Here is a 144,179-nt window from a genome sequence, read left to right as displayed (position 1 = left end):
AACGCATTAATAATGCATTAATCAAGTCATTAATAAACGTTTTATTTACATAATGGATCTAAATTATTAACCCTGTACACACTGTGACCGCAGTTCTTCTGCCCAGCTCTCATACTGGGGGTCGTTGGTATAGTTCCCTCACCTGAGGTGAAACATGATTGCCTTATGATCATTGCTTCTTGTCCAAAACATGACATTTGAGGCAAACCACAACCACAAAGCATTCACCTCTGTGTCATGAAGGCTGTGTTTCACAACAATGCATGACACTGAGCTGTGAGAAAACCTGTTGTAAGCTGCTCCGAGTGAGAAGTTGCCATTGGCGAAGGTCCTCTCATCCCTTAAGCTTATTCACAATACTTTAGCCCACAATTTCATCAACCTCCACAAAAATCTCCCCTCTGCACTCCCGTCGCTCGCCCACCAAAGGCTGCTCCTACCGGACGTGAACGAGGCTGCCAAAGCAACCAGCCTCCCCCCCCAGGCCACAGCCCTCCTCAGCTCCTCTGCTCTCTGCTACAACCACCTGCTTGGTTCCCTCTTTACCCGCGGCTACCTGGTCATTGCTCAACTTTTAACTCCTCTCCCTCCTGGCTCTCCAGCACCAGAATGACCTTCCCGGACCAACCAGGACAGCAGAGGTAACTCCTGCTCTTCTGAAATAGACCTGGAAATTCATCTCTTCGAGAAAACGTCCCTGCTCCATCTCCTGATCCCATCTCTATTCCCTCTTCAATCCATAGGACATTTTGGTTAATCTCCATAACAGTTATCTGCATATGAATGTAGATCAATTCTAAGCGGATAGCCGATACATGGACTGCTTACCTAAAGGCAACCAATGCCTATATGTGATGTGCAAAGCCTGTAGGTTTATGTTTATAAAAGATTCTTCAAAATGTGTGTGATATTAGTATTTCGTTTAACTTGAGTTTGGCAGTTCCAGCCTAACTAGCAGACACATGTACCGTCAGTTAATTTCTTATTTCAAAGAAACATTATCAATATTCACAGATCCGAGCAACATCCAATCACTACCTTAGAAAATCATGTGACGCATGACAGAGTGAAAGAAAAATCTAAATAAAATACAGATTGCGGTTATTTGTTTTCTTCATGAAGAAAATTCAATCTGCATTCATTTTTGTTAAAATAATGTGACATAATGTCCAACTGTGATTCGTTGTTGTGATTGGTTCATGCATTTTAGGTGAAATAGAATTTGTCAGAATGGGCAGGTCCATCTAAGGGAGCCTTCTCATTGGTTTGGTTTCCAGACTGCTACTGTGCAACATCAGTACGAGATTGGAGGCCGTCTGTAATAATATTTCTTATTTCATCTGAGGCTTTCTACCAGGAGCCATGTTATTAGTCAAGCAGCAGATTATGGACAATAATCTGTTTCTGCAGAGTAATTCCTGAGGAATATATAAGGATTAAATCCTGATTTGTTTAATAATGTTTTTTGAAAGAACGGTTTGCGATTGTTACAACAACATCTGTTTATATCTGTGTATATTCTGTTCAATGACTCTATATCATTTCATCATGGCAGAATTGACAACAATGCTTCAGCGGCTTTTGACAAATTATTGATTCTCGTCTCAGAATGCATTAAATTCATGATAACCGTGCAACAGGAGGCATAATTCAATTCTTCTTTAGCACAGGGAGCTCTTTAGTGCCTTGAGTATAGGGTCTCACAATGGCAATGCACCAGGTTCGTTATTATACCTATCAAGCACTGTAATGATCTACCTCAGGGGCACAGCTACGGCCAAGTAATTTATGGGAGCTGGCAGAAATCTACAGGTTAATGCCCTCCATCAAAAGTCCACAGAGAAATATACAGTACAGCACACTGCAGGCACATGTCACGTCGCGCACGTCTCTAAACAAGACTGCATCGAGGCGATTTGTGTGATTGCCACTTCTGTTGTTTTACTTTAAATACCACATGCCACTTGACAGCAAGGCAAATGATATGTTGATGGAGGCTGAGTGTTCCTGTCAGTTTGTTGTTGGTTCCTGAGTGTGAAATGAAAGATCCATTTTGGGAGACAGCTTAGGTGTGGTAGCTATCACAGTAACCTTGTCTCCCCCTCCTTCTCCCCCCCATATCCACCCCTCTCTCTCTTGTTAATTCTTCGTGCTGTGGTACGGTTGAATGGACAAAATCCCTGGACAGATTGATACATCGTGCTCGCGCCAGAGTGACGTTAAGAGCCCCACCCCCCAACCCCCGCATACCGTCACCGCCATTACCTAGCCCTCGTTCCCCCTTTCCTCCCTCCCAACCCAACGAGCTGCCAGGGTGACAGGTCATAAATCCCCACAGACATGGGTGTGGGGGTTTTGGAGGGTGGGTGCGCTGGGAGAGGGAGGGGTGATGAGGAGGATGGGGGCTGGTGGCTGGGTGGTAGCTGCAACACAAACCTGAAGGAGATTTCTCCTCATGCATAGAAAGCTGTTTCCCCCTCACCGACAATGTCTCCCCCGAGGATGCTACTGCCAACTCGCTGCATGCAAAGTAGTTTCTCCCTCTCTTTCGCTTACTGCGTGTCGCTTTCTCTCTCCCTCAGTCTCTCCCTCTCCCTGTGCAAATGGGTTACGGGTCTGGGGGACTTTGTGACGCGGGAGAAAAGGCGCGGAGCAGCGTCTCATGGAATTCGCCACCCTCCCCTATCATCCAGATCATCCTGAATGCCAATTACCCTCCCGAGCACTGCAGGGAGCGGCCTGTCACTCAGGATGAGGCTGGTGTGCGTCGGGCGCAGAGGAGCCGGGCGCTAAGAGTTTGCCCCCGGAGGAGTCAAAAGCTCTGTGGTGCTCTTCACTGGCGGACAGCTGAAAGACAAACCATAACACACCTGTGGAACACATGTTAAAACACACACACACACACTTCCACACATAGGCAGGAAACGTCAAGTGGTGGAGGAGCATTTGGCTCTGAGTCTGGTTCCAGTAACAATTTATAAACAAAATTGTAATAGCTTTGAATTTATTAATAGTGTTTGGATCAAGGGTCAGTAAAAGAAAGTAATTAATTATGAAACCTTTTTTTTTATTAAATAAATAATTGTCCTGTCCTGTCTGACATCAAATGTCAAAATGAGACAGAAGAAGCAGCTGCTTGTGTTCATCTGGGTGTGGAGTTTCCCTGTGCACATAATGGACACTAGCATTACATTGTGTGAAACTGATCAGTATGGATATGGAGTCGTCTTCTTGGGGACTGGAACCAGTAAAGGACATTTCCCCCAGCCACGATATCTTCTCCTGTTGAAGGCTCAGATTGAAGAGATGCTGACGAAGAGCCTGGCACAGGTCCTCAGAACCTTGGAGCTGAGGGGGGTAGAGTGGGGGAGGGCAGAAGCATTTGGGGCAGTGAAGCTTTTTCCCCAGGTCATTTGGCATGACCCTCAGTTCTTCTCTGTCCCACGACCTGAAGGCTTCCTTGTTGTTGAGAAGAACTTTCAGCTCATTCTTGATCCAGGGCTTGTTGTTAGGATAGCAGTGTACAGTCCGGGCCGGCAAGATGTTTCTTCACAGAACTTAATGTGTTCCGAGATGCAGTCAGACATGCTGTTGATGTCCTCCTCATGTGGCTCAGGTCTGGGATTACACCATCTATCACTCACATATAGTGCAATCCATCCTCCATTCTTCTTACCGCTCTGTATAACGTCCATGTCCGCCCGAACAGTTGTGAAGCCGGGTAACTCCATGCTGTTGTCCAGGAAGCCATGTCTCGTTGAAACACAACAAGCTGCACTCACTGGGTCTTCATCAGCGTGCAGAGCTCATACATCTTATTCCCAAAGGACCTCACGTATCCCAGTATTTCTCATCATTATCAGCAGCAGCAGCAGGGTATCAGTGTATTTTAATTATTAATGACATGACTGCTGTCCCATTAAATCGCTCTTCACCTCCACCTCACTCACAAACACCTAGATGTCAGTGTCAGAAAGTTTTGCTTCCTCTTCTCATCGCTTCATGCCGTGACTCACCGTGAAAACCCATTGGTCAGCAGGATAATTTAATATTAATTGTTGAAAGTTGGCGTGTTGAGGGCGCGATATGATACAGATCCAAATACAAACGTTTCCAGGTGGACTGTGATATATAAAGTGAACATTGTGTTCAGGTGTGAGTGTGCACGGTTTTATGAATCGGAATTTTATTTTTTGCGTGCGCCATTTTTAGATGAATCCCACGCACTATTTTATAAATGAGACCCCTGGTCTTTCCTGAGACTGAAGAGGACTAGGACATTCATAAAACCTGTTAATATACAATAACAGCCTATAGCTTTAAGCTTTGAGTTATAGGATGACATTACCACAAAAATATCGAAGAAGGAAAACTAAAAATGATAAGGAATTGACCCCAGAAAGCAATACATGCTTTTTGACCTTACAGAGACGTACCGTTGACATTTCCTCACAGGTCCTCTATGTAACGATGACCTGTATTATCTCTCCCTCATCATTTTTCAAACCACTTTTTGATGATTCAAACATCGCTGCGCTGTCGGTCATTCTTGTGAGCAGATGCTGCCCAGATCCCTCTATCTATTGCCATTTTCGTCTTTATTGCCAGCTGGCTTATCCAGCACTGATGGAATTGTTAAAAAGCAGATACGAGCAGAATCTAGGAGGACCAGCCTTTGTCAGAGCATGCGTTCCCATCAGGTGAGAGCACAGCGATAAGAATCGGAGCAACGCCTGCAGGTCGTGTCACTCTATGCATAACAATCCCGGGCTGTGTGGCTGAAAGAAAAACACTCGGAGACAGGAGAGACGGCCGCTGAAAAGGGGTGCGTCAGTGATAAATATGTATAAGATGTCTCGACTCTCCTTTCTGGCAAACCTGAATGATCAATATTGCACAGCACTCTGTTTCAAACAAAGAGACAAATCAAGGTCTTGTTTGGACTGTCTGGAGCTATTTACACGTTGATAAGGCATTCATGTCTGCGTGTGGATCCTGTTTTCAGGTCAGGGAAAACTTTCATAGTTAAGAGTATAAACCATAAATCATGTTTATTGATCTGTGAATTCCTTGTATTTAAATACAATTACACATTCTCAGTCGGTGTTTTTCTTCCCTCATTGTATATTCAACCATATTCAACCATTAGATCATAGGTTAAACACTTCTGGGTACAAGCTATGAGGAGCTCTGAACGTGATGACAGTCAACAGAAGACAGGTCAATAAAGTCATAAGGATCCCTTTGACATTAATACTGGAATTAATTAAAGGTACCTAACATTTATAAACATAAAGATGGTCAAAGTTAAAAAAAACAGTTAGGTCTCAGGTAGTAAAAAACAAAACAATAAGATGTATGAGGCTAACTTTTCATGGGGAGTGGAACTTGGACGTCTCTGGGATTGTAGCCCGTGTGATCTTTAAGAATATAAAATAAAAACTTTTCTGCCGCTGCATGGAAACTTCAGTGACTATTTGAATTCAATAATTGCTCCTCTCAAACTTGAAGCTCAGACTTGTCACATGGCCAATCCCCTGCAAATTTGCCTGTCAGTCTCAGACGGGGGAGGGACATGATGGAATGAAAGAATCTGAGTGGCTCATTAGAAGCCCTGTTGTCAAATTGAGAAAATATAAGTACCAAATTAGGAGTCTAAGGAGTCTTGGTTTTTTTAAGTGTACATGCCAGCATCAGCCAGTGGCCCAACACATTATGTTTTGGGCTGTTAGTCCATCCGTCTGTTTGGTACAGATTCTCAGTTGGACTAAAGCAGTGATTCTCAAACTGTGGGGCCCGCCCCACCGGTGGGGCGTGAAGGCATATCAGGTGGGGCGCGGGACCGGGAGAGGGAAATGTGATGCCGGGTTCCAACCATACACGGAAGCGCGCGGCGCTCAGCGCGGCCGTCAGCGCGGCCCTCAGCGCGGCTCTCAGCGCGGAGCACCGCGCTTCTGTGTATGGTTGGAACCCGGCATCACATTTCCCCCTCCCGATCCAGCGCCCCACCCCGCTCTGCGCGGCACTCAGCGCAGTTCTCTAGCGCACAGCCGCCTGGCTGTTCACGCCGGAAGACTTGACGCCGAAACCATCGGTGCAGGGCGCGAGGCGCAGCCGATGTGAACGGCACAATTGAGTAACAGAAATGGCGCTCGCGCAGCGAGGCGCTTCCGCGTCCGGTGTGAACTGAAGAGGACCAGTTCATTGAGATGACATCTGACTCCAGCCTGAGGCTGAGGTTTACAGCAAAGACACTGAGTGAATTCTGGATTGGCGTGGAGGAATGAAGGAGCATCCACTCATAGGGCAGAGGGTTAGGAGGATTCTGCTTCCCTTTGCCACATCCTATCTCTGTGAGATGGGCTTTTCTGCTGTGGCCTCACTTAAATCAAAGTACAGATCTCGGCTCAATATTGAAAATGATTTAAGAGTGGCATTATCAAGCTTAAAACCCCGTTTTGACAAGTTGTGCAGTGTAAAACTCATTGCAGCCACTGATACAGTTGACAAGACTTGAGTTCTTACATAGTGAGTTGTTTCTGCATGTGTTATTTTTGGTTGAACTTTATCATCTTGGAAACAAAGTGATTGTAATTTAATACATTTTTTCTCCATATTAGAAATAGCACGGACTGATGGAGGAATGTAGTGAAGAATGTCACAAAAAGTTTTAATTGCTAATCAGAAATTCCTGAAAGTGATGTGAAGTTATTGTTCATGTACATGCTATTTAAGTACACAAGTTAAACGTGACAAAGGTATTGCACTATTTTTTTGTAAGAAGCACACAGATTGATGTGGCAAAGTAGTGACAAATGTCCCAAAAAAAAGTTGTAATTGGTTAGCAGAAATTCCTGAAAGTGATGTGAAGTTAATGTGTATGTTATTTAAAATACACAAGTTAATCTTGGCCTATTTTTTAATAATTTTGTTAGGGCAGGGAGCGGGTGGGGCATTACAAATATTCTCGCTCATAAGTGGGGCATGACAGAAAAAGTTTGAGAACCACTGGACTAAAGGATGAACTGTATTTGTCTGTGGTGGTCAAAAGTCAAGATGGTCAGGTTGACCTTAGAAAACAAGCTCTTGGTGTTTTGAATGCAATATCTCAAGAGCGCCTAAATGAAAATTTCTTAAAATTTGGTAAAAATGTACATGTTCTTGTGAATTTGATAAAAATGAAACATACATAATGAAACAAACGTTCACTTGGACTCAAGGATGACCTGATTACAACCACAGGACATTGATTCTCGAGTTCATTAATCATTTATTCATGTGAACCCCATCTGTTAAGCTGGTTTACTCTTACACTGTGAAGTTGTTACAATACACAGAGGTATTCTGTAGATATTTTATGCCAGAGAAGAGATGAAAATCGCATTGTTCACTGTCCAGATAACTGATGTATGTCTCCTAAATACATTGAATAAATAAAACAAAGAGCTCTGTGATTCACTGACAACCTGTCCAGGGAGTACCCCATGCATTGCCACATGTCCGCTGGGACCGGCTCCAGTCACTCTATGACTTCCAAAGGATATGCTTTATAGATAATGGATTGGATGGAAGGAATAAAACAAAGGAATAGTTTAAGAAGACAACAGCACTGTTTAAAAAAAGTATTTGGATTCCACCCGAGACCTCTTTACTGCTGAACACTTTGAAATGGCAGTAATGTCATTCTGACCTTTGGCTCGAGTCACCTCACAATCCTGCCTCACATGCAGGCGGTGCTATTTCTGGGAGGAGGATGCGAGCTGGCACGCCAAACACCTCTGAACAAACCGGGGCTTTAGCGCAGCGACAGGCCACACGCACCTGATCAATAGAGACAGTTGGCTGGAAAGGTCAGGTGGAGCTGTTGGTAAACACTGAAGTGAAACCTGTGATGAGCCTTGACTCTGCCTCTTGATCAGCGCCCGACACTCTGCTGGCCCAGCGCATCGTGCCTGGGGAGCAGTTTGAAGCGTTGCTGGATAGCTGTTGGCTCTTTTGTGCCGCTTGGTTGGAGAATGACTGCGGGGCAGATCCAGACAAAGCCAGGAAATAAAGACAAGATTGATTGGTTTTACTTTCGACACACCTCCACCAACCACTATCCCACACACACACACACACAGACCACCCCCCCCTCCCCCCATCACAGGCACACATACACACACGTTTGCACATACAGTATATCTTAATGAGGACATTCATTGGCATAATGCATATCATATCCCCTTACCCTGACCCTAACCATGAAAACTAAATGCCTAACCATAAACCCTCACCACACCCTCACCAAACCTACTTCTAACCCTAAAATATGGTGTAATGAATTGTCATCAAACTGCACATATTTAATTCACATATTGTTTTGTAACCAGATACTTTCTCAAGGGACTTCTAACTGATTCATACGAGCACTATAAAATAATATACAAGATGATCTGCCCCTAAAAGTATGTAGTATGTCATTTGATCCTTGGATTCTTAAGGAATTTATTGTCATGGGATAAGATGTATCATCTTTCTTTTTCAAGGGGTTCCCAGACATTTAGAAATGGAAAGCCAAACAGTCCAAGGGACATTATGGAACACAACGAACAACCAATTTCAACAGAACAAAGTAGGGACAGAAAGAACAACCTAAGTCTAGACAAAATCATTAAAAGGTGTGTCTATAAATAAAGAGGAAATGAAGGAAACACAAGAAATCATGAAGCCTCCTTACTGAAAATAATAGCTATTTGTTTTAAGACGAGTAAACAAAATGAGAATAAGTTAGGTGGTAGAAGAGGAAGGATATTTAAAGGTAACTTGGTCCAATTTTGGGATTTTTTACAGTTTTGTTTGCATCATTGACAAAACACAAGCTCCGAGTGGCGACTAGGGCCACGTGCACAGGGAGGCAGCTGCACTGCTCACTGTTGACACTGCAAGGACAACATGCGTCATCAAGCTTTTACATTTCATCCACACCTTGGAGCTGCATCCTGGCAGCCTCCAGCACACACCCTCGTGGGACAATAACCGCCAACGTCTCCCCATAAACACATGAATGCATGTAGCAATGAGCAGTTTGTCAAGCTGTTTATTCGTTTTCCTTCCTTGTCAGGGCGCCGCGTGCCATGAGGCATCTTGCTGCAGGCAAGGCAGGCGAGCACTGGCTGGACCTATGTGCCTTTCAACATGGCACCGCTGCACGCAGGTTAATATGATAGTCCCCTGCCTTATCTAATGTGACGAGGGGCCTTTCTTGGCCGTGCCACAAAGCTGCTTTGAAGCATCTGTCAATGCCCTCCCCTGGATAAATGTCATGTGTGGAATATCTCAGGTGGCAGCTGCTACACGGCAATGGCAACGGGAAGAAGCCAGAAAACAGCCCCAAGCCTCCCACTCCTACACTTGGGACAATGGTGGAGCTTTCCTTTATTTTTCTGTCTTTTAGTCTGCAAGGTCAAACATCAAGAGCAAAAAAATAAAAGATTTATTTGAAGTGTATTTTTCTTTCAGAAACAAAAATGTCTCGTGGATGTTTTCCAACTCTCTGGTTCTTCAACCATTTATTACTTTTTAGTATCTTCTGGGAAAAAGAAAAAAAAAGATGTTTGTCTGCAAAACAAGACACTTTGGCATTTACAGGTGTTCTTCCAAAATCACAGCATAGCAGGCATCTGTTTCTGCAGACATTTCTCAGAGGAAATTTTATTTGCTGAAAACCTTTTGTCCCAGCGATGATACCAATGGCTGCCAAGCCTTTAGCGGCATTGAGGCTCAGTGAGCTTTAGCTGCTCATTGTAATTCCTGTTTCCTCCCCGAAAGGAGAGACACATTCCTTGTATTGTTAACATTAATACAATCTATGCAGCCTAGAATGTGACCATGAAATGATCATGAATGGAGCACATGTTTTAGCTTTCCCTAGTAACAATCGTGTGAGGCTGAGTGCTTTAAATCAATCATGACAAGAAAAAATATTTCACTTTATCTCTTACATTAGCAGAAGTTTTCAAGGTTACTTTATACTTACTGAACAGTGTATTGAATAATTCTAAAGAAAACTCAGTGTTTTGGCTTTGCACTTGGTGTGTGTATTCAGTGCTGAGTTTGGTGGCATAGTTTGGAAACGCAAAAGGTTGAATATCAATAAAAAGTCGATAAGCTAGTGACCAACGCTCCACCACTCCTTTTATGAAAACATTGACTATAAAATCTTCATTGTAAATAAACTAGGTAGGGATGAACAAAGTTTTCTAACTTCACTCTGCACCAAAGACTCTGTCAAAAACTCTGCACACAAAGTCCAATACATAAAGAATAAAAGTGACAGTATTTTGTAGAACTGTTTGAGGAGGACTCACCAATGAAAAGGAATAAGAGGAGAGAGAAACCAGGGAACACTTGTCCAGCATCAGGTATCAGCTCTGACTAAAGTTATAATGAAAACAAGAGTATAAATATGTTATTAATGATAACAGCAACCATTCATATAGAATGAATTAATAATAATAATTGTTAATAATAATAATTGTTGTTGTCCTGCAGCTCTGGAGTCAGAGATACCTGCTTATAAGAGAACCGATATGATTTCACCCCTACGAGTCCTTGACGAGTCCTTTACTCGTAGGGGAACACTTCTTTGTTCTATTAACTTTAAGTCCCCAGCGCACCAGCACCAGACATCTTGCGTCAAACTTTTGCATTGAATGTTTACACATTCACAGATTCTGATCTGTCAGCGGAGAAGAAGGGTCAGATGTAATTCTAAGATTACATAAGATTAGGTGAGTACGTTTTCTCGTGGAATAATTCCACACTGGTTGTTATTTTAAGCAGAATATCTGTTATTTGCCTTTAAACAGATGGAGTGAGGCATTGATCTGCAGCGCTTCATCCTCCAACACCTGTCTCTTGGCCTGTGCTGTAACACTGGGACTGGGTTCTCCTCTCAGGGCTGAGCTAACAGGAGACACGGCCGTCTCTCCAGTCGGGTCTTCTCGCTTGTTTGCTTGTTTTTGGCAGAATTTCATGCCAAGTAATTCAGCTACTTATAAAGACTGGCCAGCAATCACAGAAACTGCTGAAAGCTGAGCCTTTTTAAATATAAAATAAATAAAACAACTATCTGCATGTGAACAGGCTGCTGTGCCTGAGTGTTTAAACATTTCAAAGTAGGGTTTAAAATGTATTCAACAGAGATACGCATTCATTTAAAGAGGATGTTTACAACACTTCTTGATAGAGACAAAATTCTACCACAAGGCCTATTGATTTCACTTTCATCTTCTCTATGCACATTATAATAATATATATATATATATATATATTGGGATCAAATAACTTTTAAAAAGAATGTGTTGCCCTAGCTACGGGGTCAACCACACCTCACACACACCTTCTCCTCACTCAGGAAAAAGTTCGTGTAACTTTCTTGCTCTTTCTACTTTTGATTAATCAATCCTAAGCTTGGACTCCTTGCTAGAATGTTTTTGCTGACTGGAATTTTACTTTTAATGCTAAGTTTAGAGCTTTCTAGGGCTTTTGCTCAGAGCGTTTGTGAATACGGCCCCGGGCTCCTCAGGAATGGCCTCTACCGAAAAGGGTGTCTAGCTCACCAACATAGGATGCTAGAGATAGATAGCATGGAGATCCTCATCTGGCCAGACATCTTGTGGAACTTACCCACTGAAAAGGATTATGAATTGGATAATTGTGTAGTCATGAACCAGCTGGTGTTTGTTGTGTCTTCCTATGTATCTGTAGGAAGGCCTGTTTGTGGACAGACAGGCTGAATTGAGGTTTCGGGATTTTACTCATTATAAATGTCCCCATCACTTACAGACTTCTGCAGCGTTCTCCAAGTCTCCAACTGCAGATTAACGACTAAAGATAGAGAGAAGAGAAGCACATCCACAGATACTCCGAGAGGCTCACAGTCCCACTGCTAAAAATGAATTTTGACAAGTACCAACTGATGAAGCTGAGGTAGGGAGACACTGTAGATGAGAATAGTCGATGATTTGGACTTCCTCTGTCCAAAGTCATCCTTTCACTGACATTTGAACCAATGTCTTCGGAAACATTTTTATTTTAGAAATCAAAATCACACAGGTCAGATGTATCTCTAACATTCTGAACAAGGGATATTCACCATCTAGTCCTTTGTTCTAAAAAAATATATCAAACAAATCAAACATAATGAAGTAGGCTGCAGAGAAGACTGTTTCAGTGGAGGTTGTGGAGAGCAGTCAAATGATTTCAGCTCAGTGTCAATGTAGATTGGTGTTGTTCTACTCATCCAGTGAGGATTCTTTCCACGCCAGTAAAGACTTGGATAATTGGAGTTTGGTATTAAGATTGACACCAGGTGCAAGTTGGTTGTTAACACGGGGTGAAGCGTGGCAGATTGTTTATTAGAATCCTGTCACTATTTACAACCCAAAACGGCAGGGCCTTGACATTGAGAGTTCAATTGAAAGTGAGGCATCAAATTGGCATTCCAGCAAAAGGTTCGGCTGCAGACTGTTCCCTGCTGCTTCTGAGATCGCCTGCCTCGAACTCAAAAGACCAGAATAAATACAGTGAGTTGTCAATTTTCGAAATCAAATTGGTATTATTTATCGCTACAAAAGCTGCTGTGTTACGGCTCTGTGCGGGGAGGATAAAGGTTTGTGTTGTAGATATTTACTTATTTTAAATTCAATCAAGGAGCTGGAACAGAGATGAATCAGTTACCATCGCAAACAAACACCGGTGACATTTAAAGTAAGGTGAGGATGAAATAAAAGCTCCAGCTGAAAAACTGTGACACACTTACAACAACAAAATACACATATAATGTAGCTCCGCCTTTGTTTCTGCAAAGAAATTACATTAAAACACTTTGTTATAAAATACATGCCATCTTTTTGTTTTTAGGCATTTTTTCAATCTGTGAATTTGGAGATGATTTTTAAAGCCAATAAAAAGAAACAGCATTTAAAATATATAAATATTCTCCTTCTATTTTTATACCAGTAAATTAACTTGGAGTTGTCCCCTGCAGCTTTCTGAATGTCACACAGTGTAGAAATGGAGGAAAGAGCCCTCAAATCAGATATTTGTGCTTTGGGGCTGATGGGAGGTTCATAGGCTAAGCATATGTTTGCATGTACTTGCACGCACCTGTGTGTGAAGCATATGCAGTTATGTATATGTAAATATGCATGTATGTGTGTGCTGTATATTTTGTGAATACATGTGACTGTGAACAGTGTTTTTTTTTCTCTGCAAATCCAAGTACTGTCTCACCCAAGACAGGTTCCTTGGTGAAGCTCAGAGCTGTCCTTTCTGTGGGGGAGTTTGGAGAAGTAGTCAGTGTGTGTGTCTGTGTGTGTTTGTCTGTGAGGCGGGTGGTGTCTGGCTTAGTGGCTGAGCGTTGCTGCTTTACCATCCCAGTAAGTCAATGTGCAGCGATCTGCCACAGGTAAGCCAGGTCTGACTCAGTCTCTTTCAATTGCACCAGTACTGACTTTTCTTTCTCTCTCTCTCTCTCTCTCTCTCTCTCTCTCTCTCTCTCTCTCTCTCTCTCTCTCTCTCTCTCTCTCTCTCTCTCTCACACACACACACACACGTGGAAATGTTAGAACAACCTTATCAGAAGCTCAGCAGCCTCCTAAAAACACCATGACATGCCTAATGAATCTGCATGGATTTGGCCGAGCAGAATCTGCCTCTACAGTATGAAATCACTTGATATGTTTTGTACTCGCCCGGTTGAATCTTGCACCATCCTGACTTGAGCCCAGCAGCTTCAGTTTCTAGTTACCGATGATGACATGAAGCTTGAGGTGCTGGCTGAGCGAACATACCAACAAAATTGGCTTATCTATCGAGCGATAGAGTAAAGATGTGCAAAAACAAATTCTATGTTCTGCGCCCCTTCTCTCTCTCTCTCTCTCTCTCTCTCTCTCTCTCTCTCTCTCTCTCTCCTTCACCACCACGTACAGCCAGATTCCCTCTGATGACTGGTGAATAGAAAACCGGAGCAGTGCTAAATTATGCACAATGGGGATATCTACTTTCCTGTTTTCTCACACGATAACGGCTTGTTGTTCCAACCTTTGTTATGGACGGTGCGTGCCCATGGGATGATTAGTAGAACAAAGAATCTGAGAACGCAAACCTGCTTGTAGTTCAAAACAAGTTCTCCGTGCCTTTGAAGAGGTGCGCTCACTTCAGGCAATAGTGGGTTTGGAAAAGGAGATGTGTACGTTGTCAGATGTGTACAGGCGCGCACAGATTCCGACACATGTAGGCAGCAAAGAGATAAACAACCCCTTTGACCGGCTCAGTCCGGGGCCCGCTGCCTCACGACATGCACGTGTAATTAAGGAAGTGCTTGAAAGGAAACGGATAGTGTGCTGCTTCAAGGTACAGGTTGGGAGAGCGCTGTTTAGTGAGGATTGATCCATTATACATTGTTTGTGTCTACAGCTGTTACAACGAGAATAATAAATATTGTATTAGCCGAGGGACCCGCATCTCCGTCTCCCAGACAAGTTCATAACATTCTCGGCAGGGAGGGACGGGACCTCCTGTGGCTTTTCCCCCGTCCTCCTCTGTTCTTCTCCCTCCTGCTCGCCGAGATCAGTGGCGGAAAAGGACTCCTTACAACAGGCAACATGTGCACCTCGTTGAGGCAATTGTCGCATTTGGATTTGGCCAATGAGCGAGAGGAACGGCAGCATCAGCAGCTTGTAAAAAATGTTGATCGCTTTGTCAGAAGTCAGTCTGCTGCTTCCGATGCCTCTGAGGTTCCGCCATTTGGAGTGTGTTTGCTGTGCTGCAGAGTGCGCTGTGTGCCGAACGCTGAAATTACAATGAGCTGATTTTATCACAGTAAACTCTTACACTACATTGCATTACAAAGGTTTTTTTTGTGAAGGACGAATTAGTGCTGTGATCAAGTTTGTATAACTAGCTTCATTTTCACTTTCCAGTCTGTGTTTCCAGTGACTGGAACTAGTGGTTCATTACACAATTTACGTTTTGTAAAAAATAACAGGATAATGTGGACAGCTTGAGGTGAAGTTAAGGGAAACCTAATGTTCAGTATTTGCAAGCTAGCAGGCTTATTCATTATTGACTCAAAATGGAAATAAACAACTCTTTTGCTTAAATAATTTATTAACGTGTCAAAACTGACTGGTCAAAAAAAAATGAAACCATCCGCTCCTGTATGGATCCCCTATAAGCCTTGATGTAACCATTTTATTCTCCTGGCCACTAGGATGCAGGTGTTACTATAAAATGATGACTTGATTTATAGCACAGAGGAAGTACATCACCCATTGTGTAACCAAAACAAGGAAGGGACTAGCGTTCTCCTGAGATCGATCCCCAGTGATGGAAACGACAGACGTTGAAACAGTCAAATTGACAAAAACAATTCAACCTCGCAAGAGGAAAAGATTCCCGTTGATGGAGGAACAAAAGATGGCGAAGAGGGAGAGCGATAGACAAAGAGATAAAACAAGAGTGAACCTCTGGCATTCGCTCCACTGGGAGAGCTCCAGGACTTGAGAGGCTTCAAAAACAACATGCAGTCTGCTTTCTTCCTACTAACTCACTGAGAATCACAACCAGTCTACTTATTATTACTAACGGACTTGAAGTGATTTTTTCAAATTGGGACATTTATGATTTTTGCTTTGGCCAGAAGGAGACTTACATTTTTTCACCTGCTGCTTCATTCTAACCCCCTCTCCTTATAGTCAACCCCTGCTTTTTTCACTCACTTGTGCAAAGCAATAATGTCACTCAAACTAGGTTACTGCTATGTAATTCACTGTTTCGTTACAATAGCTTTTTCCGGTTCGCACATTCAGTATAACATTGTTAAAACTTCAATGTCCCTTTTCTGTGTCCTACTTTCTTCTCCTCCATTATTTCCGAAGCTCTGAGGAAAAGTATTCTACACGCATTCTTACTGGTGTCTTTTGACTGCAACGTCTTAAGGACAGTGACCAAACAATGGTACGACCTGGACCCACTAGGTGCATACAAATTGTCTATTGCCTTCTAAACTACCAACTTCACCCCAGATTGTAAAATAACCCTAAAACCAAAACAAGCTCAAAATCTAACTTGATCCATGTGTCCCACAATATCTGAGTATCTACATGCTCTAGACATTCAAATTAAATCACAGAAAACAAACATTTCAGATGTTTCTCTCCAATACAACAAGGTAATGCACCTTGAGGAGGGTTGGCCGGTTGTTTGAGTTCATGGCCTGATAACTAGTACACATTTAGTTCACATTTACTATATTGTGAGTATTAACATTAGGATCTTTTGACTATGTAAATGTGCTCTTTAAAAAAAACACGGTCATGATATAATTATTTCAGGCAAACAGTCAAAGTGAGATTGAGAGAGACTTAAAAGTAATAAAGTGCCATTTGTAATGTCCTCATCTTTGAGAGTAGGATTATAACAGCAGTAATCGTATATAAGCACCAATATTTTAAATGCATATTTATAGATTTTTTTTATTTAGTTTTTCTTAAGCCATGAGTAGTTTCTTCAGGGTTGGCAGACTGGCAGTCACCACCCCTGGAAACAAAATGTACAGTCGTCCACACAGTGTTTAATCACCTCCTTTAAACCTACTAACTGGTGATTAGAAGAAAAGTTAATCGATACCGTTTAACTGATGAAACACAAATTCAGTTGATGCCAATCAGACCTACTTACCACTTTATTTGTAAAACAGTCGTTTCAGGTTGAAACCAACATGCATTCTGAAAGATTGTTTTTTAAGCCACTGTAGGTTGGTCTTAGAAGTTGGCAGTTGGTGTGAATTCAGCAGGAGTAATCCCCCACTCTGGGTGAAAAGCTGAATGAGTCAGAATATGTCAGAAAGTCAGTAATACTGCACTGGTATTTCCATCAAGTACAAAATGTGGATCTCCGGTATCTGACCAAAACTGTGGAGAAATCTGTCACTGGGCTGGAGGAGAGGAGAGAGGGAGAGAGAACGACAGAGATAGATTACACCAGTACTTACCTCTCTGTCACTTTGAGGGGAAAGCATCAGGTAAAGCCTTTATGCATGTATAATTGATTCTCCTTCGTGTTGCTGTGATCTACAGTGATGATCACCACATTTCTACCGTGCTTACCGCCGCAGCAATAATTATACATCATTAATGCAGTAGTTGCTGTGCATATGCTCTGCTGTCGACCTGCATCTGTTGTCGGACGCGGGTCCTACATATGGTGGAGGGTGTTCACTATGTGCGTCGAGCAGGCTGCCGTGTTTTCGGTGGAGTGCTAAGCCGTGATAAAGGTGTTGACACGGCTCCCTCGCTCTGTTCTCTCACCTATAAATGCCTTGTCGTCTACGAGCAATTTCATATCTGAGCCCTTGAATAACTAGTCTGCTCTTATTAGCGTCAAGCCTCACACTGGACAGCGAGGAGGAAATTCTGCTGCAACCACTTATAATGCTGTTACGAACAGCAGACTGGAGCATCACATTCACGGAGTGTGAAGACTGTTTAAAGAAAAGAAATGTCACTTTGTAAAGAAACTGTGAAATTTCCCATGAGGAACCCTTCAAAACAAAAAAAATAATATTTTTTGAAAAGTTTCCTAGAAAAACGAGCTCAAAAGAAATGTGTTCATCCGCAACTCCTCAGTATATATGAGGTGAAGCAGCTTGTCTGAAATCATGCACCAAAGACTTGGAACAAACTCCCACTACATATTAGAAATGCATCCTCTGCATAGACTTTTGAGAACTGCTCAAAACTTATTTTTAGAGTTTTGCGCGTAATTAATTTTAAACACGTCATCCATGTTAATCTTTACATTGCTTTAAGAGCTTATTGTTTATGTCTTTGTCTTAAAAGGTTGTTTTGAACCTCCTGTTGTTCTGTTTTAACAAGCTTAATCATGTTAACCACCAAGAGCTGCATTTCATATGATTATTATTTTATTATTGTTATTATAAGTGATCATTGTTTTGGCCACTAACCACCACTGCAGAATGTAGGTTGTATTTATTTCTAATCAACTTGGCCAAATTAGCTCTGTCGCCAAAAATTGCATTCAGGATTACATACACTGGGAAGAGCGTGGCCTAGGGGATAGAGTGGGTGTTCTACAACAAAAAGGTTGACGGTTCAAATCCCACTCTTTCCCATCTGCATGCCTAAGTGTTCTTGGCAAGATACTGGACCCCTAAATGGCCTCTCATAAATGCTGAGTGTTCTAAAAATGTAATTCGCTTTGGACAAAAGCGTCAGCTAAATGACATGTCATGTAATACACTGGATATTATTATTATTAAATCTAGTCAAGTCTTTGTTTATCCACAACACAAACAGTGTGCGAAATACCAAATTTGGCAATCGGGGCCCCCGCTACCTAGTGCTCCACTGTTAATCTGAACCCCTTAAAATATAACAATCAATAGTGACGATTATAGTTTTATTATATAACGCTCGCCACATGAATGCACTAAGGCTTGTGTGGTGAAAAACTCTGATTATAGCCTTAAAAGTATCCAAGTGGCTCTGCTGGTAAACAAGTGACTCTGCTGCTCTGATGTTTTCTAATCACTCACACTTAGAACCGACCTCTTTAAAAATCTGCTGAATTCATATTACTGTTCATGGATGAACAGGGTGACGCTTCTTCTGCAACAATGAAGTTTAAACACTGCATTTTTATAATCTAAGGGAAGGACTTCTCTGTCTGCAGTAGTGTGTGAGTGTGTGTGTGTGTGTGTGTGTGTATATGCTTGTCTCTTTCGCTCTTCACACAAAGTGACCATCACATTTATTTAGATATTAATCGATGATGTCACATCATGAATCCAGATGGTTCAGGTCACTTTAACACTAATGTCCTTCCTGTGCACGTCACGCTTTTTTTTCCAATGTGTTTAAATACATGTCACATAAACTCTCGAGCGAATCATACAAACACAAAGTACATTTCTGGGCTGTTCGGGTCCTAATAACTTCTGATTGGTGTTGGTGTTTATTGTGAGCATGTGAAGTGAGTCCAGATCAATGGGGGAGTCAGGAGGGAGGACATGTGGCAGGGCAATACAGCACACTACAATAATGTGTTTCTGCCCCAATACTTCTAATAGAAACCCTGCCTACCTAATACTGGACATATGACTATTTTAAGAAACAAATTAACGACAATTATAAAAACAATTATTTTTTTAGGGTACAAGACATGGATTTCAGCCTATGTACAGTAAGGTGTACACCCAGGCCACGCTGGATACGTCAGGGTCACATGTGCATGGCGGATTGCCTTGTTTTTCATTTTGGCCGCCATGTTATCAGGTAAGAGCGGCCGTTCCTCCCATGTAAGTCAACTTGCTCTTCTAGATAGTCTGCCTATTCCCGCAGTGTATCGCATGGATTTCACAACAAAACTGACACTGAAATGATCTTTCAGTATTTAGTGGAACCACCTTAGGACCTGGTTTGTGATGCATTCCAGCCAAATGTTATGAAATTTGAACATGTCTCCTTCAAGATGTTTTTAATGGTGTTATAGTTGAATCATGTCCGTAAGTTGTCAGTAACAATTGAGTCAGAAATGACAGTGAACCATGACTTATACTCCACACCAGAAAAAATAAGCATTAATCTTTGGTTTAAACATTTAAGTGGATCTATGTTTTTCCCTGCAAGGATTTCTTGTGGTTGGACCAATAATGACTGTGGTGTGTCAGTGGTCTAAGCAGATGTGACATGGTAAAGGAGTCATAAAACCTCTGTTGGAGAATCCCACCTCCTACCAGCTGTCGACTTTGAGCATGATCTTTTCCTCACTTTTTGAAGACGCTGACAGTCTGTCATCCAAAACAGAAAACACTCTCACAAGTTACTTTGAAAGGCAGTGACAAAACACTGCTGTAGTTTCTTTTAAGCTTGGAGTACTTGTTGTTTTATTTATACTTTCAGAAGTACTAGCTAGAGTTTTATGAAAGCATTAGCAGTGTCAGTGACAACAGGAAATGGAAGGTTGAAAACAAAATTCCCCTAAAAGTTACTCTTCATATGTTGGTGCAGACTAGTGGCATATGAACGTTATGCAGAGATGGGGTTTTACTTTTTCTATTATAGTGGGTCAGTCTGGGTGTGCAGTGGACCTTTGAAAAGGATAGGAGCAAGAAAATGTCCTGGGTCATGTTCATGTTTCAATATCCAAGAGAAAATCCAGGAATGTGGTATTTACCTGGGGTCCTCGTCTATATAAGATAAGTAAAATGTAATTTCCCAGTGCAAATATGTGTGAAATTAAATACACAAAAAAGGACAGCTTTACAGGCCCTGGAATTTATCCTGACCATATTTATTTAGTACTTTATTGCATGTTCATTTCAAGAGAGAGAAATGATTTTATGACATTTCATGTCTGGGTGGTTCCGGATTTCTTTGGGGAGGCGGCTCGGAAGGAGATACGGCGTAAGTATTTCTCTATTGGCAGTGATATACTGCACCACTCCATCAGGCCGAGGGAGATTTGTGATTGAAACAAGCAAGAGATCCCCGTAAAGTACATTTTATATCGCTGATAAGTTGTGGATGATAAACAGGTTGGATGCACTGCTTTTAAATCTCATCAGAGGTCGGGCGTGGAGCTTGCAGTCCCGCGCATGCCTCACAAGTCAAGCCACTTACATGCCAACTTCTCCTGGTTTCCAATCCATTTTGAGAGTTTGTCACATTTCCAAGCCTGGGATCAGCTTGTTCTGCCCTGAGACTTCGCCAGCTACAATCAAACTGCCTCAAACTTTAACCAGGCCAACTATCATCATAAGCTCCGTTTTTCTATGTGAGGTAAAGAGTGCACTCATCACTTGAACCTACTGGCGGCGTTTTTTTTTTTTCTCTCTCTCTCTCTCCATGTTTTTAACAATGCCTCTCAGCTTTCATAGCCAATTCGACATCTTGAGTGTAACGGGCACCCGATTTCCAAGCCTCACATGCTGAAGTCATGCTGTGGGTGGTTTAAAATGAGGAAATGTAAATCATTGGCTCCCATAAATACAAGCAGTTAAACGCTGAATAAATGGCGCATGGTGCTAGGCAGGCCTTCTCAAGTAAATCAAACACTTGCCTGGAGTGTGGGATAAAATCAATATGCTCTAAAGAATCTTCCACATTCCCAGTTTCTCAGACTTTTTCTGCCATTGAAATGTGTGTTTTTCAGACATGTCTATTTCCACCTCCTGAAGCCATTCTTGTTAGGGCAAACCCGTAAAGGATAAATGAGCAACACATATCTGAAGCATCGAGACACTGAAGGGAAAGATGGTGCTGTAGAGCTCCAACAGGAAGACAGCTCAATAAGCACCACGCTGGCATCTGTGTGTCTCATTCCCAAACAAAACAAACTCCAAAGATTGAAATCACACATCTGCACTTCTTGGATTAATGCAGTGTAATAAAAAGTGATTACAGGCCCAATTTCCTCAGGGAACCCCATGTAGTGCAGTAAATATACAATTCACTAGATTGATCAGTCTGAATGAAAGGAAAAACTAATCAAACTGTGAATAATGTGGTATATCTCCCTGATGCAGCCATCAATTCAATCATTTTGTGTACTTCCCGACGTGCTCGACTTTATAGCATATACTTCTTCAGAGGGAGCTGATGCAATACAATTAGGCTGCTACAATCCTCCCCGTGCTCCACACAATGGCGTTGGCTTTGAAAATCAATTTTCAACCAAGTTCATTTCACAAAGTTAACATCAGAGGTGCCAGAGATGGCAATACTCCAGCTTCTGAACTAACTGCTGGGCAGCCAAGAAGGGCTAGCTCTGCTCTGTATTAATACATATATACATGTATCAAACTATTTAGAATGTGAATAGCCTTGATTCACTCTGCTTCCAAGCATACCATAATTCCCTCGATACTTCCTGGTTCAGAGTATTTTAGATAATAATTTGAAAAAGGAAGTATTCTGCACCTGAAGTAACTCAAAGCTGGAAGGAGTTTTTTCATTTTAATATAGAATATACAATATCAAGAGCACATCAAAAAAGGCAAAACTTGTTGGCTGGCTTTTCTTAGCTTACTCAACTGACTGACATGAAGTGTCAACACAAGAGATTGTCTGCCTTTGAAATGTATTTCTTTTGCTTGTTTTTCTGTACTAGTCAAGTAGCTTTGCAGGATTAAACCTAACGTCAACGAAGTCTACACTGTACTGGAGCAGACAAAATCTACAGGAGACAGAGGCAATGTTGGAAACAACTCTTGAGTCAACCCGAATCTTATAATCCGGATGTTTTCCTTGGATGCAGACCTCAACTTGTACAAGTTGTTAACTTAAATACAAAAAATCCTCCAACAAGAAAAACAGACTGGCAGGCTGTGATTAAATTATTACATCAGAACGATAGGACAGCAGCAAGGTAATGTATTAGTTGTGACGGTTAAGTGTTAAGGCTGATATTTGCTACTCCGTTACGGTAGACCGGACGGACGGATACAGCGTACTCTTTTTCATTTATGAAGGCTGTTGTTGGTGAAAACAATTCACCGCCAGACCAGTAGTTGGCGCAACGGAAGACGAGCTGAGAGAAGCCTACCTCATGACGTCTTTGTATGTAGAACAAGTGGTCGATTGTTTATTTACCTCCTCCCGGCTTTCCTCACACAGAGTGAACGATGGCAACTAACAGACAAAGGCTGTTGATGGAGCTGGAGCTGCTTGACATGGAAGAGGACTTGCTTGTAACATATTTTATGAATCGTGAACAACAACAGAACCATAGTTGTGTTTGGGCTTTAAATTGGCAGTATTGTGATATAGGGAATGAAACAAGAAGTGTGAGGTCCGGAAATGACATTGTTCGAAAATGATGTCGTTAGCGTACCAATCACAGCCAAGGGCTGTCCCTAGGCTCTTCGACGTGCCGATGTATAGTTAGGAAAATCAGAGGTGCACGAAAAGATCTCCGAAGCTCGAAGAGGGTGTTACCAACGGTGAAGGCGTTCACATGTGCCTGTCTCCATCAAAACGGAGTAACATATGTCGGCCTTGTAATGGGTATTTCTGTATCTAGATATGTTTAACGATAGAACACACATGTATATAGAGGAATTTATGACAAATGTGTTCCTGTGGTAAGTGTGCATTAATGTGTGTGTATATGTTTGAGTGAGTGATTGAGGAAAAGCGGAAGAGAGACAAAGTGAGAGAATGGGAGGGGAAAACGAGAAGGAAAGAGCAATTTGTACATCTCCGCCCACAGCAGTGCCAGCTCTGTGATGTGAGGGTCAGAGTGTGACTAACCTACTAGCTCTGGCTGGGCTGCCCTTTCTGTCTGGCTGCACCTGTTTCACCACATTAAACACTTCACATGTTCCTCGGGGTCCCAGCTCTATACTGTTCTTTACACTCCTGCACACAGCCGGGGAACAAACGCTCGCACACACACAGAGGGGAATGTGGGGCTACTATAAAATGGAGTGAGAATGAAGGTCGAGAATAATAAAGATGATGTATTGAGTAAAGGTTATCCTGTCTCCAAGATGCTAATTGTTCTGTCAAGAGTATTCATTTGCCAGGATTCCCAAAGGGCATTCATCCATTTTGTTTGTTCCAAGCAGATGGGTTCTCTTTCTCCCCTGTGTGTGTGTGTGTGTGTGTGTGTTTTTGTGTTAGCTCCTTGGTGATATGAGATTGTATTTACTCGTGTGCTCTGTGTTTGTGGTGTGCATATATGAGCATGTGTCTGTGACCAAAGAGCGCAAGTTCACATCTGCAAATGTTGGAATCCAGCAAAGCAGTTACACAACTCAAAGAAAAAGGCAAGTCTGCAACAATCACTGAAAAAGTTTGTCATGATGGACGAAGCTTTTCTCAGCGTAGACATGACAATGATGATACTGCAGCCTCCTGAGTACCGCGCCACCTAGTGAGATCCTTTACAACTATCCAGTATGACCACCAAAAATTGACACAGGCAACATAAGAGAAATATTATAAACTTAAAAAAGATGAAAAACAATGGCAAAAAAAATACATTAAATGTTTCCTTTGAGGTTTCGACAATTTATCTACACAATTAAAACAAAATTCAATTATTGTAACCATGGCAATAGCGGTCCTCAAAGCGTGACCCTTGTTCTTGTTTTGGTGCCTGAACCTAACAAAACCATGACACTTCTACAATCCTGACCGCTAACTATTGTTGGGAAAACAATGACAAATGTGTTTCACCGGTATTTTCCTATGGGTTCACCATTATTACTATGGGCTGGTCAAATGATCCATATCCAAGAAAAAGGAACTATTACTCGTAGTGGTCACTTGGAAAAGTAGCAGTTGAGAAAACATCAGATCTCTCGGAGCGATTTAGAAACTACAAACTTTCATAAAACAGAAGAAATGCAACACAACCTTGGTTTATCTCCACAAAGATGACGTCCTACATTTGAGGTTTGACTGATGCTTCTTTAAATATGTGAAGTGGCTGCATCCTCGGCTTCTGCACTAGTTTATGTCACCCAATCAGAGAATAAGAGCCACCATCTGTTTCTCTTGACATGACTAACTGTTTCTCTTGACATGACCAACGTGTCGAGCGTGTCAGGTTCATTCATATTTTGCCCAAATGGTCTTAACTCAAAGTCCACCCACTAGGTTTCTGTTCTTACATTTCCTGAGGTTTATAATAGAGCAGCTTTATAAATCAGATATAAAATGAGTTCTAATACATATTTCTGCCATCTTTTATTCAGAGATCTTGAGCTCAGTGAAACCATCTGATCTGTTGAGTGGTGCAACTTGGAAATATAAAACAACAGGTGCTTCATTGAAACATATTTGATTCACTCTTCTCTCACTTTTGCATTTTCATTGTTTCTCTTTTCTACATGAGTCTTAAAGAAAAATGGCTAACCTGTCAGACTCAGTGCATTTTTCTGCAGCTTCCTCAGTAAAGCTTTCTCCTCTTCCTCCTAAACCGGCCATTATTGCTCAGGCTCTTTTTCAATGAATGCCAGTCAAACAGAAAAATGCAATGACTTATTTGGACTGTGAGTTAAATTCTGTTGACTGTCCCTGCTCATTATATTCAATGATGAAAATATCCAAACACATGTCTTTTATTTCCTGAGCATGTGGAAGTCTGACCAAATCCCTTTTCATGTGAAGTGAGATGATGTGTGTTAAAAAAAGTATTTGAAACCTGAAGGTTGGGAGAAGAAAAAAAAAACACTTCCCTCTCTAAAGGTCAATAGAATATATACATGTGCTCTACATGTATATAAATCTTGTGGATACTTGAGGAAAAGTGTGGAGATTAATGACAGTAGGACTTATGGTTGAGTCTTCACTTTGACGGCCGAGCGTTCAGAGGCAGGGATGGAATAAATGGCTCTCGGTGGGAACAGTGGGTTAGTACCTTTGCCACAGGCCCGCTTTCAGTTAAAGAGCCTCCGCTGTCAGTGTGGCCAGTAATGAGGGGCACACAGAGACACAGCTCACACTTACTCTCTACAGTCTTAAGGTTAAATGATATGACAGGTTCTAACTAAGTCTTTTTTGCCTTAAAGGTCAGCTGAATATTTTATTGCCAGCCAAGCCTGGCAGTGTATTGAAATGGTAATGTAAATACCACTACCGGACAGCTTCAGTGAGGGAGGTCCCCTGAAAGGTCAGCCAGTCTCCCAACTGCTGCCTCGCACACACGCACACACACACACACAAACACACAAACACACACACACAGACACACTTTGTTCACTTCATGTAGATGCGCAGCACAAAGGCATATAAGGGAACACAAAAACAAATTAACTTGTGCGTTTGTTTGCGTGTACACTTTTATCAGTCTGCTAATTTTCATTTCTATTACAATCTGTATTAAACTTCAGTGCACTGGTTCATTTATCTGCATCATTAGAGCGTAAGATAATTTCCTGCCCAGAGACCGGTCACTAACATGAAATGAATATGAAAAAAAAGAAAAATACTCTCATTGGCTAGTGCAAAAAGCTGTGTAAGTTTAAGGCCAATATCCGAGGTGAGGCAGTCCTTTAATGCAAGTGTGGCGAGGGAGGGAGAGAGAGAGAAGGGGGGATGGGGTTTGCAGAAAGTAATCCTGAAGTAATTTTAAAAGCCACATTTCATCACAGTGGGAAGGTTTCAGTGGTTGGCAGGGCAAGGGTAAGGGGATGCAAATCTAGGCTCAAATTACTTGTAGGTGTTTACGTGCTGTTGCATTATTTGCTGGAGCTGCTTGATCTCAATGGTTCATTGAATCTGACGGGAAGAAATGACGACAGGCTCTCAATACTGGAGCAACAAGCTAGGCTATTAGCTGGAAAAAACACTTTTGGGTCCTGAACACACAATGGAGAGTGAGTTGTTGCCATACATGAATTCAATGTTTCGTTTACAAATGTACAAAGATGAGCAAATTTATTCAGTAAACCTTCATTTTGTTTTTGCAGATAGTATTAAATCTGCAATGATGCAACTATAAAAAAATCGAAGTCAGTTGACCATATATGATATTCCATGAAATTGCATCACATATGCATATACAGTTTTTTGGGGGAATGCATGACAAGATGTTGAATATCTCTTCTGAATATGAATATGGTCTTCTGCAAAATTTAGGTGACAAGTAGGTGTTTGGCCTTGTAATCAATGATATAAGCCTAACTTGAGGGTACCCTGAGGCTAAAGGAATATCTGATTGGCTACTGGCTTTTATGACCATATTAAAGCCATGTGGATGCTCGGTTGCCTCTCCTTGAACCGTCACCTTATCGTGGTGGAGAGGTTTGCGTGTCCCTGTGAACCTGAGGGCTGTGTTGTCTGGAGCCTTGTGCTCCTGGTAGGGTCTCTCATGGCAGAGTGGTCTCAGGTGAGGGGCCAGACTAAGAATGGTTCAAAAACCCTCCATGAATATCGATACAAGAGGAGATGGGACCCAGCCAGGGGCCCCCGTCTGGAGCTAGGCCCAGACGGAGGGCTCGATGGCGAGCGTCTGGTGGCCGGGTTTGCCACGGAGCCCGGTCGGGCATAGCCCGAACAAACTACGTGGCACCCCCCCTCTCTTCATCTCATGGGCCCACCACCTGTGGGAAGACCCGTTGGGGTCGGGTGCGCAGCCACATGGGTGGCAGCGAAGTTCAGGGGTCTCGACGGACCAGACCCGGGCGGCAGAAGCTGGCTCTGGGGACGTGGAACGTCACCTCGCTGTGGGGAAAGGAACCGGAGCTTGTGAGGGAGGTGGAGCGCTATCAGTTAGATCTGGTGGGGCTTACCTCCACGCACAGTCTCAGCTCTGGTACCGTACTCCTGGATAAGGGTTGGACTTTATTCTTCTCCGGAGTTGCCAAGGGCGTGAGGCGCCGGGCGGGTGTGGGGATACTCATAAATCCCCGGCTGAGCGCCGCAGTGTTGGAGTTTACCCCGGTAGACGAGAGGGTCGCCTCCCTGCGCCTAAGGGTTGTAGGGGGGAAAACTCTGACTGTTGTTTGTGCGTATGCACCAAACAGCAGTTCAGAGTACTCGGCCTTCTTCTTGAATGGAGTCCTGTATGGGGCTCCAGTAGGGGACTCCGTACTTCTGCTGGGTGACTTCAACGCCCACGTGGGCAACGATGGAGACACCTGGAGAGGCGTGGTGGGGAGGAACGGCCTCCCTGATCTGAACCCGAGTGGTCGTTTGTTATTGGACTTCTGTGCTAGCCATGGATTATCCATAACAAACACCATGTTCGAACATAAGGGTGCTCATAAGTGTACCTGGTACCAGAGTACCCTAGGCCGAAGATCAATGATCGATTTTGTGATCGTGTCATCTGATCTGAGGCCGCATGTTTTGGACACTCGGGTAAAGAGAGGGGCGGAACTGTCAACCGACCACCATCTGGTTGTGAGTTGGATCAGGGAGTGGGGGAAATTTCCGGATAGACCGGGTAAGCCCAAACGAGTAGTGCGGGTGAACTGGGAACGCCTGGAGGAGGCCCCCGTCCTAGGTATCTTCAACTCACACCTCCGGCGGAGTTTTTCTGGCATTCCTGTGGAGGTTGGGGGCATTGAGCCGGAGTGGGCGGTGTTCAAAGCCTCCATTGCTGAAGCTGCGGCGAATAGCTGTGGCCTCAGGGTCTTAGGCTCCTCAAGGGGCGGTAACCCTCGGACACCGTGGTGGACACCGGTGGTCAGGGAAGCCGTCCGATTGAAGAAGGAGGCCTTCCGGGATATGATATCGTGGAGGACTCCTGACTCGGTTGCAGGGTACCGACAGGCTGCAGCTGCTGCCGTGTCGGAGGCTAAGCAGCGGGTGTGGGAGAAGTTCGGAGAGGCCATGGAGAAGGACTTTCGGTCGGCACCAAAGTGTTTCTGGAAGACTATCCGGCACCTCAGGAGGGGGAAACGGGGAACCATCCAAGCTGTGTACAGTAAGGATGGGACTCTGTTGACCTCAACTGAGGAGGTTGTCGGACGTTGGAAGGAACACTTTGAGGAACTCCTGAATCCGAATAACACGCCCTCTATGTTGGAGGCAGAGCTCGAGGTTGATGGTGTTTCATCGTCAATTTCCCTGGTGGAGGTCACTGAGGTGGTCAAACATCTCCGCAGTGGCAAGGCCCCAGGGATTGATGAGATCCGGCCAGAAATGCTAAAGGCTCTGGGTGTTGAGGGGCTGTCATGGTTGACACGCCTATTCAACATCGCGTGGGAGTCGGGTACAGTGCCAAAGGAGTGGCAAACCGGGGTGGTGGTTCCCCTGTTCAAAAAGGGGGACCAGAGAGTGTGTGCCAATTACCGGGGCATCACACTTCTCAGCCTCCCTGGTAAAGTCTACTCCAAGGTGCTGGAAAGGAGGGTTCGGCCGATCGTCGAACCTCAGATTGAAGAGGAACAATGCGGTTTTCGCCCCGGACGTGGAACTACGGACCAGCTCTTCACTCTCGCAAGGATCCTGGAGGGGGCCTGGGAGTATGCCCATCCGGTCTACATGTGTTTTGTGGATCTGGAGAAGGCGTATGACCGGGTCCCCCGGGAGAAACTGTGGGAGGTGCTGCGGGAGTATGGGGTAAGGGGGTCTATCCTCAGGGCCATCCAATCCCTGTACTCCCAAAGCGAGAGCTGTGTTCGCGTCCTCGGCAGCCAGTCAGTTTCGTTCTCAGTGGATGCTGGTCTCCGCCAGGGCTGCGCCTTGTCACCAATCCTGTTTGTGATATACATGGACAGGATATCGAGGCGTAGTCGTGGTGGGGAGGGGTTGCAGTTCGGTGGTCTGAGGATCTCGTCCCTGCTTTTTGCAGATGACGTGGTCCTCATTGGATCATCGGCCTGTGACCTTCAACACTCACTGGATCGGCTGGCGGCCGAGTGTGAAGTGGCTGGGATGAGGATCAGCACCACTAAATCTGAGGCCATGACTCTTAGCAGGAAACCGATTGATTGCTTACTCCGTGTAGGAAATGAGTCCTTAGCCCAAGTGAAGGAGTTCAAGTACCTTGGGGTCTTGTTAGCGAGTGAGGGTACTATGGAGCATGAGATTGGCCGGAGAATCGGAGCAGCGGGGGCGGTATTGCGTTCGCTTTACCGCACCGTTGTTACGAAAAGAGAGCTGAGCCGCAAGGCAAAGCTCTCGATCTACCAGTCGATCTTCGTTCCTATCCTCACCTATGGTCATGAGGGCTGGGTGATGACCGAAAGGACGAGATCACGGGTACAAGCGGCCGAGATGAGTTTTCTCAGAAGGGTGGCTGGCGTCTCCCTTAGGGATAGGGTGAGAAGCTCAGCCATCCGTGAGGAACTCGGATTAGAGCCGCTGCTCTTTTACTTAGAAAGGAGTCAGCTGAGGTGGTTCGGGCATCTGGTAAGGATGCCCACTGGGCGCCTTCCTTGGGAGGTGTTTCAGGCACGTCCAGTGGGGAGGAGACCTCGGGGAAGACCCAGGACTAGGTGGAGAGATTATATCTCAACACTGGCCTGGGAACGCCTCGGGATCCCCCCGTCAGAGTTGGTCAATGTGGCCCGGGAAAGAGAAGTCTGGGGCCCCCTGCTTGAGCTGCTCCCCCGCGACCCGACCCCGGATAAGCGGATGAAAATGAGATGAGAGATGAGATGCTCGGTTGATCAGACATCATTGCCTCTTCAACTTTTTTAACTAAATACTCATTTTAGTATATGGGACAAGATGGAAAGTATTCCTTGTATGTTCTATTGCACTTATTAATGCCTACCACCAGTTGATGTTATCGGATGTTATTGACCACCAGGGGATGTTAGGGTCATAACTACCTGGGAGTCAACATAAGTATACATGGATTCACAATGATTAGAAGAATTCTCACCCTGTCTTATATATATATATTTATTTAGACATTAATTCGTTAGTCATAATTTTTTACAGTGTATTGGATTTGCAAAGAAAATACAATAAAAAAAAAATATATACAGAGTTACAGGTTTATTTAATGACACAATCTCATAAAGTGTACGCCTGCATGCAGTGCAGCTCTCAGACTGTGATATATACATGAAGAGTGGATAAGTAGGAGACAGTAACGTGGTCGGTTTGTCAATAGACTGGGAATCATTAAGGTTTTACAGCCACATTTGAATCCCCTGAAAATGAAAGCCGCCACCTCCTCTACGCACACACACAGACACACACACAAACACAGACACACACACTCACACACACACATACACACATAACTCTCCATTCTCCATCTTGCTCTTCATCCCTCACCTCCCTCCATTTGATTTTGTCTGGGGTCAGCAAAGCTTCCTTTGCTCTCTTCCTCACGGATGCATTCCATACTGAGTTTCCACATATGCTAGGTGCAAGGGAAAGTTGCTGACGCTGGTGTAACAATGTGGAGCCCTGTAGAGCACATCTGTGATTTCAGCCCTCGCTGAAACCATGCAGTGCAGCAGAAATTAACCTCCTCTTGTACACACTGGAGGAAGGCTATAATAACTGTACTTTTCAGTTACCACCAAGTTTGTCCTTCTTTTTTACATTAAGCCTAGAAGCTGCACTTGTAAAACTGGATCACTCTGAAGGAGGGCTGCCATGTTCCCTGGATGAATCCCTGATGTCCCTGATGTCAGTTAAGGACATCATTCACCTTCAGGAATCATTTAATTGAGTTTCAGAACAAAAAATGAAACTGATTGCATTATAAACACAAACCTGAGCTTCCCAGCAAGTCTCTTGTCTCTTTGGTATCTATTGGATTCTGTACAGCAGAATCACAAAGCATCTGGGAGGTGAGCACGATGACACTGGCTTCATGGTCACACCACATTATTTTCTCTTGTTTTTTTTAATTGATAAATTGTCGTTCTTAATGGTTCTGTGGGTAAGATTTAGGGGAAAGGGATCTATTGACGGAAATTGATTACAAAAATAATCCTAGTGATGTTTTCACGAGTATATTTAATCTAATTTAAACAAATTCTCTTTAGAGGTTTTCTTTCATGTTTAGAAGGTGAGGGGAGGGGTTTTCAGCTGGGGAGAGGCGGTGGTCTAGTGGCAGAAACTTGGACCATGGGCAGACAAGGTCTCTGGTTCGTCTCTGGTTCCACTCCACGGAGAGACAACAAAAGACGAAACTGGATTAATCTGTCCAAAAAAATCCAAGCGTCTCCCTACCCTGTCTAGTGCCCCTGAGCAAGGCACCTTACTCCCCCAACATCTGCTCCCTGTGCACCGTACATGGTCGCTCACTGCTCTGTGTGTCCTGCACCAGATGGGTCAAAAGCAGAGATTACATTTCCCTACCTGCATGAGGGTGCCTTTGCATGTCTGTGCATGTGTTTGGGACTAATAAATAAATGCATCTTAAAATTAAACTTCACCACTTTATGTCACTAAGTTCTACACACTGAAACTTTAAATTCTAGCGGAAATGTTTGCTTTTTTTAATATGTTTTGCCTCATAAATCTGCATGTGCATACAACTATGATAAACCAATAATCACCTATTCAAGATCAAATGGTAATTTACAAAGGACAATTGATGTGGCATTGATTCGCCTTTAGTTTCACCTTTAAATAAGTGCTTTGGATTCTATCTGAATTGAAATCTGTCAACCTGTCCGATTTATCTAGAACTGTTGAGCAGAGTAGCAGAATCCTCTTGTCCCTGCTTGTGTTTGATCGCTAGTGGTGCTGCGGAGCGATGCTTTCATGAAAGATCCCGGATTTCTTACTTCTGCCAAGTAGGTGCGCTTCTTTGTTTGTCTATTCATTTTTAGCAAGATTACGCAGTAACTACTGAGAGGATTACCTTGAAAATTGGTGAAAGGAGGCAGTACGAAACCCATTATATTTTCAGGCTCCTTTTTTCAATGTTTTCATTGATTCCTCAGGTAATACTTAATATACCTTGATGAAAGAAAGCAGGCAATTTGGTGCAGGTCCAAATAAGAATCCTGATCTGGGGAATTTGGATGTTATTTCACAAGGGTTGTTGGGCCTTGTTGGAGGTATGAGCTCTATTGTTTTGTTTCCTGGTTGCATATTCTCTCAATTTTCTTCAGATACACGGTCTCCCTCCCAGTTGTGCTAACACTTGCAGATTGGGGTTAGGTTGATTTGAGACTCTGAATTGTCTGTAGGTGTGAATGTGAGTGTGATTGGTTGTTTTCCTCTGTGCATTGGTCCTGCAATATGCTATCTAACGTTCACCCGTACACACACTGTCACGACACACTGAAAAAAATGCTGCTGTGGATATGCTGCGGTTGATGGATCCAATGGATCACCACAAACTTCCTATGTTAGTTGGTGGAGGAAGGACACACTGGGTTCAAAAAACTGTTCACAATGTTGCTGTAGTCCTCTGTTGCATCAGTGGTGGCTTCATGGTTTAATAGTACAATTACACTAATACAGGTGAATCATTATTTACTTGTAATAACAATGAGTGTCCAAGTAACAACCAGTGTTAATTTTGGCAGCTATTTTTGATTTAGTCTTAGTCTTAGTCTTTTGACGAAAATGCATTTTAGTTTTAGTCACATATAGTCATTTTTATCCTTCTTAGTTTAGTCTAGTTTTAGTCGACTAAAACAAATTCCATTTTAGTCTAGTTTTAGTCACATTGAGTCATTTTTATCCTTCTTAGTTTTAGTCTAGTTTTAGTCGACTAAAACAAATTCCATTTTAGTCTAGTTTTAGTCACATTTAGTCATTTTTATCGTTCTTAGTTTTAGTCTAGTTTTAGTCGACTAAAACGAATTCCATTTTAGTCTAGTTTTAGTCACATTTAGTCATTTTTATCCTTCTTAGTTTTAGTCTAGTTTTAGTCACATTTAATAGCCACATTAAACTCCTTTTCTATAAAAACATATAGCTGCAACCTAATAGCTTAAAAATATATGTTTAGTTTTAAATGTGAAAACAAAAAGGGAGAGCAGGCCAGACTGGAGCCGGACACAGAAACTGAACATCGGTACAAACCAACTGCAGCTTCTGCTCTGATCAAAAAGCTGCAGCGCTGATCTCAGATCAGCTGAGACCAGAGAAACTCTGTGTTTTCACTGTTTCCATAGTTAGGAAGCAGTCAGTCACTGAGAGGCTGCTCATAGAGAACGAGCTCTGCTTTCACTGTGTCTCTCTGAGCGAGTGCGCGGGGCGGGGGGCGGAGCTACGGACCGGAGCGCTATCTGGGGCGCACACACACACAGACACACACAGACACACTCACTCGCCCGCTCCTGATACTTCTTGACGGCCTGATACAATGATGTTTTAAAAATTATTGTGACTTAGTCATCCACCAACATTTTCGTCTCGTCAACGAAAATTAAAATAGATTTCGTCATAGTTTTTATTTTCAAAGATTCGTTTTCGTTACGTCTTCGTCTCGTCTTCGTCATGGAAAAAGGGTCGTTAACGAATATATTTCGTCATCGTCTTCGTCAACGAAATTAACACTGGTAACAACAGCTCCCAAACCTCTTCCCACTTGTGCTTCCACACAGCAGCTCTCTTGCCACACATGTCCAGATCAAAATGACAAATAGGAATGGGCTGAAAACAAAGAGTGTGCCGCCCAAGAACTTCATGAATCTATTTGTAACCAAGGCTTTGTCCATTGGAATAATGATCCCAGAGCGAGGCTGGGACATCTCCCCAGGCCCGGATCCATATCCCTGTTAAGGCCAACGCTGCCACAGCTAAACACATGCCAGGAGCAAGAAAATAACCCCCGGGCCTTGGTCATTTCTCACACATTATTCAAACTCGCACCATGGGCTTCATCAATCTTCCGAGTGAAGGCGAGGTTGTTTGTTATTTTTTAAGCTCCCAAAACTTGACTTTATCAAATCTGATTAGTTCATTTAACTTTGGGGGAGACGGAGCACATGGTCGAGCAGAGACAGCGATTTGGTTAATGTGGAAATAAATAGCAAATATCTAATTCCAACAGGAAAGTAAAAGTAAAAGAAGGAAGTACATTTTAGAGGAATGGCCTGATGCAAATGTTTCATTTATGCACATAGTAATGTGGTTTCAGGAAAGACGAGGCACTTAAATATTAACAAATTTGATAGATGGCCTCATCCGCAGGGCTCCCTTTGAGAAACCAAACGCAGAAGAATTGAATTACATACTGTAGGTTTTTGTCTTTATTTCCATAATATGGAACTTTAATGGAATTACTTCACTAAGAGCCGTATTTTCATTTATCATTTGAAAGTCAGATGGGTGCATTGTAGGGTAACTTGCTGACAAAATTGAAACACATACAAGTGAAACACAAGGCTGTTTCACCCCATTTCATTAGAGGCAGCGGACGAGGACAGAGCGAAAGAGGAAGCATGAAGACATTCCCTTACAGACGAATATTAATAATCACTTTTTCTAATCTCTCTTTTTTTTTAACAGTGCTGCGGAAAATTAAGACTAAATACTCTGCTTGATCTCTATTATGTCACTATCATTTATGTTGGGGCAAACACACACTGGCAGACAAAGCTATTGGATTTATAATGCATCAAGCTAATATGAGAGCACAGTCTAGTCATTAAAGCCAAGGCCAAAGCTTTGACATATTGATCACACAAGGATAGTTCATGGTTAATGCGTCTGCCTCATCCTCCAGCATTCTCTGTGTGTATTAATTCGATCAGTTTTAATTGAATTGTTTGAGATTTAAGTGAATTTTGTTGTTTTCTGTCAGCACAACTTTGTGAAGGGATGGTGCAAAAATGATTAGGTGGTGAGAGGTGATGTCAGGGGAAGGAGAGAGGGTTATTGATTTAGGTTATTATGCAAAGGGGAGTGTTTGGATTGAGGAGGGTTTTAATATTTGAACTGCCCTTGGTTGCATTTTATCTTTTTCTGCATAGTTTACTGTGTGTACATGTACAAAATAATATGTTCAACGCAATCATACAGAGTTTATAATGTAACACTAGTAAGGAACTAATGGCCCAACACTACAACAACATCGCAGTAAACTCGATATGGAATTTACTTTGGGATTTGCACAAAAATTACACTGATTTATAAATATCAATACTTTCAACATATCATATTTTGTCATGATCCATGAATTATTTTCTCTGTTTAAAATATAGAAAAAACATCAAAGATGTAATTTTTTTTAGCAAAAGTGAAAGAAAGGTTCCCTGGATCCTTTCAGATTATGTGCTAAACCATCAATTGACTTTTGCATAATCCGACAAACAAACATATAAACTAACACAGACATAAACATAAGCTCCTTTGTGGAGGTAAAGACGTGGAAATATCCATGGTGTGTGGGTTCATGGAGATTTACCATTGGTGACTCTAACTCTCTAGTGGACGGGAATGTTCCTATACATTTGAGATTATGGAGAGTTTTCTTTTAAATCAAGAGAATATTACAGCCCTATGGAGGGTCTCACAGTCACACACAATCAAACAGGAAATACTCAGCTCACCCCTTATACACCTTGTGGTCAATATGCCAACTTTTCTTTGCTTACATCTGGTAATGATGACTGCAGACACAAGCTCACCAGAACCATTGCTCTGAATGATTACTCTTTGGCAACTTTAATCATAGCTTTTGTCATAAGATGTATCCAGGACTTTGAAATGCCCACATACACAGTGATGTCTCAATTGCAGCGTGATAACTGTTCTATTCTGACAGGTACTTCAGTTCTGCCCTGCCGCCCGTGGCCACATCCTGCAGTCGCCAAAGTAATCATTTGTATTTCCTTCCCCAACACACACACACACACACACACACACACACACACACACACACACACACACACACACACCCATAACGCTGCATTTACAGACACTTTGCCATGTAGACCTGCAACAACACAATTATAATTAAATTGTAAGGCTAAACTCTTTGTGCTTCGCTCTGTATCACTTACCCTTGGACAATGATCATGGCGATGAGTGTTGTAATTCAGACTAAAATAAAAGCATTTGTAGTTCTTCTCGCACCGTCCCCAGCCCCCCCCCCCCCCCCCACCCCCCCCGCCCCAGCTTTGGACAAACCATGGGATTCATCGCATTTCTTCTAAAAAGCAATCAAACTGCAATCATCACAGCTTCATGTCATGTTATTAGTGTCTGGAGAGTGTGACTTGCTTCCCTCTCACTTTCTATCCAGCCCCTTAGAGACAAGAATTTCTTTCTTTAAAAAAGGCACAAACTAAGATGATGTGCCGACTCAATCACAGACTCACTTCATTTTGAACCGAACTACAGCTAAAGTCATGAAAGGGAGTTGATATGAGCTTCTGCAGTAACATAGATTTAAACATGTACCTCTAGATGGGCAATTTTCAAGTGTCCAAAACATTGACTAAGGAGAAAAACGTCCATCAACTAGTTTTATGCAGATGTCTATTCAATGATATTACATGCAAGAAAGAAAATAAAGACGAAAAGGTCCCCTGGTTGAAGTGGTATGTGGTGTTCAACTGAGTATTCTACATCAGATATCACTTGTTTGTTTCTGCACACACCATGTGATATTTTTGTTGACTACCTTCTTATCCTTGATGTGTTGCTCCTTCAGGAAAAGTGGAGGAATGTACTGTTGGCTGTGAAGCAGGCCTACATGTAACTTCGTTTGTATAATAGTTTTCGATCAGTTCTCATATTTCCCGTCCTGCTTTTCTCTCATGCAATGTCCTCACTGCACCTACCCAGCTAAAATATTGATTGAGTTCTTAATTTATCAATTTTGCTTGAATTGTCAACACTAGAGGTTGCCAGTGTTAACAGCAAGAACATTGTGATACAACAGATCTCAGAGTTCAATTTGAAATGATGCGCTGTTACACTGCAAGGTGTTGGTTTAACCACTGTGTGTGTTTACAAAATATCAATGCATGGAATATTATTTTGGAAGGTCTCAGCGGATGGTTCGACCTTGGAGCTGATATTTTAAAGGTTAAAGGTTGGGGTCAAGGGAAAACATTCTCCACGATGTAATTGCAAATAACAGCGCTACAGAGACAAAAGTTAATTTCCCAATAAAAATCAACGTCATTATGAAGACAGATAGTTACATCATATGGTGTTTTGATGACAAGAAACAGAATTGAACCCAGGAGCATGGAAATCTTAAGTGCAGAAAAGGTGGTTTATTCATCGGAGATCAAAAAAACTGGCAGGGGTCGAAACCAGGATATCAGTCCGTATAGCAAACAAATCCGAAGGGACAGGCCAAAGGGAATCCAATATCTGAAAGGGCTAGTAATCAGGTCAGGAACAGGCAGGCAGAATACAGGAGCTGAATGCTGGAGAGCTAGGCAGGAACACACTAGACGATCTGGCAGAGAGTGAATGCAACTAACCAGTGTATATACAGAGAGGGACTGATGAGGGAGCAGGTGAGTGTGTGGGTGGGGAGACTCAGAAAACAACATAACAAGCCTCCATACTGCAGGTGTGTTGTCTTCCAAGTGTCCATAAGCCCGGACATTCATATTTGACTTGAAACAGAGTCGTCTACACCATGTGTAGCTACATCTGCTAGCCTAGCCACCTCCGGTGGACTTGTAGGCCTAAAACACGGTTTAGATGAGCTTGCTGCGAGTCAAATATAAATGTCGGGGCTTGTGGACACTTGGATGACACCAGCAGTCGGTAGGCATGTTCTGTTTTCAGTGTTGTTTTACTATGTCTGAAATATAGGTCACTAGGAATTTCAATCGTATCAGATTCGGCTGCTACAAAGTTTACTTCTGAGACTACAGAAGGGTTTTGTGGACTCAAACACTCTCGCCCCCCATAGATGATGAGTTAATTAAACATTTAAACAAATGTTGTGTAGCAATAGTAAAGGACATTGGTGGTGAAGATGAATACCTTTTTTTTTATTCACCTGTAATGGCCACTTCTAATTCCAGCCTTGGCACTGAACTCTTTGGCTGGCACTTTGCCCAGAGCATAATCGCTGATGCAGAAAAGATGTGAATGTGACTTTTAAAAGATGAAGCACTTATCTGACTGAGGCTACACAAGCAGATATGAATGAATTCATGGTAATTTTTACATTTAATATCTGTTTCTTTTCATGTAACTTCCATCTCTTTTTTTCCTTAGATTTAGTATCCACAATAAAGATTGATCGTGCCACCGTCCTTCCCGATGTTTGGTCATGGTAAAGAGCTGCTTCCTCAAAACGGTTTGAGTTCTGAAAACCTGGATTAGAGTCTTTTCAGCTCTTTGGAAATGTTGAGCGAAGAGGGGAAAGGGTTTCAGAAGAAGACTTTTTTGTATCACCAACGCTGTTATATTTCTACTCGATGATCACCACCACACTCCTATTACTCATAACAGCCTGCCAAATTGGCATCTGTTGAGTGGGAGCCCCACTTTGAGTAGTTTTCAGTTTTCAAACTGAGGTGGAATCAGGTTTCCTTCACTTCCATCTACAGCTAGCCAGAGATTGATGCACAATTAAGGGAGCAGGGTTTCATTGTAGTGGAAATATTTCTCACTCTCTAACCCCTCTTTCTTTTCTCTCTCCTTTCAGTCACCTCCGTTTCTACCTATCTTTTACCTCTCACACACAAAAAAAGGGTCTGTGAGTGCACACTGCTCATGTTGAAAGGAAACGGAATCAAGAGTGTCCATTACGAGAGAGAGAGAGAGAGAGAGAGAGAGAGAGAGAGAGAGAGAGAGAGAGAGAGAGAGAGAGAGAGAGAGAGAGAGAGAGAGAGAGAGAGAGAGAGAGAGATTTGATTTTTTTTTTTTTTTTGATTTTTCAAGCCACTTTTATTTACTCAGTTTTCAAAAACACAAGTTACATCAACATAAAAACAATATTCAATCCAAAATATGACCAAACACCAGCTTATCTATTGTCACAGAACATAAAACCTGCTTGAGGCACCACATCTTCTCAAAATCTTCTACATTATTTGACAAAATAAAGAAAGAAAAATCAGTTTTCAGCCTCGCCTTTAACATTTGTTTAAAGATGCAAATAACATCTACATCCAGTGAGTCTTCAAGTTTTTTCCTCCTGGAGAGATAGATCGCCATCTTTGCTTGACCCAAAAAAAAGTTGAAGAGTTGACTTTTTATTTTGTTTTTACTGTTGTACTTGTAACCCAGGATGAACATTTGATCTGTGAAAACTTCTTCAAATAAAGCACACAGGTGAGTCAGAAACATAAACAGTGAGGAGAGTCGACCACACTTCAGAAAACAATGAAGAACTGTCTCCCTCTGTGGACAGAAGGGACACGTAGCAGCAACTTCAGAGTTAATCACCGAAACAAAAGCGTTTACAGGAACAGCTCCGTGTAGAACCCTCCACTGTAAGTCCCCCCCCCTCTTAGTCAGCGGTGGTTTGTACAGGGCTCTCCACTCCGGCCTCTGAGCCTCCGTCAGATCCAGATGAGTCCTCCATGGAGAGTCACTCCGGGCTTCTAGTCTGTCCTGGTTCAGAAACTTCACTAGTAAATAATACATTGTTTTCCCTGTCATGGTGCTGAGTGTATTACCAGAGGCAGTTTTTAATTTCAACAACAAACCTTCACATTTTATCATAGGAACAATTGTTGAGAGGCTGTTTCCAGCCTCTCAGCAGGAAGCTGACCACCCTGACCACCCTGACTGACCTGACTGACCTGATCCCCAAACGTGAGGCCAGACCTGCAGCGTTGTCCAGGTGAGGGCCACACACCTCCACCACATGGTCCAGTGTGAGGACCCGGGCCTCGCACAGTTTTTGATTCAGGCCTGGTTCTGCAGCACACCGGAGCCGATTCCCGTGAACCACTGGCTCTTTGAGGAGCCAAAGCAGAGAGTCAGAGTCTTTCAGTCTGCCCTTCTGGAACATTCCCCACACTCGGAGCAGTCCTTTGTAAAAAAGTGGAAGGTTGTTCAACTTACATGCATTCACATCCATTAGAAACCACGACTCAGCCAGGCCTAGCTCACCACACCGCTCGAGTATGGCACGGGCTACTGGTCTCCAGACCAGGTCCAAAGGACCAGTAAGGAGTCTCTGGACAAACTGGAGTCTGAAAGCGGCCCCCCTACTCGCCAAGTGGACAAGGCCATGTCCCCCCTCCTCCGTAGGTAGAAAGAGGACACTCTGTGGGACCCAGTGCAGACGGTCCCAGAAGAAGTCCACCATCACGGCCTGTATCCTGGCCAGCAGACGTGCTGGGGGGTCCACACATGCCAGTCGGTGCCACAGCATGGAGGACACCAGGTTGTTTATAATGAGGGTGCGGCCTTTAAACGACATGTGTGGACGAAGCCACTTCCATTTTTTCAGGCGTCCCTCTACCTTCTCTAAAACATTATCCCAATTTTTGCTTATGAAGGTTGCATCCCCAAGATAAATACCTAGATATCTAAGACCCTCTTTTTTCCAGGTCAACCCCCCCGGTAATACAAGTTCTCTCCTCAGCTCAGTTCCCATTGCTAAAGCTTCACTTTTTCCCCAGTTAACTTTAGCAGATGATATTTTACTGAAATTATCGACATTTTCAACCAATTTATCGATGTCCTCTTGTTTTTGAACAAAGACCATGACATCATCAGCATAAGCAGATACTTTCACAGTTTGTGGACACCCTGGGAGATTTGCACCTGACAGCTGTACCCTCAGTCTGTGCAGGAGCGGCTCTATGGCTAGAGAGTACAGCATGCCAGAGAGGGAGCAGCCCTGTCTGATTCCCCTCTGGACTTTAAAAGGAGAGCTTAATCCACCATTAATCTTTAAAACACTCTCAATGTCACTGTACAAAGTCCGGATCATGGCTATGAGACCAGGGCTGAACCCAAACACCTGCAGCACCTGCCACAAGTATCCGTGTTCAACCCGATCAAAAGCCTTTTCTTGATCTATAGAAATAAGACCAAGTTCACAGCCAGATGAACCAGAGAGGTTCAAAACATCCCGAATCAGAGTAATATTGTCAGATATCAGCCTGCTGGGCACACAGTAGGTCTGGTCTACGTGAATGACCTGCTCCATCACTTTTCTCAGCCTCGTTGCCAACACTTTGGACAAAAGTTTATAGTCCGTGCAGAGCAGAGCCACTGGTCGCCAGTTCTTTATTTCTTTAAGATCTCCTTTTTTGGGGAGAAGGGTGAGGACCGCTCTCCTGCAGCTCAAAGGTAGTTGTCCTTTGTTGAAACTGTCTCTGAGGACCAACAGCAGATCTCCTCCAATCACAGGCCAGAAAGCCTTGTAGAAGTCAGCAGGCAGTCCGTCGATACCCGGAGCCTTGCCGTTCTTTAACCTCTGCAGAGCAGCATGTAGTTCTACTGCAGAGAGCTGTGTGTGTAGCTCTGCACTGACCTCTGCAGGCACCTTGGGTAGACCCTCAAAGAACGGCTGTGCCACCTCTGGTCTCTCTTGGAACTCCATCGCGAAGAGGTCCTCATAGAAACCAACAGCATATCTGCGAATCTCTGCAGACTCCTGCAACAGCTGCCCCGTGTTGGACCGCAGGGAGGTCATGAGTCTTTTTTGCCCGTTCTTACGTTCGAGGCCAAAGAAGAAGTGAGAGGGAGCATCCATCTTGGCAACATGCTGGAACCGGGAGCGAACCAGAGCACCTTGAGCAGAAAAACCCAACAGGTCTGACAGAGCTGACTTTTTGTTTTTGAGAACTTTAAAATGTTCTCCGTCTCCTGTGGATTCTGCTAAATCTCGCAGATCCACTATTTCTGTCTCCAGAGCTTTCATAGACCTGGTCATGTCTCTCGTGACATTGCGAGTGTACTGTAGGCACAGATTCTTAATTTGACCCTTTCCTATATCCCACCACTGCTGTAATGAGGTGTAGTCAGATTTAGTTTTTGAAAAATTGTTCCAAAACAAAACGAAAGCATTTTTGAAAACATTATCTGACAGCAGGGCTACATTGAAATGCCAGTAACTACTGCTGCACTTAATATTTTTAATGGAAACTGAAACCTGAACGAGTGAATGGTCTGAAAAGCCAACTGGGTGTATGGAGCAACTCTGAAGAGCATTGGCCTGATGTTTGAAACAATAAAATCTGTCCAGCCGAGCCATAGATAGAGTATTGTCTCTAGTATGAACCCAAGTGTACTGACGCTGAGTGTGATGAAGAAACCTCCAGGTGTCACACAGATCATTCTGTTCAATCAGTTTGACAAGACACCTCCTGGAGGCTCCATGAGGTTCTGCATGGTTTCTGTCCAGAGCTGCATCAGCCGTGCAGTTAAAGTCACCACCCAGGAACATGTGACCTTCACCACTACACGAGTTAACAGCAGAGTTCAGAGTGTTTAGCAGAGTTACTCTTTCTGTGCCTACAGTCGGAGCATAAACATTTATGAAGGTTAGTTTTACATTTTCAAAGACAGCCTGTATTTTCAACAGGCGACCCTCTACAATATCCTCTGTTGCAGAGGAAACAGGTAGAAAGTCCCTGGAAAATAAAATGGCCACTCCAGCACTGTTACTGCTCTTATGGCTGAAGAACACCTGCCCATCCCACTCCTTCCTCCACGAAGCTTCACTCTCAGGTGTGCTGTGTGTTTCCTGGAGAAAAACAACATTTAACTTCCTGATTCTACACAGGCTGAACAGAGCAGCTCTCTTCACATCTCCTCTGGCACCATTCATATTTAAAGATCCCAGCTTTATGTCACACATGTTGAGGATAAGAGAGAGGTTAAAACAAACATAGAGGACCACACAGACAGAGGAAACAGACAGGTTTTTCAACATCAAATTGCTATTTGGGCTCGGACCTTTGACATTAGTTTTTTAAGACGATAAGTTTCCCGATCAGTGAAGGTCGGTTGGTCTGGACCTTCAGAATTCCCCATGTGATACTTCAATGACTTGAGGAAAAGTCCTAAATCTGGGTAGAAGTCCTCTACTCTAACCATTCTTGTGCCCTTAGTGTTTTGTAAAAACTTCCTGATACTGGTGAAGGTGTAAAGCCTCTCTACATCCTCCTTCATGTTCTCCGGTGTTTCTGTTGAAATGTCCTCTGACTGAGAGGAAGAACACGGTGGGTTTATCTTAGATACTTTTTTTGCCTGGTTACTATTTGTCTTGTTTTCAGGGTTTTTTCTTTTGGCTGACAGTTTTAGGAAATCTTCCTCCATCAAAAAATCCTCCTCATCAGGGAGCTCTGCCTCTGCTCCTCTAGTGGATGTGTGAGTATATCTCACCTCGTTCTTTTGATGGACGTCCTCACTGTCCTCCCCCCGTGAACCTGGTGTGTCCCCCCGTGGCTCCATCGGGACAGTGGCCCCAGCACCACCCGAGACAGGCGGGGGCCCCGATGCAGGAGCAGAGGAACCACCCCCGGCCAAGGCAGGCAGAGGCCCCGACGCAGGAGCAGAGGAACCACCCCCGACCAAGGCAGGCGGAGGCCCCGGTGCAGGAGCATCCGAGCAACCACCCGCCAGGGCAGGCGGAGGCCCCGACGCAGGAGCAGAGGAACCACCCCCGGCCAAGGCAGGCGGAGGCCCCGATGCAGGAGCAGGGGAACCACCACCGGCCAAGGCAGGCGGAGGTCCCGATGCAGGAGCAGAGGAGCCACCCCCGGCCAAGGCAGGCGGAGGCCCCGATGCAGGAGCAGGGGAACCACTACCGGCCAAGGCAGGCGGAGGTCCCGATGCAGGAGCAGAGGAGCCACCCCCGGCCAAGGCAGGCGGAGGCCCCGATGCAGGAGCAGAGGAACCACCACCGGCCAAGGCAGGCGGAGGCCCCGATGCAGGAGCAGAGGAACCACCCCCGGCCGAGGCAGCCGGAGGCCCCGATGCAGAGGCAGCCGACTGGCCCCCACCGGCTCTGTCTGGGCACAAGCGGATCAGGTGTCCCTCCCTCCCACAGCCAAAACACTTCATGTTCCCTGAAGTTACATGCACCGTGTAGTTATAATCCTCAACTTTAAAAGTAAACACCAGGTTCAACTCCTCCTCACTTTTCTTGAGAACCATAAACACGTGTCTCCTAAAAGACATGACATGTTTTAGACGTGGAGATCTACTGTGAATGGGGATCATTTTCATGGGGGACATTAATTGTCCATGTCTGGCCAGTTCCTTCTCCAATAACTCATTCTTCAGGAATGGGGGGACATTAGAAATTAGGACCTTCCTGACCGGATTTGCCAGGGACAACACAGGTGTGAAGGAGCCCTGAATCACCACTCCCCTCTCAAGTAGCTGGTTAGCTTTTTCTACGCTCTCTACAAACACCACCACAGCACTGTTCATTCGTGAGGCAGACTTCACACTGTCATACCCCACAACCTCACCCACAGCCAGACTGACCTCCTCCACCGAGCAGTCCACAGCCGGACACAGTTTGATGCCGTGTCGGCGTGTTAGCTTGTGGAGGCCGGAGCCTCCACCTGCAGCAGCCATGCTGCACAAACACAAACACACAACTAACAACTAAACTACTGCTCCTGACCCTGTCACTCACACAGAAACAAAAAACACCTCTACTACAATTGCAGAGGGAAAAAAGAGCAAAATAAACAGGTAGAAATATATAGTTTGAAACAAACTTTCTCCAGCTCACTCACCAGACTCACTCCCAACATGCACTCCGAGAGAGAGAGAGAGAGAGAGAGAGAGAGAGAGAGAGAGAGAGAGAGAGAGCTCTGGCTGTGGGGTACATCCAGAGTATAGGGGAGGAGGAATGGAGAAGAAATGAGACAGGAAAGGTGGAGAAATGGTTTGGAGAGATGAGGAGGGGAGTGCTTTTGTCCCCAGGGACATAATTAGGTGCAAGAAGGCTAATCACTGGACATAAAATACAACCTCTCTTCCTGTATTAACACATAACCTCGTCCATTCACTGCCGGGGGGGACGGAGGACCCCATAATCATTTATCCGGTGTCATATCACTTCCAAAGAGCCTTTTCAGAGGCCTGGGATGAGGTGGTTTGAATTATCTGCATCAAAAGTATCTGAGAATCACAAGTATTTCATGGGTGGAAGAAAAAAAAAAAGGGAGATGGAGTAGGAAAGAAGAAGGGGTGGGCGGGTGGGTTGGGACCTATATGAACTGGCAAATTAGCAAGCCTCAGATGTTCCGTCTTCCTATGAATGAGTTTTGTGTCTCAGTTCCTGTGCTCCCCCGCTGTTTCAGCTGTGTGTTAGGTATCAGACATTTGCCAGCTCACCGGGGTGTGTTCAGTCGTCTCCGGTGGTCGTATTTGAAAATAAATGGCGTTGGGGGGTGAGAACACATTTGCAATAATTAAAACATGCAGCGGTTATGAAAGATTTAAATCACATTTTTGAACTTTCAATCCGTTTCATCACTTCACAGGAAATTAATCGATTTTAATGATGCATGGACTCGAGATGAGTCAATCAAGTGTTGGAGATGAGCTGCTGTTGACCTGGATACTGTCTGCTGTCAGGGTCAACATGGCAGGGAAAGTGTAAACCTGACTCAAGCAGCTTTCTGTGTGTAGACAGCAACATTTGGCCTGCAATAACCTTAGCCCTCGCCCCCCCTCTCCTTTCCCCCCTTGATATTCCTCCGTCTCTGTGTCTGCTTCATTCTCTAGATACTTCTCTCCCCAGCTATCTTTCCCACTATCTCACCTCGCGGTGACTCCCTGTCCCTCGGCCCTGCCGCGTCTTTCACTCTCCTCCTCGTAAAATACAATATTTATCTCAGCCTGTTTGAGTTCACTCACCCTTATCATTGGGTGTGCTCCCCCTGGCTCAGAGGTGGATTAGTCTAGGACTCATTGACATTACATTGGTCATGAAATATGCATATCACGATCAAAGGTGATGGCAAGAGAGAAGGCATCTCTACAAGAGCTCACAACCTGGAGTCGATGTTCCCCCTCATACCATAAGCACCAGCGGATCACATTGTGCAAAGCTGAGATGTAACACAATTATTAATAACTTAATAATAGCACATAATTTGAGCAGTTTACATTTTGTGTGCAGTGCAAAAGGAGAACGATTAAAAGGAAGACGGATGATCAATTCAGCCAGTTCCCATACATAGTACTTTGTACCAGTACTTTGATTTGAATGTAATGGCATTGATCATTTAGAACAGCCCAGTCGGAGGATAGGTGCAGTCATCTTTTTTTTACCTGAGGCTTTGGACAGAGACCATTGCCAACGCTTTCATTTTCCCATATCAAAACATCTTATAGGAGGATTATTAGGTTCAAACAAATAGGATTATGAACTAAGGGACATCAATACATGCGCGGAACCATTGCAAATAGTTTATCAAATGTTGTATACATCTGCCAATGCGAGGCCTGACAAGTAAAAGAATGGTCCACTGTGTTAGTTCATAGTCTCTTTTAATGTTCTGTCTGTACAGAATGTGAAGATAAAACATAAAATATCAAGACTAAAGATATATTCATATTACATCCATAAATGAACGGTCTTACACTGGGTTCTGCATTAGCTGGGGCAGTAGGCTACATAGGCCTTTCGAACTACCTTGGTTATTGTGGTTTCAGTTAAAACAAGTAATTGATTGTCATGGTTACAATAGTAAACATACAGCAAAAGTTTCCTATTAACACATGACGCACATGCCCTGATTGTCTGAGACGTGTTGTCACCCACTACCGCCCCTCTTTAGGCGAGGTTGTGGCCTCTTGGTAGGGCGAGCAGTAGACAGGCTCCGTTCAGTGGAGTTGCAGGAGAGAGAATGGAAACATAATCAACAAGCCGCGAATTCTCCGGACAATAACGGGCTCTATTCACACATCGGACAATACACAGCATTTGTACTTTGGACCTGCCAGGAAAACTCTGTTTAATGTCAAGTTCAACTGATGCCAACATTTGAATTTTTATACAAAGCTACTCAGGTTAATGTCTCAAAAGTTTCAGGTTTGCACTACGTGTGTGAAAGAATCAAGAATCAAGCTACGCTAAATTTCACACACTCTCAAATATTAGTTTCCTAAATATGTAGAATTTGTTTTTCATCTCAAAGAATGAATCCCCGGGTTAATGGTTAAACTGGATAAGCAACAACATTTACTGGGTTCTGCCCTGACCTATACATCATCCCTCCACCAAGTTCCATGGAAATCTGCTCAGTTGTTTTTGTCTCACCTCGCTTACAAACAAACAACAACAACCAAGCAACAGGGGGAAGGGGTGAAAACAGAACCTTTCGGCAAAGGTATTAAAAAAGACCAACGATGACTATTGATCAGGAACAGTCTATTGTCCTGCTAACATGAACTTTGTTTCTCTAAGCACCTTGGTTGTACTACGGGTCATGATGAGCTGTCAAAGATGACCTATGGGCTTAATTTGTACAGAAGCAGCTTCAGTACTAGCAGTGTTCAAAACAGCGATCAGCGCAGCTGGGGTCAAAGTTCAACAAATTTGAACTTCCAGTGCGCCCCTTTAGGTCATGCTCTTATTGTGCAAAATGAAGCCTGCATCACTAGAACCAGTTCTGTGATTCTGTCTTCAATCTTGAATTGTTTTTTAAATGAACAAATGTGGAATGTTTAAATTCAGTCGGTGTCACGTAATTGTCAAAGAAAGAAAAAAGGCCTTTTTTGATTTGCTTTTCCTTACAGTCAAAACCTTCTCTCTATGGAAGGGTTGGCCTACATAGCAAACTGCACCCATCTGTCACATAAGTAAGTTAAACTGAAAGCAAAAGGCAGTTCTGAGCAGCTCTCTGGCAAAGAGCGTTGCACAAACAGACACTACAGACAGTTTGGAGTGACAGTGCCGGTCTAAGTCATTCTGGCCTTGCCAAAGTTCTTCTATCGATTTTTGTCTTTTCTTCTTTCTGATGCCACTCTAACAATGTCGCATGGCTTATATAGGACTTTAGCAGGCATTAAACACATTGGATTGTGAATATGATTTAAATGATGCTGGAGAGCACACTGCTACACACTTAGTTAATGAGCCAGTGTCTAGGTATTAGTTCCTAGTATCTGTGCATTACTGTACATGCTGACCGCTAGCGAATCCTTCCCGATTACCTCAGAATCTGCTGCTCAATGGCACATAACCAATAACTAATCACTACTTGCTTATTATGCACAGATTAGTTACTGTTCTGTGTTCCCTCCAGTAAAGTGCTGCATCATACTGAGCCGCACAGGGGAACGCATCATTACCTCATGATTTCTCTTATTTCCATTACTTACAGTTTATTTTTTTTTTGCCTCCCCCAAAAGGAGTGCCACCAGCTCTCATTCTGTGTGAACTTATTTGCTTTGTGTTGAAGTGTTTTCCAACAGAATACAAACATGAAAATGATTAATGATCATGTCTCAAAATATTATTCCATTATTAAACAATCTACTAGAAAACAGGAGTTTTCGTGGCAACTGTGAGAGTCTTCAAGCTCAGTGAGCGATCAGGAGTAACATGTTGGTTTGACATTTCATAATCTAATTAAAGTCTATTATGACAAACCAAAGGCTCCTTGTCGCAGCTATGCCGGATGAATGACAGAAACAAAACAAGTTTGAAAGCAAAATATTGGTGGATTCTTATGAAAGCAATTTGAAAATGAAGACTGATTAAAACATGATTGTCGGCTACAAGTGGAACATTCATGTGTGGTAATTGTGATTTAGCCTTAGTAAAATACAGAGGTACACACGCTGAACTTGTCTTTCTTTGACACACTGTGGTAAACACTTCACTTCCTACTACTTTACTATAATGACATAAAATGCCATGTAGACAATAAACAAATTCCATACCCAATTTCTTTTTTGAAGGATTAGGTACAGATTCCCCTGAATGTGAAATGAATAACAGTTGGTTACTCTTTGTGTTGTAGTAAGTAAAATTGAAAGTGTTGCCATTAAATTCAGGACAAACATTTCTATTCAATACGTTTTCAGACTTTCTGCTCTTTCAAGGCTTTCCATCTGCGGCAGCTGAAATATTTCTCCACTTCCGTGATTAGCAGTTTTAAGTGCATATTCAATACAATCCAATTAATAATAATAACGATAAGAAGAACTCAATTTAGAAGAGTGCTTTAACTCTCCAACATAAGGTACAAAGAGCTGCAAAACAGAAAACCAACGGTTAAAATACAGATAATAACAATAATAATATAAAATATAAAAGACCTGAATAACCTGGCATGTAAGGTAAAGTCATGGATATGCCTTTTGACAGCATGTGGTATGTTATATTTAAGTTTATTATTACAGAGTTTGTCCAAGGCATCCTCTCACTTTCCCCACTCACTACCCCCAACTCAGTTGGAGGATTCCACCCTTGGTCATATCAGCCATAAGGGACAAACAACTTTTAATAATGTAAATTCCCTTTTACCAGATTTCCCAAACAGATAAATTGATGAATGCAAAAAGGTGAGGGGGGTTGTGGATCAGCAGAAACAAACTGAAGCAAAAATATCTCATGACCCTTCTATGTCGATAAGGCAACCTTGTCCGCATAGGGTTGCCCACACATCCAGCAGATGCGGAGCAGCATTGGCATTTATTCAGATCCAGTTTTGAGTTGACTGTCAGTTGTTATGTTCCGGGCAAGTAGCAAACAGTGTTTTTTTGGGGCTGAAAAAAACAGTTGCCTCCAGCCGCTGAGAACCATGCTGCGAGAGTGGAGAGAGTGGCCGATAAAACAAAAATACAAGGAAAATAAAATGTTAAAGTTGGGGCGATGCAAATCCAAAACACTGAGTTAAGGCAAGATCAAACTGAGGAGATGGCTGACAGGGAGCTGCAAAGGTGAGACATACATGTGGGTCTGTCATTACAAGTGATCCCTGTCACACTACATGTAGTGATCTGAACCATTATTAATATAGACTGACTGATAAGAAAGAAGTCTCTAACAGCAGCATGTGTGTTTTCTTGTAAACCCATGAGGTTGGGTAAACCATGTGCAGGACATGAAAATATGGTTTTCACATAGATAGATAGATACCTGATCCCGAGGGAAATTTGGGAATAGGAACCATATCACAGTGTAGCCTTAAATGTAACATTGGTTATTTAAAGACTTTGGGACATTTTCGAGCATACACAGACACTGGAATATGATTTTATAAAAGGACATAATATGATCACGGTAAGACACCTCATCTACTCAGGATGCTTTCTCTGAAAAGAAAATGAAAAGAGGAATCCCACGATGCCGTGACGTGACTGTTAAGTAACCAGCTGCAATAACGTCAAACAGAGCGGTGTCAAATAAAGATAATCCACACACACAGCCCCATGCATCTGCTCATGAGCCGGGCTCTGTCGTCCAGCAGGGTGAAGCTTCCTTCATCCACTGTGCAGCTGTGAAGGGGCCAGCCGGCTCAGGAAACTGATTTAGGTTCCAGACGTCATCTGGCTAAAGCCGAGACAGCGGTGCACCGTGGAAACGACGGGACAGTTATGGTGCAATTCTGCCAGCTGTGCTGTCCACAAACAGAGGTGCTAATTAATGCTAACTGCAAGATGGGGGTCAATTACACACTCCATGGTGCGTGATTAGGACCATCGAGTTAGTGAGCATTGCATCAAAACAACAGTTATCATCTCTGCTGAAATCTCAGCACACACGAACGCACTGGTCCTGAATTAAAAGGTGTAATAGGATTGATTTTCTCTCCTTTCCTCTTCCTTCCACACAAAGTGATTGTAAGGTTTTCTCCAGGGGAAGGCCGGAGGTGTAACTCAAAACCAATAATTTAACAATTACTTGCATTTGTGCACAGGTTTCTGGCTTTCAAAACTTACTTTCCTGCCCGCACTTGTTTGGAATAATAACTTTACACCCACTACAATGCCAGAACAATAAAGTTGCTACGAGCTTCCACCTCCACCCACCTGCATTTCCACCTGCTCAGCAGCTGTGGGTGCCGGAACAAACAAAGACTAAGTAAACAGATACATTGTCTTTTTTTTACTAACTGTGTCTGTTGGATTTGTGATTTGTTTTCTCCTCTACATTACTAAAACATGTCTCTATTGTCATTTTAATTACAGTTCATATGCTGAGAAAACAGGCAACAAATAAAAGTAAAGCTCTTACTGGATGTCAAAGTTTGGGAAACTACCGTTGGAAACATTGTCTCTCATGTCAACACAACTCTGAAAACTGCTTGCCGAATGACTTCCACTGGCAGCTGGGACCATATGGTGTTTACGGGGTTTGGCGGTTCAGTGACCAATGGTGCAAACACAAGACTGGTTAGACCATTACACTGATTCTCGTTCTGCACAGAATACGGGCCCCTGGAATTCTACGTGTATAGAAAACTTTGAGAGGGTGAGCCTTTAATCTCTGTGATTTTCATTATCTTTTGTTTAGGCCGGTCCAGTTATTCCACCACGTACATATTCACCTGATCGCACTGTTTACTTTGATTTTCTTTTGTAGTGCTGTTGTGGAACATTTCTCGCAGCAACCTCAGAAGATCAAAGTGGACTAAATTAGACATGTAAACACTGTTTGATGGAACTTAATTATAAAAAAGTTACCGTTAAGGTTATCCTGCCTGAATAAGTTCAATCATAATGAGGGGAATAAATTCATATAATAAAGAAATTGGTTTGTTTGTGAATTCTCTTGGGACTTTATTATCGAGAGGAAAGGTAAGAAAAACCATTTATCTCAGAGAAATTTCACGGTGCCTTATTTTTAATACAGTTTGAAGAGGCTAATGAAGTAGAATTAATACAAAGTCTTACGGAACAACTCTGCAAATTAGATTAAAGATATATAATTAATTATAGTCATTATTGGGTTCCAGATTTGTGGTTTGACCTTCATATGGTGATATGTTTATTTGTTGTGCTTTATTTTCCTTCTGGGCAAAAAAGAGACCCCTAATTCACCATGTTTCAGTTAGATAGTGTTGAATTAGTTAGTACAAAGTTTGGGAGCATTCACAATCACAGATCAGGACTATAAAGGGACTGTTCACACAAACCACAGAAATGTGTATATGAATGTCTATGTACATGCAGACAGTTAGAATTTTATTTGCTGAAAATTCCAACATTGAGATATAAAAAAAACTATGAATGAGGTAAAAAAAAAGACACCACGTGCTACTACCATGAGGGAGATCATATTTCTGTCTTTTAAGATTAAGCTGATTTCAGTATCCTCCGATGAAGCTTTAAGGTTTGCACATTCCTTGCTCACTAGTACTTTCTGTGCTCTCAAATAAAAAAAAGAATCGAGCCAAAAGAAAAATAAATTATATGTCCAATCTAAATTTAATTGTTAAAATCTGACAAAATAAAAAAACATATCCAAAAAGAGTCAAAATGGCCAAAGATTAATTTATTCAGTCATTTATAGCGGAGGTCCTAACAGTTATAAGTACGTGGTCTGGTAGAGAAAAGTGTTCCTATCAAAAGATCCATTATACTCTTGCGATGAGATTTGCGATGACTCATTTTGCAAATGTAATTTTTCAATACTTTCACAAACATAAATTAAATTCACTTTGTCCAAAAATAAATTTGAAGTTATGAATCTGGAGCTGGATTCTGCTACTGTTGTAAACATATGAATAATTAATAATTAAATAACATTGAAGAGTGTCCTCATGTGGAAATCTAGTTTTACAAGCCATATTACTTATGTTGATGCTGTTCTTACATGGTGCATATTAGAAATGAGTGTTTAATCAAATTACCGGTAACTAATTGGCGCACAGCAAACCTGGGGCCTGGTAGAATTCCACCTTCAGGCAAAATATAATTAATCTGCCAAGCCGTATGCTGTGTGTTTGATAGGCACTTGAAGGGGTCCAGATACACAATACAAAGGGAGGAGGAGGACCAGGTGGTCAGCTGGGATCCACAGCTCATTTCTGCTGCAGGGCCCCCTAAAGGGCTTAATCTATCCGCGAGAACAGTACAATGTTAAATCTGAAAAAAAAGAAGAAAATATTATTTGGTGGGACAGTTTCAACCCATGATATTCATATCTCAAAATCCAGAGGAGAAAGAAGCTTTCTCAATTTGTATGCACCAAAGTTTGTTTGTAATTGGGGGCATCTCTGCCAGGCAACAGTAATTACAGTTTCTCCACCAGGAGACGCAGAGCCACAGGCCTGCCTTCTGAAATCTGGCACATATCAGCAGGCAACAACAAGTGCAAGGTTGTCACCCGAGGGACACTTCCATTACGTGACAAAAGTGAAAAGATAATTTGATTTACTTTTTAGTTAGGCAACCTCTGTCAGACCTGCAGACATACACAGCGGGGGGGAAAGACAGATTGACTACAAATGAGCCGCTGACCTCCCGGGGTCGCACATTCCAGAAAACAATTTGTGCTAACATTTAGCGGGGGCTATCGGTGGGTAAAATGTGTTCCGTGGCTGATTTTTGACTAATGGATCAGGTACATACAGATAGCAGCTACCAGGTTTAACATCACTTCTAATCCCAGAGGGCAAATGCATCTGAAACACCAACAGCACGTTTGGAAAAAGGCGGATGCACGTTGCAATGTGGAATCAGGTGATACGATTTCTGATATTTCTGATTTCTGACTTTAAACGAGTTTCATGTTTGTGACTACTATATTAATCAACAAGAACATTATCCCTGTGTGTGTGTGCACTACAGGCGCTATATATAGACATAGTATTTTATTTCTTTGACTTCACTGAGCCACAGTTATTAATTGATTCAATCAAAAGCTTTTGTTGTTTGTGAAAAAACCTCAATATCAGATAAAGTGCACACAAATCTAATCTTTCCAGATTAACAAAGAGGAGATTGTTCAAAGAGGAATAAAGATAGGAATAAGGATTAGAGGCAAGAAAATGGTAAATTGAACGATATCTTATCTTTGGTAATAAAATAAAATAAAAAACAATCACGGATTAGTGTGATTGCAACACAACATCACAATTTACAGAATAAAACAGTTACGGATTTTTTTGGCAAAATTAGTTTCTCTCTGGGTACATAGTTTCTGTGCCACTAGAATAACTAACTACGATTAATACACAAGCATAATTTTTCCCTCTGATAAGACACAGATGATTATGATGATGATGATGATGAAGAAAATGATTAATTGTGACCCTTTTTTACAAATATATATATATATGACTACTCTGCTACATCAGTGTGACAGAGTCGATTATATCCTCCTGAAAGTTTTGTTTGTCCCAACTTCATGATGTGAAACTCACATGGCTCACTGTTAAGATAATATATTAATATATATACTCTCAGCAAGCAACAGAAACTTTAAGAGATGAAATGTCAATATCTGACACATTTTCAAGCCAAGGAGGAGCTGCTGGAAAGGGAACTTGATAAGCATGTGACATTTTTTTTCTTCTCCAAGTTGATGCATTTTCTTATCTAGTTGCTGCTTTTCAGGTGCACTGTAAAGGTAGAATAAATAGAATTTTGAGTGGGTTAAACCTCCATTTTCTTTCCACAGCATCAAGGAAGACAGAGGAAACTGACTGAAATAGTATTCAAGGAGTGCGGGGTGAGAATATGCTCAGTGACTAAGTGAAGAACAGTCTGGGTGATATAACGGTACAAGGTGGCTGTTGTCTTTATCACACTGTTTTATGACACATAAATCTGCCAGATGTATTCAGAGAGATTCAGATCCGCCGTCCTGCTGTTGTGAGGACCGCTACAGTTGTGCTCCCTCCTCTTAGACTCTCCTGTCGAGTATTTTTCTGTGATGATCAAGGACTTTTATTTTTTTTACTGTGCATTTTTGCACCTCACTATTGTTGTGAATTCACTTTCAGTCAAACTGCTGTCGGTGAAACCATTGAACTTCACAATAAACATAGCTGTATTGCAGGGTGCACTGCTGGTATCTCTTTTAGACAGGGTACTCTTGGGGCAAATTACAGAAGAACAGGATTTCCATGAAGCTGGGGGACTCGAGCCAGATTTAAAAAGGAGCGTTTCAAATCTGAGGTACAAAAGCCGAGGCTGGACTTTTGTACCTACGGGTCTACATCAACAAAAACGCAGCCAATAACATCTTTTGTTGGATCCTCCATGTCGTGACAAACTTCTGAGTCTTTCGGACGCTATACAGACTTTCTATAATAAATGCAGGATCAAATACCTGAGCTCAGATAACACTGATGACATACTGTACCTATGACATCATCTGGGTACATTTCTAAAGCTATGTAGTGAAAGCAGGCCGGCAGCGGGTGAGAATCAAAGTATTTATTTTTTTAATCTGGAGAAACCAAATATGAAAGAGACTATGTAGTATTTTTAACATCTCAATCAGCTTCTTCTCCTTCTTTGTCTCTTGGTTTATCGCAAACAACAAGATGCATAATTCAGCTTCTATGACGCCTTGTCAGCTGCAAGGATTTATTTTATTGTGAAAGCCTGCGACGCAACCTTTGACCCCTTCATCTCAACGCAAATAAAGCTGGAGCATTCAAATGAATCACATAAAGAAAGAAGTAGCCAGTGATTAATATGTTTTCAGTGGTTTAGCTGCTTGACGTGCCACAGTGTATTAGCATTTGATAGCCGCAAGCTAATTATAACGTGGCAGAGGAAAAAAAGAATGAAAGCTGGAGGAGCACAGGTGCTGCGACAATTCACAGGAACATAGGCTATAACCTATTTGATGATTGAGTGTGTCTGTAGCATGTGTGTTTAATCATGGGTGACAGGTCAGGTGGCGTATCATTTGTTAACGGGTCTGGATTTGACTTGAAGGTAATGGTAATATATTGGGCTGGGTCCAGTACAGAGCTTGCGGCTGTGGACGGGTGCGGTTAAGTAAAAAAGAACGTGTTCAGTGGATTAGTCCTTTAAGAACATCATTTTATCATTTTATCTGCAATTTGTGTTTTTATTGACACCACAGTTGAATAAGAAACCACAAGCATTCACAAATATTTATAAAAATATATTTCACAAAGTAGGAAACAATACAGGGTATCTTAGATTACAGTACAGGGAGTAAATAAGTGAACATACACATTTATAGCATTAAAGCACAGTAGAAAATATGATCTGCATGTAGGACTATTCCATATATATTGTTTAGTCTACCGAGAACTGCCATATAACTGTATCAGTACAAACTGAGTATGCACGCAGCTGTAGTGCCATTGAGATTCTCATTATGTGCAAGAGCTAACGTGCAGAGACAAAATCTACCACCTCATTGAAAGCTAATGACGTTAGCAGTAACTCTATGTACAGTACAAGTCTTTTTATCTGATATCATACAGTGTAAGCACAATATGCACATGGTCGGGACTCGTATCTTCATTCTTCTTGGGCTGATGCAACCTTTGCTGAATGTGATGTTCGGAGGGAGTCACATACTACAAGTAGCAAGTATCGATTTGACTATTGTGCTCAGACGGTCACTGTCTGCACCCCAAAATATGTTATGAGACATATTTTACACAGAATTAGCACGTTATCAGAAAGGTCCCATTTCTTGCAGTCCCAATTGATTCGATCATGTGCATTGTTACAGTAACGTAGAGCTCTTGTTGCCTGCTTACATCTAGTCTATGTCATCAACTGCAGTAAATTCATGATAAGGTTTGGCTGTTATGAAATAGTGGTCTAATGGTCGAAAAACAGCTTAATGTGAAATCATCTAAACACACTCACTTGAAATTGCAAGCACAGAAAAAAATGATTTAAGAACAAATATACAAAAACTCAACAGTAATGAAGAATCAACACGTCTCTTGTCAAAAAACAGTACATTACAATTGTATTTAATGTTGCTTCTGTAAAAAGAAGGCCTCAGAGTTTCTACATTTCTCTTTTTTGTCTTCATTTCAGTCTTTAATAGGCTAATAACACTTGCGACCCACACCTGAAGCATGTAAATACAAAGGGTTGTATAAAGCGAGCCTCTCCGGGCTTTATAAATGTGGCCACCAGAGAACATATCAAATGATAACAAATTCACCTTAAAGCCAATACTGGTTTGTCTTTTTTTCAAATCATACATACATTCATTATTGTAATGTAGACCATATATTGCTTTTTCTTCATCGTTTTGTTTCTGGTCACCGGTCAGTGGTGCGGCCTCGGCAGCCTGACATAAAACAAAGGGTCCCTCTGCAGCTTCTGCAGTCCAGCGTGCAGTCCATGGTGGTGAGTGTAGTGTCCACTCAAGCTTCAGAGAACTCAATAATACCCATTATCTCCTTTGATTGGGCAACAGCAAAACCAGGGTTCTTCTGCTACTGGCAGTCACAGAATGACTAATACCCAAAATACAGCTAGACACTCCACAACGGAATCTAAGTTACACCCCACAAGAATCATGGATCTCCTAATGAAGACATTGTTTGGCTCAACAATTACAATGCGCTTGACGTAGTGGATGACGACTGCTATACCTCACTCTAATAAGAATACAAAAAGGTGGCTTCCCTTGATATTAACTTTTTTTATTTTTTTGTCTTTTTAAACACTTGTTTCTAAAAGCCAGCAAATCCCCTAGCGTTTAATAGACAAGTATGTGGACAGAAAAAAGAAAATCTCAAAGGTCTTTTTTTTCTAACAAACCAAAGGTCAGGTCTCGCGGTCACTCTCGCCCACTGAGTAGAGCTCCCCAAGTCTTCTGAAGCGTGGACCCCACTCTCTAAGATAGTCATAGTTCTGGTCCGAGTCTGATGAAGCCGTCTCCAGTGAGCTGAGGGAGCCAGCAATGGATCCACGGCCCTCGTATCCATAGATCTGAATGGAGTCATACGGCGGTGCTGTGGCGTCATTATCTGCCTCGTGGAGCCGCACGTTGATGAATTCGTCCACATCCACGCCGTTGGGGCCTGAGTGCTGTCCAGCTCGGGGCATGAACTGCAGATCGGGCTTGATGTCCTTGCGTGGCAGGTAACCGTTGATGCCGTCTGGGTTCTGCAGTGTGGCAATGTCGAAGGCCTCCGTGTCCTCCTCGCCGCCTCCTTCGTCGTCGTAACGGATGATATTCTCTCTCACATCCTCATCATCCTTGATAATCAAAGGTTCATTCTTGTGTCTCCTCAAGGTGACAAATAGTACTACTATTACTGTGAGAAAGAAAGACAGAAAAAGGGAAGACAGAAGGATGGAAACAAAGGCACAAAGAAGAAGTCCAGGTCAAGCTGTGGATTGTCACCCAGTACAAATATATTAAGGTCGTCATCCACTCATTTGTAAATGGAATAATTCTGTCTGAAACAAAAATATACCTCACCTAACAGCAGTATGATGCAGGCCAGGATGGCAATGAGAGCTCCCATACTAAGGCCGATGGGTAAGACGTAGGCCTCCACGTTGCAGGACTGCACAATGCCGTCCTTGCTGCACCCACAGACCCGAATGGTCAGGGTGTTGGTGCTGCTCATTGGTGGATTCCCATTGTCGGTCACAATGATTGGCAGGAAGTACACCTCCTGTTTTTGTCGTCGGAAAGTGTCATGCTTGGCTAGAACACTGATTGAATTGTCTGTTGGAGAGAGGTAAAGACAGAGATGGACTTTGGTGAGAATGTGGTTGAAAGCCATTCATATTCCTGGTGGCAGCACACTGAAGTCCCATATGTTAAATTTTGTGAAGATCAGTGCAGGGTGAGGGTAAACTCATTTCACATCAATCGTCACTGAGAGTCTTTAGCATTCTCGTATTGTGGATGGATATCAGCCACCCTCCCTTTTTCTTGATAGTCTAATTTGGAAATTCTGGAGAGAGGCAAGTTCGATTTAGCGCTGCCCTTTGAAAGACGGAGGAATGTGGAGACCATGGAAGGCGACACTGACTTAGGAGATGGCACATGTCGACCCAGAAAGGTGCCAGCTGCTCTTTGATGGCACTTCTGTGAAGCTGTCTGCTCATTAGCCGGCTCTCCTCACCCTGCTCAAATTATCAAACACTTGCATTCCCATAAGATTCTACTCCTGCTGATCTTATGGAAAATGTACAAGACTTCTGAGTCTAACCTTTGCCTCCCGGCAGGTGGTTACAATGTCAGTAAGGGAGAAACATGGATCTGCTGATATATAGGCTGTGGAGAGACAGGCCATGTTGAAACTGGCCGAGTTCACAGAGCAAACTCAGTAGAATGCCTCATGATAAAAAGTTAGCTTTGCACAATCTGTAATTGATGTGAACACATGCTCAGATTTATTTTCTGCTGCCACAAAGTGGTGCGCTTTGCTTTGCAAGTGCCAATGTGTCCCATTTCATTTGGACCACTCAGCTGTGCAAGTATCAATGACAGTAAAGCGTCAGAGCTTGTCCTCAAATAAGGGTCTTCTTCTTTTTTCTTGGCAACTATTGATAATAAAAAAAAATAGAATTAAACATTTCTTGCTACAGCTAGAAAACTGTTATGTCGATAACCTTCAAACAGAATTAACTCACTCGAGTATCCAGACAGCTTTTTATTATCTTTTATATATTAGGGCACATTAACAATGTTTCATCTAGTGACTGATGGGTTCTGATGAAAACACTGTGTACATTGAAATATTAATTCTCACCATGAGAAAAGAAAAGGCTCATTTGAATAAGCCTGATGCTATGAATAATGTAAAAATTGGGAGGCTCCAAGTGACAGGAGTGACAGCAGAAGTGACACTAACAGTGTGACAACTTTCCAAACTTCAGGAGTCCCTCAAGATGGGAGTGACTACACACAGTTCATTTATAAATGCCAAACAACTAGGACTTAAACGCCACTTATTAACATAATACCAATGGTTTGGAAGAGGCACACCTTCACAATAATTCACTATTGTGAAAGTGAATTTGAATCACTTCCTGCCTACCAATGGATGAATATTACAACCTCTTACCAGACTAAGTGTGTCTGATTTCTTTACACCACTCAGTGAGTGCATGTGGTAACATCTGCAGCTTTATTGTGCAAGTTCAAATGAAAGTGGTGCAGATTACCATGCGAATGCCAAACACAAACATGAAATAATTGCTCTCATGTGTTCTTATTTATCAACCACTCAAACTGCTTAAGAGTATGTGCTGATGCCATACTATATATTCAGTGAGTAGGTTTTCCATTCTAATTCAAAAAATTTGCCTTCCAAACCTCTGACCAGGAAGGCTTGGGTACTTTATTATTTTTTTCTTTTGCGACACTAACACAATTAAAGCAAAGTTATGGAAATTGTAACTGTAATTGTAAAAAAAGACTATACCAATTAGTACCACTATATAGAGTTATAGTGATATTTGCAGGATGTGTATGGCACCAGAGTTTTGGTTCAAAGACTGATTTACAGCAGGGACACGAATGTGGTGCCTTCACAAAACTAAGACATGTCTCTCTTCTGTCTTTTGGTGCCGATCACAAGCCTATGAGCTGTAAAGGACACACAAAGATTCCACTTCTCCATCAAAATGAGTCTTATTAGCTTTTACCACACAGCAGCCACTGTTGCCACAAGTAACAATTACAGGAAAATCCCAAAGCCTAAAAAATGTTGCAGCATTAGCATTAGTAGGGACGATTCATTGTCACTGACTCAGTAATGTAAGTTACAGATGACAGGTTGGCTGTCAAGAGACACAGCAGGGTCCTGTCACACTAGACCAAGACTACAGCTGCATATCCCTTCAGTATATTGATTTGAACAAAGATTTTCAGGTTTTCATGAAACTTGGTGGAAGAATGTGGTATTAGTCAGGCAAGAAAAAATTACATCTGGGTGTGGACCCTGAGCAGGAGTGGGCCCTAGGACTAACTGTTGAAGAAAAAAAATCTGCCACATTTAGGAAAAAAATTATATTCGATTATGTTTGGCCTATGAGGTTTTCTCTCTAGTGAGTGCAAATCATGTCACTAATGAGTTCATTTTTCAATTTATACAAGAGAAATTGTTTAATTTCTGGACTTAAAGTCACTGTTAGCACTGACAATGGAATACTCCCCTGAATGCGCACACACCGAGGGCAACCCCCTAACCTCTTCATTGTGCGATGCGTACAATTAGATTGATCATGGCAAACAACGGCAGCAGACAGAGGTTCACAGGCACCTGCGGCTCTTCAATGAAGTGTCTCCCACAGCTGCCCGTTCAGATAGAAATAGACACTGAAGTGCTGGGGGGTATGCTACGATGGGCTTCTATCCTCTGTTTGGAATTAGCGCTAAGTGGTTATTGGTGGTATGAGATATACAGAGCTGAACCACAACACATCATTACCTTGGTTTCAGTCAAGTGAAAATGCAACGTTTTTGCTGTTCGAACTAATGCAGAGCTATGCTAGGGCCTACTAGTGAATATGTTTGTCTGTAACCTCATTTTAGGCAACTATTAAATCTCCTTTAACAAAAGCTAGGGTTCAGGAACCTTCTTGTATTTCCAGGGTTATCCAGGAAATCTGAGCATGTTTTGTCATTACAGTGTTTTCATTTTTGACTCAAGATTTTCTGAAAAGGTTTTTGAATGTTACAGGAAAGAGATATTGTTCCTTTAATAATCGCTTTATGTCTCAGATGGGGTTTCAGTATACCTAGCCAAGGCTATTCTTTGCATTCCCTGCAGTTATTACACATCTCCTCCTACCTGCTAATGTACCTATATAAAAAGTTAAAGGTTTTTGGTTTTCATCTAAAGACAAGTTGATGACCTGATTTTAAGGACTCCTTCCTCTTCCTGCAGTAAGTTAGCCTGCAGGCACTGTGTCGAAACAGAAGGCCAGTACCATATGAAGACTTCTTGCCTTGAGCTGAAAACATTACACAACGTCATGATGAACACACAGCCTGTTTCAAAGCATTGTATGGAGAGGGTTGCAGGAGAATAGGAATTGGATGAACACAAGAGGGAAACGGCAAATAAACCGATGAGAGTATTTAGTAGATAAATTTAGTACCATCTGCCAGATTGCAACAGCTCGTAGGAAGTCATCCTACATTGAGCTGCAAGACTACCAGGAGAAGCCATTTGGATCCCATTCATTTAGTTTCCCTCAAAACGCACTGGGGAGTAAAAAGAAGCCGGTGTCCAGACAATTTCACATCTGCTAATTGTGAGCTACACTGATCCACCAGATTTCCTCTCCAGTACGGCTAACATGCCGCGGGTTAGAGATTGGACTGGAAAGCCATTGGAGAAATTTAGAGAAACTTCAGTCATTCTGCCACAAAAGAGCTGCTGCTGCTCCGTGTTCCTTCTTTCTTTTGTCTCCCACCTTGGTTGTTTTTGATGGTGAAGTTGGGGTTGTTGAGCATCTCCGGGACGAGACGGTAGTCAAAGTAATGGCCTTGTATCGGGTCGTCTTTGTCCACTGCGCTGACAGTCTGGATCACCTGTGTTGAAAACAGAGAGACCAGGAGATTTACAGAGGAGGATTCAGAGCTATTAGAGGAGGCAGCCTATTCATTACTTTGTTTTTGCCACCCAGGATTGCCTCAGTGTAATACTGGCTGGATCACACCCGATGAAATATATGCCCTATTCATTCCTGGAGTTTGAGATTATTATCAATGAGGTCCTGTCTAGTCTGGCACACTTTCCAGCTCCTGGCTCTATCTGTTAATCTGTCATCATAGGTCTTATCGGGCCGTATGTCTTTATGATTGATTGGAAATTAGAATTCAGGCCCTGCAGGACAGTTTCTCTTTTTTCAGCTCCTCCTTTTTTCCCCTCCACCTTTCAATAAAGCTCCCTATTGTATGTACGCAGGTCCCCTGAATGAGGTCGATTGATGAGAAGGAGAATGCTAAGTACTTATCTAGGAATTTTGGCTAAGGGAAGTATTGTGCCATCTGGAGGAAGACATGAAAGACAGTCTTGAATTATGATCCACTCTGATCAATCCTGACTGCTCTCATTCCCCCTTTGCTCTGCGCACACTGTGTCAGGGGAGGACTGTTGCAGGGAAACAGGACCGCACTCCCACCTCTGTAGTTTCCCAGTGAAATAAATAGGCTATAATTCACTCTGGCCAATCATTAGAGGGGAAGAAAGAGAGCGAAAGAAAAGAAGAGAGAGAGAGAGCAGAGGAGAGTGATAGATCACTTACCTGTCCGGGTTTTCCATTTTCACACAGAAAGGCCTCGTATTCAGTGGCAAATTCAGGGGCATTGTCGTTTATGTCCATAACTCTGATGGCAACAATTGCCCTTGATATCTGACTGTGATTTCCTATAGATAGATAGATAGATAGATAGATAGATAGATAGATAGATAGATAGATAGATAGATAGATAGATAGATGAGGCAAAAAAGACAAAGATAAAAAGACAGTGAGCAAAACATATAATTTGGAGAAAAGTATACAAAAAAAACAAGGTTACACATGAACCCCCAGGTAAACTCTGTGACCTAGTTTTAATTTCCTTTATTTTCCATCTTTATTTCTCCCTTCATTTCCTGAGCTGATGGGAGGACAGATGATAAGCCACATCAATCTACGTTTCAGCTGGTATCAGCGATGCAAAACAGGATCCGAGTCAACCGAAAAGAAGAGGGAGAGAGAGAGAGAAAAAAAAATCCATTCAAAGTGCCTTTTGAAAATCCCCTGTACACTGCGATGTTTAAAACATGAGGGTTAAAACATGCATATGAATGAGTCATTGGTAACTGAAGTCTAAAAAAGACAATAAAAGGCTATTTAGTTAGATTAGATTAGTTGATTGGAATTATTCATCGGGGGTAATTGACAGTCCCTTTCGAGAGTCCACATAAACTGTTGTATTTATTAATCAGAGGTGCCAGATGCCAACTTTTAAAGCAATTATCAATTAATGTGGACACAACAAGGCTGAGTCACTACGCTGGTAAGGTTTTATGTAGGGCCATGCAGACACATTATAAGACTTTATATGACATGTGATGACCGTAAACACATTGTTTTGATGTTGTGGACATAAACCAATGATCTGCTAAGGAGGGAGGCTCTCAACCGAAAAGCAGGCGATAATTAATCAAATTAATCTGGATGGCCATAGGGTTTAAAACTGGTTAGAAAACTAAACAGTGTTAATATGGTCATCATAAAATACAATTTTCTATATTCAATTGAATCAGTTGTTTGAAGGCATCATATTTATCTAAGATATCCTAAAATAAAAGCGGAGGGAGAATAGAAGAGCAAATGGATGTAAGTGTTTCTGCTTGACAATGCCATATTACTGTATTTCTCTTACAAGCAAATAGTCATGTTCTATTTTTCCACATTTGAATAAAAACAACACATGCAGACAAGATGTCCCGGGAAACAAAAGACCTCCAGCGGACCTGGCGACGGGTTGAAGAAGAGGTAAGCAGTGAGGGGATTGGAAATTGACAGTCTGATAGACAGCGTGGATAGATTAGGGCAGAGGGAGAGCGCGAGACCGAGTCCAACCCTCTGCAAAAGTGACTTTCCCCCAGCAGCAGCAGACAGGGAATAGAATCTGATTAGTCAGATGTCAACTGATGCGAGGCGGCAGAACGCGTCCCCCGTTTGGGTGGCAAATGGCATCGGGACAGAGCTGAGGAACACATCTATTCCTCTTCACGCCAGAGAAGACAGCGGCTTCCCCTCCCCGCTTGGGAAGAATAGCAAAACTGCCGTATTTATTTTGGCAAATTCCTATTAGGTGTTCCCAGAGACGCCACTATCTCCAGCCACAGTTACTTTGCCAGGAGGCATGAAAACGCGCTTTAAATGTATGGGGGTGCAAGACATGACAAGGCATCCGGCTTATCAAACGAGACACGTTCAAGTCCTCCAACGGGCCGCTACGATGGTGGGATTTGTCTGCGCTGCACGGCCAACAAATACTGTTTGGGCGTCCATTTGTGCTGACAATTAATCTGTGTTTCCTATGATTAAGGAAGGAAAGGCATTGATATAGGATGAGACAGAGAGACAAGGAGAAAGAGAGATAGAGCAGAAAAGGACAGTGGAAAGAGAAGTTACAAGCTGTGTAAATTCCTATTCCAGTAGCCTTAAGGGGTACATTAAGCTTTATCACGACATACAGACGACATTCAGCCCCCCTGAAACAATCTGTATGCAAATAAAGCCTTACATATGGTTTGAGCGGTTGCATGTGGTTGGCTGTGGCTCTGCCGGCAAGATTTTCTACGAAGTCAGTGAGTTTTGCGGATCGCAGATGTTCTTTAATCTGTAATGGATGCTGGCATTGGGGCAATCCACTCCGGAGCATGTCTTTAAAACTGTTTATTTGATACGTCTTAATGTTCTTGCACTTCCACAAATTGACTACTGAGCTGTTTAATTCAATCAAAACTCAGCAAATTAACGTATTTAATGCCTCCGTGGACTCAAATGCTAATTGTTTGTGCCACACTCTTGGAGCGATTAAAAAGGGGCTGGTTTACAAAGCGCCGCGCTGAACAGAGGATTGTGTGCAGCAGGTCAGTGATTCCTTTGACTGAGCCAGAGGAAGAAGATATCGCTCCGTTTCCTCCTGCAGCTCTCAATTTTTTAAAACATGCGCGCCAACGAATGTCAGCCGCGCGCTGATTTTCAAAATAGGACATTACAATGCATGAGGAACCATGTGCGCAGCAGGGTGGGAGAGCAGCTTTAGTCTGAGGTTACTTACTGACTTCTGTGGCGGTTACTGTGATGTTGTGCCACATGTCTGTCTCTCGGTCCAGCGGCTTGGCCAGTGTGATCTTCCCGTCATCCACGTTGATGTTAAACTGGCGCTCCAGGTCCGTGTGCCGATCGATGAAGTATCTGCAAAGACAGATCAACTGAAATTTGAGCCTAAACTCGTTCACCGGCGAAGAATCTTTAGTCGGACCCTCGGGGGCTGTGGCTAACGGGCCCACATCCATCAGGAGGGACCTATAGATTAGTGCACATTTAAAGAGTAGGAAATCAATGATTATCATCTGAGGAACAACAGGCTTCACATGAGCAGCAGGGGGCATTAGAGCCCGATTAGGTCCAAGAAGCCCCCCCCCCCCGTCACAATCATATTGACGTCCCCTTCCTGCAAAAAAAAGACCACTCGAACATGTCATGTCAGGGTGAGAGATGGGGTGTTGTTAACCCTGTTTGGGCTCTGTCAACACTCAATGGCTCCCAGAGGCTTTGCATTAATGAGTTAGGACAGCATTGTGTGGAATGGGTGTGTGTGTTCATGTGTCTGTGTGTGTGCGTGCGGGTGAATGTAATGGAAATGGTTCAGTGACTGTCATGTGTGACCTTGCATAACAGGAGACAAAATGATTGTTATCTTTTTGCAATTTATATGTACTTGTCAATAAAGCAGCTCATGTTTGAAATGATTAAAACAGTTTCAAAGTCAAATTTAAAACAAAATATATCTTCTCTTGATTCTATTTCTGTGCGACCCTGCCTGTGACACACTGATTATTTTTATTACATGTTTTAGGAGACTTGTACGGTCTCGAAAATACGGTGGCAAGACATAAAACTACCCTGTAAGAAACTCCAGCAGCGGGCATGAAATTGGAATGCACATAAAAGGGAATTTTCCGATGCAACTTGAAGCTGTGAAATCGCTCTTTCATGTTGCAGCGTGCGCAGCGCCAATTCTTGGGACGAGCCCACACAAATACAGACTAAAAAAAGAAATCTGTCATCACGGGTCACCTTTGGTTTCACACATTGCATTAGCCTTTATGTGCGACTGTCACAAACATCCTACCCGACCAAAACACAAGTACGCTGTGATTCACGTGAGCTAATTACACCCGTGTGGCGCGCAAGTGTTTCCGTACCTCCAGGACAAACTGTCCCTGTTCCTCTCTCTCGATCGCGCTCGGTCTGGCTCGCTTTCACATCCTCCCTCACAATCTCTCGCCCTCTCACTCACTAACAGAATCTTTTCTTTTTTCTTCTCCATCCAGCTGGGTCTCAGGCTTCTACCCAATCCAATCACCCCATCCATTTTATTTCCTTTTTGTCAGAACAGACCGCGCTCCCCGCACGCCGACATCCCTCAGCCACCAGGCGCCCGGCTCACCCTGTCTCCCTTCCCTCCTAACTCTGGGTCGCGCACCATCTCGCAGTGGAAGCGCTCATCCCTATCAGTGCTGACCTGTTGGCAGGAGCCCTGGAGTATTTATATTAGAGAAAGAAGAGAGAGACAGGGAGGACGGAAAGCCATACAGAGAGGTGAAAAGGGAGAGGAGAGAAAGAGCAACAGAAAAAGACAAAAGTCACAACAACAACAATTGATAGGAAGGCGAGTGCTGCTTGGTGGGGAATGAAATAAATAAACCGCTGGCCCAGATTCCAATTGTTGGGGAGATGTACCGAGCCGTGACATTTCCATTTTTGAGATGAAATGGTGTAAAATCCTCTAGACGCCGGGCTGGGAGAGGTCTACGAGGACCACCCCCCCCCCCCCCCCCCCCCCCCCCCCCCCTTTCTCTTTCTCTCCTGCCCTGCAGACGCAGAGCACTTTCAAGACAGGCAGACAGCAGCAAACCACCTGGGAGCAGCCTCTCTCCTGCAGACAGAGTGGATCCCAGTCAGACTCTGACAGCCTCACGTGGAAGCGGGAGACAGACCCTGAAATGTTCTGCCACCTGTCACTCAAACTGACAACGCGATGTGAAAAGAATTAAAAGCAAATAAAAAAAAATGATATCCAGCACTGTATACGTGCACAGCGTTTTCCTGAGTGTGATGTGTGCAAATGCGTGTGCGTGTCCGTGTCCGTGTGTCTGTACTTTTCACGAGCATTTAAACGGCATTGGACTGACCTCAAGTCTAACAGTTAAACATCACGTAGACTCTGTTTGTGCCAAATATTTCACAGCAGAGTACCTCTGATGCAACTGGCATCTAGGAACAGTCTGCCTCCATAAATAACAGACATAATATGCTGCCCAGAGTGCGTCAGTGTGACATAAAGTCTTCCGTGCATAAAAAACAAAAGTACAGGCTGTAATCAGGGAGATTGCTCTTCTGTTTTTATTCTTTCATTTATGATTCTATGTGACATTGCATTGATGTGGTGTCTTTGCACTGCCTTTGACACAGATGACTTGTCACTCAAACCGTGACCAGGAAATCTTCTCTGTTGGAGTATTGGTGATCTTTGGTGGCCATCGAAGGTTTTCTCATCACATTGGGTATTGAGTGGTTTTCTCCACTCACTCACACAATCCATCAAATACCAGAAGTTATGGGTCGTGAGCTGCCGCCCCAATGAGGCTACACGCCGGTGCAGCGGCCCAGTTTAGATTCCGACCTGCGGCCCGGGGCTGCATGTTGTCCCCAACTCTCTCTGCCCCCCTTTCACCGCTGGCTCTCTCAAAATATAATCCAAAAGCCCCCAAAGAAGACTTTGGTAAAAAAGTTATAGCCGCCATTGCTGTTGCTTCTGGCACATGTTAATCACACAAAGCAACAATGAGCTTTTGTGAAGTGAGATATGAAGGACTCCATTCAACATGTACACAGATGTCAAATTTTGACTGATCACATAATGAACCAATCATGAGCACAATGACACAGTGACAATCCATAACCATAAGCACTACCAAGGAAACCCTGAATTAACAGACATGCTGATATCTGGTCAGATTGATTAATATCAGGAAGAGACAAAGGTATGATCTGTATGCAAGGTATAAAAAAAGCAAAGGTCACTTTATAAATGTATAAACCTCATTGGATCACAGTTATCATGTATAGTAAGAAACTGCTGCATCAGAGGCCAGTGTCAATATGAGTTTCCAGAAACATGAGATACAATATATCCATTAATATCCCTTCATGCTTTTCATGAGCAAAAAAAATGCATTACAGTTCGCTACGATTCACATCTGGAAGGTAAAATGCATCATGGGACATGTATTTTGTTTGGATTTTTCGGGCTGTCTGCGCTCACAGAGGTTTCAGAAATTGCGGTTCTGACATCGTCTGACAACCTGAGTGAGGTAAGTGATATTGAAGCGAGTACAGCTGGAGCAGTTACCGCGATCAAAACAATGAAAACGACTCAGATCCAGACGAGCGTCAACGCGCCCGCTGAGCTGCTCGCCCAGGCCCAGGCTGAGAGACGTGTGTGAGGAGGAAGGTTCTGCTGAGTAACAGCCATTATCACTGCAAGAGAGAGGTAGAGACTGACCTGATGCAACACTGTTACACGATCACTAAATTGTTTATTTCTCAGCCTCTGATGTTGCGCTACGCTTAGGACTTTAGGACCCAAAATGGATCCAGGACAAAGGCATATAGATCCCATGAAGAAAAACTAAATATTTCTCAGGTTTACAGTTGCTCTGGTCAACAGGTAGACAGGACGACAGAAAATACAAACCTTAAAAGGCGAAAGAACAGGGAGCTAAACAGAAGCATGAGGTCAAACTGAGGAGAAGAACTGACAAAAAAGGACCAGGAGCACAGAGACCAGATACACAAGAGAGGCCGATGTAATTGGACATGGGTGAAACCCATCAGTACGGGGGAGACGATCGAAAAAGCAGAAAAACTAGACAAAGACAGCAAGTTCAACAAACGACAGATACACAAGGTAAGTATGATCAAGAGGCTGCCGATCACACCAGAAGCTGATAGAAACGGGAAAACATCTAAACAACAAAACATGTTTGTTAAATACAAATTTAAATGAACTCACATTTTAGGAAGTGTGGTATCAGTAGCAGACAAGAGTTGATTAAAAAACTCGGATTGTATAGTACACACTAGGGACGCTGGAAGTCAGTCAGAGTTGGGGATGTTGAGATATAGTTTATATAGTATATTCACTTCTTAATAATAATTTCAATGACCAACATTTTATATCAGATATAATTTTTTAGGCCCTTTTTACCAATAATTACCAACAAAAATCCACGATCCCTTCAGTTCAAGTCATCTACATCACATCTGTGCATCAAATAGGTTCCACAAAAAATCAAATAGTATACAAAATAAAAATTGGTTGATGTTAGGCATGTAGAGAGTTTTTAAAAATGATTTTTGAAAACCCTTTTACCCTCGCAGCCCCCTCAGCTAATGCGTAGATTCAGTGGAAGCAGATTGACAAAACTCCTGAGCGTATTAAATTGATTAGAGGTGTGTTTCACGGCTTGTAAATTTCTATTTCCATTAGTGAAAAATGTTAATTTTTATTTTTTCCTCCTTTAAACGCTACATTTAAAATTGTGAAAAAACGCGGAAACAATAAAGTCATTAGTGCTCTCTGGTGGTGAAATTCTAAAATAAAAATAAAATAAATGTTTTTCATACATTTTTATTTATGTCTACCATATGTACTCTCATATTTAAACATTGCACAATATCAACCAAATGTATTGCTGAGGCTCCAAAGCACGAGCCATTGCTTGAACTGCTGTTGCAGTCGTTCCACATATGTGTGACAGCGGGGGCTGGGTTTTGTGTCCGTTACAGTTAAATGTGTGCGTCTGAATGACTGAGTGCCTGTGCAAGCTCGGGAAAGAAGAGGTGAAAAGCTCAAGAACAAGTGTTTTTTTTTTTTTTTACACAGAGAACAAAATGCCTGTGTGACATTGCTGCTTGTTATTAGGTCAGTGATTCCTTCGGGAGCATCACTGATGTAGAACTAATTTTTGCCCTCCCCTGAATGCTGACCAGTGGTGGTTTAAAGATACTTTTTATTCAGGTTGGATCTCAGGCCTTTTTTTATCAGGGCGGTGATTTTCCTAGAGAGTCCGAAGCAAAAGAAGGATTATCGAAAACCAAAAATCTGCACGGCGGAATAGGCGCCCCATGCCTCCCTGACATTAAATTTCCATTCATCCCAAAGCCATCGCTTTTACATGAGTGCTTGTATTACCATGTGCAGTATGTTAGCTGTCAGCTGTGCTAAAACAACATGAGAAAGCCTGCAGAAAGAAACAAGCTTTACAAAATTCTATTACATCCCCACAGATCCAAACAATAAAAAAGAAACGAATAAGGAAAGAGAACAAAACAAAGCCGTAAACACAAAAAAATTGTAAATTCTGGCACTGCTTGTCAAATTATCAATATTTTGGAATAAAGAATAGAGCCGCAGCTATTCCATGAAATCCAGGCGTTCGTGCCAGACAGCTCCAGTGACTGCCAGATGTCACATTGCTTTTTATTTGTGATCAGTCAGGTAGAAAACGACAGAACACAGGCTCCAGAGAGAAGCAATACTGACGGAGTAATTCATGGAGTGCACCTGAAATGTTGTTGGTTGGATGCATTAAGTACAGCTAAGGGGCTGTTTGTCTCCAGAGTGCAGAGGACACGGGAGCCCACCAGAGCATTCGCCCCAAGTGTTTTTTTCAACTCAGACTGGTTTGGTCTGGTCCGGCTCGAGGGGCTGATTGAGACGGGAGAGCGATTCTAATCAGAGCGCCCGACTTGAGAGCTCGTCCAGATGGTGATCAGCTCACACTGATGCTGCTATTACTGCCACCACTCCTTCACTTTCGATCTATTCTGCAGCTTGCCTTATGGAAGGCCCTTCTCCCTCCAATTTTGTAAGCACCAAGTAGAAGATAAAAGAGAGAAGGGAAAAAAAGGGTGAGAAAAAGGACCGAAGGGAGGGAAGACGACAATCGCGGGATGATCAGTTTAATTTTCACCTACTACAAGTGAAAAGACCAGCAGCCTGCATGTGCTGCAACTGCTGTTTCCTTGATAAACCTTCAAGCCTATCACAGATGAAGTTAACAGTTTCACAGCCAGAAGGTTTATTTTTAATAATACAGCAGTGTTTATGTATTTAGTGCAGCAGCAATAAGATGATCAATTAAAAGCAAAAAAAACAACATTTCCAAATGATTACAAAATCCTATAATTTTGAAGAAATGTATTTGCCGCTTCTCCAGTTGGACGATTTGACAATCTTTTTATTTTTTGTATTACATACTGGTGGTAGTGACTGAATTTTAAATAAAACATTTTTTGCTTGAAAGAAAATAAAAAACTGTGTTGCCTCAGCTAAAGAATTCTTACCTAAGTCCAACTGAAGCAATATCAAGCTTATTTCATTTGAAAATAATTTTCTACCCATACTGGACTTTTATTTTTAATTAAAAAAAAGTGTCTTTGTGTCAGGTCGAACAAAAGAAAACAACTTACACTCAGGGGAAATTGTGAGTTTCACAATTTTCTGATGGTTTTTAGAACAAATTATTCATAGAATACCCCCAAAAAAACAAAATTGTTCAATAATGCATTTAATTGTTAGTTCCCTGTGTGTTCAACAAACTAGGTTTGTAAAGTATAAATATTTGGTTTATTGACTGGCGGAGCTTTACACTAGATGCTCCATTATTTACTACATTCTTGTGTGCTTGTAAGAGGCCTCATTAAGGCTGCAGCCTTCTGCTGGCCAGTATATGTGCAGGATTAAAATCTTCCAGACAGTAATCATTTTATCACCCGAGAGCTCAGAGTTAAAGCCCGGCCCCAAGTAAAAATCAAACAGTCTTTCGGTGAGGGTCATGCATCATATTAAGCCCTTCATGACAATAGTTTGTTTCATCTCACCCCCCCACAAAGAACACATTTGACATCTGTGATAGATCACGCTCATTTGAAGATTAGCGGGGGGGGGGGGGGGGGGGGGGGATTGAGGGTCTGGTAAAAATAAAAAGAGAAAATCATAGAGATAAAACAATTTGTTGTGACAATATACAAACTGGCAATTACAAGTCTGGTTGTGTGTGTTATCTCTGGGCAGTTATTTTGTCTGACGATCAGCAGTTTTCACTGGAGCTGGCAGTTTGCTAAAGCAACATTCTATTAGTTACTTCTTTTCATTCATTGTCTGTATCTTGGAAAATGCAATTGAAAGTTTGAGAATGCAGATTGATTTAAAAAGAATCTCAACAGCTCTTTAGCACATTTAGAAAAAAAAAAAAAGAGTCTCTATTCTATTTCTGCAGTGAATTCACAGTCGCGCAAAGCCCCTGAGCTCCAATTCATTCTGAAAATAACAACCCCTCCACAAAATTATAAAATTGGTGATTAAAAGCATAATGAACACTGAGTGTTAAGTGAATGACCTCTGGAAAAATGTGCAATAAAAGGAATGGAGAGAATAATACTGCCACAAAAAGAAAAATAACCTGGTGCATTGAAACCACCTATGACTCAGTTTGCTCAGAACATTTCACAAGTTCCAGTTTATGGCAGGATGTTGATATCTGGACAGTTTCCTAGCAGAGAGTGTGTGTGGAGAACATGTCAGCAGGAGGCTGCCGTCTGTATGCACACTCATTCATTATTTAGTCACATTTTTTTGTCAATAATGATGCACTGAAGAAGGATAACAAGAACGAACACGAACACAACAGCTAATACTGCACATTCAGAGGAATAAACGCTATTTTGAGATGATCAAATTTAATGATGCACTGGAGTTAACAAAACTTATTTTCTAAAAGTAGTTACGTTCGCTTTGTCTCTAAAACACTTGCATCGACAAACAAGGGAGCACGGTGACATGATATAAGAATAGAGAGGGGGTAGAAGATGTCATATGTGAAATAGATGAAACATTTCTCTCTTTAATGGGGGCGGGACATTGTGCAACCTCGGGGCTGAATTCCTCCTGGCAATCTCATCACTAAACATGAGGATGCCACCAGAAAAAGAAATAAAAAAAAAAAAAATAGCGCAACGCGAACCAACCCTGCTCCACAGCATCAGCCAATCTGTGAAACCCGGCCCGCTCTCTGCTCGCCATGCAATTACACACAACCTGTTGAGTGTTGTCCCGGGAATGCGGTCAGCAAGTCGCTGGAGAATTAATGAAATGCCAAGATGGAGGGAGAGAAATTGCCTGTATAACCTATCCTCAAGGTGCCCTTGTGGTATTTCCGAGAATGAGTCACACAAGAGGAGAAAACAGCAGGGCCGGTAACACAGTGCAGGAGAAAGTTGTGCTGCCTTCAACTCATAATCTTCTGTCTTTTTTTTTCTCCCTTTTGTACATCTGTGGAAATAAGAGCGCTCATCGAGTCACTTCCTCACTGCCAAAGACACAAAGCACAGTCTCCAAAGGTCAAGGGCGGGCACGAAGGGATTTAATTGCATGCCTCAGTGTCGAACCTTTTATTAAAACAACTCATTATAGCCTGAAAAGACTAATTTGTTAACCTATTCTCTCCATCACTTCTAAGAGTTACACTAAAGAGCTTTTTCAAGCTCTGCATTGCTCTGGTCAATGAATAGCTAGTGGTTAATGAGGAGAGTGGCGTGTTTCTCAGAAGCTTCACTGTTAACGGCGTTCACACTCATACCTGACGAGGCTCCCCGGGCCGTCCGGGTCCCTGGCGGTCACTGTGCCTATGACCGTGTTGATGGGGGCATTCTCATTCACCTCCAGTAAGTATATGGGTTTGGAGAAGACTGGAGGCTCGTCGGAGTCTTCCACCACGATCTTCACCGTCGCTGTGTCTTTGAAGGGGCCGCTGCTGCCGCTGCTGGGCTCTGTCTGCATGTTGCCGGCCTCCACTCTGAGTGTGTACGCCCTCTTGGTCTCGTAGTCTAAAGGCTGCAGGTGGGGACAAACACAGGGACGACACATCACACACATGTACTGTTCCGAGAAGCAGTATGTGTTCATAATGCACTCACACTCCTCATGTTTTACTTAACAGAATAAGCACATGAGCAGCTCATGAACTATGAAGCTTTGTTATAGATTACAGGGTCACTCCACAGATGTTACACAACATTGTCATGACATGTTAGCGGCTCCTGTCACCACAATAACCTTAAATCAGCTTGAGAGACGACAAAAGGAAGAAAGAAGAAGAAATCCTGTGATCTTCCCTGGCTATTTGAGAGATCTGGGTGATCACCAGACAGGAAGGATGTAAGGAAAGACACTTTCAAGTTTCATTCAAGTAAGATCTGGTTATTTTGAAGTTTGACCCTCTCCATGGGGCTACAGGTAGGGAAGGATCTTGGTCTCTTTCTGCTTTGATGGAAAAGATTCTCAGGCTGGTCCACCATTATATAACCAACATAAATAAAGTGGGAAATGTAATGTGATTATTCATTTCTATAAACAGATTCTATATGTGAATATGCAAAGTCTGGAAGCAAATTACAAAATGTTTCTGGCCCGGAAGCCAAGTCAGGTTACTGTTATAGTTTGACCAATCACGTTTGAGCAGGCTTTGGTTGCTCGCAGGTAATTAGACTGTGTGGACTGGGATACAACTACTACTGGCTTTTTGATATATATAGTGTCAAGCCAAAATGGGACCTGGATCCAAAACACCAACAAAGACTATTGCTGTTTGTTGTTTGTGTAGAGAGACGTTTGATACAATGTTCTTGGACCGTAAACATTTTACAGAACAAACAGAGTCTCGGCCTGAATACCTGCTGGCTACATTGGAGGCCCCGAAACATCAAGGCCAATGCACACCATCAAAAACACAGTGGACAGGTGCGTGGGAGTCAAAGAACATGGTGGTGAGAGAAGAGGAAACCTGCACACTGTCCTGTTCTTGCAAAAAAAAGTTACTAAGTGTACAGCGTTTCGGTCCACCATTGGTTTACCTGATGAAGGTCCACAGGGTCAAAAAGCTTTACACTTAATAACTATTTTTTGCAAGTACAGAGTAAGGTGAGCGTTTCCTTTTCTCGGAGGCCCCAGCATATTGACAGTTGCCACCACAGACCTATTTGTCAGCAGATGATTGGTGATAGATTGTAAGATCACAGTAAGACAAAGCTTTGGGACTACACAGTCCGTCTGATATTGTTTCTGAAAATGCTTCTATACTTGTTCTTTTTTTTAAGGAAACAGGTAACGAAATAGTTCTTACAACTAAATAAGACTTTACGTGGTACCAAATTGTTATCTTTCAAAAAACTCCAAGCTAATAGTTTAAAGAAACTAAAACTGTAAAAGGAAACACACTGGGTTTTAATCTCAGGAGACGGAGTTTGTGAAAGACTGTGATCACGTCACGTCAAACAGAAATGATTTGATCATCATTGTGATTTTTTAGTCAATTGATCATGATAATTGTAATTGTCGGAGCCGCGCAACCTGAAAAATATTTCCCAGCCTTTATCGGCATGAAAGAACAAAAATCTCCCTGCTAATGCTCTCAGTGACAGCAGATTATCAGAGCTTTCACACTGCTATCACAACCAGCCCGCATAAAATAAATGAGAACAGGTACTTATTGAAGACGATAAAAAAGAAGGTGTAATTTTCCCCAAAGAGGAGTAAAAACATTTGGTGCCGTGCATGTGGCTGTGTGACTGACAGATCTGTTTAATCCCTGTTTTCACTCGCTATACACTCGTATTTCCCTTTAAAGATGGCTCGTCATTAATATTTAAGAGAAAGAGGAGAGCCACAATTTTACTCTCTTGGCATCTCTGAGGACACCCCAGACTGTCACAATTTCATTCTGTATCACCTCTGGTCGCTCTCATACTACAAGAATAATGGGATCACAGTCACTTCCACACTCCATAACCAGGATTTATAGGGAAATCAAAAGTGGGCCTTGCCGCTTGAGGGGATGTGGAGCTGGCTCGGGGAAAGACAAGGACTAAGAGGAGGGAGATGAACAGAACAAGAAATGTATTGAGTTAGTCAAAGAGGGCCAGAGCAGGAGGAGTTGTCCCAGAGGTCCGGCGCTGAGAGCTCTGGGACCAGCCGGGGCAGGTGGGTTGAGGGGCGTCCGGGGGTCCGGCTGTGGGGCGGGAGCTGGAGAGATGACCCAGGGCTCTGACTTGCACACTCCCACACTCCTGGCATCAGGACACGAGTAGACGGACCTAAGCCCCTGAAGCCTCTCCAAGCCCCACTCCTCCACGCTCCAAGAAGCTATTGGGAACACTTTCATTATTAACCTCCCCCCTTCATCTCCTCCTCCCCCTGCTGCTCACTCCTGACACCCAACCCGCCTTCCAATCCTTCCTCTCCTCACTCTCTCTCTCTCTCTCGCTCTTTCTCTGATTGCGCTGTGCCGTCTGTGCTGAGAAAGTACAGAGTGTGGCCGGACCTCGAGCCAATGGATTACACCTCAATTCAGAGGGTGGCGGAGAGTAAGAGGCTGTAGAAGTCTTCCTTCCTTCTTTCCTTCCTCCTGTCTGTCCAGCCTTCCTTCCTTCCTTCCTTCCTTCCTTCCTTCCTTCCTTCCTTCCTTCCTTCCTTCCTTCCTTCCTTCCTTCCTCCTGTCTGTCCAACCTTTTTTCCTTCTCCTCCTCCTTCCTTTCTTCATTAGTGGCTTGCACTTATGGTGAAATAGGAATGATCTCCACATTTAATTCATGTGGGAACACAGCCTCACATTGCTCTGCGTTACACTTGTCAAAATCCTCCAGTGTTGTTCTGACTTGACAGCATGCAGAAACAACTCATTATATTTGTTTCCAGTGTCCTAACAGAGAGCTGACAGGGGAGAAGGGGGGGGGGGGGGGGGGCACTCACTGTTACTGGCATATTTAATAATACCAAATCCACTTAAATGCTTTGAGGGAAACACTTTGGCAAACAGCTTCTTTGATGGGCCCAGTTAAGTTTGATTAAAAATAATTCTCAATATCAATTAGAAAACCAAATGAAGCATCTACAGCAGGCGCCCAAACGCTGTGTGTTATCCTCGCCATGGAATCTGAATGCAAGTCATATTTTTGACCCGTTCGAAATGATTAATTCAATAAGCGCACACACTGCTTTGAATGAGTAATCCAGAGAGAGTCACTTTGATTGGTATTAGTATGCATGGTTGTGCGGCATTGTTGATTGTTAAGAGACTCGAAAGTGTAAAAGACAAAGTGATAGAGCCGTCTTTCTGGAGTCAAGGTTACACAGCCAGTTTACATTCTTGTATCTTCCCGGAGACCATTAGCCTGACCTGAATGAGGTTGGGCCTCTAAACAGACACAACATACTTAGACTTCGCGACAAAAGGACATGCTTACACATGCTAACCTCTGCCCCTCAAACATACACACAAATACACAACCCCACTGTGTCATTCTTCTGTCCCTCTCAAGCGTTGGCATCAAATCAGTATGTACACAGGCCATTTAGAGACTTCAAAGTTTCGTGTTGGCTGCAGGGGTGAAAGCTCAGCATCCCACTAACATCCCTCGACAGGCCTGGGGGCTGGCAGATAAAAAGCTTAAACCCAAACAGCAAAGAATCTCTGCCCCGGTTAGCGCCTCTCCAGGCTCCGTCAGATCAATATGTTTTAACCTTGCCGCAAAGGATCTTATAATAATTTGAATTCCGCGTCAGATGGCAGTTTATAGACACGTACAGCTGTTAACAGGGACGGGGCGTGTTGGAGAAAGAGGCACTAAGTCGTTTCTTCTGTCACCTTGGTTGTTGGATAAGATCGGGCCCGATTCCGAACAAAGAGAAAAGGCACAACAAGCTGCTGCTTTCAATTTGTCTAAACTTGAGACGCTGCAGTTTAGAAGGATGTGAAAACACTCGCTGTGCAAATGTCTTGTTACTTTCTGCAAACATTATCATCTCTCTTTAGTTTGCCATGAAAGCAATCATCGCAGGGCCACCGAGAGAAAGTAGAGCAGACACTGGGGCGATGGGGGGGCTCTCGGCGGGACATGGAAGGGGGATGTTGCCTAAAAGACTAACACGTTTGACATTTGCTTTGTCAACAGCTCGAGGTTTTATGACTTTGTGTCGAGTTTGTTTCCCAGCGCTGGTGTTTTCTGCAGTGCCAGTGAACTGCAGTCCCGGCAGATTGCCCGCGCTCTTATCCATTCCACCTCCCACACAGTTCATTGTTCACACTTTGACAAAGTCACACCACTTGTCCTTGGGGTAATGTCGTTTTACATCACCACACAATGGCGTTCCAATAGCTGCTCTCTCCAGACACTGAGCCAACCATGACTCAAGACATGTGACTGCCATCCATCAATAATGTGTATGATTCAATAAATGCAAACATCCTCTACCTAGTAGAGCTTCTACTAGGTAGAGGATGCTTCCAGATTTATACACAACACATACATATATAACTTTTTTTAATAAACTGCAGTCATCATTTACTAACAATAATAGCAATAGTAACAATAAATATGACAATTTGCGAATACATTTAAAAAGTATATAAAATAATGCACTATATTTAAAAAAATAAACTCTTTGCACAAAGACTTATAGCTAATAGTAAACAAAGAATGACTGCATGGTGGACATGTACTTGGAGTAAACTGTGGCACCTTCCCTGATTTGAAACAGTTCTAGATCCACCGCTGGGCCTGGCATAACCAGTGTGTCATAGCCTCTGTCACACTTTGAAATTCATCTGACGATAACAACGCTGCTAATTCCAACACATGTTTCACCAACATCACAATGTATCATGTCATTACGTGCTAATGTGTTTGCCTCAAGGTAAAACTTAAAAAATTTGGCTTCATGACGGGAATGTTTGCCTCAGGACGGGTTTACCTGGGAATATCTTGATTAAAAAATGTTTATGTGTTTTTTCTGTTTTTTATCGGCACAACCAATGCCAGTGTACCCTTGAGCAAGGCAATTATCTAGCAACAGCTCTGATGAAGTTTTGTTCGCAGCAAAAAACTCCAGAACAAATATAGGAATGGCCCATCTGCTGTTATGTGTTTGTGTGTGTGTGAGTGTGTCAGCAAAACAGAATTTAGAATGAGGGCTGAACGCATTTACAATATGTATGTCTGCCTTGAGCTAGGGAAGCTTCAGCTAATCAGGAGCATTATGGGAAAATAAGAGTGGGTTGTATGAAAACAACCACTCTGCTCTTCTTATTTTTCACATGGGATCTGTCAGATTTGTTTAAAAGTCTGCAAAGTGGAAGTCCAGCTAGAATAAACTCCATAGTGTCACAAGGGAATTTAAATTGAATCTGACAATTTTCGTATGTTTTTCAAATGGACAAAAATAGGTTTTCAGGAATATCTACAGTAAAAAGCAAACGTTCCTTTAGCGCCCAAGCCACTGCGGGGGGGGGGGGGGTAGGCCACAGGGTTTTAATATTAAATGCTTTGCTTTTAAGTGAACCCTTCTCCTAAATTCTAAGGCACAGGATTTCACTAGAAGTGCTTCAGAAGATGTGGGCAGAGAAGTTTGGGCCTTTTGAGAGCAGGCACATTAGTAGACCGTATTTGCTTATATTTTAAAGTCATGAGCTGTGGCTTCTTGATGTAGCCGCAACGACTCTTTAAGTACGTTTCTGGCAAACTATGGTGAATGCACCTTGCAGCTCCTGCACCCTATAACCCATAGGCCTTGTCTGTCAGTGACTTACAAAGAGAGAGCTTGAAGAGCCGCCTCCCAATGAGTGTCACGGTCTTACCTTTTTCAATCTGAGAATCCCCTCTTGAGTCTGCGCGTCTGTTACAATCTCAAACGTGCCTTGCTCGTCTCCCTCGATGATGCTGTATGTTGACTTGGCGTTCTCACCGATGTCCCTATCGTTTGCCTTCACCTTGCCTCCCATCTTTCCTAGCGGTAGGTTTTCTGGGATCACAAACTCATACAGACCTGGGGAGAAAGAGACAGAGCTCTTTGGTTTCCATAAATGTTGATCAAATTAGACTGAAAGCATATTACAGTGCTGCATCATCATTAGACATTACAACATTTAGAGGAATTAGTTTCCGAGGAGCCTGTTTGATGAAGTTTACTGAATAACATTTATTTTTCCCAATAATGACCAATCAGAGGTTGAGTCATTTAGAGCAGCAGTAATTTGTTTATGCTCATAACTGGATTGGGGATGTTTGAGGTCCTGAAGTTACTTACTTTTGGAAAACTTTGGTGGATTGTCGTTGATGTCCATTAGCGTGATGGTGACTGTGGTAGTTCCCGACAAGCCCCCCATGTGACCCCCCATGTCCTTGGCCTGGATGACCACCAGGTATTCCTCTCTCATCTCGCGATCCATCTCATGGAGAGCAATCTTTATGGTTCCTAGAGGTGGGAACAGTTCGTTACACGTTTATGCAATTATACACATGACTGATATACTCTGCACATCATTTTAATGATGCACATGCGAGTATGCACAAGCACGAACGAGAAAAAAAGCGAGGCATACAGTAACCTTGACGCCCACCTTCTCCCTGGGTTACCACATGCATTATTTCAGACCATGACTTCACAAAACAAGGACTCCATACCAAGTAGAGATAAAGAATTCTCTGCAGGTTTGTTCTGTGAGGAAGCACCGTCTGTGTGAGCGTAGCAAGGTGGTCATGACTGAGCTGGTTCCGGCACTGAGAATCAGCTGTGTTTGTTTTCAAATGCGTTGTTTCGCTGTCTGCAGTCATTTGTATTCTGATAGAGTGTGAATTATGCTGTCTGCCTTGTATAATCTTGAATATTGTATGCAGAATGGACCTTATTGACTCTGCCACAGCGCTGGATATAAAAAGGGCTCAGCACCGGCATATAGGGATAATCCACTCAGGAAACAGAGGCCCGCAGGATCATCAAATGAATATAAAACCCCTCATAAAAGCCAGGCTTTGGCATGACACCCTGCCTTGGTCCTGAGCTGCCTCAGACAAAGAGAATATGTTTGGCTATGATGAAAAACATGTGAGCGGATAGGACGCTGTCTGTCACTGCCTTTCCTATAGATTTTTACTGATCATTACTGATGATGTGACAACCGAAAAAATGTAAAAGGAAAGAAGGTGGATGTTTTGGTCAAAATAATGACCTAACGTCGGTGCAGGACAGTATTGTAGGAGGGAGAAGCAATAACCTTTGTGTTCAGATTTATTTATAAATATGTATCTTATCCCAAACAACAAGCTTTTTATTTATGTTTCACCAGGCTTGGGGCATTTCTTTCCTCCATCATAAGAATTGTATGTTGTTATTAGCTTCATTCCCTATAAGAGTTGATCACATTGCAGCCATAGACCACAGCTCCCAGAACCAGAAGCATGTGAGCAAATATGTAAATATTTAAAGTTTTTTATATTGCCAAAGCTGTTATACTGTAACGGTATACTGTTATATGGACTTTTCCTTTTTTGTCAGCTGTTTATTCATGCTGCCAATCTAATGTTCTATCACCTCACAAAATATGTTCCATGGATTCACATGTGGTGACTGGGGAGGTCACCGAACTCACAGGTGTGTTCATGTTCAGACGGTATATTGTGGCTATAAATTGATGCACATGGTCACCAAGCACTAGAGAAGTCACAGCTTCCAGAGAAGCTGTGACTTCAACACCTATAAACATTGATTGATAGGTGTTCAGGGCCCAAAGTGTGCCAGGAAAACACTCCCCACACCAACACACTGCCACCACGTGGATGGAGTGTTGACAGAAGGAAACTCTGGTCCATATACGTTGATGATGCCGGATTGTGACTCTACCATCTGAAGCCGCTGCAGAAAACCAGTATCATTAGACCTGGCTGGGTTTTTCTGTCTTTGATTTTCCAGTGTTGGTGATACTCTATCCATTGCAGCCTCAGATGTCTGCCCTGCTGTTGTAGTTTCCCACACCCCAAGGCTCAACAGGATGATGATTCTCTGCTCATCACAGTTGTAAAGAGTAGTTATCTGAGTTCCTGGATCCTTTCTGTCAGCTTGAGCTCGACCGGCAATTCGCCTCTGACCTGTCAACAAGACGTCTCAGTCCACAGAACTGCTGCCCTATTGGCGGTGTTTTATTTTCACAACATTCTGACTAAACTCTAGGGACTGTTGTGTGTGTGAAAATCCCAGGAGATCAGCAGCTTCACATATACTCAAACCAGCCTGTCTGGCTGGAACATTCCCAGTGCTGATGTTGAAGTTGAACTTTAACCAGAGCTTCTAACCTGTAATCTTTACGGTTGTGTTGCCACATGATTTTTAGATTGAATAATTGCATGAATACACAAGTCTGCAGATGTTCCTAAAAAAGTGATCTAAACATCCCCTGTATTACAGCTGCACTCTGTGACATCACAAAAATAATTTATTTTCTGAAGTGGACTAATTGAAATGTCATTGGTCTGAAATACATTTTTAGCACATGTCATACATTTCTTAATAATTATCTAGTATCATGGTGGTTGACTGTTTCCAGCCGTCCAACCAGAACATTGGTCTATTCTCAGTTTAATTATCCAAGAGATAGACAGGCTAAAAGGCATGTGCTTTAACTACATGCCAGAAGCCCAGAGAGGTTTAATTAAGCAGCTCTTGGAGAAAGAACACCTCACAGTAAAATACATACTCTTTAAGCACTCTTGTAAATGTTACAGGACCAGTGAATAGAGATTTGTGGCCACTAGTGGTGATGTTGCAGATTTAATCCAACTTGATACCTCTCCACCCCCCCCCCCCCCCCCTGCCGTCTTGTTGTTAGGGAGAATATTAAGAGGATTTGCTTTAAAAAAAGAAAACCCTCTCTCCTGAACCAGTCTTTGGTTTGTCCGCTCTGAACGACTTCAGGAGAAGAACGCTAATCTTAATTCTTGTTAACAAAACACAAGAGTTCTTACTTTGACTTGATTATACACTAACAAAAAGCATGATTATTGATATATTATATTAAATTTCTGCCCATAGATACCACTAAAAATACAGATTCTCAAAAATCTGTATCTGTAGTTTGTTTTATTCGATTTCAGTGCAGGTAAAATTATTTTAGCAGCACTCAATTGTACTATTTGAACACAGGACACAAAAAGAAAGACTGAAGGACAAAGACACAGAATCAGAAGTAGAAAGTATTCAGTGCAAAACAATGCCCAGTTACATAAAGAGCTACCTACCTATTTATATTTCTGCTCTGCTCACAGGAATCCTGCTGTGCAGAAGCAATGTTTAGACCCAACATATTATATTTTGCCACTAGTGGAAGCAGTAAATACTAATCGTGGGTCTGATTTAACCGAGGTAAGCTTACCTCCCTTCCACTCACACAAACAAATGAGTCCATAAATAAAATGAGCAACAAAAACAAGTCACACACACACACACAAACACACACACACACGCAACATTCTTCAGTTATCCTCCTATAAGCAGCGCTCTCATCTCTGTTGATCATCGTTAATTATTCAAATTAATTCCTAATCACTGAAAAGGGAGGATAGACAAACACTAATTTCCATAGAAATTTGCCTCGATTTTTTTTTCCACCGGCCATTAACCAAGTGATGAATTGAGGCATGATGTTTATTTATTTGTCGAATGCTTTTCATTTCCAATGTGGCGTTGTAAGTGTCAAATGCATTCTAATGGTTGTTTTCCCCTTACCTTTTATTTTTCATTAACATTCATTAAAACATCTGGCTCACTTGAATGAGCCATCTGCATGTGCTCGGCAAACACACAGAGCATGAATGCTAATCCTTAAACTGTCCGTTCAGCTCGTCTTCCACCGACATGCTCCTGCTGCAGGTGCTCCGGGTTCGCGGCGACTACAGAGGCGATGGCGAGCGACATATTCCACGTGTTGAACCGAGTGCTCATCCTAATTATGTACATAAATTTGGCGACTGCCTTTCTTCCAGCTTGTTTATTGTGTTCTGTTTTCCAAACTGCGAGCAGCCGATTTCCATCTCATTCCTTATTAATGTAATTTCACTATTATTTAATCATATTGCTTACAGACACATGTTAAAAAGTCAGCTGGAAAAGCAATTAAAGATCCAATCTGGAATCTGTTTGGAGATAACTTTATGCATGATGACGCTGCTGAGGAGTTTGCCTCGTGAAAGAAGGAAGTAATTATTATTATTTTTGAATTCATAACCCGGTGGTGTTACACAGCAGCGTGTGAGTACCGGCCCCATTTATGCATTCAAGACGACCAGTGATGACAACACACAGTGAAGACAAGCTCAGCTCATATTGGTCCTATAATTCCTTAGTTTCAATAATGAATACCGTGCAGCCCATTATTGAATCGTGGATATTGAGTATATCACTGGCGATCAGATGACCTAGTTAAACCAAATGGTGGAGCCATTGTATTTTTCTCGATGTATTCCAGTGATAGAGGCATATATTCTTTCCTCATCCCACCTGCATGAGCATGTGTCGCCTGTACTTCCAGTTGTGAAAGGCTAAATGTGTGTATGAGCCTCATTCAGCTCAATCAGCACTAGATAATCATAAGGTCCAAGGTGGTTCTATTATGCAGATTCCAATAACTTGAGTGTTATATTCTTTGTATGAAATGATTTCCATTGGTGGTGTCCTTAGCTGTTGTGAGCCCTTATTAAAAGTACAGCATGCCACTAAGACACGACAACACACTTATTTCTCTTTCCCTCTGCTGTGTGGGTGCTTATATTTTTCTTATTCAATATTTTAGTTTTCTTACCACAACGTTGCATTATTTCACATTTTCCTTAAAGCTACACACGTTGAGTTTTTAACTATAGCGCCCCAAGTAACACACGTTGTCTGTGTGTGTGTGTGTGTGTGTGTGTGTGTGTGTTTGTACTGTTTATGTTTTGAAACTCAGAGTTAGTGTGCAGCTGTAGAGGAACAGGGTAGAGAGGGGAGCGAGCCTGCGAGCCCGACTTAACAGCAGCATCATGCAGCGATAATCTAAAAGCATTTCAAACAACAGAAGGGCTGAGTTACCTGAAGTCCTGTTGTTGTTGTTACACAACTTTTCAAGCCATAACCAACACTGTCAGCTCCCTTTTAGCGTGCATTTTGTAAAGCTGTCCCCCCCCACAGGCTCGCTGAAATGGTGGGGAGTTTACATAATAGCGTCTGCATATACATAACAGTTAACTACCCTCATTAACGTAGTTGCCATGTGGTCTTCTGATAAGTGTTTTTTTTTTCTTCTTTTTTACTACAAACCCCTTTTTTGTCTTTTCGGAAATTTATACGCATTTTAAAACCTAATGCACCACAACAGAGAGAGATTACCTCAGGTGGGCCAGCAGGTGGGGAAGCTGTTGCATTTCTACCTGCTGGAATCTGTGCAACTTGTAGCACCTGCACGCGGCTAACATGCACATTAAGGAGCTGATGTCACCTCAGCCTCTGTCTTTCATAGAAATCCACTGTCCCGGCAGCCTTCATCAGCTGCCAAGACTCAGACCCCATTAGAAATTCATTCAAACTGAACCATGCATATTAATGATATTTTAATGAATTATAAAGAATTTGTTTTAAAAAGATCCTTTAAGCAGGAGGAGTGTACAGTGCGAGTGCCAGCGGGATACAGTTTCAGTACCTATACAGCGGAATGTTCATGTATATTCATGTAATCAGGATGTAGATGGCTTGTTGATGTTTCGGCTCGTGTTTAGATGTCACAGTTTACCAGGTAGCCCCCGACTTCAGAGCCAAAGAAGCAGACCTGATTTCCTCAGAGCTCAAACCTTGCGTCTTGGAAAATATGTTTATATAGTTCTAAATTACCTCGCCAGTTACAGCACGGTGGCAACATAATCGGTGTCTGGATTATGGTCACAGGCAACATCATTTTTGAAGGAATAATGGCCCCGCATTGATTATCAGCAACAGAGTGGCCAGGAAGTGGCTGGGGTGGATGACAGGCAAACAAAGCCCTCCTCTCGCCCCTTTCACACGACCTGTGCGAGGCGTGACTGCCTTTATTACGCTCCACTATTCTGTGTTAATGGTACACACACACACCTATAAGGTGCATTGTTTCTTTTTCACACCATGGCTGACATGCCTCTGATTCTGGAGAGCCGCCATGCTATCTGAAATCACACACTGTGGCGGCAATATGGCGGCTGGTATTGCAGGCCTACAATAATTAACCAGGTGATGAATTGGGACGTGATGCTTATTTATTCATTAAATGCGTTTCATTTCCAATGTGGAGTTCTAATCATTCTGCACTGCTCAGAGGGGCCACAGCTGCAATCCAAACATCCAGGTTCTGAAAGCTTAAAACAGGCTTCAGAGGTGAGGTCAAAGCTCACCACACAAATTTACATCAACGTATAATAAGTCAGGCACCTCTAAGGTAATGTTATTCGTGACTGTCATTTCGATGTACTTACCTCGAGTCTTGGTCAAACCCTGATAGCCCACTACTTGACCTGAGGTGACCTTGTAAGCTCATTTATCTCAGTCGAGGCAGGACAATGTTTAAATACTAAAAGGTTCTGGTCTAATGTGCTTGGCCCCTGTCTGGAAGAAAAAGACTATTGAAATAATCCTTAGATCTAATCACTGTCTCACTGCTCAGCCAATTTCTTCCCTTTTCTTCCCATTATGGGCGTGGCGTCCATTGATTACATTTTGTAATACATTATGTTCTCCATTGGTTAGAAACAGACAAAGCATTCGCACACTGTATTAATAGCTCTCATTAAATTTAATGAAGCAAAGTTTCGATCTCGCAGAGATCTTCTTCAGGCTTTGTCAGGCAAACAATGAATAACAGCACAAAGAGCTCTGTTGGACAGTCTGCCCCACAGAGGTGTCGTCCTTTTGTGTCTCCTTTTTCAAAAGTCACACAGGATTATATTGGCCCCCTCTATTGTTGAGTGCAAAATTCTAAAACACCAAACCACTGTACTTACCCAAATTAGCGTCTACAGAGAAATATGGTTGCCCCTCTAATATACTGTAGACCAGTCTAGCGCTGTTTCCATACACTGGATCGTCGGCGTCTGTGGCTGTTACCCGGGTAACTGTGGTACCTGTGGAACAGAGAGAGACAAAGTTATTAACTGTGGCGCTATAGGAAGTCATCTATTCTTTGCTGGGGACTTAGATGAGACTATATGTGCTTTTGATTTGTTCAAAAGTCCAGTCTAATCAGTGCCAGACTTTGTTGTCCTGCTCTAAATAAGAGCAGTGTACAGTGAGTTTCATGTGTAGCCTTTTATATTTGAAAGCAAGGGGCTGGATGAAAATCCTAATGACGGAGAGAGCATGAAGCAACCGCTTGTGCACTATTGTGCATCAGACTCTTGCTTTGATGGAACAAATCTTTAACATCCTCCCCCACTTATAATCAAAATAATAAAACAGGGCTGAATTGGTACAGCTGGTTCAATCATAAAATATGAATGTGTATAAAGAATTTGAATCTGTGTACTATTTTAAACTTAATATGTATATGTAATAAAACATTTCACAATAACCAACAATTTCCCATGATAAATGATTGCAAATAGCCCATCCCAAAGATTGCGGCCATTCTATTCTTGAAACGAGAGCCACTGATTATTTATTACCGTCGTCATTGAGTAAATGAGCTTGGCACAGGTGGAGGCTGTGTGAAATAAAACATAATCTTTTCAATGCCCCTCTCTTTCCCTTATGGAAATAAAATCCTACTCCTTCCCCCTTCTGCACATTACAAACTACACAACCCCTCTCCCCATGATAACTTTTTGCAGCGCTGAACCCAAACGAAAAAGTAACCAATTTAATGTTTCAGTCTTCTTGAGCCGAACAACATGATATTAAACCCGGCATGTGTAGCTGGTAATGTTCCGTCCTTTGCATTTCTTCTCCCGATTGTGTGTGTGTACAGTTCTGTCGTCAAAGTGTCAATTACTTGTGGCAAATGTGACATGACTTCAGATGAAATATGTTATAACGGGCGTCTGGCCTAACTGAGCAAACCAGTCATGTCAGCGCTGATTAGTCATCTAGCCTCTCGTAATGCTAACCTCTGCTGGGTACGTTAGCTTGTGTGCAAATCAACATGACAGTGATGGATGTGGCACACACTTATTATAACACAGCAGGAACCGGAACCGTATCTCCTAATGGCCAAATTATCCTTTTACAAGATCTCCACCGCCGCTGGTGCTCGATAGGTAAAGAATGTGACTGTGCACAGCAGCAGGTGTATTGTTGCACCTGAAAACCCTGTAAGATGTAACCCATGTAACGATCCGAGTGAGAGCCTCAGGACTTTCCCCGGAGTTTCTCCTGCCAGCCCCCCAGTTAAACTCCAGATAGTGACCAGATTCGACAGATGCAAAGATGAAAAAACACTTTACAAAAATGAAACAAATATTTTTGAGCATGGACTAGTGGAGCCACACGTAGAAGACACTGACGGAGATGTCAAGAGAGCTTTTGGTGATAAATGCCGATGTCGAGGTGTAAATAAAAACATGTGATCTCCGCTGCAGAATTGATACATTCCATCCGGCCTCTGCCTGCTGCTCAACCCCTCGTCTCAACTCTGAGCGGAGAATCTCCTGCTGAGTTGTTCACATGTGAAAGGAAACCTCCAGAGAAAGTCAAGATCCCAAACTTACGGACATTTATCTCTTAAAACCGCTTATGTCTCTGAGCCCCACACATCAAGACACAGAGAAAACACTTTTGCCTGAATTGAGAGATTTGTCCAATTAAAAGAGAAGCTATGTTAATGTAGGTGTTGGTACAAGTATCTAAAAAATGCAAATTGAATATCACCACTCCTTTAACACCAAAGCAATCAGCCATTACTCCCACAGCAACAATACTGTATGAAGCAGCAGCAAGGTTTTTTATTGAAGCAGCTCTATGAGGTTTGCAGGAAATGTATGCAGGGACCTTAATCAATATACTAAGTCTCAAACGCTCAAGGCAAATCAGAAAATAGATTAGTGTCAGTTCAATCCGCCATTGACGGCTCTGTTACAAGGTATCAGGGAAAAACTGAATATAAAGTGACTATTAACTAATTAAACGTATCCCTTTTAGTTCACAGTGACCCGGCTCCTCAGCTGTCTCAGTGTGAGGGAGCCTGTGTCGGGGGGAGAGGGGGGGGAAAGACGGCGAGAAAAGATGCTGACACGCTGACAGTGAGCAACGCGCTAGCAGGAGGCTACAGATGGTATGGTAATTGTTTCAGGGAAAGATGTTTAGAGGTGTTCTGACAACAAAGGGAGATGTCCCTCGTCGCAGACGGCGCAGGTCCTGCCACAGGCATCAAAGTCTGTCCACCGCCGAGTGCAAAAAAAAAAAATAGTAAAGGCTTGTAGTACCAAGTACCAAGTGCAAGTTTTGGCTGTGACACTGTGGTTCAGGGGTTCCAGTCATGAATTAAAACATGAAAATACAAAATGCAGCGCCAGATGTGACAGAAACACAGTCCCTGCAAAGCACACAGTACTTGCAGTGTGTAACCCACAAATCAGACATCTGTATTCTGTTGGCATATCGGCTTTCGCTGGCTCTACAAGCACGGAGACAACCCCCAGCTGACCGGCTGACGAATGTGGAGCACAATGATGACTAAAGATACATCTAACCCACAAGGAATTCAAAACAAATTCAGGGAATACATATTTTATTAAAAAAAAAAAGAGAGAAAGAACATTTCGGCTCAGTGTAACCAGCGCAAAACACAGAGGGCCTTTCATAAACAGGACTTCACCGAAGATGTTTTTTCAGATCCGCACTGTGTGTGTGAACTCGTCTCCCTCTTTATGCCGTCAGCTACATGTGTCCACCGCTGATTAATAGTCACCACTGTGTCTGTGGTCCTGTAACCGCAACACAAAGCAAAAGCCACCTTTACTCTCCAACCGGAGTAGGAGTTTCACTGTTGCAACCCAATTATTTCACAGGGAAAGAGCCTCAAGTGCTCCTCTGAGACAGAGGTGTTCTAGTAATTCATACTCTTATGATGACCTATGCTGTTATGTTGCCAGAGCTTAGCTTGTAAATTTCCTACCGCTTGTAACAACCCGTGCCTGCTGCAGTGTTTGGATCACGGCGGATCAATGAGCTCTTTTTGTTCCTGCGTTTTCTGCTGTCTCTCAGCAAAAAAAAGGGGACATTATAACTTGATGTCAGCTGCTGATAGACCTGGAATATTTGTTCTGCTTTAATACAATAAAGTCACTCGTAATTTACATGTGAGTCAGTTCAATGACGAGATGTAGGTATATAACACCTGAGGCGACCGTTCATAGCTCTGCCCGGACAAAACATTTGTACATGAAAACTTCTCAGAAATGTGTTAAATAAGTAAATAGAATGTCCCATAAACCGGCTGAAAGAGTGGAAAGAATTGTAATTATATGACTTTTATCCTACAGATGTGTACTTAATCCAAATTGGTGTACTCATGCAGAAACGCTGGAAAGCAAATCATACCCTGCCATAGGTGTTTGCCAATTGTCAAATGAATAAAATGAGAGACAGCTAAGGAAATTGCACCTCTTTTTTTCTGAGATACAGAGGCTTATCTTTCTTAAAGTTAAATTACTACCACTACATAGGGAGAAGGCAGCCATCTACGCATCCCTAATTATGAAAAGTACCTTCGTACTTTTAAAAGGTGTCGGGCTATTGCAAACGGCCTTTTATAAATTCAGTTACGCTATGGATTGGAGTGGGGGCAGTGGAGGGTAGGAAAAAAAAAATCTTCATAAAAACAGTTGAACCAGTGAAGCATGAAATGGCTCCCTCTTTCTCTCCCTCCCACAGGGGTAAAATGCTCCTCACCATCCATGATAAAAAAAAAATGAGGGATTAGGAAAGCCAGTGTTTTGGTCCTGTTTCAAGATTAGTTCATCCTTCCCCTTGATAATGCACCGAAATTCCAGGGACACTGCAGAAATGGAAGCAGCTGTAGGGCCATAAGCTCAATTGTAGGAGGAATATTGTCTCTGGCTTTTATTTGAAGCCTGTAGCATTGTGGCAGTTACAATAATAGCATCACAACACCTATAAACTTCCAGGGATAGAAAAAGCTGAATGGCTCCTTCATAACAAAAGCTGCGCATGGAGGAATTAGCCATGTAAAAAGCCCACAATGGGACATATCTTCACATGAAATGCCCATGTAGTCCTGTGCGCTCACCGGCTTTGGCAGCATACCTGGAAAGTGTTACTTACGGCCTGTTCCTTGTCATCCCTGTTAGAGATGTAGAAGTAAAGTCAGTGCAATCATGCTATTTCCAGACTAAATGGATTCGTCTCACTTGCCCAGACACTGAGCGATTGCATGTATCCTTCTCCTGGGAGAAGGACTCTCCCTCTGTTGGTTTGGGCAGTAACCCACAGGGTGACACACATCAAGCATGTATGAAAATACGGCCTGCTTTTACGCTTGTCTTCCCACACTAAATGTAATCTCATTAATCACGTCCGGAAGTTCACAGGATTTAATACCATGCCGATAATTCAAACACACATCATTTTCAAAGGTGCCATTACTGTATATGGGGCACTTACATCAAATTTACAGCTGTAGTCTTTTGGCTGAAGGGCCTGTGGCTCCTGATCGGGCCTCCGGAATAAAGACATGGGGGTCTAGCTTTCTGTTTTTATCAGGTGACACAAACAATAGGCCACACACTTCCTATTTACTCTGTACACTGGCTCAGTGATAGGAAATCAATAGGAATCTCCGCTGAACCAGAGAGGGGATAAATCGGGGGATGCAGCCCAATGTGACACACCACGGCTGCGGAAGGACATTGCAGCTTATTTCTGTGACACACACAAGCCCGCCACACAGCTTCATCTGCGTATAGCCTGCTTATTTCCAGAGAAGTATTGCAAGGATAATGAAACACTGGAAGGTCATAAAGATGTAGGTTTGAGCCGGAGCGAGATGCTCATATGCAGACACTTAATGTGCACTGCAGGGTGGCAGGGAGAGGAAATTAATTCGGAAAATTAAATCCCACACCAGTCCACAGCTTTATCGACAGCCAGATATTTTTGGAGGACTTGTCGGGAGGAAATCTCCACCATTAAAAATGCAACGTTTTATTTGACAAACATGAGCATGATAAAATGTGTAAATGTAAAAAAATGCTAGATGTTAAACCCAGCTGGTGGCATCACAAATTCTGCAGGATGATAAAGAAAGAATGAGGAGCACTGTGTGATGAGCTCCTCCACAATTAGGAGAATCAAAAATAAAAGATGAAACAAAACCTCATACGACCGAAGAATGCAAAACACTGCATGCACACGACGATTAGAAAGACCTCATTATAATATTGACACACACAATTTTTTTTATTTTCTAGTTTATCTGACAAAACTATGAGCTCCCCTGTCATGTGGATGCATCCCCCACCCACCCTATTGCCCGGAATTCACCCTTAGCATGCTTAGCACACGTCAGCAAACTGCACCACAGGGAGATCCTCCCAGCTCAAGCACCATCATACCTATAATCACTCAAAAAGACTGTGTCATTACAGTTCATTTACTATCGCTGGGAGGCCACACTGTCTACAATATCCCTACCTCCAACATGCGAGGCAGCTGTGTAACATCTCAGCTCTGCTCAGCTCAGACCAGCTCAGAAGCGTGAAGGGTATAAGACAGGGGGCATTCATATGTATGCGGGCGCTCAGCCATAGAGAAGGGATATAACCGAGGCATGGGGAGAGCTGTGGGTTGCATCAGGCGTGGGGCTAACAGTGCCCCGCTGTGAGCCCTACCCGGGTAAAACAATACTGTTTATGTCTGACTGGCTTTACACTGCAGGGGTTGAAAGAGAGAGGCAGGAACGCTGGGATAAATAGAGAGAGGGGGGCAGAGGGGTAGAGATGCAGGAGTGTGCATAACAGCGCAGAATTGTGGGCGGTTTGTTTCTACCGTAGGGTTAGCACCAAGCAGATATTAGATAAAACAAAGTTTTTCTTGGAAGAAAAAAAGGGAAAAAAGTGGATCCCACACACACACACACACACTCATACACACACACACACATACACACCCCGTCTGGTAGCCTACAGCTATTAGTCAACAGCGGGTGAGCGCAGCTAAGGAAGTAAAATGTTGTTGTCTCAGAAGAAGTGTAGCTCTTTCTGATCATTTCTTTAAGAAATAAATGATTAAATTTGCTTTTATAAAATGCCTGCTTGTTACATACCGACTACTTGGTGGTTAAAATGTGCACACTGCTATAAAAGCTACCATAACGTCCCTGTTTTGTGTCACTCCATTCCCCCTCAGTAGATTGCAAGCTGTGACCTCTGGATACCTGGCCAGCAGAAAACATCAGAGAGACATACTTATCCACTAGCTAGTGCACACTCTGTAGCATTTACAGGCTTAAGAGGCAGGCGTTCATTTCAGGTGACTGTGGAGACCAAACCAGAGCTAAAATGAGAGGGACCAGATTTAATTCACTAGTGGTCAAAGTAATCAATTCATTCCAATTGAAAAGTAAAGACGCAAGTCACAAAATAAGAAAAATGTGTTCGGCTTCATTTGAACAATCGATGAATCCACCTCTGTTAAAGTCTTGTCACTACCACGACAAACTACAAAAAGCTTGACACCAAACAAGTACAGGATGTTTGTGAGCTTGCTCAGCACGTAAGTTCTAAAATCACAGTCACGATGCACGTGCACTGTGTCTAATGCTAAGTTCATGCTGTGGCAGAATTGATATTTTTCACATAGTTTGTGTCTCTCCTCACCGTCTCTGATGCGTTGGCCACACATGGCTCATTTCTAAATCTGTTTCTATGTACACTGTCTGAAATGCAGACAGTGGGCTGCCATTCTGACGTTTCCCCTCAGGTAAATTTGACAATGTATTTGGAAAAATCTTCAGCTGGGATGTTTTCACCCACCATCTGCTGTCAGTGGTAATTTGATTACTATGAGCACAAATTGACTTTTGGACTTTGGAGTGACATGATTCAATGTGAAAAGATAGGCTATTATTCAGAAATCGCAAACCTCGGAATACATTCATTGGCCAGCTAGACAAGTGTTCGACGAAGCCATGTAATAAATTATATATCTGTCTGTCGGTCACAGAACAATTTTTTTCTGGTCTTGTAGCGATCACTTTTCTTTCAACAGCACATTGCAAACTAATTCAATAAAGTCGAGCATGGTGAAATTGTATAATGCGTCCCCTGACAGTTTAAAAGAGTCCAGCAGTCACCTAGCCACTGTTCAACACCATCACACTTTCTAGGTCAGAAAGACGGCCTGCCAAACCCTTTTTCTAAAATGGCTGCTCTATGGGGCTGGACTGTCCCCTGATAGCGCCATTGCGGTGACAGGAAAGTGATTATGTATTGATCATGATCACATAGACACTGGTGTAGCTCTCTCTCCTGTCTGTGGGCAGAGAGGATAATAGCTCATGATCAGACAGGGAGACTGACAGCCCATCTCTCCAGGCAGTGCCGCCAGCACTATTTTGGGCCTTTTTTTTTTTTACCACCTATTTGATTGAAATGCATGTTCACAGACGGGGTACAATGCAAGAATTAAGATTAGCACTACATTCGTGTTGTCGAATACAAAGTGCATTGCTCTGCTGTGGTGTAGCAGGCCAAAGCTCTTGATAACACAGAAACGGTTGTAACGAGGTGGGGAAACAAGCGTGTCGAGGCATCCTTTCATCCATCCATCCATTCCCGTCCGTCTTCTCTCTCAGAGGAGAAGATGACACACTTGGAGGACTGCCAGTTGATTTTCCTACAGTAGTCAAAGCCAGTTTTAGATTCCAGTGCTGCAGATGGGCATTTATGGCAACACTGCAGATGGGCATTAAGGGAAACCCTTAAACAAATAAGCATGCTCGTAAGCAACTGGCACGCGGGAACCTTTTGTAATTTGCCAGCGCAGTCTCAAACCTCCCACCCCTTCATTTGTCACTGTTTACATGAAACACTCATGATCTACAGCTCGGGCGCTGACTGAAAGTGGAGGCCCTCACGTAGGCCCTCCTGCATGATGATGTTTTATGTTTATATCAGGAAGATGTTAGTATTTCAGATTACAGGGGGGCCACTGTAAATAATTGCACGGCAGGGAAAAACATGGTCTCCCTCCGCCCATCAGTCTTCACAACAGAACTAATGCATGCTCGTGCTAAACTGCATGTTTCATCTGGTCTGCAGCTGAGGAACGGGGCAAATGAATGAGAAACACCCAGCGGAGGCCAAAAAGACATGAGGAAATATGTGTTTATATCAGGCCGTAACACACTTTTCAAAATTAGACTTACAACACAGGCCAGAGGAGGTCTTACGGAGGGGAAAAAAATATATATCTTCAAGATGAGATATGGTTGTCAGCATCCAAGAAATTGTTCCCCAGAGCCACAGATGGATAAGGGATGCTGCGCTTTTGAAGAGCAAGGGGACCATCACACACAGGCACTTACATTGTCATTGTTGTACTACAATTACTAGTATTTCATTAGACAGAGAGGAAGCCGTCACAGAGAAACAGGGGACGGTGTGTGTACCATACGTGTGTGTGTGTGGGCGTGGGTGTGTATGCGAGGGTACATGACATCCATTTTTTTTAAGAGTCGGCTACTGAGTCTGCTGCCTTGACAAGGCGTTTACAGGAACGGCAGGAACAAAATAATTAAGAGGGTCCTTTGTTCCCCACTGATGGCCGTGACATATGCCACCATTTTAAAGGGTTGTGTCATTGATTCACTTTAATTAGTTCATAGGAAATGTGTGCAGCACGCAGATAGAGTTCAGGACTGGAAGCCGAGGATGGAAAATTGGGCACTTCACATGTTTAATTGCTCCCAAGGCATTTACAATGGCAAGGTAATAACAAAGAATCAGGCAAAGTATATTTTCTAATGAACAACTTCATCATGGCTAAATGAAGAAAATGGAGCCTAATTTGAGAACTCTGCCACAGGAGCAAGGGTGTTTAATGTGAATTATGCATCCTCGATTAAAAAAAAAAAGCCCAAAAAGAAGTTTCAGCATAATGCAAAACTGTGGTAGGAAATGGACTTGCGGTTCATATTTACTACATCAGCACGCGCTCATGAGAGTGGAAACCAGAGATCAAAGTTATTAGTTAACACCAGAAATGAATTACTTATGTATACACTCGAGCCAAAATGCCCGTAACGAGGCGTGCAGCCCAATACTGTTCCAGCCGAGCCGCTCGGTGGCCAAGAGCAGAAAACCCCCAGTGTGTGTGTTTACTCGTTTCTGTCGTGTGTGTTTGTGTGAATGCAGAGCCACTGTGCACGCTACCACAGGCGGTATGAAAGGAAACAAAACAGGATTACGGCCATGCCAAGCATCGAGAGGAAACCCATTACAAAATGAACAATGTGTTATGATAGATTGGATCCAGTAATACCATATGCTTTTGCTGGAGTTACATTTTTTTCATTAGAAAACACACACAGAACAAAGTCTATGTTGAGGTTAATCTGACAGAATCATGACAGAGAAAAACACCATGGAAAGATACTAGTGGAGAAAATTCCCAATACAAACATATATATGTATATCAAGACTGGAATTAGAAGGTATCATGTTCTGCCTACTTAAAGATTCCTGCTCTGACATAAACTGCTCTACTTGCCTCCTGGTCTCAGTAGAGGGGTTCCTCAGCGAGAGGAAGAGAAAGGAAGAACACTATCAACCTACAGTGCAACAGGGAGTAAAGTGCATTTATTTAAAAATAATAAAGTTGATCTTGGCTTGTAATAATCTTTAAAGACCCAGAGAACAGATTTTCTCACTCAGTATCCTACTATAGTTAATGGAGTCAAAGATGAACACCTCACCCTCAGGAGATAATGACCCATCCCTCCCAAGCCTCTGATTGGCCTACTTGGATGTTTTTCATTATTCTTATTCATAGGTGTTGGAGTTCTCCAAATCCATAGATTGGTTCAGACATTTTTTGTATTTTTTAAATGTACATCTTTGCCAAACTTTAAATACAAAAATAATGATGCAATATATAGTTTGTTACAGTGTTACTTATCAAATGAAATAGGCAGTAGGTAGGAGTAGATATTATTCTATTTAAAGCTTGTAAAAGTAAATTGTAGAAAAAAACTTGAATTGTTGCATCATTTATTTCATAGTACTGAGAAAAATACTTAAATGTACTTAATCAATACTACAATGAAGTTAAAGTTAAAGTTTATTGGTTAATGTAGTCAACAGTAAAGTGGAAGGTGTTGGACGAGAAATCACAGGTCAGCTAAGCAGTGCAATAAGAGCATTAATTAAGTTTAAATAAAATAAAGACAAAAAGTAAAATGCAATGCTATAACACTTAGAGGATGCAAGTGAAAAACCAAAGTTAACAAACAAAGGATAATGTCTGATCTGACTTGTCTTACAAAGGCATCTCTACCCACAGCTCTGTATCCGTGCTGCAGAATGGTCCGGCTACAAACATCATTCTGCTGAGTTTGCACAAGGTGGATGCGGACACTGTCACTATATCTGCTAATTCCCTTCAAATTAAAGACGGAAAACCCTGTTAGCTGTATGAGAGCACAATCGAGTTCTTGCTATTTTCAGCGTGTAGGTTGCAGCCCGGAGGTTGTTGGTGTTTCCTGTAGAGTATTTTGAAAATGGAAAGAGGCCAAAGGTGGAAAGAAGGAGAACACCATGAGGCACAGTGGCAGGCTTATACCTGCAGCCTACATCCGCTGAGTCAGACTTTCAGCAGAGTAACATGACCTGTATGTGACTGCAATTTGACTAAAAATAAAAATAACGCTTGACAGAAGGACTAAATTCAAACGTAAAATTGTGAAACAATCACCTTATTTATAATATTAGGTCGATTTGAAAGGTGTTTTACAAAATAAGCTCTTACCAAAAGTGGTGTATAGTAAAAAATTGTTGTTGTTGTTGGGAACAAGGACGATCAAATGTGTCGACATTCTGGATGGCCTCTCAGCAGTGACTCCACCAGACTGGTGCAGCGCAAAAACATTTTGTCGGCCAATTACATATTTTTCTCTTCTTGCAGCCTGCAGAAGAAGAATAAAAGCTCAAGCCTCTCAATGACAGTGGTAGCACACAGCCTGTGGCCCACAGCTCCAGCAATTGGCCCATCTAAAAGAACGTGTGACAGAGGTCCTTCACCTCCCACACAACTGCATTAAGACGCTGAACTCCACTGAATCCAGCCATACTGCAGGTTTTAGCGACGAGCACCTCCTAAGTAATACACTCTGTCATCTGACAGGCTTCCTGGAGTGAGAAGGGTTAAAGCGGTTTTTTTGCTTCCCCCAGAGGAATGCTGAAACGTAGTACGTCTACGTGACTGGTGACTTAATGTCTCCGTCAGCCGGCGAGAGCGGTGCTATGCTGCCGCCTGACAAGCAATCCATCACGGAGAACACACAGACAGAAAGCGCCATGCCGCCACATAAAGTGTCCGCGCGGCAGACATGCCAACACACACATGCACCTGTACCCGTGATGGAGATAGACACACACTCCTCCTCTTGTTAACGTGAAACCACTCATAAAACACAGGAAGACAGACAGAACGCACTCCAGATTTGGAGCAAACACCTAACACAGCCTTAAACTCTCCGAGTGGGCGGCCAGCACAAAATAAAAGAGAGGGGGAGTGACAGGAGAGAACGACAGAAATAGTGGAGTGTGGATTTACTCCCCTAGTAATCCCAAGGTTTGTTTACACCAGAAGTGAGGTGAAATTTTAAAGGGCTATCTCTGCAGCGTGCTGGAGAGCAGATTCACCCAATTACACAGCAGCCCCCAGTGTGACATAGTAAACCTGCTGTAGGATTGACTGTGTTTGTGTTTGTCTGCCGCTTTCGTGTGTGTTGGTGTTTGTGTGTGTGTGTGTGTGTCTTTGTGTGTGGACAACCAGACTGTGACTGTGGTAAAACCACAGACTGGCTAAATCCATACTGCAGTGTCGAGAGCTGCCAGTGTTCCCATCCACAAACAGCCAGAGCAGAAGAAGCCTGTGTAATGCCACAAATCAGCCCGCTGCAGGACAGCAGTCCAGGAGGGTGAAGCACAGGGAGTAACCAGACCCAAATGAGGTACCAGTCTTCAATAAATTACATTAAACAAAACAATTCAATTTAAAGTAATACCTGAACAAGAAAGAAAAAAAAGAAAAAGATTACAAACTAAATTACAAGCAAGGTAATAAATTCTGATGACAAAACAAAGGCGGTGGAAAGCATGGCAGACAAGTCTTTTTTTTATTTCTTACTTCTCTTTCATTGTGTCAGACAACTGAGGCGGGGCTGCAACTGTACAAGCCAGCCGAGGGCTTTAGTTAATGGGGACAGACATCAAGAGGAGGGCCTGGGCTGTATAGGAGATTTGATCCTTTCGTCTTATCAGCTCCTTTTTCAAATGACCTTGCTGTGCAGACTTTTATGCCTCTCCCCTTTATTCTCTGCTGGTGATTGGATGGACCTCTCTAGTCTCAAATCTCTGCAACCTTGATGAATGTGTTCCACCCCCATTTATGTTGCACTGACCAATCCCCTCCACTGCCAGCTACATAACGCCACATGAATCTTGCGGCTGTAGCCACTTGAAGCTGTACTCACACACATGCACACACGCAGCACATAAAGACCATTTTCTTCTCTCTCGTTATGTCAGATTTTCTTTGTTTCTCTTGCTGTTAACTTGAGCCTACATGGTCTTTTGTGGGAGCCAGAGGTAACTTTTAAAAGTGTTATTATCTGTTTTAATGGGATGAAAGCGCTGCTTTTAATTTTCGGTATGAGTGCCAGGTGCCTGCAGGGTCTAAATATCTGTGGTTGGAACCTCAGACAATTAATAATGCACACGTGGAGGGATGAGAGTACAGAGGATCCTGTTCATGCTGCTCCATGCTCTAAAACCACCTCAAGCACCAGGAGGGTGCGTGGCCTCCAATACACAAATCCCACATTCACATTGACTTTTGGTAGCACAGCTACAGACAGAAAAAGTTCTCGCTGTATTTTTTTCTCAAGCCAGAGTGAGTGGGAACGAAGTTGTGAACAATCCATGGTACAGCGATACAGAGCTGCAGAACAGCAAAGAGGAATGACTGCAAAGCAGGAAAAGTGTGTCAAAAAAGGCACTACAACACTACATTAAATATCTATAGCTCTCCTCTTGAATAATTAACCGCCGAGCCGTGGCCGTGTACTGACGAATGTGTGTGAGAAAGCATCCTGGCATCTTAGCAGATATGAGTAAGCATTTGCCAAGTTGGAGGTGCGAACTGGAGCCCTCCTCATTTTGCCTGCTATAGGGATGATGCAGAGCAGAGCTCCCACTCACCAGCGTGACTTCTAACCATCGTCACTGGTGGCTAATATAACACACACGCACACACACACACACACACACACACACACACGCACGCACAGACTTTCACAGGAAAAGTTTGATTACTTCCATAAGCAATGTAAGTAGAACTTTTCAAACGTCATATTTGAGGAATCCCTGACAATATCTCAAAAAAAGGACCTCCTTTCAACATGTTGTATAGTTTAGCAGCATTGCATAGAGAAGTCCACTGAATGATCCAAGATCAGTGTGTCAATGAAATATGAGGGTAGATATGCAATCACTGAGTAAGTGTATGACTGAGTGAGTTTCAGTAGATCTATCTCCAGCTGGATGTGATGTGTGTGTAGTGAGAACACTCGTCCTCCTGGTGTATAAACCCTCAGGAGCTGCCACGCGTCCTTCTAACCTTTCACAATAAAAAACAAGCATTGGCCAAACAGGGAACCAGTGTCCTCATATCCAGAGAGGCTGATGATCTGACATGATGAAAAAAAGAAGAAGCAGGAATTGAACATGTTTACGACATTAGAGTGTCAGCTTTCACACAATCCAAGAGAAGGAACAGACAAGGTTAAATAACTGTTCATTTCTTCAAAACCATGAAATAAAGCGTAAAAAAGGAATTGATCAGAAATTATACACATTCAATCAGTAGTCACTCTCTCTCTCTCTCTCTCTCTCTCTCTCTCTCTCTCTCTCTCTCTCTCTCTCTCTCTCTCTCTCTCTCTCTCTCTCTCTCTCTGCCACACACAGACATGCTTTTCTGAAGTGATTGACAGTGATATCCCTCCTTCGCTGAATTACAAATATTCAGTTAGCCTATCCATCTAATATGACTAAAAGTAATAATTTAAACTGAAAATTGGTTCCCTTCAAGGCAGAGGATGATAACTGGAGATAAGTTGCAATTTGTGTGTGTCAGGGCTGTTCTCACCAATATTGCACGCCTACCCATCGGTTGAAAAAGAGCTGACAGCCCTTTGTTCCTCTGCACTTTTGGCATTTTAAATGAATCTAAAACTCTTTCTTTGAATTGGCTTTTCTTTCGTTTTCTTTCTTTGCAAATTCATCTCGTCTGGGTCTTTGTCCTTGAAAATTATCTTGCACCTGCACACCAAGCTTATTTCACCCGCATTAAAAACATATTTTTGTAGACTGGTATTCTTGCAATGTGTCTGTTGCAGCCAGCAAAATTACTTTCAAGGTGATACTCAACTCTGTTGAAAGTGAACATATCAGAGATGTATCTGACGACAACGATGATGGGCCAGAAGGCAGCATCAACAGGTCAGTCCTCAGCAAAAAATCCTCTTTGACCTCCAAAATCTGCTGCATCAACCCTGGAGTGACATCACCAGGTCAGGTGATCTGCCTCATAAACCAACCATCTTTGCTTAGCAATGGCTGTGTCCCAGGGAGAGAAAGACCATGAGGGCATCAGTGTGGGTCCAACTAGAAACGGGTCAACTCAGTGCCAAGAAACTCTCCTACTGCTGATTGTGATAAGAGTTGATGTTGGATTATGATGTTGAAAATAAGGGATCAGTACATTTTTTCTTCTAAAGACAATTTTATCCATTTGACGTCTTTGTCTGTTTGTTTGTTTTAAAATAATTGCAAATTCCCTATCCAAGTGTGCTATATGACACTTCTGCTGTCTGCACCTAACAACCTAATAACTATGTCTCCAGGCAGGTACATAGTTTTAATGGATGCAACTGTGTGTTCCGCAATTAATTGTATATGTGAAGACTGTGTGTGTCATCATCATAACGGTAGATGGTAAAACAGTCTCAAAGTGTGCTATTTATTGGGGAACACAGAATTACATACAAGCAACCCACCTGCTCCCTGATTTGTAAATTGTATAAAGCAATAACAAACTCAAGGCCATAGTTTACTGTTTAGTGCTGGTGTGCTGGGGTCACAGGCTGAAGGCCAGCTGTTATACATCACATCTGTGTTTCTGATATTGTTGCAGTTGAGCTATGTGAAACAAAATACATATATCTACACATAACCAACAAAATGTCCACCAAATAAGTCAAAAACATTAAAGAGGTTTGGCCCTTTAGGTTGTTTTGCTATGTGTAAACTCAAAGTCATCCACTCTCCACTGTGTCATCAGAAGTGCCCCTATAATAGGGTCCAACTCCAAGCTGTGGTCAGTGCACTGACAGTATAACATACTGATAGGAGCGAAGGCTTATCATGAACCAGGGCATTTAAAAGTACAGTATGGTCTGCATGGACTACAATCATGATAGCCTGCATTGATTTGTACCACTGTGTGTCTTCTTTGACTTTGCTCCTCATTTGGCTGCAGAAGCCTCTTTTTTTTTATAAATGAAGACAAGTTACCACAGAAGCGTGAACGTCTAAGTTTGAAATTATTCTTTAACAGCCATTTCAACCCACTATAAAACCTGTCATGGTTACTATCTATGAAAGAACAAGGTGACATCTTTGAAATGGGCTTTGGACTGTTGGCGGGACAAGAAAAGTAAAGAAAGGCAGCATGTATTCACAACTGACAGGCTGGAAATATAGTGAATGTTTGGTATTTTTGCCCTGAAAAATGAAAAATGTTTAATCGATATCTTATTATTTGGTTATTAATCATATTTAACTCGAAATCAGTCTGGTTCAACCTGAATCTACCTACTAATTCCATGAAAGTCTCTCTGTCTGTCTATGTGGAACACATATCTCATTCACCGCTCATCTAATCAGCTTCACACTTGGCAAGACTATTGTAAATGACCTGGAGGACTGTAGTGTAGGAACTGAGGAAGGGGCAGTGTGCCTTTAGTCCGATGATCGAGTTGAACATGTCTTCTTCTAGGTCGTCATTCAATGTTCTGCACACTGACAATGAAGTAGTGACAGTTTATTGTAACAACCACTGCACTAGTTCATTTAAATATTACTTTGTTGTCTATATGCGTCCATCCTACGTCACTCACTCACTCATCAATCTGCCCACCAGTGGCCATTAGAGGACACTGCAGTGTCTCTGGTGTCTTCGCTGTGGGAGCGGATCAGATCCTCTCTGCCATTGCAGCTATGCTGAGGTGAGGATGCAGCGTCCTTGTTTTCAACCCGATTAACTGACCTTGATACAATGATTAGCAGCGTCTGATAGCATTACAGTAAAAAATGAGACTAAACATGCATTTCAAAGCTGAAAAAACTTAATTAAACAGATACATAACCTGGGATATCACTGGTATTGAATTTATTAATTCCAACACTGCAGCTATTAATGTTTAAAAACTGCGTTCAGCCATATCGCTTTAATTTCCAACTTGAGCTTCCCCCATGTCTCATTGTACCACTGTTGACCCTGTTACATTAAATCAGTTTAATTCATCAACTCAGCGGTACACAGAGGGTGGCCTCAGCTTTCACATCCTTCTCCTCATCACTGCATACACACCGACACAACAGCTCGCACACATGCTCTATAACACAAATACACACACACCCTCACTCTTCCTTGTTTACCTTCCTTTTCATGAATTTTGTTTGTTATTTACTTCATTCCTTTTCATTTTTCTTGTCTTTCTACTACATGGGCACGAAAAAAAAGAAAAAGAAACTACACCGGGGCCGCAGAAATCCGGGGATGTTTTTTTTTTTCCTAAGACTCATTGAGAGTCTTTTGCTATTCATTGGGGCAAGGGAGCGAGGGCAGCAAGGGAGGCAATCTTATGCAGATCACATTGAAGGGCTTCATTACCTACGAGCCAGCTACTTTTTTGTTCTCCCTCAAGGGAAGAGTGAGAGAGAGCATTAGCTTTGCAACAGCGAGAGAGCGATGGCGAGAAAAGGAATGGGGGAGCAAGGGAGGGAGAAGTACAGAGAGGGAGAAAAAAGTGTGTACAAGAGGGAAAGTGGGAGAGAGAGAGGGAAAGAGAGAGAGAGTGACAAAGAGTGCGTCTCTGTGGACTACACAGGGGAGCGGGGACAAATTACTCCTGAACAACAGCAACTTTAAAGTGGCAAGGTGGCTGTATATGCTAACATCGTGGATATATGTGCTGTAGTACATATGTGCACTCATATCCACCTTTGCATGTGTGTTCATGAGCTATGCATTCATTCACATATACATGTGTACGTATATCTGCCTGCAATAAAGCCCCAGGAGGCTCTAAAGGGCTTATATTACTGTATCTAGACCCGTGACTGATGATATTACATACATAATTCAGAGGTACATTGGATAATAAATAACATATGATGAATAAGTCATACACATTTGTGTGTGTGATGATGAACTGACTGTTTGGTTGTGCATGTTTGATCCGATTTTGTGTTTTCTCTCCTCAAACAAAATGTATTTTTGGGGAATACCTGTGTTACCATTTTTATTCCAATGCAGGCGAATGGATGCACGCAAAGAAAAAGGAGTCGCTGGTTAAGTGACATGTGACGAGTATCACAGACACAAACAGAGGTGAATCAAGAAAGAAAGCCTTCAACACCCAGAAACACAGGAACATACACAGATGCACAAGTGCAGATGCTGTAGCCAAATGAGGTGAGATAGATCGGAGGAGCAGGTTATTTACAGACAAACTCCAGCATGTCAGTTAAATCCCTTCAGCCTCGGAGGCCTGTCCTATCCCCATTTAGCACGGCCACAGCAAAGGGCAGGTTGGCATGTGCGCTTTCTGGCAGTTAGACAGGCCTAAGAGAGTCAGAGCCTCGGCCAGGTTCACTGCACTGACCCCCTCTGACCCCCGCTCAGCCTGTGAGCCACCCACCAGCATCACCACAGCCCCGGTCTGCCACGTCCCTGCCCAGCCCAGGAGCCTGGTCGTCAGATGTGCCCCAGCCCGGCACTGGCCCAGCTATAGCCCAGCTGCCCACTATGTTAAAGGGCCAAGGGCCCCCTGCCACTCGGTCCATCTGCCAAGCTCCAGACCAGAGTCTAGGATCAGAGAAGAGAGAGCCACAAACACCAGACACTCACGCTTTTAGCTCTCTGCTCAAAGCTCAACAGAGAAATGCAAGATAAAAAATGCACTATAAATGTGCTTCTTCTACTCATGTGGGTTGCTGTGACCCTGAAATACTGCCAGGGTTTAGAGAAACTAAACTGCATTTAATGCATTCACTTTCAGTCTTTCCAGAGTATGTTCAAGATTTAATACCGAGATCAGCAAAGTACAATCATATTTTTAGGTTTATCTAGGAAGGGGATTTTTATAGAACATCTGGCCCAAGTGGAGCATGAAATGCTCTCAAAATAGCTCAACTTCTCTGTATTGATCTGAAAGATGGTGAAAGTAAGAAAAGAGTAATACAAATCAGTAAAAAGACGGATGGATGGATTAATATATGGATAGATAGATAGACAGATAGGGAGAGAGATAGAGAGAGATAGATAGATAGATAGATAGATAGATAGATAGATAGATAGATAGATAGATTGACATAGAGACACACACACACAGGGTTTCATGCTTTGATGAAACACACAGTCGTACTTAACAATGTTATCCTTCATGAAGGATTAGGTTTCAGTGTATCACTTGTAAAACTATGCAGATATTAAGTCACCAGCGATCACAGTGAGCTTTCTGCTGTTTGAATGTTAGAAGCATGAGACGATCAGCTCTGATAAAGGTCTGCGTCTCGCTCATTTCCATACGTCCCCCTTAGATCAAGTCTGTTCATTTATCGTCCAAATCTGTGATGACAAGCCTTTACTTATTTTCCCAGCTGCCGGTGGTGATGAGAGTGTAATCAGAAACATCATTAAGGCCCCACATAGACGACGGAGCCTGTTAGTCCTGTTACCCACACCCATAATAACTCTGAAAATGCAAATCAGCTCCAGGTAATCTATTAATGTCACTTCAGTTTTATGTCTGCACTCCAATTTAGCCGATCTTGACAGATTTGGCGAGGATCCGCGCATCCGTACAGGTACTCATTCTGGTCGGGTTTCAGAGAGCACGGCCCTCGCGAAGGGGAGACGGGCCATCTGTCTACACGCCTGTTTATTAATCGCCCCGATAATGAAGCTCACTCACAGCCCAGCGCTCCAGGGGCATCTCTTGCACGAGTTTAATCTGCCACAACAACTTTCAGCAAGTTGGTTTCGCAGCGTTGCAATTATTGTCATTTGCAACCCCACCTCCCCCAGTGCACGGAGGAGGGACTAGCGACCTGCTCCTAATTACCTGAGGCGTTGTTATTTCCAACTACATCGCAACCCCCTTGTTAGCTGCAGAAGGGTAGCAGAGCATTCCAGCATATGGTCGACGAACATAAGGTGTGAATCTGTCAGCTTGTAGTGGCCTTAAAGTCCAAGACCCCAATAACGTGGAAACAGGATCCATGAATCCTGTGAGATCTGTGCAATGAATTTAATTCTTGGCCAGGCCTGCACAAACCTAACTTTTAAGAGATTTATCAAATATTCACTTTATTAAGAGGGTTGATAATGATTTGGCTTTTTATCCTTCAATTAAAAGAGGGATCATATGCACCTGTATCTGCACTGAAAAAGAGAATTGGAAGAAATTAAGCAGCGTCTGGATTCGAAGATTGAAAAATCAATGAGCTAATACAAAAAATACTGCATATGATTAAATATGCATAAAGTAAAATGCATTACTTTTTGTATTATAATAGAATGTTACTAATTCATATTTTAAACAATTCTAAATGTATCAGTAAAATTCTCACTAGCCAACAAATGTATTAATTGTCCACCAACATACCTGGAATGACTAAATCATTAACAACATTTTTATGGTTATCTTTAGTCCCTTATTTCAGTTAAATTAAGTCACTTTGTTGTTTGTTTGCTACAACATTAGCAATTACACATTTTTACGGATATTGACTCCAATTACAGCACAAATGTAGCAAGTTAAGTATAAACTTTGTTTACTCTCCAATAGCTGCTTCCAGTGGTGGAACTTTAATGTTAATTGGATGAAAATGAATATCTAAACTAGCATTAGATTTAGGTCAGCTAACACACACGGCTATCTCAAGGAACTAAAGTAGCTCAACATTGTCCTATCAATTTATCTAGCTTGTTGTCATGGCAGACCATAAAGGGAAAATATACATGTATATTTATATGTATTAATACATATGGATACCAGATATATATTTATATATATTATTGCTAATAGATTCACCACATAGCCTGAATGGGAAGGCAGATGACATGACTGCTACTCAAAAGTGATGCCAAAGCATCAAAATAGATTATGTTAGTGGATGGGACTTGGGCCATACTAAAAATGTTAAGTGCATGTTAAATAAATGTATAAATTAAGGTCAGTCTTATCACAATGATAAATGTGGAAGCGCTAATTATTTAAGGATGTTTGGGTGAAAAGACAGGATTGACGGTTGAGACATGTGACCAGGATATTTTGGTTTCATTCGTGAAGATGGGTTGTCCTTCTTTATGTAGAGTCTATGATTCACAAAAGTAATCTAAATTGTGTGTTAGATTGTTCCACTGCCCACGTGAAAGTGCCAAAACTCTATTGGCCTAAAAAAAATATATTCTAAAAGTGAACATTTGTTGGATGGATCTTTTTCCCCTTGACCAGAGCACGACAGAAATACCATTTCAAACAAAGCAGCCACAAATCTTAAGCCTTATACCGGATCATTACAGTAATAAGATCACATTCTGGGCCTCTCTCCTGCAGCACAGCCACCACCTCTGCTCTCCACTTCCTCTCATCGCTGCACTGTACTTTGAGAGATGATCCACTAAACAATCAAAGCGGTGGTCACCTTCATTTTCATCAATTTGGGGCAATGAAAGTCAGAGAAAAGTCAGAGAAAGCCACACGTCTTATCCGACTGGCCCTTTTAAAGGAAGAACAAAAGGTCTTTCTCCTTCATTTCCCATTAACCTCTATGCTCCTCCGCACACAGGAAACGTGGTGACCTCAGCGGCCCATGTCACATATCTCATCCGGCTGTAGGGACCATTTCCTAAGGGGGATGGGGACATTCAATGAGGGGGGGGTTTCTATCTAACCGTAGTCCTTGACAGATACAACGTGGGTGTTGATGTTTTCCCTGGTCTCGCTGATACCATGCGGATACATGGTTGATAAGTACGGAGCTGGTAAGACATTGATGAAGTCTGGAGTGGAACTGACAAGCTCTGTGAGGGGATAACATCGTCAGGAGAACCAGCCTGTTACGGTGCGGATTAGATTTTTTGATTATTCGATGCAGGTGGATTCACGCCGAGCAGGAATACATCAGCATACTCAGCACTGTCTGAACTCAATACAAGATGTAATGCGGCATTTCATAGCATGTGCCATAATTACATTTTAATGCTTCCCAGTTCCTCGCCGCTGTGGAGATTTGCTCATACGCAGGCAACTTCAACAACATCCGTTTATTTTACGCTCCCTTTCCTCTGGACTTTATTAGTTATCCACTGCTCAGCACACTTCCGCTAATCCACTGAGTCCTGAGCACATTCTCATTTCAGCGCGATAAAGATGAAACACCACTGTAAAAGGAACCCGTGATTTACGAATACGAGGAGAGAGAGAGACGAATGACTTATTGTGGGTTTGGCCAGAGCCTCTTATTCTCCCCATAATTCCACAGCACATGAAACCTTAACAAGAGGGAAACTAGTTGCTAAAAGAAAAGCCTTTCAAGCAAACAACTGAGCATTCGTGAATGTTTAATTAATCAGTAGTGACAAAAGGGAACAACAGTCAACAAAGAGATTTTGATTTCCATTTCTTATGCAGTATTCCCACTGGCAAATCACAGACTGCTGTCAGCTACCACTTCCCTGTCTAGCCCATCACTGTGGCTGTCCCTGCACTGCACAGACGAAACCCTTCGGAGAGCTAAAGCACATCTCAACCGAATCCAAATCTATGAGCTGCAAGGATCAAGCAACAGAGCTCAGACACCAAGAGTTCACTGTTATTCTGTGTTTACATGGACAGTTTGGCGTTGTGTTTTGTATCTTTTTGCTCGCACCCGCAGCCGCCGCCAATAACAACCAGCGACATCGATCATGACAATCTGAGGCAAGTCGCTGTTACGTCGAGGAGCTGAATCGGAGGGTGCATCCCACAGATGGGATTTAGGGAACAGATTCCATTACGTAGCTAACACCATCTGCCCTAGCATGTTTTGTCAGCTTCGTGACAGGTAACAAGAGGAAGCTCAATGAGGAAACACAATAACAAGTGCTTGTCGCCCAACAACAGACCCTGGTACACTCGCTCAATGCCTCCAATGTCAAAACGGCATAAAGACACTCTTTGATCTCCTTCCCGCTACTGATGGAAACATTTTCTACAAGACTCCTGCTGCTCAGGGGTCAGTGCCAGTGTAAAAAAAAAAAAATAGTGTACTGATCCCCTTGCAGGCCTCTGCCTATTCTACATGAGCAAGACATTTGAATTGTGTGATCAACACAAACTGGTCATTTAAATACGCGAATGCGATATGAATGTGAATATATGAATACATTAGCATACAGTGAAACAGAAAGTGTTTGCAGTGGTTTGTGTACCAGTCTGTGGGAGCTTGTAGAGCGATAGCTCGTGGCAATTAGCATCAGTCGGTGTCGTCAAGCTCAGTGACAGGGTGCTAACAATTTCTGTGCTGTGAATGCAAATCTTTATGTGCCTTTATTTGGCTTCTTCCGCTTCCACAATAATTATAAATAAAAATACTCTAACTAAAGACTTGGCATGCGCATATTTATACAGTGAGGTACATTAAGCTGTGTGAGGCCCAATTCATGCTTCTGCGTCACAGCTACAAACAATAGTTGTGTGTAGGTGTGCGTGAGTCACGCTGCAATTACACAGCAGCAACGCTAGTGGCTGAAGAGTTTCTATGCTGGTGTTGAGTGTCTTCTTGCTTCGGGTCCACTTATTTACAAATTCTCTGGCGTCTCTGTCAGAACAATAGTGAATAAGCGGATCGTGGTGAAGTTGGAGATGACAGATGTTCAAGTGCAATTACTTTTTCTTGTAGAACAGCAATGAAGTAATTTATGTACATTTGTCAACTCAATTCAAAACTGGCTTGAAACTTGATGCTACCAAGCGGACCGATCACAGCTCTTGCAGTCTGCCTCGCCGCAATGTGTAGTTATGTTTTTTGGGAGGTGCATGTCAGGGTACAGCATAGAGCTGAAACATGAAATTCGGCTTTAGAAAGAATAAATGTTGAACTTCCAATTGTATAGTCTTTATACTAAAATAGGTAGTCAACAGTGGTTTCTATTGCCAGTCCCAATGGTCTACAGATTTTTGCCATCAAAAAAATATTACAGTCTGGGCCTTTAAACTCTCCATGAATAATACTTGATCCTAGTCATCGCACTGCACTCATGAAAATGTAAAGAATGCAATAAAAAAACATATTCCCAAATGGTCTACATCATAAGGCAGCATAACCCTTGACCCTTACAAGGAGGAAAATAGCATTTTGTTGTGCTTGCCAGAAGTGCCTGTGTTGTATCTACATATGCTGATGTTGCTCTAGCATGTCTGAAATGTGCTCATACTGCTTTTTTTCACCCCCTGCACTACTCGAGTTGTGTGTGAAGAGCAGTAGGAGCATTTCCTCCTCGCCGGGTGTTGTGAGTATTTTTATCTTACAACACACAGATTGTTTGGCTCGTGTTGTGCATGTTGTCAGTTGGACATGTTTGTGTTTGTAGTGGATGTAACATTTGCATCGCGTGGCCGTGCTAAGTGCGTGTTGACTTGAAGTTGCAGCACTGAGCTATGGGTGAAGTTCCAGCGATTGGATTGGATTTATCATTCGTGTATTTTCATTTGCGGAGACACTCGTAAATAGGCGTGCTCATTTCCTGTCATTCTTATTCACTCATTATTTTTATGCAGTAGCCCATTAAAGATCTGCCGTCTCAGGAATCTCACACACTGATGAGCGCTGCGTGCGGCATGGACCAGAATTTAAGCTTGTCTGTTGTGACTCACCAACAGCAGACATTTCCGGAATGGCCGCTCTGTACGGGCCTTCGATGAACTGTGGGGGATTGTCATTTATGTCCTGGACTTTGATGATGAACTCGGACGGCGGCTCCAAGGGCTCGTCTGTATCGGCATTAACAACCTGGGCGGTCAGTGTGTACTCGGCCTTCTCCTCGCGGTCCAGCCTCTTCATGGCGTGGATGTCGCCGGTTAACTCATTGATGGCAAAGATGGTGCCTGCGCCCTCGCCCGCCAGGACATACTTGATGTTCTTGCCGCCCACATCCAAGTCTGTGTGTAGCTGCAATGGAGAGACAAAGTAACAGAATTAAGTTTAAAGGTGCAGCAGAGTCAGGTGATTCCACTGTGTAAACAGAAAAAAAAAGAGGGTGGGGGGGGATGTAATTAATGCAACTTGATAAGCTCAGCACATTCTGGAAGCTCTCTTCGTGTAAATGCAGATACGTTTGCAATATGACTGCAATGTGTTGTTTTTCGCTGCTGTGCTTTGTGGCAACTAGTGTAGCAGGGATACTAAACGTGCCTCGACATAGCCTACACTTTGCTAAATGAGGCCCGGTGGGGACAATAACTTTATAAGTAGCACAGGAAATGGACCTTAGCCTACATTGTTCCTTGTTTTACGTCGCAAATACATCACAGAAACACACAATGTGGGGGGATATTGCTCCCTACAGTCTGAAATTCACAGAACCAAGATGCTTGAAGCGTACTGAATGTGCATTCCACAACACGGCAGGAGCAGAGAAGTATCAGAATCCATGAAAAATTAAAGAGGAATCTGTGAGCACAGTGGTTCATGCTCAAGAAGAACTAGCCCCACAGTAACTGGACTACACTGCATGTTCCTCATTATTTTTGTAATTACAGTTCCATTAGTTCACTAAAGCTGCATTACGTGCTAGGCTGACTGGCTGGCTCCCACTCGCCACATGGGCTGAGTATAACTAATGAGTCTTACAATGCTACACGAGGCCGAGGAAACATCTGTGGACAAAAGAACGGGCAAAATCCTTCTGCCGTTTCAAGCTTAAGAGGTAAATTGGAAGGGCAGGAGATACAGTGGTGCGAAAGAAAGAGGTCATAGAACAAAAGGAGCACCAGGGCTCCGCGAGTGAAGCTGAGAACCTTGCTTTCTATTTACATGAACAGAGAGAGAGAGCACTTCTTTCACTGTAAGTCACCTTTCATATAAGCCTCTTGATCCCCAAGGTGAGTGACTTTCAGAGCAGAGGAGAGGGGCACCGAGCACAGCAAGCAGAACATTTACAGATCCAACGATGTGCAGTGTAGCTGTGACACAGCTGGCAGCCGTCCTCTCCTCAGCTCGTATTTTTGTTAATATACGCGGCTCTCATAAACACACACACGCACGCACACACAGCCGAGGCATTCATCAAAACATCTGTATTCAGCAGCTTTAATTTCATTTCCTGCCTCAGTCTTTCGGCAGCGATTCCTGTGGGAGCGTGGCAAGGGTGCAGAGTGGCAAGGTAAAAATCTGTCGGAGAAAATCCCGACCTCTAAACCCCCCGCAATGTTTTTATAAGCCGCCTTTTATGCATATACCGTCTCTGAGGTGTTGTTTGCAGACACTGACAAAGCACATTCACTTAAATTGTCACACCTTGCACTTTTGTTTTCCTAATTGTGCCATCATTTCACATGAATGATGCAGCTCATTAACACAAATGCCTCACAACATCCTGCACACTGAGAAACTCTCTAAATGAGCTCAAATTAATGATGGTCTGTCATTGAGTTTTTTTTATCCTATGTTGTGACTTCTTGTGTGTGGCGAGTGCCCGCGGCTCGGCAATACAGTACATGACAGCATGGGGCTGGTTTCCCTCTAAGAGTTCCGACTTGACAACTTCAGCTTGCATATTGGTTTTGGTTGCACCATATATCACGCAGGGAATATTTTAGCGAGGCAGCTACAATTTAATCCTGGTGTGCTTGGCACTGACACGCCACTACTTCACTTGACTCTAACGCTGTCAGGGGAGGTCACGCTACAAAGCCAAAGTCTTAAAACGTGTCAAAACAGGTATGAACATCTTCATTCTGGATCTTTCGCTCAAGGTCGGACTGAACTGACAGGATTCTTTAAACACCTGCACTTCCATGGCAGCGTGCAAACTAAACATGCAGATGAGGAGTTTGCATTACAATCAAAAGCTTCAGGGAAAAGTCGGCCTTACGTTGTGGACTGTTGTCAAGGTCTGTAGAGGACATCATGCACATTTATGTTGATGTAGTTACATAAGCATATACAGTTCGAATGAATAACTGTATGCTTTCAAAATTAGATGTTTAGCTAGTGTCACCTTGAATTAAAATAATTAAGTTAATTTTGGTCTGACTATGAGTGTAAATCAGTATATTAATATATATATATTTATATATATTAATATATTAATTGGGTTGTACTATTGCCAGGTAGGGTCTCAGCTAGACTGTGTCGCCCTCTATTAACCCATCGCTAAATTAAATTATGATTGTAAAATATATGTTCAGTCCGACTCAATATGCTTTAAAGCTGGCTAACAGCTTCATAATGGAGTACAAATACAAATGAAGAGTAATGCACACAAACGGAAATTGAAGTGAACCAACAAAAAACGCTAAAATATATGACAAATCCTAAAAATAAAAAAGTACGGCAGCTTAGAAAGAAAGAAAAAAGCCTGCTTCGCCGGGACTGAGGGTTCATTCAAGTCCGTCAAAGCGACCAGACCATGTAATGCCTTATGAATTAGTAATTTCACCACTCCTGACGACCACACCAGAGGCCTCCTACAACTTCTCAGTATAGGCTTGATTTTGTCCCTTATACCCTGCGCCATAGATCACTGTGCACAGAGCAGCAATAGATCATCTGGGCACAGAGCAGCTGACTACTTTATAATGCTTCATTTATGTAAAGTTAGGATGTAAAGGCATGCAATCAAGTGTTGGAACTGTAACATTTAACTGCAAGGATAAACACAGGGGGAGGAAGAGCTGCCTGCGACGGACAGTGACAGTAAGCTGGTGTTTTATATTTTCCACAGAAAGAATCAAGACTTCATCACTGTGCATAAAATTAAAATAGCTGTTATCATTAGGGCTGCACTATTAAAAACAGAACCCACACGAGGAAACTGCACAAAGGACTCTGTCACTGTGTCTTGAATTTTACAGGCATTGTGGACAGCTCTAACATTTCACATTATAATTAAGTAAGTACATTGCATAGCTGTCTGGGTATAAGCCACGGAGCATTCTAGCTGACACCTTAACAAAATTTGTAGGTGGATGAATACACCTTCCTGCTGCAAATAAAAAAAAAAAAAGGAAAATTGGCCCACTGTGTGCTTTCTTTTCAAAACGAAAAGTCAAACATTCAATCATCACTTTGCTAGAAAGTGGCACTTTAAGTCCACATTCCCTGGAAGTTGGTGAGGTGGAGGTGAGTCGACTGTAACCAGCTGCAGCTCCCAACCCCGATGTCTCCCCTAAATGCCCTGGTCGCCCACTTCTTAGACAGCCCGCGCACTGGAGCACACGCACAGTCATCACAGAGTACAATTACTGAAGGGAGCGGGGGGGTCAAAGGAAGTCTGTCACAGGTCCCTGCCATTAGCTAAGTTGCCTGGGCAACTAAAAAATCACCGACAATCAGTGACATTGACAGTGACATTCAGGAAACGGGCCCATAATGGATAACAACACAGTGTGCTCGTGATGATTATGTGCTACAATGCAGAGTGGAGCCACAAAACATCAATAGAGTATTCTGAGCAGAGTGAAGGCTCTTTAGACCAAGGGATCATTGCACAGCCAGTTCTGTTTAGTCCAGACTGGTGGAGAGAGCGACACCTGGAAAAAGAATTGAAATGTTGCCCATGATGTGCAGTTCGATTCTAGCTGTGACCAATGTTAACAGTGATTGCATTAGTTCATGAATGCAGGCAGAGGCTATCATAAAGAAGTAATAAAACCATCAGTGAATGCAGTGTGTATGTGTGTGTGTGTGTGTGTGTGTGTGTGTGTGTATATATATTTATATATATACACACATACTCAAGGAAAGTTATTATGACTTAGTCGCTGTACTCTGCCTGTTGAAAAGAAAAAACATCCATATAATTTGAGGCTGCAGCTCAGGACGATGAGGAGAGCCTTGGCTGACTGAAGAAATGATCCCATGGCAGTACTTTGCAGTGCTCCCTGCTCGGTGCCAGTCCTGTTGTGTGCATGCCCACGCTCACATGGACGCGCACACAATCGTGCGCACCCTACTTGCCAGCCAAATGTCAGTCCCCGCTGAAGAAGAGCTTTTGTGGCAATCCCTCGAACAATCACCGTGTCCTAATGAGGAAGGTTCCATGTATTCCACTCCCCACCACCACCTCCACCACCATTGCCGTCACCAGCACCACCACATCGAACCTGGGTTCCACATGGTTAATGTAGGCCTACAGAAGAAAACTAATGATTATGCTCCCTGTCAGGGCAAATGTTGGATAGGACATGTTCTCCTCCTATGTATGTACCAGTAGGACTGGAGGAGGCAAGAGAGACGCAAGGGGGAGCGAGGGGGAGGACATGCTGTCACTGTGATGCAGCTTGTCAGCTCCTGTCTTCTGGAACAGACTGCACAGAGTACGTCGGACTGCCCTCTCCCCAAATCTGCCTCAGATAGCCCTGGATAGGGGTCAGAGATGACTTCTCTCCAGAGATCACTAATCTTAGGAAAACTGAGTTAGTGATGAAGTGATATATTCTTTATTGATTCACGGCACCAGTGCTACAGTGTGAAAACACACTAATGCAAGTGCTGCCTTCAAAATGTCAGCAAAATGTACTGAAGCCTTCACATGTAATACTCGTCCTGCAGAGTAATGGCCTCTGTGACTCATATGTTATTACATGTGACATTACAAGTTTGTTAACGCTGATGCAACAACGTGTAAGCTGCTTTGTCTGGATAATGAGGACTTTTGCGAATCTTAAAAGTGACAAGCACCCGTGAGACTAATGGTGAGGAGTAAAAAGTGCCGTGTTCCCCTCTGACATGCAGGGGTAAGAGTACAAGGATTTACAAGTGCAAGTAGTTGTTTAAAATACTTGAATATATAGTTGCTTTCCAACATTGTTATTTATAATAAGACAGTGTGTAACACTAGATGACATTTACTGTAGCGAATTATGTAGAGTGGCAGAGACATACTGTAGAGCAGCATGAAAATGTGCTGTATAATGCATCACTGTGTGGACTCTAAATGTCATGTTTAGCACTATCCCGATGTGGCGGATATGACAGGTTTGTTTAACCTAGGTTGCATGACCAGACCAGACTGGGGGGGGAAATGTCTTGTTAACCATTAAATATGCAGCAGGCTGCGTGTTGTTATGTAAAATGTATGGGGACCCCTAGGCCGCGCGCTGCATGGAATGGTTTACACAGCACCCTCTGTAACAGCCAGATGTTGACCTTCTTCTACTCTGTTCGGTCCCTTTATTATGGCTCGGCTCCTCATCTGGTCAGTGTGACCCAGTCTCACAGTGAGCCCCTAAAAAAATCATTTAAGAGGGCTTCATTTCGCAATGAGGGATCAACAAGGGCTAATTCATTGCCAAAACTGATAAAATTAGAGCAACCATTTTTTTTCTCTCTTTCCATCTGTACACCCTCAGGCAACCGCAGCCTAAATAGTTACTCTAGATAGATTCAAACATGTCTGCGAATGAAGAGTGGCTTCCTCCCGTTCGCTGGATTTCAACGCTGTTAATTATACCTACATGAATAATCTGTAATTCTAAATATTGCAATAACATTTTGAATGTACGGAACAGATGGTGCGATGCATGATATATGATACTCTTAGCTATTCTTGGGAACATTTTCCCTGCAGTCTGTCTCATGGCACGTAGCATTTTATCAAATTGGACTGAAAAGTTCCCTTCTGGTGCGGGCCACAACAGACCTTAGTGGAGGAGACCACATAATGAACGTCCATGTCGCTGTTAAAAAAAGAAATTCATTCAGAAATAGTAGCCTTAATTTTTCATCACATAAATAAGGCCAATTGTAAAGGTGTTAGCGTAATGCTGATGTAGCCCTAAGATTAATTAATCTTTACTTCTCTCGTGAGCTAATATAGATTTTTCTCAACTCAGTTAAAATAAAACTCTTGAGAAATTGAGGTTATCTCTTATTTATCTCCTGCAGCTTCCACATAAGAATAAAATCCACGGGGATTCGTGGGCATCTGGTGCAATAGAACAATGATCAATACAGCTGTCCTGTGAGGTCAGACACAGTATTCATGGAGGCCAAAAAAGGGAGAAAGAGAGCCTCGCATGTTTCCCTGTTCACTTATTGTCAGTGCAGATCCTGGGAGAGAGATGGTGTCATGACCCACATACAAGCCAAGGTGATGGTTTGTAACTGGAGCCAGCGCCACTTGGAAAAGGCACCGTAATTACAATCAGCACCGAGACTCCCGGCGTTGTGCCTCCTCCACACGGCTTTTTTGCGAACCGAATCATCGGCAGGCTTTTGCCTTCTGCTTCCATTCGGTTTTATTTTCCCCTTGGACAATCGCAAATTAATGAGACAAACAACAAACGAGACAATTTGCACTGGATTTGTGTGCTATCTGCACCAAGGTCAATCAGGGCTAATGTGCGCGCTGTCCATCCCTGCACTTTGAGCAATGGCACACGTGCTGCATTCACAGCCACCGGCGCATTATTGCTTGTGGAGAATCAGTCAAAGCAGCTACCTTTGGTAGAGATACAAGAGGGCAACACAATTAGATTTAGCCACCCATGAAAAGCCCTTTGTTTGTGGGTGTGGATTCACAGGAGGACGCATTTTAATAACGGGAGGAGACAGTGTCACTGCAGAGAGAGAATAGGAACGTTGGCAAATAAAACACAGAGGCTTTCAGCTACATCAGCTCTCACTTTGAGAATGAACTGTTGTATGCAAGCAATCTCCAGTATAGATTTTCACCACATGCCCATTACACCCTGTTGTAAGAGCAAGAGAGCATTACATATTCAGTCTGTTCATTGTTGGGGGTGCCCGGTACAGCCCTTAACTCCAAAAAGGAAAGGTAAATAAAAGGAAACGAACAAACATGCCTTCTGGTAGAGTGGATGGGCCCGATTCAAGGCAGCTCTGCATGTATCCTGTGAAGAGCTCCAGAATTAAGCCTCTCCCAGAACAATCTTCGAGCAAAAACAAACAAACAAAAAGGAAAGAGGGAAATAAACGTCCCAAACAATAAAGACAGGGAGCCGTGAACGAGTGTAAATGATCTCAGCTACGGGGGCTGTGGTGCGCACGCTGCGTGTTAAATAGAGGGAGATTTTTTTGCATTAACCTCGACTACTGTCATTTCCCTACCTGTGGGCCCCGGACTCATCGGTATACACAGCGTGCCGGGGGCAGGCGGCTGCGGAGGGGCGCAAAACAAAACAAGCTTAATCAAGGAGCACAACAGTTTTCTCTTTCTTCTGTGCGGCTGACCTAATCAAATCAAGGAGTGAGATTGATTTCACGAGGTGCAGATGGATCCCGTAGTAAGTCTAATTCACTGTGCCAGCTCTCCACTATGATGTGTATTTTCTCGGTCCAGATGGTGCTCGGGTTTGTAATTCATATTTCAACATTTTACTCCGCCCCCTCCCTTCCTCACGCACTCTTTATTTCACTCGCTCAGGCTTCTTTTTTTTTATGCTGGTGGTTTTACCAGTGTGAGCGTAGAAGTGAGTATTAACACAAACTGTGTCTGTCAAACATGTGATCCTGTGATCGTGTTAAATGTCACAAACAGCCCATGCCGACGGGTAAGTTCCATGATCAAAGTGTTGGAGCTCATGTGTGGGAAAGTAAAGCAGGAAACGGGGGTTGGAGCTACTGTGGGAAATGTTTGCTACAACATTTGAAAGTAGCACTACTGGAAGAAGAACTCAGATTCTTTACTTTATTAAAGAAATTTACAAAAAATAGAATTGAAAACATGAACATGTACAGGGGACCCCAATTCTGTCACTGAGTCAGGGGTTTGTCAATGTGCAGATGTACTAATGTAAAACGATTATATATCATAATTAGTCATATAAGATTTGATTTTGACATATATGCGGTTGGTGTTGCAATTATTGAAGTCAAGTGGACAGTTCAGAGAAATCTGTAGTGGGTGAAACACAACAGATTTAAAGATGATTTAAACAGCAATTTTGAATCATTAAAATATGCCATTACAAGTAAACGTTAAATTTGAAATGTAATCTTTGAGATAAAGAAGTATTATCAGCTAAATATAAGGTACTCAGGTCAGCCCTTCACCTTGTAACTTTGCTTCTGTCCCTGTCAAACAGTGAGAAACACATGGAACACTTCATGTGAAATCCTTTACATTTGCTCCCATATGCAGGAGCACAGATTAACATCCCCTGTGAACTTTTGATAAAGTCAACTTTAATTACAGTCATTAAGACAATTCTTAGCAAACCCCGCAGGGGATTGAAAATAACATTCTGATTTTCTTTGACTTCCCATAGGTTTCAAGAGGTGTTTCATACCAAGAATATATAGACATGCACACAATTTTCCATAATTGGAAGACATGCCGTGGTGGAGCCATTATTTGGGGCCTATTCCTGCATACTAATGCAGATGTGCTCCACAGTGCCTGTTTGAGCTGTCAAAGTCATTGTTCTCTACCTGAGGAGCCCTGCAAATTAGCCAGATTCAATGCCAAGTGCCACTGCTGGAGAGGCATGCATTGTTGCTGTTGAAAAGTGCAGGTGTACAGCAAGTTTTTCTATACTGGGACTTGAATAATGGACTCTGGCAGCTTTGGCTAAGCGCCTTTGTTTGCCTTATAGCAGTTCTCCACTTTAGGTCTTGTTTCAGCGTGGAGCTGCAGGCTATAGCACTATTATACTAAAGGGTAATGTTCATTTCATTTCGATCACTCAGATTTGTCAGTTCGATTGCCATGACATCTAGAGCCAGATTGATATGCAGGGGGTGACAGAAAAAACAAACAAACAAACAAGACCTTGACCTGTATGTTTAATAGCAGCTCTGATCTCATCTGCAGCAGGATTAGCAGCTTCTAGCAGCGTCTGCACTGACTCCGAGCGGCTTCGCGTGAACAGTATCTGCCTCAGTTTTTCCACATTTAAAGCCAGCTCATACCTCCCAACAGCTTTTAATAGGCAGGTATTGGAAAACCGTTTTTTCTCGGGCCTAAGAACAAAAGTCAGTATAAATGAGGGCTTCATTGGCTATATTAATAATCATCTGTGCCTTCTCCTTTGAGAGGCCTGTGATATCGAGTATCATTAGACATGCAAATAACAGCTCCATTTTCCCCGTCCCTGGGATTTGGAAGGAAAGAGAGAAAAATGAAGAAGAGGCATGGCTGTGGCAGAAACAATTAAGTCGTCCTCTTCGCGGAAGCACTTGGCAGCCGGCTTCAGACTGGTAAGGGGAGGGGGGGGGGGGGGGGTCCTTTTGGCGAGGCAGCGACGTCAACACGCTTGTCTGAGCGAATGTGCAATTGCCGCCGAGCATCGCTTTAAGATGTCAGATCACCTTGGAGTGGACGGCTGCTACAAGCACAAGCACTCTTTCTGTGTGTCATGATGCCACTATACGTGTTTCACACTCTGTCTCTAGAACACAGGGACGGAGGGTGAGGCGCAGGGTGGGGGGGGGTGGAGGCAGGAGGGAGAACAAAGGAACAAGGAGCAGGCAAAAAGTAGACAAGGGAGAGGAGGGAGTCGTCTCTGTTGTCTCGCGCGGCGGACAGCGAAGACATGCTCCTTTTATCCCTTCCCTCAACCCACATGGACGACCATGGAGTGCATTACCATGTCACTTAGAGACAAACTCCCCCCCAGTCTCCCTCTGCCACATTAGACAAATATCCTGGGCCTCCCTCACTTACATAATCGCATCCTTTGGCTGAAAAGGCTCGACTTTTACAGCCCGTTGCACCACTCCGATAGCACAAGAAGCAAGAGGCAGCATCAGAAATGATATCAAAGCCGTCATGAAGTGCCACACTGGAGACGGAGTACAACTAAATATTTTCATACACTGAAGTTAAAGTCATTTACTTTTCCCCTCGGTGCCGGGAAAGGGGGGAGTGGGCCTGGAAATTGCCTCTCATAACCCATTTCCCTGATTCCCTTGTTACCTTCACTTCATTTTCGAGTTACCTGCATCTTCACACTTCCATCACATAGCAAAGATACCAGAGCCGGGGAAAAAAATCAATCTTTGTCTGTTAAAAGGTTAGCTAAAGAAAATAGAGAAAACAGGTTAGGTCCAGAGGGTATTAGAGCTGTAAGATGCAACGACTGAATTAAAGTGGCCTTTTTAAGACCAATAAAAACAGGAAGTCTCTCCGTCAGCCCATAAAAGAGGGAGGAGAAAAAGAAATCACTAAACATGCCAAATCTCCAAATCTCACTTAAGATGAAAGCATGTGGGCCCGCTGAGCTCAGTCCATCAACCTGGAGACAAAAGACACATTGTAAGTCAGAGAGAGACAAGAAGTCCAAAGTGACTCCCTGAGATGCCCACGTCCTGTCGAATCTTCCTCTTTCGCTCCCCTTCCCTCTTTATCACTCTGTTCCTCCTCTCCTGCTCTCGCTCCGTGTTTTCCTGGAATCGCCCGTCAGTAATGTCAACAGAGATTTCACGGCACAGTGCCGGTGCATCAGCAGGGCTCACATTTCCCCTACCTGTGATTTACATCAGAGGAGCGGCTCATGGGGGATTTTCCATGCCGCCGAATAGGAGAGGAGCGGCTGTGGGAGTTATGACGGTGGTGAAGGGATGATGGGCGCACTGAGCGGAGGGGGTGGTGGAGCCGGTACCCTGGGGCTTGACAGAATAAGGCACTCTAACAATGGGGGCGCGGACCAGCCGGCTGAGAGATGCTTTTACTGCAAAGAGAAGCTGCCTGACTGCATTCAGGTACTGCTCCGTAAATGTCAGCATGCTCCCGACACAGCACACAGGTCGGAGTGGGTTCCAGCACAGTTTGGAAGAAAAGGACACGCGTGTGTGCAGGACAGCTGTCATGCTTACATGTCTGACAGATATTCAAATTGACATGTGTGAAGTTTTTGAAAGCCTGGCAGTTTTTAATGTTGTTTTTTATTTTTCGAATTGATGTTGTGCTTAAAACAAACACCACCTAGAGCAACATGTGGGGTCAGAAATAAAATATTTTGTGATCACCAGCACAGACTTAAAGGGCTTGTCTTATACAAATGTGAAAATATAATAAATTACACTCTGTACATTTTGTAAAACAACTATAAGGAATGTCTTTATGTTTTTTTTGCTTCTTTCTCTGCAATAACGACAGATAATAATAGTGGCATCTATTGCACCTCTGAGCAGGATCTCTGACATGTGGGCAGAGGATGTCACACATAATAACACCATATGAGAAAAATTGTGATTTGTGAATATGGGCGTTACAAATAACATTTGATTGATTGATAGAAAGGCAAAATAAAGAGGGTGACTTGATGCCAGATCCATTTTTTTTTATGTAATAACCACAAAGAAACAATTTTCCCTTTTCAAAGGGAATCTAGAAAAATACATCTAAATCTGAGTCTTTCCACTTGATGCTTAATTATTCCTTAAACAACTACAACGCAAATTCCCCCCACCCTCCAGACGAGGTGTGAAGTTTCTCTTCAAGTAGAATAAACATTCTGTTGTATACGCTGTTAATACAAATTATTATTTAAAGCAATTTTTTCACGAGATCATGTTCTGGAAAACTCAGTGTGGAGAGGAGGAGAAAATACGCAAAACAAAATGTGCCATGTTATACACAAGTTAATTGTGGTTTTATATGCAGTAATTTGTAAATTCTCTATTTCTAAAGATGCAGTGAATTGGTGTAAGGATGTGTTGAGAATACTAACTAATGGCAGCCAGTCACAGACAGTGATCCGCTCCTAAATGGAGTTAAGTGTCTGTAGTAGTATCAGACCTGCTGTGCCTTTGTCTGTGCTGAGTTGATTAAGATAAATAGCATTGCTCTGTATGCATTTCGAGCTGCATGGAAATCAGAACCATAATGAATGAATGAGCCAGATCAAAGATATGTGCATTCATGTTCATCCATGCAGATGGTGTCGGTTGGATTCGCTCAGGTTTGTAGATATCTATCTCTGAGTTTTGGGACAGATTGAAATTGTGTTTGTGATAAACTCTGAAATGAAAACAATTGCACACAAACAAAAAAATAATCAAGAGCAAAATCTATTTCAGGAAACAATACTCCACTTATTTTTGAATAATCCTCAGAAAGTTCAGACATAAAAGATCACTGCTCAGTAACAGAAAACATTTTAACTCATAATTTAATAAAATAGCTCCACGTAGAAGGATGATTTATCGTTCGAGACCTTCATGCCATTAGAAATGACATAGACAGTTTAATATTTATATTTTTTTACTCTAAAGTAATGTCTGCATCTTATATTATATGTATCCCATATGTCCGTCCCCAGCATTAAGTTATTTTTTTCATTGCACAAAATAATTGCTTATTTGCACAACTTGCTGCTCAAAGCATACCGAGCCAGTTGACTTGTGTACTTGCTCTCATGGTGTTGGTGAATAGTGTTTTACTGAATATTCTCCTATGCTTTCTATACAGTCTATGGTACAGTCTGGGTTATTAACCACTAATGAACCACAGTGTTTTGTTTACATGTCCATTCATTTTTGTTGTCCTCCTACTTATATAGTGGAGCTTGCTAGGAAGGCAGTCAGTATTGTGTAGGTGTGTGTGCGTGTGTGTGTGTGTGTGTATATATGACAAGATATGTGTCTGCATCCTTGCTTACTAAAATTGGTAGAAGACACAGGCACCACTGTGCATAGGTTTGTATGTGTGTGTGTGTGTGTGTGTATGTATGTGTGTGCTGACTAGTAGATGGATGCTGGCTGTCACACCTGCCTGACTTTGTTCCTGCCAGATGCGGTGGGGTCACAGGGAAAGCGCCCAAATACTCATCAATCTCAACCATTGTCCAACATTCTTTCGGCTGCAGAAACAGCTTCCAATATCCATTTAGCCGCTCCAGACGCTGGCAAAACTGCTTACAGCCACAGAAACGGGTTGGCCAGACCTATTGACCTGCACTGTTGGTACGGGTGGATGAAAAAAACAAAAACTGTACGTCACAGGATCAGGAATAATGTGAGAGAGAGCCTGTGACAGATTAAAACGTTTAAGTTTGTGTTTGCTCCGTAGGGTCGTCGGCGTCATTAGGCTGGCAGTGAAAGCGAAATTGAATTTGGTGGCATCCCCAGAGGGAGCTGTCGAGTCTGATGCTGCGAGCAAGTCAGGGTGTACTCCCACGCAACCTCACGTCTTTTCGTTTAATAACATGGAAGCCAAATGGAGGAGCTTTGGAGTCACTTTGGATGGCGAGGAGAAGGAAGAAGGACACAGGTAAGAAACGAAAACCATCAGCACGTCATTGCCGACCAACTCCAGCTGAATTCCTGAAGGATAAAAAGTTTGGCCGCACAGCCAAGAGCCAGATAACGTGCGCCGCTCCGGTCACTTTGCCTTTGTGAACACACCAGACTCAATTACATTTGAAATACACTCCTGGCCTCATACAAGTGCCACACAGAGAAGCCAGAAAAGTAATTTCCATCATTCTGGCTCGTACCGAGTTTTTGCAGCTCCCTTGACAGGGAAAAAGCACTTGAGTAGCCAATCCGCTAATGGGATGGAGAGAAAGGAAGATAGAGTGTAAACCTGACAAATAAATTTCATCCTGCTGGGGTCGTGCTTTGTACCGCTAAAAATGTTATTTGATGAGTCTGTGGTGATTGATATATTTATGGAAGAATATGTAGTATTGGACTCAGAAGAAATGTCTGCTGATGCTCCTGGGTAAAGACAAGCCAGTGTAATGACTGTGAGTGACGCTGTGGGTCACACAGTCGTTCTCCAGAAAGATGATTTCATGTCGGAGCACATCGTTTCTTTTACATGGCGTTGCAATGTGCTAAAAGTAAAAGTGTGAAAATCCAGCTCACACTCTCCCCCTCACTCTGTCTCAGCCACATTTTCAGCCAGTCTTTTCTACATTCTCACCCATCAGCCTTTTCTCTGCATTTTCTTTAATTCCCCCTGTCCTCTTCTGGGCCCCCTGAGGGTTCGGAATAATGTACACAAAAATAACAAACAGGAAACGGGAGGAGCGACGGTGTTGTTTACGGGAGGGAAGTGGGAAAAAAGAAAGAGTAAGAGTATAGGGGAAGGGAGATAGAGAAAAGGGAAGAAACAATCACAGCGTGCGCTTCCATCCCTGCACCCATTTTAATTGCAAAGAAATCAGAAAGCTGTGAGAATTGCCCTCAGTATGCAGATGCACTTTGATGCTGTCACTCACACGGCATGGGGCTTTTGGTTAGGCCTTGTCGGGTGCACTTGAGGCTCATGACCACACTTGGGGACCAGGAGCCATTAAAATCCAGAGCATCTCTAGCCCTCCCTCGGCTTCTCTTCGTCTCTTTGTCACCCTCCCTCTCACAACTAAGTAACCCACGGTGAGAGACGAGATTCTGAAGGTGACGCTGCTAACGACGATTGCTAGTAATGAGGAAAGGGGGGGGGGGGGGGGGTGTCGGAGATGAAGATTGGTTTTACTAAATATAAAATGTCCTGCACATAACGAAAGAAACCAGCACGACTTACTCTCTCCAGAGACAGTGGATGTCGTAAATGCGTAAATGCATTCAAACAAGAGAGCAGCAGATCTAGAACTTTTTGAAATCAGGGGCCATAAAGGGGTCACAACTTCCACAGAGGGCTCAATTATATGTCCAACATCCATACAGAATATCGGATTCAGTAAGGTGGCCGTTCCTTATTAACTGTTACCGCTGTAGTTTTGAGTTAAGCCACGCATGACTGAATATATTTGGAAAATTGTTCCTAGATTAAGCACATTGTGTTTTTTACAATACCACTGATAGAGGGCACTTAAGAGGCCAAACAGATGGAAACAAATAAGTCTAGATAGAATTAGGGAGAAAAAATCGAAAAAAATTGAATACGATTTTATTACTAAAGAATACAAATAAAATATGTAGATTAACAAAAGGTATGATACCTAAATACATTAAAATAATAACAAAAATAGATCTGAAATCTGTAGTGAGTATGCATGGCCAATTTAGTTTCAATGTAGGGGCAGCCGGGCTTTCTCTTCAATTTGATTAATGCCAATCAGATTATAGCTGCACATCAAATAAAGGCAAAAATATATAATGTAAAAACCTCTTCAATAGAAAAAATCGCTCTAATGGAATTCACCTCAGTGCATAGTAGTGTAACATGAAGGTCTGATGTGGGGTGGTTGGATCACTCTTAATGAGAGGAAAGAACAGAATGTAGACGGATAACTTAAGCCACACTTTACTTTTCTCCATCGACCTCATCAACCCACTTCCTGCTTCTGGCTCTCACGTGCGGCTCCCTGCTTTCCCTCCTCACCTGGACGTTCCAGGCCTCTCGATGGCAACAACAGGTGCTAAGCTGTTGCCACAGGTCAAAAACATTTTTGTGTGAGCGCACGTTTAAGGGAGCGACTGCATGTCTAAGGATACAGCATCCATGTGCGACAGACAGGCAAGGATCCACGGACAGAGTGACACTCGCAAAGAGGATGACACTTCCACTCGGCCGCCCACTCCTCAGCGCGACCACACTTCTTTCTGTGCCTCGCCCAGGGACATCTTCCATGCACGCTGGGTGTCACAGCAGACGGATGACTAGCTGCAGTCGCACCAAGCCATTTCCCCTTCTCACACTAAACTGTTGCAGCCTCCCCCCCGCCCCCCACGTCTTCATGGCCTGCTGGGCCTTACTGCCTCTTGGCCTGAGATTCTCGATCACGCGCACATTCCTTCACGCACGCACACGCAAGTACAAACATTAATGCCTTCCTGGTTCTCTGTGTGATTTACACTCAGCAGGAAACTGTGGAGCCCGTCACAATCTTCCAACGAGGCGACTCCAGGAGCTAAAGTGAGTAACTCCACCAGATTGGATTAACACTGTAGTGGTAAAGGTCACAGAATCAGATCATACTATTACTTGAAGCTGTCACAATTGCATTGGACTGTTAGCTGAAAGGGTTCATTGCCCCTGAATGTTGCAGTAGCACCCGCATCTCCAACAAAAGCTAATTCTTCATCGGTAAGATCCCTAATCACACAAACACAAAAACAACTGAATAAAGTCACAATGTGTAAATGAGATACAAAATAATACAACCAATAAAATACAGCTAGTTTCTCTACTGACTCATAAAAATGGATTCCATCTCATTAGTGATCCTGTCGGGGTCTAGGCCTCCATGTGAGGTGCTGTGGTCTCTGTGTGTTACTCAAGGGTCACCAAACTCTTAACAGGACCTGCATGGTGGCTAGCAGCTAGTTAGCATGGCAAGACTCGTTGGTATACCTGTGACGTGCTGTGTGTAGCACATGGACAGTAAAACAGTAGTTGGAGCTGCTGAGATTCTGGTTTAAAAGGTGAGCAGGTTGACAGCTGCTTTTGCTCTTCTTGAAGATGTGGTAAAGAGGTGAAAATGAGTGTGTTGTTTTTAATTCGCAGATCTGAGCCGGAGCCATCTCTATTCGTAAAGCAGGGAGGGCCAGCTGTTTCATAGGGAAGGACTTAAACCGCACAGAACCAGCTACAGAAACAAAGAGCAGGATGCCATTACTCCACGAGATCTTTGCATTGACTGATATATAATATTTAAACATGCCAGGCCTTTAAATGATAACAGAATGCTATTTTCAGTTGCCAAAAATCTTTTAACTCTGTCAACACCCAGTTTGGTTCACAAACGGAACACTCTTGACCCCACATGACTGATGCAACAGTTTATAAAACATAAATGAGAGATGTTGAGTGGAACAAAAACACATCCAGTCCTGCATGCACTCACACCCTTGAGCTGTGTTGCCCGAGCGGCTTCTACTACCAGTAATTATTGGGACAGTTGCAACCACGGCGTGGGAATTATCATAAGCAGCCTTTTGCTGCTTTCTCTGCGTTCCAATTATTGGAGAAGAAACTGGGGAAGAAAAAAATACATCCCGCATAAAACAAATGCTACCCCCAAGACGGAACACAACAAATGGAATATTCAAGTGAGGGATGGAAATATCTCGCCCAAATAATTCAAAATTTGCCACTGAGAAAAACAGTGCACTTTTCCTAGTAAAAATTTGCCCCCTGCTTTTGAGGGTTCTGAAATTAAGCCTGTGGCAAAACATTAAGGCTCTACAGAAGCTATGGATTATCAATTATTCCTATCAATGCTCATGTATTACAGTTCATTTGCAGACTGCATTATGCCTCCAGTTAAATCTCCTCTGTCTCACCTTTAAATCGCTCATAAATCTCAGTGTCCCTCCTTCTACCCGTGTCATTGCAGAGCACTGCACTTTTTCAATTTCTGGAGTGAGAAAAGGACAGGGGGTAAAACGCCTCTTCCAGTATTACATCTTTTCTACTTTATTACCAGTCTTCTGGGAAAATGGGGGCAGCTTTGCAGGCTGGCTATCTGTTTACATTTTCTTTACAAGACTATATTGGAATTATAATTGTGTTCTATGGCGCCTTCTTTTGGTGCCTTGCTCTGTTTAAAGGTCCTGTGGACCTGGGGAGATGAAGAAAAATGGGACCCTTTTGAGGGATTCGATTACTGAGAAAGAAAATGCAGCTGCACACAGGCCGTTTTTTTTCTTTTCCCTTTTTCTGCCTTCCTCCAGGTGCCAATCTCTCGGGATGCTCGATATTAGAGCCGGAATGGTGCTGACGCAGACAAGCCGGCATCAGCGTGCGGGGAAACAATTTCTTAAGGTGGAATCAGACAATAGAAAATGCAGCTATGAGATGAAACGTTAAAAATTAGTTTTTGTGTTCAAGGTTAGTGGAGGTCAAAGTGTTGAAGTGTGCCATGGTTAGGGTTGTTTTGATGTAGCGTTGGAGCTGAGATAGTGCTGTGCTGAAAACTGGCCTTAAGAAAATAGTTTAATGCATTTACATAGCTTTTGAAACCAGCCTTTGATTTATAATTCAACAGAGGGAATCTTGTTGAGACAAACTGCATGAGGGTGTGCTGTGACTAAAACATGATGTCCATCTAAATAAACTGTGAAAACCTCCTCACCTTATCTTTCCACTTCTACGTATACTGGATGTGCTGAACGAGCAGTTTCTGATTATTTAAACAAACTGGAAATTGATTTCTTTAAAAAATATTCTCCAGCTCTTCAGCTTCACCATGTTAAGAGGTTAAAAAATGCCTTAATAACTCATTTCGACACAATGTGACATGCAGTTTACAGAAACATGGCAGAAGTATTCCATCACAATATGGATAATTGTTGATATTCCTGCAGCTCAGCTACATTGCATAGAGCAGCGGAGTGAGACAGTGAATTTGTATCCTTATAATGTTTGGAATTAATTAAAATGCAAAGCGACGAGCCAGAGTGCAACCACAGGTGGTGGTGAAGAGAGCGCAGTGAGAACAGGCCTGATGAGCGCAGCCCCCAATAACTCATGGCCATTTAGCTGATGATTTCTTATTTTATTATTGTTATTCATATGACTTTTTGCCTCCACTTCAATGGGATGACTTTGCCATTTTATGCAACAATATCCCGTGTAATATCCCTCTGTCAATAAGTAATGACTTGCTTGGCAAATTGCAGTGCAAAATGTTCATCGAAGGGGAGAAGATCCATATCAATTGTAAATTTGCATAATGCAAATGAATCCACAGAGAGGGAAAAAAAATGCCGTGGCTGACAGTTGGTTACCAGCGCTGCTGCTGGAAAAGCACAAGTGTCTTTTTTTTTACTGCAGATCAGCACAGAGGTCTACAGCTTTTAGCTGCTGGGAGCAGGGAAATAAAGTGAAGCCTGAGACTGATGCAACATCATTTTTTTTTCTCTATTCAGCTGGCAGAGGAAAAAAAAATGCTACCAATATTTGACAAGTGAAGCAGAGGTTTGTGAGCGGTTGTCCATTTGTTGCGGCTCAGGCATTAGCCGAGGATGAGCTCCCTGCCACTCCATTAGGCTTCCCCCCCTGATAGAGTAACACCATTCTACCCCCCTGTTTACTTACTATGCAGGATCCGGCCCCTTCTATTTGCTTCCAATCAACTGATAAGACTAAAGGCCTTTTCTAAAGCCCCTGGAGGATGAAACCAAACTCCTAATGGTCATTAGTAGCAATTAGGTTCCGTAACCGGCACACCCCACTCTGCTTCTGCTGCGTTGGCTGCTTGGGTGCTTGTGGATCAGATGTGAACACAGGGGACCCGGAATGTAGTTCTGTGTCTCAGGATAAACTTTCACGAGCTGAGAATGTCCAGGGCTTCCGTTTAACGATGAATGAGTTCAGTTTCCTGTCTGATTGCCTGGTGAATGGGCTGAGGGTTTTTTGTGCCACTAGGTTTTTATCTTTTATTTTCTTCTGCATTGAAAGAATTGTTGCAGGGCCTCAATTGCTCCATGGCTCAAAACTCCCCTCTATTCTCCTCCACTCTGAAAGCATCATTAACACAATACTCTGACTTTACTGTAATTGTCACGTTGTCAAAGGCATCTTGAGGACAAGCGGAGCTACAGTGAAAGTCTATGCATGCAGAAGCACCTCCCAATTAGCTAACTCAGCTCCTTTGCTACGGGATTCAGGAGACTTGTGATTTTTATGCAAAACCTCAGAGATCAAACAGCTTCTGCCCTAATCCCCCGAGTCAAACCTGGGGAGTGTGATCCTTATCGACGAAAACGCCGAGCCCGTGCAGAGCACCGTCCAATTACGTATTCACTGAGACCTTTTTGACATCCATTCTCCCTCCGCACGAGTGATGCAACAAAGGCAGGAATCCCGCTCTGATTTTTGCATTGTAAATGTTAGCACACATATTGTGTGTGGAAATCCTGCTTGAGACATCTGATGTGAATACTAATACAGAGCACTGAGGTACCTCAGCTCAGTTAAATCCCTCCCTCCTAATTTCATCTATGTGTTGGACTGGATATGATCCATTTATGAATCCCGAGAGATCATTTCCAAGAAGTGGATGAATAACTGGATAAGAAATGGGATATCATGGCTATTATAACTATTGTCGAGCTAAACCGACATATAAATAGAAGCAACATCACACACTCAATCCATTTTCTTTATCAGATGTATGTGAGCAGCTGCATGAGGAGTGACTGTAGGATTCAGCTGTGTAAAAAAGGACAAGAGAAGAGCATCACTCACACTTAAACATGCTCAGACACACACACACACACACACACACACACACACACACACACACAGCACTCCGTTGTGACGAGGAAGGCCATTGTCAGAAAACTAATAAAGAGGCAGAGGGCTGCTGTGGTGTGGTAATTACATATCCCAGAATATCAGCATGGCATTTATAGAAACGCCGGGCATCAACAAAGAAGAAAAAGGTTATCAGGACAGATACAATGTTAGCACATATTACGTGCACACACATGCACAGCGACAGAGAGGCACATGCACATGTGTATGCACAGGTACACAGTCGCATCAAAAAGATAATGTCGTGTTTTCTTATCTGGCCACTCACTGAGAAACATAGACAACGTGTGTTTGCGCTCGGAGGTGCATCTGTGTTTACGTGGCCGAGTGCTACTGTGTGCGGAGCGAGACACTGATAAACATGCCACATCTTGGCAAGTGGTGATCCAGGCGGGCGCCGGCTTCTGTAAACACTCAGAGCGCGGCACAGATTGAGATGCAGGGAAACGAGGACCTGTGTGTCTGCCTCCATCCAGATGGAGTCTACATTGGCTTTGGGGCTGGCCCAGGTCGTTCTCCCCCCCCGATGACAAACCAACCAAAGATCTGAGGAGCCATTAAAATATCGCTGCCTCACCGCAGCTGCTCCTCGTCCTCATCAGCTATTAGCGACAACGCGGCGTCCCGATGTAGATAAAGAGCAGAAAAGCAACATAAAAGGCACCGTGCCATTTGGCAGAGTGTTCCTCTACTTAGAGGCGGAGAGTGTCATCTCCTGAGACTCAGAGGGGGTTTCCCTCCAAGATACAGCTCCCTGGGTTTTTCTTATCTGTGAAATTTAAAGTATCTTTACTCTTCTTATTTTCACCGCTCTGTTTCTAAAGAGAATTTCCTCAAAGGATAATATTGTTGACAACTTTTTTCTTTTTTTTTTTTTGTTCAACGCGTTACTGAAATGGCATTCTTGAATGCATTGACTTAAGAGTGACTAACACATCAAGCATTTATTATTATTTTCACTGTTACTCAGTTGTTCTGTAAAAAAAGGGCTTAAGAAATATCCCAATAAAACATTTAGAAATAAATGAAGCACACTCATATGCCAGTGTCTGCTCTGGTTTCTTAGGTGAACTGGAAACTCTAACTTGCCCATGTGAATGTGTTGCCTGTATGTGTGTTGAAAGATGTGTCCAGCCTCTTGGGCCACTCAGTGCAGTCCGAACCCCTTGTGACCCTGATAAGGATTACAATAATCATTCGACAAATATCAATTTTTTATTAGTATTGAAAAGCCTTGGAATTATATAAATTTAGTTTTTTTCCAAGCAGGCAGAATATCTTGTTATATTTTATTCACTCCCCTACAATGACAGTGACCTTTCCATCAATGGTAGTAGCTAGTAATTGCTAATTCAATTTCAGTGGTGCCAGTGACTCAGCAGGTGTTCATTTACCATCGTCCAGTTGGACTCTCTGCTCAAATGCAGCAAAGCAGACAACACAATTCAGCGTGTTTTAATATTGCTAAAGAATATGATGTTTTCCAGTGCTTAGGGTAAGGGTCCCCTCCAAAGTATCAGTTTCCTGCTGCCACGGGACGTTGGGGCTTTGATGCAATTTCGAAAAATGTGTTGAAAAATGTCGTTTATCCTGAAAGAAAATCATTTTTGAAGAGAGTAATTCTCTGAAGTCTTAAGAAATCGACCGACACAACGCTGCTACACTTTGATAACAAAGGGTTCACTCTCCTCCTACATTACACCAGTCCAGCCTTTCATCAAACTCATCTGTGATAATGTTACACTAACTGGATCCTCTATTATTTATAACAGGGAAAAGTTGTTGTGATCCTTGAAGCTCTGCATTTAGTTAAAAAACAATAAAGAAGAGCGCGTGTTAGTAGAGATTTGTTAATATTTCATCAGGTAGACCATTGCTGCATGTCCAATCCACAAGCACAACAACAGGCGGCTAGGATAAAGGCAATTATCCAGACTTCCATAACAGAAGGCTTCTAGCCCCTAAAAGCTTTTCACATGTTTCTGGCATCCTCCACTCAGTGTCCCTGAACACCTCATTTTGTTGCCATCGAGAGAGGAGAGAGCAGCTGAGAGAGGCAGCGTAACACGCCGTGTCCCCTCGCTGTGCACGTGGCGCGCATACACCGCCGATTCTTTGAGAACAATTTCAACATCCTGCACGCTCGGCCCTGATTCCCATTAAGCATTCATAATTCATCTGGATTTTATATTATAACGTTGTGAATTTTTCATGCGTCAACCCCCCTCTCCCCCCCTCTCCCCTCCACATCCCACCCTCTTTTTGATCCGACAGGGAGGAAAAAAAGAAGAATTAATCAAACATTGGAGGGGTAAAGAAAGAAAAATCTAAAGTGTCACTTCCACACACACATATACACACACAAAAGCTTGTTACATCACGGGTGTTTCTTGAAGCCAGTTCATTTGTAAGGCTCAGGGTGGATGTTTCACATGCGTCGTGGAGAGACAAACACGAGGGTGAGGCGCTATTAGAGGGATACAGGTGTTCATACATAGAGTGTATATAAGGTTGAATTATGAAGTAAAGGGTGTGTGTGTGCTGCTCATGTTTAGCCCCCTTCTCCTCCCTTGGCTATTATTTCAGCAATCTTTTCATTCTTCCAGCAGAAGGGATCATTAAACCAAAATAATTCATTTGTGAGAAAGGTCAAAGCCACAGTCTGTTGGCACCCAGATACCAGAGTTAGGAGTGGTTGCATTGAGGGAGAAGAAAAACACTGGATGGAGCCATTGATTCTTCCTGGTATTTTGTTTTCTCTGTCAACCCAGTGATTGAGGTGAGCAGCCCGCTGCCTTTGGCTCAGCAGTTATGATAATCATCATCTTTAATACCTGTTATAGGTGAAGACACTGATCTCCAAGTAAATGTCACATCGACTGTTTACTGAAGCAGCTTTGTTGTTATTATGTTATTTGAGGCGGGTGAGGAATGAAGGGAGGACGTAGGGATGGAGTGAGGAGGGAAAGTCAGGAGGCGGGGGAAGAGGATAGAGGACTGTCATCTTTTAAGTGCCAGAAATAGGCACTCGCTCCAAAACTCCCTCCCCATTGTCTCCCTGGCTCCAGCCCACATGTGCTCTTTGCCTAACCATGACGCCAAATGCACATCCAGCCGCACAATAACAACATCCATTCTTAACAAGATTACTACGCCGGTCCCAGTTTGGCTGATGGGACGTGTATGGGAGCAGAGGCGCAGGGATAAGCTGCCTGCAGCCGCCTGCAGCATCTCACATATACACTGGGCTCTATCTATAGGAGAGGAGCTGCCTGGGGAGAGGAGCCAAGCATCGAGCCCAAAAGACACACTGGCACAGGGAGCAGGAATCCTTCGCTGCCGCTGCTGCTGTGGCTTGTGCCTGCACCCACTATGTCAGAGGCAAGGGCCAATTAGCAGGTTTCAGATAATCATAATCTTTTGATTTGAATAATCTGATTTAAATAACTGTAACCTCATTTACTGCTACTGATGCTTGGCCGGCGTCTTTGACTGGAAAACACAGGCCAGATTTCAAGTAAACAGAATGTCCAACATCCGGCTCTTTAATGTTGACTTAATTTAGTCGTCTGTCACTGCCTGTTTAAAATATGATTATACACGAGTCAGTGTTTTGTCTGAGAAATAAACAATCATTTGAATGTCAGTGCAGCACAAAAGCCGAGAGGTTTAAGCCTGTTAAATTGCAAATGCGTCCCCTTCTGCTTTGAAAAAGATATAATCCAAACTAAGAAAAGAAAAACATTATTTTCAAAAGAAACCCGAGTAAATTAGCCCAAGCTGGCACGAGGCAGGCTTTTCAGGCGAACTGCTTTAATTCCTATAAATTAGTTAGAGCAAAGTTCAAGGCAGAGTGCCAGATGATTTAGCCTGCTAAGCGCTCCACCTCCGCACATCCAGCCCAGGCCAAGCCCGGTGAGCCAGGGAGCGTGAGGGGAGGCAGAAGGGAAGGGAAGGGCAAAGCACTAAAAGGGAGGAGGGGGGGCCAGTTTGACTTAATGAGAGGTGTGTGTGTGTGTGTGGGGGGGGGGGGGCTGTTGCAGAATTTGCACTCTAAGACTTTGACACTGTTGACTGACAAACACTCACATGGGACAGAGGTAATCGTGGCGTCGCAGTCCGAGGTGAAACCACAAAAGGGCCATTTGCCATGAATTAGCCCTGATGTAGAAGCTCAGGCAGAGTGGGCCCCGGCGTGAGCGACTCACTGTACAACATGGATTTAATGATTCGGAGCCGCAGATGTGAGTGATGGCGGGGAGCTTGTTATTTTGCTCAGGGACTCTGAAGCCGTGTGAATGGATGTGCTTTCCTGTTAAATTATTATTGCAGCTGATGCATGTACACAGGAGAGTTTCCAGGGATGGCGGACGGGACGCGTCGTGTGCCTCCTTATGATACACTGAACTGAAACATGATTGCTTCTCCCTTATGAAAATACGCACGGAGAGAATACAGTCTGTGATTTAGTGCGCGGCAGTCGGGGGGGGGGGGGGGGGGGGGCTTATGTGAGAGCGAATGACGGGACATTGTGAGCTGCGTGTTCGGCGTGTTTATACGCGTGGGTGTGTTTAAAAAGACATAAAGGGGCGAAGCAGAATGAGGGATATTTGAAAAAATGACACATGTGCCAATCGTGAAGTGTGAGTGCTCACTATGGTACCTCTACAAAATGATCACTTACAGCTTGGATGGAAAAAAAAAAACTAAATTACTTTGCAATAAAAGTTAAGATACGAGCAATGCTGGAAAAGTAATAATGTCAGTGACTTGCTCACCTGTAAATTTGAAAATACCACAGATTTCAGACTGCAATTTCTGCTTAAAACCCACATACAGCAGTTTAGGGAGAAACCTTTCATAAATCTGGCCGCGCTGACAGCCCTGCAAATGTTTGCAAAGATGCACCAGCTATAAAGCTTCGTGGACACACTGTATTTACTGTTGCCCACACAGCCCTCGTGTCTAAATATGCTCCATCCGAGCCTGTGTCTGCTCATCTCATCCTGGTCTGCTACACTCCAGAATGGACTGTGCTGCTATGACACACACATGCACACACACGTAACGCAGCTTGTTAATAGGAAACAGGACGACAACACAAAGCCGTAGACGACCTGTCAAGCTATTCGAGGGCAGCACTAATGTGATCTCACGGCTCTATCAGAGCCACCGCTGGGCCCGGTGTTTTATTACAGACCGGGAGGGACAGACACAGGGAGAGATTGGAAAGGAAGAAGGAGACGGTGACCATGGCCCATTGATATACCGCCCCTGCCGGCATTAATGATATACTGTACAGGTGAGCCATGCATGGGGAAAGAGAGGAGCGCAGGAACGGAGGGGAGAAGAAGCGAAGGACAGAGGAGCGCTAGCGTTTTTTTTTCTAAATCACCCAAGCGGAGGGAATGGAGATCTAAGGCCTGAGAGACGGAGGAGCTGCTGCGAGGCTGCAGCTCAATATGGATCTTTGTGGTGCTGCCTGAAGAGAGATTACAGAGCTGCATTCCAGGAGCTGCTGTGGGTGTGAGAACCCAGATGGAATGAAATTGAGTCCAGCAAACATTGACAGGGCCTTCTTTTCCTGAATTGAATGACAGCTTTTGCTTCAACCCACTCACTAATGCATGGGAACCTGTGTCTAATGTGAGCTAAATTTGAGAATTTATTATATCCCAGCCAATGCGTGTAATTTGTGTGTCATAATGACTATCAATCACTAGCAATAATTCAGCTAATATTCTCGTTAACTCCCCCTCCTCATCCATCAATCAAAGGCTAAGTCATATACCCACTGAATAGCTACAGTTTGTATGCATATTAAGGTGGGGGGGTCCTACACTGGCACGACTCAGTTAAGGGGGGGTGGGCACCTATGATCTGTTGTAAACCAGCAACAGTAGGTCGCTCTGGCAGGATGTGGGATTCTCCGGCTGCCCTGGCAGCTGCATTCAGGGCTCAATCCTGCTTAGCTGCGCCTCGCTGCCTCGCACCACCAAAGCCAAACACTTGGAGAAATTTTAACAATGTCGTCGTACCACACCCGGTCGGCCCCCGGAGCCGAGCTTACTCTGGCTCAAGAGTCACTCTCTCCATAATCGCCCCCATCATAGAGCGAGAGAGAGTAAGAGAGGCGGAGGTGAGGGGGACAGAGAAAGGCAATCCAGCCGAGCAGAAGCAGCTCTCACATCAGTATTTATAGACTGATGTTCCACATCTTGTTCTCACAGTCCAAAGTGCAGAAAGCAACAAAAGCAGCAAAGAGGACTAAAGTGAATTTGGAAAACTCTCCCAGATAAAACGGGTTTATTCAGGTCCACGTCAGGGTGGTAAACTGAGCAAAACAAAAAGAAACTCCAACCTTAAGGTATATTACAGTGAGACGTTTTTTTCAGCTAAATGTAGCTCTGAAAGGGAAAGCGAGAGAGAATGATTGGACCATTTGAGACAAGTCAAACCCTATCGTGTGTGTTTGTGTGTGTTTGTGTGTGTTTGTGTTTGTGTTATGAAAACCACCTCTGTTTGTATCAAAAAAGCTCTGCATTTTTACATTACACCCGCAATCAGATCCTGCATTGGTCTAACAGCTTGTTTGGAAGAACAAAGCTTGTCCTTCCTTCTCCTCACATACACAAAGTTATTATTTCCCTTCTTTTTCCAGCAGATATGTCCATTGTCTTTGCTGAATCAATAATCAAAGCCTTTTTTCTTTCCATGTCGCTGTCAGTCCTTTGCAATCTTTCAGTTCAGCCAGAATCGATGAATATTAATGGTCGATTATCAATTCTCTTTGTGGGGGGTAAAACACATGATGCTGTGTCAGATAAAAGTGTTGGACAATGGGATGAGGGACCAGTGAATGTATCACATCTGCACTACAATTCAGCAAACCCGAATCCATCATTACTACACACCATATACTAAATGAAGATGAGAAAGTAAAAGGAGCCTGGGAAAGTTACGTCCGAGGTTGTGAGAAATTCCAGCGCTAACTGCCATCACTCCGACTAACGGCTACAAAGAAAACACATTCTGCTTTCTCTTTGGCGCACATACAGCAATTTGTTCGCTGTTTGTCTTTTGTTCTTGGGCACTGTTTTGCCTTTAATGGCCTAATTTAAATGAGTTGCTTCTTTGTATGTTTAAATAATTGAAATAGCTTTGATCGCGAGCGGCAAACTTTTGGGCTAACGCTGCAGAATGTCCGGATTGGACAGAAATGAAGAGAAGTCTTAGGACGAGGTTAAAACCTAGAGTTACCCAACTCTCGTTTCATTTTAAAACCCAGGCTACACTGGCAAATCAAGAGCTGCTTTGTCTAAAATTACCCCCTCTTATCCTTCCAGTGGTCTACATGAGAGTCATTACTCGTGGAAGTGGTATCTCCCACTCGTTGTCAACAATGAGCAAACGTGCGTCACCTAAATTAGTCGGTTCAGGGCCTATCTACCTTCACACACCAATTGCCCATTGCTGCTCCTAATGACAGGTTATTTCTGAACCGTCCCTGGCTCGTGATGAGTAATCCTCAAAATCCCTTCCAACACCGTGTTCGTTTTAAGCTACAGCCGAGCAACAAGCTTTCACAGCTGTCTCCCCGGTTTGACTTTAACAGGTACTGCACGCCTGCCTCCCCGGGACTGACGGGGGGGGGGGGGGGGCAGACGAACGCGCCGCTCAAGTGAATCACAATGTCACGAAAACGACGCGCTGAACAAGAACAGTGAAAGGGTGAAAGGGAAGGGTGCTGTCACGCCTTGTGGCCGTCCTTCTCACTCTTCCCCACCTCTGTCTTCCCTCGCCCCCCCCCCCCCCCTTGCTTTCCTGCATTTATGCTAATGGGGTGCTGGGAAAGAACACGGCAAACAGCACGTCGTTGAAAATCGATGGCACAATCTCTCTCTGTCCCTCTCACAAACACTGTCTCTCACTCTGAGTCCCAGTGTTGGCGTAGTTGAGGGGGAGCCCGGTCACCGATGAAGATTGGGGATGAGAGTGTAATTAAACCTCAGAGTGCACCAGCAATAAAAAAAACTATAGGATGGAAAGAGTCCAACCTTGGCCTGGACTTCTTTGATAATCAGCCCACAACCACAGATAGATGCAGCCTCACACAACCTAGGATATTGTGCAAAATAAAAATTAAAAACACAGAGGCCTGTCTGACCCATTTGAATCGCACCTCCCACCCATTTGATTCATTTTTTAATTAAGTGTGAGAAACTCTGAGAAAACGGAAGCAAATTAGACAGAAGAACTGGGAGGGAGTGAGATTTATTCTCTTGAACCAATACAAGTTCCCATCTGGGTTAACATAGGACTTATCTTAGCTCTGCCAGGCATACTCATGAGCACTTAACCTTGCAATGAACGCAACCCATCATCATAGCCTCACAAACACCGCGTTCTTCTTCACTCGCATGAGCCCCCCCCCTATCCTGCGCAAATCCCTTGTATGGTCCTTCAACAGGAAGATGCTTAGACCTGTGACGAACGCTGCTCCACACTCAGGTTTGTAGCAAAACATTAACTAAGACCATCAGAGAATTTATCCTTCTTGTCTGAAAACAGCTTCATTTTGTGCAACCAATTCTCTGTCGACAGTCTGCAGAGCCATTCACACTCCGGCACACAGCACAGCACAGTGCGTGTGAGCCTGTGTTTACGAATCAAAACTCTGTCATGAACGCGTTCTTGGTCTTTGACTGTTGCCTCACGCTTGTGAGGTTTCCATTTGTGTATTTTTTACACTTTTTTAGGAAACACTTTCAGGTTAAATGTTTATAAAAGCACAACATTTTGCCAGGTCATCTGTCTCATCTTTGATGCTCAGTGTCTCACAGCTAAAATCTAACCTTCAAATACCAAACTCCCGTCCGGTCACAGAGGCCCCGGTGAGTGTTTGTATGTTTCAGCCTTCTGAAGACACTGTCGAATCCAGCAGAGGCTGCCTAATTGACTCGCCTGAAAAATTAATGCAACACTTAACAGCATTTTTGTGTTTGTATGGTATTTAGAAAACACAGGTGGAAATCCCGCATGGTGGCAAATGTTTAATTGATGCAGCCATATGACAATGTTTGAGATAGAGTCAGGACAAACAGGAAAATAAAAAGCAAGAGGAATTAAAGTGAGAAATATTTACTTGGAATATAAGTTAATTATTTTTTTATGATTAGTTAATTCATCATGGTGGCAATATGTCACAAACAAGAAAGGCATACCCACCAATTATCAAATGTTAGGCACCAAAACATTGTTTGCAAAAGCTATGACTGAACAAGATCAAATATTATGCTTGATGGCCTGCATTCCTGCCCGTGCCAGAGTGGCTGGGTGATATTCTAGGGGAGGGAAGTGAACGTGGCTGCCAGGCTGACTCTCCCCAGGTGAGTCCCAGCAATGAGCTTTGAACAAGCTGCTTTGGCCGGGCTGGCCAGAAGCCGTTCCCTCCCCTGAAACCGGCCTGACACTTCCACACAGGCCCAGGAGCAGGTGGCCCTCAGCTGCAGGAGTAGCCCACAGTTCTGTTTGTTTCAGATTGTAATGGGGAAACTAACCAGAGCTTAAGCAGCCTTCTTTGCACAATTCCTGTGTTATGCCTATTCAGTAAAAAAACGGATGTAGGGGAAAGAATGGGAAATTAAAAAAAAGTGCATTAGGGCATTTGTTGTCAAGTGTTTTGTGTGGCAGAGAGTGAGAAACGAAACACACAACAACCATATGTGTGACTGCTAAACAAATTGTTAGATTCTTTAACATCCAGAAAAAGAAAAAAACATTTCCCCACTGTTATTTGATGGGAGTTTAATTATTTCCAAAAGCATTTTGTGATACCCCCTCTCAACCACACACACACACACACACACACACACAGCCTCCTCCCCCCCCCCCCCTCCCTTGTCCCCATATCTCTGCTTCCCCTTGACAACCAAAACCCTCCCGCTGCCCATGGGAAGAAAACGGGAAAAAAAAGGAGGGAGCATTCAAATGGCCGAATTAATGTTTCCACACGATAAGCGAGCTTAATATAATGCTGACAATCACAGCACTCACCCTGCCAACTAGAATTGGATCTGGTCCAGAAAATTCCTCCAGCACAAACATTTGATTCCAAACCCATCCTCTCTTGGCGCGGCTCAGTAATCTTTGTCCTTCGCCAAGACCGCTCGCCACTGCTGCGGACCCACCAGTTTGTATACTTTTGGACTGGCCTACGATAGGAGTCGTAGACACACGGGGAGCACAAGTAATCCACACCAGCAGCAAGGACATCCACAGATCCATGAGCAGCTCCTCAGACCGCTTTGGCATCCTGTCGTCGGGGTGTTTTGTATTTGTTTGTTTAACGAGACTCTTCTGTCTCTGCGTCTAGTTTCCCCCACTCTCTTCAGATCAACAGCTCCTTAGGTAACAAGAAAAGGTTACTTGTGTCCTCTTTCAACGGCGGAGCTTGCATTCATGGTGTGATAAAGGTCACTTGCATGGTATGCCTCCATAGCGATTGGTGAAGGGCTGAGGCACTCAGCACAGCATCCATTTGGCGTTATTCCGAGAGGGAGACCTATGAGGGAGCAATCACAGTTTGTTAGCTATCTTTTCATCCCGTGAGGGGTTGTCAGTAGGTGGAGATGAAAGGGGGGGGAAGGAATAAGCGACAGGGGTCAAATAAACATTTGAAAAAATCAGACGAAACAAGACAGAGTGATAGACAGAAGAACAATTCTGCTTCTAGGGCAAGAAAACAGATAAAAGAGGATAAAAAATAACAAGACACCAATTCTTGTTATAGGACAAGAAGTCAAGATGTCCCTTCATCATCACGGGTGATCTCTCTGAAGCAGCCGTGACCCTTTTTTCCGATCTGCTTTTCATATTATCCTGCTACAATTGAACCACAAATGGGCATGTCTGCACTCTGAGGCTATTCAGCCCACAACATTAGATTGCCTTGCTTTAATCTGTTGTTCTGGGGATAATCCTGGAAAGATTGTAAGCAATTACATCTTCAGTATGATTAATGTTTTCACATAAAATGTTTGGGTGAAATATCCTTTTATGCATGCCGTAGACGTCTAAGACGTCTGATCGTGCATGCAATAATGTCAGCTCCAAACCGAGAGGCTGTTTGCAGGTGAGCTCTACAAAGTCAACAGCGCTGCAGCTCACGGATCACTAATCCACCCGGTTGCGTTTAAATGTGAAGGTGTTGACAGGCATGTTTAATCACTGAATCAAATATGTAATATTACATTGAACAACTGTTCTCTATGCACTGATATACAAAAAAACAAAACTGAAAATAACCAAATTAAATATAACAAAGTGGACCTAATGTAAAGGTTGCCCTTCAATTGAAAGCAGTTTTAGCCTAACATCCCTCTCAC

At 43.0% G+C, this 144,179-nt stretch overlaps 1 protein-coding gene across 2 annotated transcripts; it reads right to left on the bottom strand.

The window, feature by feature from the left end:
• Positions 1–56,343: 56,343 nt before the first annotated feature.
• cdh8 (cadherin 8) lies at positions 56,344–143,350 on the bottom strand. Of its 2 annotated transcripts, none has more exons than XM_062389949.1 (11): positions 142,849–143,350; positions 112,325–112,619; positions 87,885–88,004; positions 81,142–81,309; positions 80,693–80,880; positions 74,642–74,895; positions 65,989–66,125; positions 63,453–63,574; positions 62,619–62,736; positions 58,660–58,911; positions 56,344–58,492 (listed from the first exon to the last, which is right to left on the bottom strand). In XM_062389949.1, exons 1-11 carry the CDS (start codon positions 143,104–143,106, stop codon positions 57,999–58,001), a joined length of 2,406 nt encoding a protein of 801 aa, XP_062245933.1. In that variant the 5' UTR covers positions 143,107–143,350; the 3' UTR covers positions 56,344–57,998. The 2 variants fall into 2 exon arrangements, with proteins under 2 accessions (XP_062245933.1, XP_062245941.1); XM_062389957.1 differs by having other exon boundaries at positions 56,344–58,486.
• Between the last annotated feature and the right edge of the window lie 829 nt (positions 143,351–144,179).

Source organism: Platichthys flesus, chromosome 1 (assembly GCF_949316205.1).
Source record: "Platichthys flesus chromosome 1, fPlaFle2.1, whole genome shotgun sequence".
Classification (NCBI taxonomy): domain Eukaryota; kingdom Metazoa; phylum Chordata; class Actinopteri; order Pleuronectiformes; family Pleuronectidae; genus Platichthys; species Platichthys flesus.
The sequence above is the reverse complement of the archived record's forward strand: the minus strand, read 5'-3'. Positions and strand labels throughout refer to the sequence as shown.

Excerpts from the sequence above, each read along its gene's own strand:
- cdh8 (XM_062389949.1), bottom strand. The coding sequence starts at position 143,106 with ATGCCAAAGCGGTCTGAGGAGCTGCTCATGGATCTGTGGATGTCCTTG. Across the intron at positions 88,005-112,324 it reads TCCGGAAATGTCTGCTGTTG|GTACCACAGTTACCCGGGTA; the intron begins GTGAGTCACAAC and ends TCTGTTCCACAG. Across the intron at positions 74,896-80,692 it reads GGATTCTCAGATTGAAAAAG|CCTTTAGACTACGAGACCAA; the intron begins GTAAGACCGTGA and ends CCCCACCTGCAG.